Raw genomic sequence first — 144,179 nt, 5'->3', positions numbered from 1 at the left:
TATCACATTTTTTCAATTTTTGAAATTTGTAGTTGGACATTTATTTATTTATTTTTATGTGGAGCTAAGGATCAATCCCAGTGCCCCCACGTGCTAGACAAGCACTCTACCACTGAGCTACAACCCAGCTCCTCATTAGTGTTTTGATCATAGCCATCCTTACTGGAAAGAGGTAATATATCATTGTGGATTTTATTTGCATGTCCCTATTCATGGGATGTTAGGCTTTTTTCAGATACATGTTAGCCATTTCTGTCATCTTCTAAGAAATATCTATTTGGGTCTGTTGCCCATGTTTTAATCAGCTTATTTACTTATGTTATTGAGTATTTGGAGTTCCTCATGTAAACTATTGTGCTGGAGTACACCAGAACTCATTGATCAACTTTTCCTCATTTTTCTCTGCTCTACTCTCCCCAGAAATAACCTTATCAGAAATATAGTTTGAAAATATGCCCTACCATTCTGTAGGTTGTCTCTTCACTATGTATATTGTTTACTCTGTTATACAGAATTATTTAGTTTGATAATTCTATTTGTCTATTTTTGGTTTTGTTTCCTATATTTTTAGCCTTATCTAAAATTTTTTGCTCATTTAGATTACATGAATAATACTGATTCTTTCAATACATGAACATGGGATGTTGTTTATTTTTTTTCTTCCATTTCTTGTATTAATGCTTTATAGATTTCATTATAAATGTCTTTCATCTCTGGATATTTTATTTTTATAGCTATTTTAAATTGAACTCAGTCCTTAATTTTTCTTCCAGATAAATGGCTACTGGTTCATAACACTGCCACAAATTTTTGTATGTTATTTTGTTTTCTGCAACTTTATTGAAATCACTTATTAAATGTAATAGTTGATTAGTGATGTCCTCAGTGTTTCTAGATATAAGGTCATGTCATGCTCAAACAGTCAAAATTTAGCTTCTTCTTTTCCACTGTGAATATCCTGTATTTCTCTTTTTTGCCTGATTGCTCTAGCTAAGATTCCCAGTACCATGTTGAGTAAAAGTGGTAAAAATACATTTCTATAAGTTCTGACAGTTAGATAGATATTAACATAACTACCACTCAAACTATGTTATAGACCAGCTCTAAAATCTCAGAAAGTGCCTTCATCCTTTTTTCCACAGTCAATCCCTTTTCCCAAGGAAGGAGTCATTATTCTTGCTTAGTTATGCCTCTCCTTTAACTTGTTATAAATGGAAATAACATTTTACTCTATATAATGTTCTTAAGCTTCACCTATCCTGTGATGTATTCAACCATCCAATTTTTTTTTTACTGAAAACTAGTATTCCATTTTTGAACATACCGATTCTTTATTCATTTCTGCATTGTTGGACATGTGGTCATTTCCTTCTTTAGAGGAAGAGGCAATTCTAAGTAGGGAAAGGGAGAAGGAGAAAGGGAGCAGGAGAGCCAATTACAAATAAAGCTTCTCTAAACATTCTCACACAGACTATTTTGTAATACTATCTTTTCTTCTCTCCAAGGTGAACACTGTATAGAATTGCTAAGTCAGAAAGAAGATATTAACTTCCTAAGAACTGGCAAAGGGTTCTACAAATGGCTGTATCATGTTACACTTTTATTACCAATGTATAAATCTTGATTGTTCCATTTCTTCCTCAACTTAGTTTTCAGTCTTTCTAACTTTAGTTATCATTGGAGGTTTGACTGGGGCATTTTAATTGTTGTCAGATATCTAGGTCTTAACTTCTGTATGTCTTTATATATAATGATGAGAAATACTCTTGATTTCTGATGACATAGTATAAACCCCACTAATTCACAAAGTGGGCAGCCAGATTAGAAGAGCTAGTAAAATTTGAGTACACTACTGAGAGAAAATAAAGTTCTCTGAAGAGAAAAAAAAATGGTAGTTATGGAGGAGGTGTGCCTAAAATTCAAATTGAACTTTTCTTCTTCAAATCAAAATGGAAATTTCTTTCATAAATGATTAAATTCCCAAGAGGATAGCTAACTGAATGAAGCCCAGATCATTTTAATTTGACCCCAAAAGTTAGTTTTATTTTCTTTTTTTAGGTGTTTGTCCTCAGGGTTTCTGTCAAAAATTCTGACTATGAGATTGCTAAGAGAAAAGATGGAAGCGACAGGTACCACAGGTGAAGAGAATAACTATATGAGTTAAATCCTCCAAGGCCCAATTATCAGCTGTAAAAATTGAAGAAGTCAGAAATGTTTCCAACTTCAGAGATTCAATTTTAAATTTATTTTGCTTCATATCTCAAATATTAGGAACAATAAATGTTTTATCTACAATTGAATTAAGAATTTTTATTGAAGATAATACACTTTCTATTGTTACTTGTTATCTTTAATTAATTGCAGATGATTATAATTTTAATTCACTTCTGCCCTATATTTTGTTACTAAAAATCAGATTCAAAGCCTTACAAAATTTGTGCTTTTAAATATAGCATAAGAATATACACACCAGAGGTTATTTTCCAAAAGTAAAAAGAAATGGGAAACTCTGTAAATAAAGTTTGAAACAGTTTTGTTCTCATCTTTAAAACTCTCATCATTTTGTAAGAAAAATTAATAAAATCAGTTTCCTAAGAATTATCATTGGAAAATTTTTTTATTAATTCATGAAGATAGAATTTTATCCCTTTTTTAAAAATATGAAGATAATCTCTTGTTATTTTTGTCTTGTAGATAATGGCATTGTTGATTCTGATTTTTTAAAAAGAAAATCAAATAGAGCGGTTTATTTTTCTCAAATATAAATACAGAACAATCTCAAAAGAAATTTGAGATTAATTTACACATATCAAAAGAGAAAATAGTATTTTATGTGTTATCTATCAAAATTTTAGTGAATATAAAATATGGAAAGCAGAAGGCACTGAAATCTAAATGATAAATTGTAAACCAAGAATAATGATTATATTAAAATTTGATATTATGGAGGAGAAACCCTCAGTAGAAATTTAACATTAGTGGCAGGTTCTGTGGCACTTCCTTGTAATCCCAGCAGCTCAGGAGTCAGGAGGATTTACAGTTTAAAGCCAGCCTCACTAATTTAGAGAGGCCCTTGGTCACTTAGCATGACTTATCTAGAAATAAGAAAAGCTGGGGATGTAGCTCAGAGGGTTAAGTGCCCATGGTTCAATCTCCCAATACCAAAGAAAAGAAGAAAGAAAAATGAACATCAGTGAACTTAACCATTCTACTGAATATTTCAAAGTAATTTGCTGTTCATTATACCTCATACTACCTAATTAAAGAAGATTCTACAAATCACCCTACGTTTACGGAGTCGACCATTTATTTAAAAGAAACAACAAATGAAAGCCAAACAAATAAAATCAGTTCAGATGAACAAAATCATAATTTCTGACTTCTCAAAAGTTAACTCAGAGAATTATGACAACTGAGTTTTCCATGTTAAGCAGAAACAAGACAAAATGTAATTTTAAGTCAAATTCCACATGTTGTATACTATAGGAATTATCATTATAGAAAACAACATTTAAAATGTAAATAAAGCAGAATGTAACTAAATATTGTCTCATAAAAATCTAAATGGTTGTTAGTGAAAAGTAAATATGTATCAGTTTTTAAAATAAAATTAATTGGACGAAGTTGGTAGAGTACTTGGCCAGTATGCACAGGCCCTGAGTTCAATCCCCAGCACCACAAAAAAATAAAATAAAATAAAATGAACTTTGTCAATGTGATTAAGATGCAAGATTAAAAAAAAATAAACTGATCAGGTGATTTGCTTATCATTTTTTTTATAGCAAGAATATTAAGAACATAATTTTCTACCTGTTTCAAAGAATTCTTATAAATATAAAAATTATAATTTTCAAAAGATTTGTTGTGTATTTGGTTTGAGCACTGTCTTATGGAAGAACAGAAAACAAATATCAAAGTACTAGGCTAGGGCTACACATATTAACAAGTGTAAAATACTTTTAAAATATGTTTGACAAATCACAATGATATTGGTTGCATTTGAAATAGCCTTTCAGAAACTCACAAGAAGATATTCATGGATACACAAAAAGGAAAAGCAAAACGATAAATAAAGTAACTCACAATAAACCAACCACGCCAAAGTCAAAATCTAGGCAGAACAATAATTTTAATTTTCAAGGAGTCAAATTAACGAAAAAACAAAAGTTTCTAAAGTTTTATTATAACAAGTGAGCTCCATTAAAGACACAACACTTAAGATGCACCTCTCTTCTGCTGACTTAAGGCTTTCAAGATAACACAATCAGGAAACTGGGCATCTGTCACTTTCTTATACCATATGAACTTTTTTAAAGTTGGTGAGACACCTTTCCATATGTAGTCACCTTACAAATGAAAAAAAAAAAAAACCTAGACAAGTGCCATTTTTCTTATAAATAAATTAGGTCGAAATGTGGAAAGAATAACATCATGGAGCCACAGAGGAGATAATGTGGAATAAGGGGGAAAGTAGAACATCTGGAATCTGAGGAATCATCACAGCCTTTAAGTAGTAGGGGATTGATTAACATATTCAAATATATTAGAATAAAGAAGCTTTTTACCAGGAGATTAAATAAAACCTTGTAAGGTAAGAAATAATCTGAGGAAAAAATACATCCCGTAGCTGGATTCTGGGTAAAGATGGTAAATTCACTGATCTAGTTTTTAATTCTTGATCTAATCTGACTCCATTATAAGACCTCATTGGTATAGTAATTATTTCTTATAAAAGGAATCAACTCATCATGTTCAGAAGAGGTAACAAAGATATGATGGAGTTCACATGGATAAGCACTCATTTCCATAACAGAGCTGAGAAAACAAATTTATTCTAGAAGAAGGGAAATCCAAGAAACCACTCAACATTCCAGAGAATTCTCATGGCCTCAAATTTAATGTTGAGGTAGGAGGAGGACTCAAAAGAATATGGACTAATAATCTGTTTGGAAGTAGTTAGATCCATAAGTCTCTTTCCAACTTCACAATCTCAGCAAATAATTCACTCCTCCTTTCCAGACATTTTACAGTTTATTATATGGAGAAGTACTCATGACTACAGGACACCAGAGTTAAGGGCTTCACCCAAGCCTTTAATCTGTTGAAAAGAAATTTAAAATGGCTTATTTGGAAAACATGAAAAACGGCTGACAGTAAAGATACAAAGATGATGACAAACCATCCCTCAATAAATGACCAGCAAAATCATTCAGGAAAGATCAAAATTGATATATTCTTTCATATATGCATTTTTATTCTACTCTCATAGAAATTTTTTTTTATAATTTTTATTGATTTTTTTTTTTATATATTTGTTCCAAGAGCTCAAAGTTATTCTCTCAGGGTTCATTTTTTAAAATGCTATTTTTGGAGCTGGGGATATAGCTCATTTGGTAGAGTGCTTGCCTCTCATGCACAAAACCCTCAGTTCAGTCCCCCACAACACACACACACACACACACACACACACACACAAAATGCTATTTTGTTCTCAATTCCTGGATGCACTACATCTCATGTCTACAAGGCAATCCAATTTTTATTCCATTTTTTGTTTTCTCCATATTTCATAGACTGTCTTCATTTTTTGTTGTTTTTTTCTATTTTTTGTTTGTTTTCTTCTTTCTATTTTATATTAAAAGGTTATGTAAAAATAATGATTTTTATATACATCATCATTTGAGTATTGAAATCACCATTTAACAGTGTTGGTTAACTCTTTCAACAATATTATTGAACATTAGGTAAGTACCAAACCTGAACTTTCCGAAATGGACATGCAACTTCTCACACCTCTAAGGGATTTAGACCATCTAGACTGACTTCTGTAGGATGGGTTTCATTGGTTAAGCTGACTTATAAATCTGACAGTTATATCACTTGTGCATCTCTGGGTCAAATGGAGCTAGGCGGTGAGAAAGTAGTGTATTATAGGGTTCTGAAGTGAACCACCTAGACTCTAAGTGCATTCATCCATTGGTGAGATAACTGGGCTAGTTCTCATGATGATGTTGGAGTTCAACAGCAAAAGCCATTAGCCCATATGACACATCCACAAAAGCAAAGATCACTAAAAAATATGCTTTAAAAAAATTACAAAGTATCACCAGTCCAAGAGATAATGCAAATGAAACAGGAGCTTCAGAACTATTAAAGGAAAAAAAATGGAAAGGAATAAACATTTAAAAATATTAATTAAAGGAAATTTTCCAAGAAGAAATGACCTAAATAAAAAGCTCTCTAAAAATATCCAGCAAAATGATTGATGATGCACTCACTCAAAGCACTTGTGAAATTGTATAAGAGATAAAACTATTTGCATTAGGAACAATGGGAATTTACAATTCATTTAAATTCTTAATTTAATGATAAATGTTTAACCAACAATAAAAATTCTTTACAATTCTAAACTAAATGTTAATCAGACTATAATTCTTTGTCTACCAAAATTAATAATTAAGTGTGAGTTCATGTAAGGGATGGCCTTAGGCCTTAACCTAAGCAACTCCATTTTAAAACTCCATTTCAAAATAAACCTGCAGTCTCACCAGGCAAGCCACAGAGCCCTCTGATGTGTCAATCAGACATCGCCTGATGAAACAAGTCACTTTCCACAACCCTGATAAGAGGCAGAAGGGCATCCGGGCAGAAACCACCAGACCATATGCCCTCTTTAAGATGTAAGATGTCACTAAGAAACCTGGTAACAGCTGATAGGGATCCAAAGGGCCAGAAGAAGCTCCCAAAATTTAGTATAAATAATAGAACAAATGAACAGACATTCAGCCAGCCGCCACTGATGCACACAAGCCTGAGAGCTTGATGAGGACCTGGACTGACATTCCAACTCTTCTCATCATTTGCCTGATCCTCTGCTCATCCTCACCGCTCTCAAACTCTATAGCCACTCTTGACTCTGGTGAGAAAAGGACTTCTCCTTATGACTGTGTCCTCAGCCAGCTGTAAATTCCATCCCAGGAGAAGACTTTAAGGGTTCTTGACCTGCTCACTAACCTCTAAGTGAGTGTGCATCTGCTGGACTTGAGACCTAAGACTTAAAACTTTAAGTCTATCACTTAAGCTTAGTATGCACAGGGAATGTCTATAATAGGTCTGTAATGATTAAATGTGTTTGTAGTGCTTAGAGTTAACTTGGAATTGTTTGCATTAAATTGATCATGTCTATTGCAATGTCCAGCATTGCATTTTCTTGATTCTCATTTTCTTGATTAAGAACCTATAGACAAAAATTGTTTTAAGTGATTTGAGTGAATAAAACATTGAAAAGGGCAGATGCACGTGGACATGCTTTATCTCTCCCTTTAACTGCAGATGTCTCACTTTTGCCCATTGCAACAGTGCAGAATAAAGACATTTTCCTACATGAAATGTTTCAATAAACTTACTTCCCCTTTATATTTTTGCAGGAGGTTTTTGGAAATGTTGATAAAGCGAACCAAGAAAAAAACAGGAAGTTCCAGAAAAGACAGAGGTAAAAAGAATCTCCAGATAGTTGTATGCTATTCATAAAGAAAATAGAGTCACTTCAGATAGGAATTAAAACACATAGTGCATTAAAATCTAAGCAAAAAAAAAAGGCTAAAACCTTTAAATTTTGTATAATCTTGAGCTCCATGAAAAACTAAAACTAATTATGTAAACATAATTATGCTTTTTTACATGGCTTATTTTGGAATATTATCTATAGTCATTATGTAAACCTTTAGTATTGAGTGAAAAAATATATCAACATAGGCATATATAAATAAGAGAAAAATGGAGAGGCAGGAACTGAAGGGAAGGAAGAAGAGAAAACAAACCTGATCTTCCACAACATTTAATCATAATAAAATTAATAAAAAAGAAAAATATAAATGAGACAGTGAACAAATATAAAACACCATGTTTCCTATGAAAACATGGAATTAAACATCTAAATAATCAGGTATAATACTTGAGGACTATGAAATTGGAGGTGGGTTAGAGCTGAGCACTATATGTATATTTGTGTGAGTGGTGCTGGAGATCAAACCCAGGGCCACTCACAGGCTAGGGGAATACTCTGCCACTCAGTGAATTACAACTCCAGCCATTTAGATATATTTTAATGATAAACTCTGTAGAAGTAAATTATTCTGAAATTTGTGAATATACACCTTTGAAAGAAATAAAACAAAAGAGAAAAAGGAAGAGAAAAAGATTTCACACAAAAAGCAGTAATAAAAATTTTAACAGGATGTTCTATCAAAAGAAGAAACAAGGTTTAGAAAGAAACCCAAAGCATTTCAGAGGAGTGAAATTTATGTTATGAATGAATCTCCATAATTAACCCATAAAGCTGTGAGGAGAAAAGAAAAGAAAGAAAAGAAAAGAGAAAAGAAAGCTTTACCCTGCCCCTCTCCTTTTTACATGTAACCAAGAGAAATCCCTGGTCATCAATTTACATACAGTATTTCAGCCCTCTGGCTAAAAGGTTGGGGTTTCCTGGCTTGAACCAGGTTTGAAAGCTGGGTTACTCCGGTTCCCTTCACTATTAGAGATGAACAACTTCAAAAGAGAAAGAATTTACCTTGGATCATGGTTTCAGGAATTGAAGTCCAGGATCCTAACCAAGTGGAACCTCACTGCTCAAGTAGGAAGAGCAGGTCAGCTCACTTCACCACACCCAGGTAGTAGCAGGGAAGAGAGGCACACTTCTGATATCCCCTTTAAAATCACGCCTCCAGTGACCTCACTTCCTTCCACCTGTCTCTGTGTCCAAAAGGTTCCTCCGCCTCCCAGTAGTCCTGCAGGCTAGCAATAAAGCCTTTAATGGATAGGCATTTGGAAGACACAGTTCAAACTACAATAAAACCTTACTGGCCCATGCTGTTTGCATCGGTGATAATCTTTTTTATCTGAGTTTTTCATAATACTTATCTATTTCATAAGTTTAATGAGAAGACTGCAGATGCAGGAACAACTCGTGTTCCTCCTTCAAGGGAAGTGACGCTGCACTCCCACAACTCCCCCTCAAGGAGGGCTTTTACAACTCTAGTTTTTAAGTCAGAAGTGCCAGAGTATTGCTCCAGTAATGAAAATGAGGATAAGTCCCACTTTTTTTTTCTCCATTAAAGGCAAAAACTCAAGGAATCCTTGTCCATCCTCTAGAAGGAAGAAAATTTAAGTAGGAAACCAAACTGTTTCGGGTTTATTTTTACAAAATGTTCACCTTTTGTTTGAGGCTGTTTGCTTGTTAGTTACTTGCTAGATATTAACAATTTGGACAAAATTTTAGAGCAAAATTGAAAACGTGGTTTCTCAAACAAGGAATATGATGTTTCTTCTGGATATTTCCATGAGCCTTGAGTTTTGCTTTTATGTTTCACAGAGTGTCCTTCCTTGTAGGTATGCCTGTCTCTACATTTAGGCTTTTTATATAAGACAATTGGATTAGGGTCCATGCTAAGGACTTCATTTTAATAAAATCACATTTATAAAGACCTTAACTCTAAATAAGTTCATAATCTGAAGAACTGGGGATTAAGACTTTAACAAATGAATTTAGAGGGCCATATTCAAATGATTACACTACCAATAGTTATCTACTAATGGAAAGAAATCTCTCTTCTGTTTGGAAGTTATGTGTTAGAGAAATAATAAGCAAGTGTCTGAGTTTGAGAAATTCTCATTTGATGCAAATATTATTTTTCTTGTGCTTGATGAATTCTGAAAACTTAAATATTATCCACCTGTGGAAAATGGTAGTTTCCTTTGCCCATTACTACCTCTGTATTTGCTATATATTTTACTTTTAAAATGTTTATCTAGCTTATGATATTCTGCTTTATTACCAATTGTGGTTGTGATAGCCTCTTAAATCCTATTGAAAAGACAAGAACATTCTTTCTCTTACTTGCAGCAACAATAATAGAACAAAGACTATTATTTTATCAAAGCAATGTTTTACAGGAATATTTCTTTATTATGCAACTAATTTAGTCAAAGTCCAACTAACAAACTAATCTTTAGACATACCAAAGAAAGAGGTAATGTACAATTATTCTGTTTTTTTTTTTTTTCTCCTAGAATCACTTATCCAGAGGTCTATCTTGGAAGAGCCCTGAAATTTCCTCTTTGACCTCCCCTCTTCCTCCTGTCTTAGGGGATCAGGTGCTTTGTCTTTTAAGACAAATGACTTTCCTACAGGATCTGTTCTGCTACTCCATTTAACTCAACTTCTTATTTAAGATGCTATCCATTAAGATTCCACTTTATTTTTCTTTTCATCATCTTTGAGCCTGGGTATTCAGGGAGCAAAGATACAGAAAGGTATTTTTGGCTTTACATAATTTTAGCAACTATAATCTAAAATTATAGAAGTACATAAGTACATGAGCACCTTTTTTTCTAGGATTGAAAACAACTCAGAGACTTAAGACTGGGACAAAATACACCCTATATAAACTGAAAATTATGCAACTTTATTTAATCATTTTGTTTATTACTTAGTATAGCTTTGCATTTACCAACATAAGTATTTGCACATTTCTTCCTAAGTTTATTCTTAGGCATTTTACATATTTATTAGCAACAGAGCTAAAATTGTTTTATAGAAAAATATTTAATCTTTTATATTATGTCTGATAGCTCCTTAATAAAGGAGCTGTATTAATTATGAGTAATAATAAAATAATTACTAGTATTATAGATATCCTGTCCTAGAAAGACTATTAATAAAACATCTTGTACTTTCCTCATTTTATATCATTCTCAAAAATTAAAGTAGTAATAGCTGTTTTTATTTGTTATGCATTAGAAATTGTGATCAGCTTTTAAGGTATGTACCAATACTATAATGATTTTACAGAAAAGGGAAATGAAGCTCAACAGGATTAACTTACTGAAAGGGCTAATGCTATTTACTATGCATTGGAGCTAGAAATTTTAACAGAGGGTCATTGACTTCAAAGCTCCTTCAATAGTTCTTTTATTACCAATATTTTTCTAAGGTTTTAAGTGTCATTTCATCTCCCAGAAATTACAAAATAGTTTTAGAAATAAACATTGTACTAGATCTCTTTGCCTTAATGTAATGGTGATGCCAAACTCATGAGCATTTAATTTAACTTTTCATTTAATTTCTACTTTTTAGCACCAACATCAGTTTGATAATATAAAGGGAGGATTTAAGGTCAGTTTTCAGAGGCTTGGATTCTTACCTGGAAATCCTACCTATGGCAGTCTTGAATTTTCTGCTCTTGGATAAGACACACAGTGTTTCCCATGGTTGTGAACATTAAGATTCTTGACAAAATACTTGTATGTATTGCACATATGTGAAGGCCAGAGGTTAGATTAGTTTCCAGTTGTGACCAAGAAGAGGTGGTCCAAGATGAATACTTGCCTCTTAGCCCCGCCTCACTTTTATAAGATACTGTTTCTCCCCAGTGTAGATTTCTGAAACACCATATCTCCAAACAATCAAGGCCATTTTGTTTTCTATAAAGGAAGTTTCACCTTCTGCAGCCACCATGAAAAAAGGAGATAGTGTCAGGTTAATAGCCTTTTCAATAGGACTTGGCGGAAGATGGAGTTAGTCCTCGAGAGAAATCTATACATCTTTCCTAAAATGGTCAGGTCGATCTCTTGGTTCTTGCAAAGATTATGGTAATTTACCCCTATGATAAAACCTTCTGCAGTCCAGTATGCAGAACATGGCTAAATTTTAGGGCAGTATTGTATTATGTAGATAATATTTCTCATATTTGATGACTTATTTCAGCAAATGTAAAACAAACTTGCATGCAAAATTCAATAAATGTAAACATATGCAACGTGCATGTATGAATATATCACAGTGAATCACACTTATACAAAATTATAATTCACCAATTAAAAAATAAATAGGAAGGAAAAAAAACAGTAATAAGAGGAATGGTGTCGCGACCCCTTGCCCGCAAGGAAGACGCAACAACAGGAATCTTCTTTCAGCCGTTTATTCAGGCCCCTGATGTTTCTTCTTCTCCCTCTCGGACGCCCCTCCCAGCCTTAATAAAGCATCCCAAGCCCCAATGCGAAGCTGCTACGTGGAGCTTTCTCATAGGGTGTTAAAAAATCACGTGCCAACTCTCCCAAATAAGGAGTTGTTTGTCACAGACCACAGCGGAGCCAGCGCCATCTTGTAATGGTGACCACAGTCCGAAGAAACGGCTCACCACAGTTCCCCCTTTTGTTTTCTAAGAACAACACAGGAGAGAGTAGAGGTCCTATCCCACTGTGCAGAAGTGGCTGCATAGTATGGCTCAGCCCCAAGGAGGCGCCTTCCCCAGATCTGAGGCCATATCAGCCGACGCTTTTCTCCGTGGGACGGGGGGCGTGGATGCGTCTAACCCGCATACAATAGGACATGCTCTCCTTGAGGTCCACTTCAAGGATCACTCAAGTGCAGTGCCTTGCCTCGCATCCGGTATCGTGACGATGGTGGACGAAGGGGGATAGCTAAGGCTGAACTGTGGCTGTATAGAAATACAACGATAAACAAGTTGATAACACCCTAAAAGAAAGGCACGGGTCTTAAGGCGATAGAAAAGCACTAGTGTGGAAACCCATCTGCGTGCAATGGTAGGAAAGCCGGCAGAGTGCAAGGGCTTTCCAACACTAAGAGAATAACAAGGAAAGACATGTCGATCCCAGTGCAATGTCCGTAAGACTTGGGGTGCGACGACCATGTCAAAGATTTACTGTTTAATTTGCGCAAGCCAAACTTGAGGTGAGTTGCCATTTTCTAAAGCTGCAAGAGCTTGTATGATCATAGCTTTATCGTGAGCATTGCGGGCCTTGAGGCGACAGAGAAACCACAAGCAGAGGAACCATACCGAAGCAACACATTGCACCAAAAATGCCTACCCCCACCCACTCTTTAAAAACGGAAAAGGCAGAGGATATCCAATCGGTGAATTGACCCAAAGTTACGGGATCGACATGGGTACTGTTCAAGACAGCTATCTGGGTTAGTTGAGACTGGATCATGTCTTCCGCTGCCATGGACCAATTTCCGGCCAAGTATTCGCCAATGATACGGGAGGCATTCCTGGAATCATTAAATCTGACAGAGGTTATACATAAATGTGCACGTTGGTCAACACAGCCCAAAAGCACCAAATCAGCCAATTCTTCTACCTGAGCTTGGAGTAAATCTATTCTTTGGTTGGCAGCTAAAATCCCTGACAAAATATGTTGATTAATTGTATTCTGGGATTCAAGTATGGTGGAAGTTTGTTGAACAACTTGATTAATGGTGGCAGCAGTCTGCACTTGACTGGCCATGGCCACTCCGGCCGTGACCGCTGCAGCAGCAGATACCGCCACGGCTGTCACTATAGCAGCTGTGATTCCAAAATCCCTGCGGACTCTAAGTAGCTCAACAATGGGGAATTCGTCAGGGTCCGCAGTGACTGGGATTGGGACAAAAGTTGGAATTTTCATAACCACCGCTACAGTCCAAGAACCATCCCAACACTCAGATAAGAGACAGGTAACATTAGAACAATCCAGCACCCCTGACGAGGTGTCATTAGCCAAAAGGAGTAAGAACGGGGATTGGACACAGACCATTGCAGGGGGCAATGCGGCATTATATAACAGAGAGTTGAACGAAACAGATGTGAGTCTTTTACCTCGTTCACTCTCCCTAACAGTGCCAGAAACATTAGCCAGCCAACTTTTGGCTCCCAGCAATTGAGCCAGTGCAGAAATATCAGCTGAAGCCCCCTTTTCATTGGAGATCAGCCATTGAAACCAGGACCAACCCACTCCTGTAGAGGAGTTGACACTGTTGTTAAAGTTATAAACATACCTCTTAAGAGAGGGGGAAAGGGAGAAACCTTTAGCAACTTGACGTTGCTCCCAAGAATGATCCTGACAAGGCGTAAATGTTGGGGGGAAACCAAGATTAGGGGTACAGTAAGGAGAGGCCTTAAAATGGGTGGCATTATAAAGACTATTAGAAGAAGGAGGCACTGGGATTAGTACCTCGGAGATAATAGCCAAGGTAGTTGTGTTTAAAGCAGAGCTATTTGCGGGGGTTCCTGAGCCTGTTTGTTCCCCTGAGACTACTTGGCTCAACACAGCACTGAGAATGCTCCCTGAAACCTGACTGGACCGCAATGGGTCCTCCCAGTTAGTCAAATTCTTGGTCTTAAGACTAATACAATGAGTGTTCCCAAGGCTGAAACAAAAAACTCCTGTGAGATTAACTTGAGATTGATTAAAAATGCTATCCACGTCCCCTCTAGGAGAGGCACAGGGAGCAGACATCTCACATGAGGTAGAGAAAAGAGTGGGGAGGACACTAGAATTACCATGAACCGGCATTGGCATTGGCCAAGCCCGTGCCACTGCCCACCACTGCATTGGTGTCATCTGTGTCATCGGCATCAGCACCAGAGCCAGAGCACTTAGCAGAATGAAGATCCTCATCACGGGATTGCTGTGGTATTTCCTGTTGCTGGTTAGCCGACGTCAAGACTCTTCTTGTCAGGCGTTCAGGGACCCACAACGGTTCCGTGCGATCCTGGGGAAAAACACATACAGATCCTCGTGCCCATGTCAGCACGGGGTCGGGGCCGTTCCATTGGCCCGTAAGAACATCTTTCCACTTAACATAGCCAATCACAGAGGGCTGAGGGGACACATGTCTATCGGCCGCAGAGCGATCATGAATATCCAAATTCAAAAAATTAATGGTAAAGAGAGCTAAGGACAGGCGTTCTTTAGGAGTATGTTCAGCACCTATTCCCCCCTTTTGTTTATGTAAAGTTTCCTTTAAGGTGCGATGAGCACGCTCAACAATGCCTTGCCCTTGAGGATTGTAAGGCAAACCATGAGTAAGTTGCACTCCCATAGTAGAACAAAAAGATGTAAATTGTCTTCCAGTATAAGCAGGTCCATTATCAGTCTTAAGGGACGTAGGTGCACCCCACGCCGCCCAGGCCTCCAGGCAATGAGTAATGACATTACGTGCCTTTTCTCCCGATAAAGCAGAAGCATGAATAATTCCAGAGTACGTATCAACAGAAACATGGACATACTTGAGGCTACCAAAGTCAGGTATGTGTGTCACATCCATTTGCCAGACAACCAATGGCTTCAATCCCCGTGGGTTCACTCCATAAGTAGGGGGATGAAGAAATGTGACACAATGGGGACAGTGTAATACTATCTGCCGAGCATCTGCTCTTGAAATAGAAAAACGCCTGCGCAGTGTTAAAGCATTAACATGAAAATTTTGGTGAAACAATTTAGCCTCCTCTAAGGAGGAAGCCAAACAGATCAACTGACCTCTAGTGGCTGAGTCCGCACAGGCATTACCCTGCGATAACGGACCAGGAAGAGAGGTGTGAGCCCGGATGTGCACTGGATAAAAAGGAGCAGTGCGGCCACGGATAAGCTGTTGAAGCTGATTAAAGTAAGCAGATACATTACGGGCATCACTAATAGCTCCCACAGCCTCCAGGATTTGTAGTGCTTGCACCACATAGATGGAGTCCGAAATGAGATTAAAAGGAAAAGAACACTGTTTAAAAACCTCAATAACAATTTGTAGTTCTACCCATTGTGGATTTCCAGGAGCAAATTGATGCTGGACGGGGGGAGAATCATTAATTACATAAGCTCCCATTCCAGACTTGGAACCATCAGTAAAAATGTTAACAGCCCCCGGAATGGGACTGGATGAAGTTACTTTAGGGAAAATGATAGGATGTTCTTTAACAAAATGGAGTAACGGATGAGAAGGGTAATGATTATCAATATCCCCTTGAAACGAGCAACATAGAATAGCCCAGTTATCTAGAGTAGCACACAAGACACTAAGTTGAGCTTTAGTGTAGGGTATAATAAGAGAAGAAGGTGATTGTCCGAAAAATTGAATGCTTTGTTGAATCCCTTTAAGTGCTAATGCTGCAACAGCATCAGGATAATATTCTAAGGATTTTCCTGGGGATACATGTGGGTGAATCCATAGCAAAGGTCCATCTTGCCACAGTACTCCAGTAGGCTGCCGCATAGTGGCAAGCACACATAACTGGAAAGGTTTATCACTCTGGAGCCTGCATAAAGTAGCATGTTGTATAGCTTCTTCTACTGTCATAAGGGCCGCTCTAGCCTCTTTGGTGAGGCTACGAGGGGAAGTAAGATCTGGATCACCCCTAAGAGTAGCATACAAAGGCTGTAGCATAACATTAGAAATATGTAAATATCCTCGTATCCAATTAATATCTCCCAGCAGTTTTTGAAAATCATTTAGAGTTTGGAGATCCTGAGCTCGTATGGTGATTTTCTGTGGTCGTAATTTGTCACACCCAATTGTTGCTCCCAAATACTTAATAGAATCCCCTGTTTGAATCTTTTCAGGTGCGATATGCAGTCCATATTGAGCTAACAACTTCACTAGGTCTTTATAGGCCTCATGAACTGTCTGCTCTGATTTAGCAGCCAATAATACATCATCCATATAATGAATGATCTTGATGGAGGAATACTTTTGTCTGAGAGGTGCGAGTGTCTTCCCCACATACATCTGACACATCGTGGGACTATTAGCCATTCCCTGCGGCAACACTACCCACTCAAACCTTTGATCTGGTTCCTCGTGGTTACACGAGGGAAGGGTGAAGGCAAAACGCTGCGAGTCTTTAGGATGCAAAGGAATAGAAAAGAAACAGTCTTTAATGTCAATAACAATAATGTGCCAACCCTGAGGAACCGAGGAGAGCAGAGGCAGCCCTCTTTGAATGGGCCCCATAAGTTGCATTTGAGCATTAACTGCTCGTAGATCATGCAGTAGGCGCCACTTCCCTGATTTTTTCTTAATGACAAATATGGGAGTATTCCATGGAGAAGTAGAAGGCTGGATGTGACCCAAGTCAAGTTGTTCTTTAACTAGAGCATGAGCTGCTGCCAATTTAACCGAGGGAAGAGGCCACTGAGGCACCCAAACAGGCTCCTCGGTGAGCCATGTTATGGGTATTTGAGCCCCAGCGGCCCCTAGGAAAAACCCAGACCAAATCTGTCAAGCTTTTGATGACCTTGTACAGGATGCTTACGTCCCTGTAAATGTTTTCCTAGTCCTAGACCTGGCCTATACCCCATATTTTGCATAATCTGTTGAGACACTGGGGAATAGTCATTACTAAGAGTGAACCCCATGTCTTTCATCAGATCACGGCCCCATAGAGAGATAGGTAAATCAAGTACATAAGGCTGAAAGGTACCATTATGTCCTTCTGGATCCTTCCAGACTAGATGTCTACAGCTGATCTGAGGGGCCTGGGCATATCCAAGTCCTCTCAAGGATTGATCAGAAGTCTGCACTGGCCATCCCTTAGACCAGTCCCTAAGTGCTATAATACTACGGTCTGCTCCGGTATCCAGTAATCCCACAATAGATTTACCTTCTATGCTTAATTCCAAAGTGGGGCGATTGCTCATATCTAGTGACAAATAGGCACAATTCCCTCCGGTGGTACCAATCTCATTCCCTGTCCGTGACCTTGAATCAGCAGGGAAGTGATTATGTAAGCTAGGCAAAATTAGCAATTGAGCAATCCGATCCCCTGGGGAGATGGACACAATGCCTCTTGGAGCTTCCACCATAACCTTTATTATCCCTACAGTATCAGGACTTATGACTCCGGGGAAAACATGAAGACCTTGTAAAATAGAGGATGCACGTCCAATTAGCAAACCTACAGTGCCAGGTGGTAGAGGCCCTGTAAACTCAGTTTCCACCAATTGGACTCCCATCTTAGGTGTTAATACGAGTCTGGAGGTGGAACAGAGGTCCAATCCCGCGGCACCTGTAGTGGCTCTCCGCGTTTCATGGGATGGCGTAGAGATGGCCATGTCTCGGGTTCGGGTGTGACATTCTCCACTGCCCCATATATTTGTGGGCCCTGGGGTCGAGGGCCCCGTCGGCCGTTTTTTGGCCCAGCTGAAATAGGCTGTCCATGGATGTCCCTCACTGATCTACACTCTCTTGCCCAATGCTTCCCCTTTTTGCATCTTGGACACAACCCCGGTAGACGAAGGCCATTGGAAAGGCCACCGTGAGAAGGTCCAGTAAAATTGTCTTTTTTGGAATTGTCTTTTTTGGGACATTCACGCCTAACATGACCGGGTTGACCACAATGGAAGCATGTTCCGGCGACAGGACCGCCCCCTTTTGCAATCCGAAGGACAGCAGCTGCAAGACCTGCATTAGTTAAAGGTCCTCCAATCTCTCTACACACCTTCATCCATGCTTCTATGCCTTTGTTCTTATAAGGAGCGATTGCTGCTTTACATTCCTTGGTGCATTGCTCAAAGACCAGTTGCTTGACAAGGGGCATGGCTCTATCAGGATCCCCAAAAATCTTTCCAGCGGCGTCCACCATCCTTGCTACAAAGTCTGAAAAGGGTTCTGTAGGGCCTTGTATAATCTTAGTCAAATTACCAGATACCTCTCCTCTATTTGGAAGTGACTTCCATGCCCGAATGCAAATGTTATTAATTTGATCATATACCTCAAGAGGGAATCCCGTCTGTTGATTAGCAAATCTACCTTGCCCCAAAAGCATGTCCTTATCCCAATGAGGGTGTCCCGCCGCATGGTTTTGGGCGGCCTGCTCTATTGCGCCCTCTAGCACAAATGCTCTCCAGTCCAAATATTTACCTGGGGAAACACAAGCCCGAACAAGGCTAGCCCAATCAGAGGGAGTCATACAGTATCTAGACAGACTCTCCACCTGAGTTAGTGTGAAGGCGGCATCCACCCCATAAGTGCGCACAGACTCCGCCAGAGTCTTCACAATTTTGAAATCTAAAGGCTCATGGAATCTTCCCCTATTATCATCCTGAAAAACTGGATAAGCAAGACCCATCTCAGCGTTAACAGCCCTCCATGTTTGAGCATGGAAAGCTCTCCCCGAAACACCCCCGCCATACGGCGGTGGATCCGGAGGATCACATTTCTTGAGCTCCTGTTTATTTTTGTTCCCTTCTCCTATAGCTAAACTCCCTAGCTGGCGAGACAGCCTCCCAAGCTCCTCCTCCTCATCCTCCTCTTCCTCTGACCCACTTTCACATGGGGGTGTGCGCAGCGCACTGAGATCTGGATACAATCGTCTCTTCCCCTGTTTCACGCTCCGCACACTTCCATCCTCCCGAGATACCTCACTTCCTGCCGTCTCCGATTTCTCCTCATGTAATTGTTCTAGAACTTCCTGTCCTTTAGTAAGTGCTTCCTGACATCTGCCATCTGTGAGGCAACTACGGACCATTTTCCAAAGGGGTATCACCCCGCCCTCTAATATGCCCTGCTCAGAAGCAAAGTCAAGATCTTTGCCTAATTTATCCCAACTAGGTATAGTAAGACTGCCCGAAAATGCAAACCACGGTGCAGCAATATCCAACTTCCGTAAAAATCTTTGTAAAGTACTATGTTTCACTTCCAGGCCCTTGGAACGTAACAGGCCGTCTAGGGCCAGAAGAAGCGGACTTGAAGATGCGGCACCCATGACACAGCAACAAAAGAAACACAGAAAACAAAAGTGAAAGTACACAGTGCAGCTGCAATAAAATATAAAGCTCTCTCTTTCTTTGTAGAGGAGCTGACCCCGCTTTGATCGCGGATCCCACTTACTGGGACTATCCCTGCTTTGGTCGCGGATCCCACTTACCTGGGACTAACCGGTGCACCACCCCTGACGGCTGAAAGTTCTGGTTCCCGGGTTTCGGCACCACTTGTCGCGACCCCTTGCCCGCAAGGAAGACGCAACAACAGGAATCTTCTTTCAGCCGTTTATTCAGGCCCCTGATGTTTCTTCTTCTCCCTCTCGGACGCCCCTCCCAGCCTTAATAAAGCATCCCAAGCCCCAATGCGAAGCTGCTACGTGGAGCTTTCTCATAGGGTGTTAAAAAATCACGTGCCAACTCTCCCAAATAAGGAGTTGTTTGTCACAGACCACAGCGGAGCCAGCGCCATCTTGTAATGGTGACCACAGTCCGAAGAAACGGCTCACCACAGAATGGGATCATGGAGAGGAAGAAGGGGAAGAAAAAGAGAAGTAATGGAATGAAACAGCAACTTATGTTATATGCATTTATAAGTGTCACAATGAACCCTATTATTATGTTTAACTATAATACATAATAAAAACATAAAAATAATTTATAAGAATCAATAATTTTCAGGAATAAAAGGTGGATGCTAGCTTTGTCTAAGTTCTTAATTTTTAATATATTTGATGGGAATTCTTTTGTAAAATTAACCATTAAAATAAAAAATATACTGGAACATACATTCAAGTTTATTGCAAAATCCCATAAAGGGGGATTTTAAGTAAAAGAAAATTTCATATTTTGGTGATGTTAGGATATGTTATGATGTTCTTTTGTGCTAGATATATTATTTGTTATTAATATTTATTATTCTATTCTCACTCTAATCTCAAAAGGATTAATCTGTCTTCTGAATTTAGTATGGATATTACAGATGGAATCCTTAATACAATGAAAAGTTGTTTGTGACCCTCAGGAACATCAAATATTTTTCCCTAGTTTTCTAGTCACCTCTAAAATAGAACTAAGGAATTACCATCCTTTTCCATAAATTCTATAATTCTACATCTTAATAAGTTTTTCCTTCTTTAGGAATGCTGATATACTGAATATCATTTCAACCCTTAATTCACCAAGGAACCACCAATTCAACATATTGTACAGACGATTTAAGAAAGAGGCATTGGAGTAAAGTGACAACATATATGCCAATAACAATTCAAAATTAAATGTTGGACATTTGTGCTGTAAGAAAATCTACTAATTGTCTCAATAATTAGGCTAAACCTTTTATCATGTTGTTATTCTTTGCCTTAACCAATTTTTTTATTTCTTGTTTTTTTTCTCCTATTTCTTCTAATTTTCTTATTGATAAGTTATTAAGAACAATGATTGAGCACTTCTACCTGTAATGGTCTAGATAAAAATATTTCATGATGATTTTATATGCTGAAATAAAGGCAGATTAGTCCCCAAAAGGAAAGTGTTTTCTGTTGCTTCTAGAACTAAATTCTATTATTTCTGATAGTTATATTTGCTGAAATTTTTAAATCAAATTTCAAAATAAAAAGATATAGATCAACAAGTCACTCTAGGAGAAAGAAAACTGAAACATTTTAAGATAAAGATACAGAAATATATCTTCCAAGAAAATAAACATGAGAGAAGCAATGACCGACAACTTAAACTTTTGTAAGGCCTAAGAGAAAAATATGAAATTGGGAAAAATTTTGCATATATTCATTATGAGCCCTGAATCATTTAAGAATTATATAAATTAAAAAGTTGTTTATAAATATAGAGATATCCTGTAACAATATTAGCCTATTATGAAACAATATAAGGGACAGAATTGAACAATAAAGTAGAAAAGTAAATTATTGAAGAAAGGCGAAGAAAAATAGAAACTTCACTGAAATACCATTATAGGGTTATGAAATGTTTAACATAGCATAAAGGCTTCAAAAACTCATTCACCTTTAATCATTCCTTTCTCTTAATAAAAAAATAACCTGTAGAAATCTAGGATTTTTTTCACTTTATCTGTGCTTAATAGCTATGCATTTCTAATGTGTATTCGTAATAACTTAAGACATTATAGAATACATTGTACAAATGTAAAAGATGTATAATGGAGCTGTAGAATGATTCTATGTGTTAACCAGGTAAGGTAGGCAAAGGATAGAACTAAGAGAGAAAGGGAAAAACTCATAAGTAAACTATACATTGTGCATTGTATTTGAAGTTTTCAGAATTTCAAAACAAATTTTGTTTAGGAAAAAAAGGCATCTTGTGCAAACTAATCTTTAACGTGTGACTTGTTTTTTGTTAACTTTTTTCTTCAACCTTCAAACAGAGAACTGTGTCTTTCCTACTTTTGGATGATACTCCAAACATTATAAAAAAAAAGAATACAGGAATTCTCTCTATGTAGTCTATGTGGATTGGCTGGCTATATTCTAGTCGGTAGATAGTCTCAAGAAGTTCCATAAAAACTGACATGTGATTTCAAAGTTTTTCTTCCCACTCCTCTGCTCTTGGGAACTGCTCTACTTAAAGTCCTATTTTTATGAAATCAAGTTGACAGCACCAATCTGCCAAACAATGGATCACAAATATTTACCTGTCAGAGCCTTTAGAGAAAGATCAAAATAAATCTTTCCTGTTATGATCAAATGTGCTTAGTTTTTCACAATATTAGATGGCAATGCTATGTCATGGGTGGTTACTGAAATGTGTACATTAATTAGTACATGAATATTTTGTAACATATATTATAAAAGTATTACCAGCAAGATTACATTTTAAATATCTGACTACCTGTATATCTACCCTGTCCTTCTGCTGTGTTTGTCCTAATGTATGAGAAATGATTAAATTACTAAGGAAATTTCAGTATAAGGCATCTATGATGAGTTGTAAAGTTAAAAGGAAACTCCAATAATATACAAAAATAAAAGAAAACAAAATATTTTTCAAATCTTTATACCACACTTTTTTTTTTAGAAAGAACTTAAGTTGAAAGTATTTTTAAAATTTTAGGTAAAATGTACTTTCCTGAAAACTTTGGTGTTTTTTTTCCTCATATTTCTCCCATGTTACTTATTAATCCTCTTTGATGTTATTTGCTAAAATTTAAACATCCCTGTTTTACAAAAGGGAAATATGAGAGAAAATTAGTACAGATGTTTTTACAATATAAGTCTAAGTAAATATCCACTAGAGTATTTTCACTAATAAAATCCAAAATTTTAAATATAGTGATTGTCATTGCATGTATATCCATGTATTATAGCAGCACAATTCATAATAGCCAAATTATGATACCAGTCTAGGTGTTAATTAGCAGATTAATAGATAAAGAAAATGTGGTATATATACACAATGGGGATATATACATAATGTGGTATATATACACTATATATATTATATATATAAAATATATACATACTATATATTATATGTATATATACATATATATGCATTTATAAAATATATTTACATATATAGATATAGATATATATGTATATCAATCACAAAGAAGAATAAAATTGTTATTTTCAGGATAATGAAGGGAACCTGAGAGCATCATGTTAGCAAAATAAGCAAAACTCAAAAAGTCAAGGGTTGTATGTTTTCTCTTATATGTGGAAGCAAGAGAGGAAAAACATGAAGAAAAACAGAAGGGATCTCAAGAATATAGAAGGAAGATCAGCCATGTAGATGAAAGTGACCAGGGGGAGGGAACAGGGAACAGAAAGGGGAATGTGTAACCAAGTGTTATTGTCACAGTGTTGCACCTACAAATATGTAATAATGAATTCCACTGTTATGTATATAATTATAATGCACCAATACCAATATGGAAAAAAAGAAAAATGTAGTGATTTCTTGATGAATCCATCATACAATTAATTTCTCCCATTTATTGATGCTATTGAGCTTTCCTTCACTTTTTTACTGCAGTGTATCAGTTCTCATAAAATGATTAGAGGAAGCAGGTTTATTTTAATTATGTTTTAAAGAGCAGAGTTTAACAAATAGCTTGCTTTTTTATAGTCACATTTTCATCTGTTCTTATGGTATTCCATTTAATGATTTCTATTCATTCTTAATTCATTTTGCCTATCTTTCAAATTCAACCAGGTATTCACCTACCTGTTGAATAACACATAATTAGTGAAATAAATTTAAAATTCAAGTTAAGTTATTTTTTATACTAGTCTAGTACATTTTCCTATGGAAAAGACTTGCTTACCTTGAAAAATCTTACCAGTTAGTTTTTCTCAGCTGTTTATATAATCAATATAATAAGAAATATTCAGAATATCATCAGTAGACTATATTTCCATAAAGTTTGCTATATTTATTACCTAACATAAAGATTATTGTGATCCTGATAGAAATAACATAATACCATTAAAGAATTAAAAAATCTAATTTTTTATTGTATTAATGAGATAAGCATCATAAGAACAAATGGTTATCTAGCATTTTAGAATCTTTTGTATTTTGGACTAACAAATTATGTTCACTGATCACCACCTGAAATATCATTATTGAGCAGGTTCTCTGAATTTAGCTGCATTGTCTAAAAATAAAACACAAATTATTTTCAGTTCAAAACAGCTGGTGGAATAATTTAGAGGACATTCTTTAAGAATGACACCTGGATATACTTATAGTAAATAAGGATATAGTAAATAAGATGCCTTACTATGGTGCCTCTTAAGGCTTTTCTTCTTTCTCTAGGAAAAAAAACTAACATATTCAAGTCAATTATATTTTGTATTGAACTTCCAAAATAAATGCTTTTATGTTTGAAGCTATAAAATTGCTTAATCAATTAAGCAATATTATTCCTGAACAAGATAGCCCTTGATACAGGTACACTCTCAGTACACACTGTTTTACATAAAGTCTCATCATCTTGGGAGTTGGATATGGAGTTATCTCAATGTGAGTCATACTTTTCAGGTTAAGTCTATGAATCTTTTGCCTAGAATTAGACATTAATACTTTTTTTTACATTTTTTCTTTATCTTTCATAGTTTGAAATGTGGCATTTTCTTTCTTTAGTCAGCTTTTTCACTGCTGTATCTAAAAGACCTGTCAAGAACAATTTTAGAGGAAGAAAAGTTTATTTGGAGGCTCATGGTTTCAGAAGTCTCAGTCCATAGAGAACTGGCAACATTTCTCATTCCTCATGAGGCAGAACATCAAGGTGGAAGAATGCATTGGAGGGAAGCAGACACAGACTGGACTCCAGATACAAAATATATACTTCAAAGGAACGACCCCAAAGCCCACCTCTTCCAGCCATACCCTACCTGCCTTCAGGTACCACCTGGTTAATACTCATTAAGGGATTAATTTGCTGATTGGACTAAGGCTGTCAAAACCTTATCATTTCACCTCTAAATGTTGGTTAATTGTCTCACACATGTGCTTTGGGAGGATACCTGATATACTTTTGATTTATATGTATATAAGTTATAAAGTTTATATCAAAGTTTCTTTTCTTCTTTCTTTTCTTCTTTTTCTGAAAGATGTCCAGTTGCTCCAATAATATTTAATAAAAAGGCTATTCTTTCTCCAAAGAATTTCTGTTTCACTCTCCTGTTGTGTAGGCATATTTGTATGTTTCTAAATCTGAGATCTCTATTATCTTCCATTAATTTATGGATCTATCTATGAATACAAACTAAATTACTTGATTATGGAAGCTATATGCTAAACCTTAATATAAAGTTGAATGTTTCTTTTTATTGTATTTTTTTAAAAATATATTTCCAATAATCTAAAATCTATGTCTTTTCACACAAATTTTAGAATAAAAATTAGAATAAGCTTGGCTTATGTAAAAACAATAAGAATTTTGATAAATTTTATAATTAGTTGTCACTTGGAAAAAATTGGCATCTTTACTATATTGAACATTCCAATCCAGAACAATGGTATATTTCCCTAGCTACTTAGATATGCTTTTATTTACTTTATAAGAATTTGTAAATTCTTGGGATACAGTTGTTATCCATGCTACAAATTTATATTTGAGTTTTATATTTCCTTTGAGTTTATTACAAATTGTATTGTTTAAAATTTGGTTTTCATATACCCATTGTTATAACTTAAAATTTTAATTAATCTTTCACTGTTGATATATACTCTGCCACAGTCCAGCTGCAGCAAAATAACCAGGGGATGACGAACAACTTGTGTACATTGATACAGCAGGAGTGGGGGCCGTTTATTGTAGGACAACAGAGGTACTTATATATTCCACACAGCTTATCTTAATTAACATAAACTCGATACAGCAGTCAACCAATAAGGAATCTCCACATTTAATGGTTCACTGGCGTTACTTCACAAACCACTCCCTCTGGCATTTTGCCAGGTGCCATCTTGACTTATTTACAGACCCTAACATTTCTCTGGCAAAATGCCAGGTGCCATCCTGACTTGTTTACAGACTCTAACAGTACTCTATAAACTTGTTCCATAAATTAGATAAGGGAGTTGTTTTTGTTTTTTTTTTCTGGATTCCTTGATATTACTTTTGCTTGTAATAGGCAAAAAGGACCATTTTATTTCTCATATTATTTATATTACTTATGTATCTGTTTTATGAGTACAACGGACCCATTGATGCATTTTATTTATTTTATTTGTCTTAAACATGCATATAACTATGCATATAACTATGCATATAACTTAGAGCATTACATCGAAAAAGTTTTGTGACATTAGATATTTTTGCTTAATTTAGCAGTAAAATGTTCCAGTTTTTCACTATGAAAATATGATCTTTACTTGAGATTTTTAAAATGTTTTTTGCCAAATTAAGATAGTCCCCTATTTTTCTAGCTAGCTAAAAATGTTTCTACTTTTTTTAACATGAATGGATATTGGATATTATATAACATTTTCTCTGCATCAATCAATATAATCCTATTATTGTTTTCAGCCAGTGGATAAAGTAGTTCATATTGATTGGTTTTTCAGAGTCCTTTGAAAGTCCTACCTCCCTGAAATAAACCACATTTGGTCATCATGTACACATATTTTATAAAAATCTTTATCCAATTTTCTGAAATATTAATATACATCAAGATTCAAGGTCTGTCATTTTCTTTGGACTATCATTAGTCAGTTTGTGATTTTGGTATCAAAGTAATATGGATCTTATAAAATGAGCTGGACAGTATTCTCTATTTTTTTACATTTTGAAAGACTATGAAAGCATGGAAAGCGTGTAAATTAAAACATTCTATATTCTACCATATATGTGGTAGAATGTTCCAGTGAAAATTTAGGTCTGGGAATTAATTTTATTAGCCTGTAAATTAAGAATTTAATTTATTTAATAGTTACAAGATTGTTTAGGTTGTATACTTCATCTTGATTGAGTTTAGTTGTTGCATATAAGATTTGTTTTGTTTTTGTTTTTGTTTATTAGCAGATTGGTCCATTTTATCTGTTTTCAAAACTGTGTCAAGTGTTTATAGTATACTTTAATACTTCTTTAACCACTGCTAGACTATAATGATTTTGCTGCATCCCACACAGCAAGGGTTCAGGAAACCTCATGGGAGTGTGAACCGGCTGACAGAAATTATAGAAATAAAATAAAGACTCATTATTAATTGAAAGCAGGGGTATGGTGGGTTACCAGCTCTGATGGAGACTGACTCTAACAACAAAATGGAGTCCAAGCAGTCATTTATATGAGTAGATACACTAAAGGGATTCAGAGTGAAAAATTTCTTCAGGAAAACAGGATGAAGATGGGAAAAACAAGTTGTTGGGGTTTAGCAGGTTATGCTTACCTCCTCTCCCTGGGGGTGGCTGCATTTTGAAATCAAGGCTTTTTGAACAAATGAGCCCCATGGCAAATAGGGAATTACCCCCATCAATGGGAATAAACTTGCAAATGGGGGTTACCTAGCTACCTTGCACAGTGGGGTTCCCAAGAGCAGCATTTCACTGTCCAGGGGTTACACAATTCAAAGCTATGATTTATCAACTGCCTACAACACCGTGATTTTTCTGTTAGTCATTTTTGTTTTCTCCATTTCTATTTCTGTAAGTCTTGCTAAAGGCTTATATTTTTAATTTTTTTTTTCAAATAACCAGCCATGTTAGCCTATTTTTCTGAAGGTATAGCAAATTACCAGACACTAGGTAAACTTTATAAAATATAGAAGTTATTTGAATCATGCTTCTGGATTCTTGCAAGACCAATATTGGGAATCCACATCTGGTAATGAAGTTCTTGTCCCAGCATAAGATGAAAAAGTTCAAGTTACCACACAAAAGACAGAGAGAAAAACATGCTGCATTTATTATTTTTGGAAGAACCTACACTTGCAATAGTGGTATTTATGCATTCATGAAGGCCAGCCTCATATCTGTTATTTTATTCCTTATGTTGATTTGAGTTTCAGTTGCATGTACTTTTGTGGTTTCTTATGGGATGAAATTAGATTATTTTTATTAATGGCTTTCATTTTTCCTAATTTAAACACTTCATTCTATAAATACTTTCATACATAATGGCAAGAAACTGGAAGTTTTCCATAAAAGATCACTTGTTAACATGTGATCTTACACAAATTGTATGCTCCCAAAATGTAACAATGCAATAGTCAGAAAGCAGATATTTATTTCCAAAAGGTATAAATTCAAGGGAAGAAAAAGTTGAAGGTTTCAAAGTAAGTCCCAAAACCTAACGAGGTAAAATTCATTAGAACTTGAGAAACATCCAGTAGATGAATGGATGAATAAAGGTGTGGTTATTCCAAACATTGCAATATTATTCAGTTGTGAAAATAAATGAACTATGAAAGACACACAAAAAACTTAAAGCATATTGTTACATGAAAAAACTCCAGTCTGAAACATATACCTACCATTTGAGTTTGATTAAATGACAGTCTGAAAAAAAGCAAAAGTACAGAGACAGTAAAAAAATCAGAGATTAATAGTAGCTTAGAGGATGAAGAAGGGCATGAATATGTGAAACCCAAGAGATATCTAGGGCAGTGAAATTATTCTGCATGATAATGGTGGATACATGGAATTGTACTTTTTTCACAAGTAGAGAATCATAAACAGAGTTAACACTGGTGTAAGCTATAGACTTAGATAATAAGAATCTATCAATATAGGTTTATCAATGGAAACTAATATGCAACACTAGTGAAAATTATTCATAAAACAAGAAACTGTATGTGGGATATAGAACAAGTGTGTCAGAAATGTCTTGTGCTTAGCTTTAACTCTACAGCTTCTCTTAAGGTAAAATCTTCTAATTAAATTGTTTTATGATTCACTCCAATAAAATTAAAATAACCTATACAAACAAAACAGAAGCAAAATGTAGAAACAATAGTTTCAAAATACTGAGAAGAACCAGTGCAGGGAGCCACCAGAAGGACTACCATCTTTGAAAAGTGGAAATACACACAAAGTGAACCCTCTGTTATGATTGCAGATTTCTCAGTGAGGACTCATTCCAGTTTGATGTAGAACAAGAGGAAATGAGTTCAAGCAGAAAATTGGAATCTTTCTTGGCAGGGAAATCATAGTTTTTGTTCCAAGGCTGCTACGATCATTGGAAATTGAGGGGCAAAATTGAAGAGGATATACAGCTGAAAACAAGGGAGCCTCTAAATCCACATGCAAATGTCCTGCATTTGGGTTAGCTGATACTTAATATGTGCATGCATTGTACAACCCTCCAAGTACCTAAGGAGACAGCAATTGCTGAAAAACTGAACATGGCTTTCTGCTCTTTTTATGACACAAGATTTGTATTTTTGTTACACCAAGTTAACAGGGTTTTGAAAAATATCTTAGTCCTCCTATTGAGATCTGAGAAGGCCTGCTTCCTAAATGTGACTCATTGCTTAACAGTAAAACCTGAGTTTTAAGAGTAAAGAACACAATGAAAAGAACCATGTGTAACAAAGTCTAAAATCAATTCTTGGCAGGATCAAGAGAGGGCAACTGGTAAATGTTCTGCTAAAAGAAAATTTAATTCCCTTTATAAGAAGATAGTGCTATCCAAAGTTTCTGAAATAATTTAATTCTTAATTCTTGGTACCTAAGTATATTAGTAAGCCATGGGAAATTTTCTGAAAAAAAAAAAATAGTACAGGCAAACAAAAAACAATTAGAGGAATGATGTCAGCAAGAAAATGTAACAGGAGGTCATATGCACATGTGAACGCACAATAATAACTCTGAACCCATCCACACAAGAAAGTCTCTGTGTGGGAGCCACAGAATTCGTGTAGAAGAAAAGTGAAACCCTAGTGAAGACTAACACATAGAAGGTTCATTTTGAGAGTGCATACTGCACTCTCATGGAAGATCTACTGATGGTGTTCCTAGTCCAATTGGAAATAGTCCTGGAAATAGCCCAATTCCACAAAGGAACTTGAGTTTTAACATTGAATGTGCAACCAAAACTACTTGCTAAGCTATTCAGGAGAAATCTTGCATACAAGTGCCTTGACAGATAGGTTTATCATGCTTGTCTGTATACCTCAAGTTGTTCTGTGTCCAGGCTCCATGGTATGGTTTGAATATGAGGTATCCCCCAAAATCTCATGTGTGAGACAAGGCAAGAATATACAGAAGCTAAATGATCAGATAATGAGAGCTACAGTTTGATGATTAATTAGTCCACTGAATAAATTAATTGTAGAAAAGCAGGGTATGACTGAAAGATGTCTCTTGGGGTAAGCCTTGGCATTTATATTTTGTCCCTGAAACCAACCTTCATCTCTCTCTCTCTCCCTCTGTGTGTGTGTGTGTGGGGGGGGGGTGTTTGTGTGTGTCTTGAATTTGCCATGAGCTGAGTAGCCTTCCTCTGCTGGGCCCTTTTGTCATGATGCTGTGCCTTATATTGGGGCCAGAGCAATAGAATCAGTCATCTACAGACTGAGACCTCTAAAACTGGGAGTCCCAAATGAACTTTTCTTCCTCTAAGTTGTTCTAGTTGGGTCTTTTGACCACAGAAACAAAATGCTAACAAAAAAAACTCTACTTCCCCTCACTTATTATTGTAGGTTAGTACTTCTTGCACAAGAACTCAAGGGAAAACTTGTTCATATCTTCCAGTCTGGAAGTTATTCACCATCTGATTTTCCAAGAGGGGATCAACAGCCTTCATATCACATTAGATTCTTAGAAGTCCTAGTCCCAGCTCTTGCCCTTCTTGCTGTATTCAAATAATTATCCTGACTATATCAGGAATTTCTCCACAATATATTTCCATTCAGCAACTACTGGGGAGCCACTGGCCTCCATCCCACAGCAAATTGTGAAGGGGTCCTAACCTTGGTTCCAACCACTTTCATTATACTTGGGGGAACTTTTACCTATGTAGGGAACTGTTGGGGCATGTTTACCACCCTTTATCTCACAACAGACCCTGTGGGACGAGGATGTGGGAGAAAAAGTTACATTCATACATTGCTGGTAAGACTGCAAATTGGTGCAACCACTTTGGAAAACTCTATGAAGATACCTCAGAAAATTTGGAATGGAACCACAATTTGACAAGCTGTGCCCTCCTTGGTCTATACCCAAAGGACTTAAAATCAGCATGTTAGAGTTTCAGTTCCAGACACATTTACCTGGCACAGTCATAACTGTATAGAGAAATATGGAAAGTCCTGCCTGTCTATATCAGTGGAATAGGCTTCCAGATTTGAGTCCTTAGTCAACTTTTCCCATGCAGTTTGGATTCACTTCTTGGATATGCCCCAGGTCCATCCAGCTCAGGACACCACACCAAACTCAGAAACTTTGGGAGACTTGTGGCAAAGCCAGGTTTGGGGCCTCTTCTTGTACTAGAATAGCTATAGCAAGCAGTTACAGGCTTAAGAAACACAAATTAGTATACAGAGATCTTTTTGATGGATCCACTAACAAAATGGATCTCATAAAGATAAATTGTCACAAAATAAGATATAAGGTATTAAACTTAAAGGAATGAAGATGTGATATAACAGAAAAAAATTTAAGATAGCTATTTTTAAAAAGTTTTCGAAGTTAAAAAACAAAACACAGAGAAGCAGCTTAGAAATTTATTTGAGTAATTCAATTCAGAAATTGAAATGACCAAAAAAGATAGATCTGGAGCTGAAAGTAAAAAGAATGAAATGAAAATTGCTATGGAAAGCATAACCAGCTGAATTAAAGAGGCAGAAGAATCTATGAACTCAAAGAATATTGGTGAAATACTGATAGTCAGAAGAAAAAAAAGAAAGGAAAAGGTGAAAAATTATGCAAACTTGTGGTATTTATGTGATAATCATAAAACAACAAGCGCATGTTTTATTGGAGGTCAGAGAGATAAAGAAAGATAAAGGGGTAGAAAGCATATATAAAGAAATAATACTCAGCAAAAAAAAAAAGCAATCAACAATGTAAAGAGAGAGCCTAGAGAGTGGGAAAAGATCTTCACCAAATGCATATCAGATAGAGCACTAATCTCCAGAATATATAAAGAACTGAAAAAACTTAATACCAAAACAAACAAATAACACAATCAATAAATGGGCTAAGGAGCTGAACAGACACTTCTCAGAAGAAGACATACAAGAGAACAAAAAATATATGAAAAAAATGTTCTGCTTCTCTAGTAATTAGAGAAATGCAAATCAAAACTACTCTAAGATTTCATCTACTCCAGCCAGAATGGCAGTTATCAATAATACAAGCAATAATAAGGGTTGATGAGGATGTGAGGAAAAAAGTTACACTCATACATTGCTGATAAGACTACAAATTGGTGCAACCACTTTGCAAAGCTGTATGAAGATACCCCAGAAAACTTAGAATAGAACCACAATTTGACCCAGCTGTCCCACTCCTTGGTCTATACCCAAAGGACTTAAAATCAGCATTTTATAGTAATGCAGCCACATCAATATTTATAGCAGCTGAATTTACAATACCTAAATTGTGAAAACAACCTAGATGCACATAAATAGATGAATGAATGAAGAAACTATGGCATATACACACATGGAATATTACTCAGCAGTAAAATAGAACAAAATTATGACATTTTCAGATAAATTGATGGACTTGGAGAATATCATGCTAAGTGAAGTAAGCCTCCCAAAACACCAAAGGCCAAATGTTTTCTCTGATTTAGTGGATGCTGATCCATAATGGGGTAGGGGTGTGGGAATAATGGAGGAACTTCGTATTGGGCAAAGAGGAGGATTGGGAGGAGAGGGGGCATGGAGCAGGAAAGATGGTGGAATGAGATGGACATCATTACCCTGCGTACATATATGATCGCACAACTGGTGTGACTCTACAGTATGTATAATTAAAATGTTTTACTAAGTAGAACAAATAAGAAGAAAGAAAGAAGGATGGAAGGAAGGAAGGAAGGAAGGAAGGAAGGAAGGAAGGAAGGAAAGAAAGGGGAGGGAAGGGGAGGGGAGGAAGGAAGGAAGGAAGGAAGGAAGAAGGGAAGGAAGGAAGGAAGGAAGGAAGGAAGGAAGGAAGGAAGGAAGGAAACTTTCTAGGCATGAAGATATAAATATCCCAGTGCAGAAGAGTAGGAGGCTAAACATCAGACACAATCTGAATGAAAATGCACCCATATAGAATCAAATTGTTTAAGATTAAAGATAAAGAAGAGAAGATTATGAAAGAAACAAAGGAAAGGGCTGAGGTTGTGGCTCAGTGGTAGAGCACTTGCCTCACATGCAACCCAGGTACCCTTCAAATAATGAACGGATAAAGAAAATGTGGTATATATACACAATACTGATAAAGAAGATTGAAATTGTGGCATTTGCCGATAAATGTATAGAACTGGAGACTATCATGCTAAGTGAAATAAACAAGTCCCAAAAAACCAAAGATCAAATATTCTCTCTAATATGCAGATGCTAACACACAATAAGTGGGGAAAGGGAAGACTAGGAATAGAAGTGTATTGGATCAGACAAAGGGAAATTAAGGGAAGGGAAGGAGGATGGGAATGAAAGACAGTAGAATGAATTAGACATAATTTTCCTACGTTCATATATGAATACATGACCAGTGTAACTCTACATCATGTTCAACCACAAAAATGGGATCCTAATTAGAATAAGTTATAGACCTACATACATATCATCTATGTATAATATGTCAAAATATATTTTACTATCATATGCATCTAAAAGAACAGTGCAAAAATAAATAAAAATAAAAGAAATATAGAGTACAATAATAATAGGGAATATCAACAATCCACTTATAGAATGAAGTCAGAAATTTACCAAAGAAACATCAAAATTAAAATGAATTCTAAATAAAATCTCTCTAATAGATATTTACAGAGCAGTCTACCCAACAAATGCAGAATACACATTCTTGCTGGGCTTTGTGTCACACAACTGTAATCCCAGAGACTCAGGTGACTGAGTCAGGAGGATCACAAGTTCAAAGTATGCCTTAGCAACTTAGTGAGGGCCTAAGTAACTTAACATGACCACGTCTAAAAGAAAAAAAAGAAAAAAGAAAAAGGCCTGGTAATGAAGCTCTGTGATGGAGTGCCCCTGAATTCAATCCCCAGGGGGTCGGGGGTGGGGGACAAGCAAAAGAGAATACATATTCTTCTCAATAGGGCACACAAGACTATACAGAATAGAGAATACCTTAGTTCTCTAAAATATCTTTAAGGAATTTAATGAGATCAAAAATCATTTCAAGTGTCTTTTTGACCACAATGGCATAAAACTAGAAATCAATAACAAGGAACTCAGAAAACTTTAAAATTATTTAAAAATTGAACAACATGCTCCTGAAAAACTAATAGGTAAATAAATAAGTAAAAGAAATATTAAAAATCATAAAGACAAATAAAATGATAAAGCAAAGCATTAGGAATAAATGCCTAAATCAAAAAAGGATGAAAGTCACTAATGGACAAACTTATATTGTGCTTCAAGGAATTAGATAAAGAAGAAGAAATATTACCCAATAATAGTAAAAAATAATAATAAAGATAAGAGGATAACTAAATGACACATAAAATTAAAAAATAATAAAGGTTTTTTTAAAAAAAAAAAAAGATAAAATTAGTGCCGGGCATGGTGGCCGCACAACTGTAATCCCAGAGGCTTTGTAGGCTGAGGCAGAAGAATAACGAGTTTAAAGTCAGAAAAGTGAGGGGCTAAGCAATTCAGTGAGAATTTCTGTCTCTAAAAAAAATACAAAATAGGGCTATAGATGTGGCTCAGTGATGGAGTGCACCTGAGTTCAATCCCTGGTACCAAAAAAAAAAAAAAAAAAAAAAAAAAACAGAGAGAGAGAGAGAGAGAGAGAAAGAGAGAGAAAGAAAGAACAGAAAAGATAAAATTACAATATTGACTAAACTTTACATAATCTAAAATAAATTAAATAAGAAACAAAAATTACAACTGACACAACAAAAGTGCAGAGGATCTTATAGGTTATCACGAACAATTACTTAACAACAAATTTTATGTCTGGATATATTCCTGGATATATACAACTTACCAAGACTGAGCTAAGAAGAAACAGAACATCTTCACAGATCAATAACAAATAAAGTGATTGAATATGTAATTTTTTAAAAAATCACGTATAACAGAAAAGTCAGGGACCTGAAGATTTATTGCTGCATTCCACAATTACATTTAAAGAACTTGTGCAAATTGCTCTCAAAATATTTCAACACCTTGAAGAGGAAATTCTTCCAAACTCATTCTAAAAGGATAGCCTTACCTTATTACCAATACCAGACATGTACATACAAAAAAAATTGACAACCACAATGACAACAAAACAATGACTCAACCTATGATGAACATATATACAAAAATCTTCAACAAAATAATAGCACACTAAATTCAATGACATATTAAAATTATCATTAACCATGACCATGTGTTTAAGACAAGTAAATAAATAAAAGTAATAAATCACATTAATAGAGAAAAGGACAAAATCATATAATATTTTAGTAGATACAGAAGAATTTGATAAAAATATAATGTCCCCTTATAATAAAAATGCTCAACAAATTAATTATAACAAAGTACCTGAAAAACAATAAAAATCATATATGACAAGTCAATCTGAAGCAAACATGAGGAAAATCTGAAATCTTTCCTTTCAACATCTAAGAAAAGACAAGGGTGTTTTTACAGCTTTTATTAAGCAAAGCATCTGGCAGTCTAAGACAGAACAATTAATCAAGAGAAAGAAAGAAATGGTCTGAAAACTTGAAAGGAACTTAAAATGTACCTGTTTCAGCTAGGGCCAGTGTCGCAGGCCTGTAATCCCAGTGGCTCCGGGAGCTGGGGCAGGAGGATGAGAAGTTCGAAGCCAGCCTCAGCAAGAGTGAGGTGCTAAGCAACTCTGTGAGACCCTGTCTCTAAATAAAATATGAAAATAATAAGGCTAGGGATGTGGCTCAGTGGTCGAGTGCCTCTGAATTCAATCCCCAGTATCCCACTCCCCATATGTACATGTTTCCTGTTTGCATATTGTATAGTCTTATATGTAAAAAGTTCTAAAGACTACCAAAAATTAAATCTAATAAACAAATTGAACTAAGTACTGGCATACACAACCAATATCCAACCACCAGTAGCAAAACTATAAAACTTTTAGAAATACAGTTATAGTAAACTATCTGAAATAGAAACCAAGAATATAGTCTCATTTATAATAGCTAAAATTTCAAGCATGTAGAAATGAATTTAATGAAGGAAGTAAAAAATTTATATAGCAAAAGCCATAAAATTGATGAAAAACAGAAGAAAATAGCTATCAATGGAAAGATGTCCCAAGTGCATAGAATGGAAGAACTAATATTTTTTAAAAGTTCACATCATGCAAAACAATCTACAGATTCAACACAATCCCTATCAAAACAACAGTAATATTTTTTACAGAAATAAAAAATTCCTACAATTTATAGTGAATGGTAAGTTATCCCAAATAGCCAAAACAATCTTGAGAAAAAAGAACAAAGTTGAAAACATTAGACTTCCTTCAAAGTATGCATACAGTTGTAGTAACCAAAACAGCATGATCGTGGAAAAAAGTAAAAGTAAAAAAAAAAAAAAATGGAACAGAATATAAATTCCAGAAATAAATATACACACTTAGAATTAACTGATTTTTGACAAAGGTGCTAAAAATGATAAATGTCAAGATGATTGAAATACTAATTTTCCTGTCTTGATCAGGACATGCAATGGGGAATGAACAGTCTCTTCAATAAACAGTGTTAGGGCTACTGAATATCCACATGCAAATAAATAAAATTCTTATATCTTATCATACATAAAATCAACTCAAAATAGGTTAAAGACTTAAATGTAAGAGCACAAATTATTGTACATCTGAAAGTATAGATAGTGGAAAAGCTTCATGACTTTGTTTTGGGCAAGGAATTTTAGGTAAGAGCTCAAAAATACAGTAATGAGGTCGGGTGTGATGGCTCACACCTATAATCCTAATGGCTGGAAGCTGAGGAAAGAAGATTATGAATTCAAGCCAGCCTCAGCAAAAGCAAGGTGCTAAGCAACTCAGTGAGACCCTGTCTCTAAATAAAATACAAAATAGGACTAGAGATGTGGCTCAGTGACCAAGTGCCCTTGAGTTCAATCCCCAGTACAAAAAAAAAAGGAGGCAAAGATGGGAGGATTGCAAGTTCAAGGCTAGCATCAGTGACTAAGCAACTCAGTGAGACTCAGGCCCTAAGCGACTCAGTGAGACCCTGTCTCTAAACAAAATATAAAATGGTGCTGGGGATGTGGCTCATTCACTGTTCATCCCCGGTACTGAAGAAAAAAAAATCAAAACTACAATGAGATATCACTTGTTACCATGGTTATTATCAAAAAGAGGAAAGAGAAAAAGTTTTGTGATTATTGTAAGTTACATATTATTATAAGTTACATATTGTAAGTTACATATTTTGTGATTATTGTAAGTTACACATTGTAAGTTATTATAAATGTATTATGTTATATATTTTGAAATAGCTAGGAGAGAGGATTTGGAATGTTCTCACCACAAAAAATGATACATGTCAAGATGATTAAAATGCTAATTGTCCTGACTTGTTCATTACATAATGTATATACATATTAAAGCATCATATTGTTCCACATAATATGTACAATATATGTGTTTAACAGAAATATAAATAAACCAAAAAGAATAATGAACAGAAAAAGAAAGCAAAAACTAGAAAAAAATATGATTTGAAAAAAAATCAGATGAAAACTTTAAGCACAGCATAAATAATTTTTTAAAAGTACAAAAAAGATTGGAGACCTCTGCAAAATCCTGAAATTCAATTAAAAGAACTAAAAAGTCATCTCAAACTAAACAAACTGAAGACTTCAATGAAATGACTAAATTTGTTAATTTAACACATGGATTTAATTTCATAATAGATAAAGCCGAACACAGGATAAATTAATTAGTCATGAAGATTGGAATGCTTGCCTTTTAATTTTTGGATAAAAAGAAGATTTTCCCTCATTACTTTAATTCCATGTTTTCATGAAATCCTGCTTATGGAAGCAAGGCCAAAAACAGAAAATAAAAGATAATTATTGAAAAGAAAAAAATAAAACTGCCTCTATTTTCAGATTATATGATACTTTATTTAGAAAATACTAAGTTATCAACAAAATATCTATTAGAACTAATAATTATATTGAGCAAGACCATACTCTAAAAAAAATGCACAAAAATGAATTGCAATACTATGTACCAGCCACAAGTAATGCCAGTTCAATATCTTATGGAAGGCATCAAAATATAGAACACTAAAGGAAAAATTAAACAAAGATGTAAAATACATAGGATTATACACTGGAGAGTTAAAAAAATAGAAATTGTCTAAATAACTGGACAGATATGCCATATCCATGGGATTGACACTTCAGTATTGTTAAGATACAAATCTCTTCAACAATTTAGATGCAACAAAATCTAAATCTTACTGCTCATCTGGCATATATCTTCTATGTATAAGATATAATGTATCAAGGTAATTCTGAAAACATAAGTACAAATTCAAAAAGGATTCACACTATCTGACTGAAGGTAAAAAGAGAATGTTCTAGAAAGTGTTTTCATTAAAATATATTTTTAAAAATTTTTTTTGAGGGAGAGAGAGAGAGAGAGAGAGGAGAGAAAGAATTTTTTTAAATATTTATTTATTTTTTTTAGTTATCGGCAGACACAACATCTTTGTTTTTATGTGGTGCTGAGGATCGAACCCGGGCCGCACGCATGCCAGGCGAGCGCGCTACCGCTTGAGCCATTCCCCAGCCCTTAAAATATATTTTAAAATGCCAAAAAAGAAAAAAGAAATGGAAAATATGGAAATTAAAATTTTTATGTTACATGAAAAAATCATTTTGACAGATGAATCATTAGACTGAGCACAAGTTGAGGGAGGACACAATGAACTTGGTGAGAGGTAAATTGGGTGACATTCATCTTCTCAATAGCCACATAAAAAAATAAATAAAAAGAAGAAATGATCTAAAAAATTATCAGTTTTGTAGATAGTGGATAATCGCTAGATGTTCAGTGTTATCAATGGAACAGACGAGACAACCCAAAAATAAAAGGACAACAAAACGTTCAAAACAATTCACTGGACAACAAAAACCTGTTTATAAAAAAGAAACTGTATAGCCATATGGAAGACTGACCATACAGTAACTATATAGCATGTTGATAAACAAAGTTGGGAGAAAAAAAAAGAAGATAGAGGAACTAGAGAGCCAGGTGGTAGCATAATATATATACCTTAACTCCCTATTATATACCATTCACAACACTTTATTTACAGATTGAGCTAATCTTAAAATCTAAACAAAAGAAATTTTGAAGAAAACAAGTACTATATCTTTATGACTTGGGTTGGTTAAAGTTGACCTAGATAATTTATATCAATGTTCTGCAAACCCTTCCAAAAGATAGGAGATGAAGTATACAACTTAACTCGTCTTATGAGGCCAACATTAATGTAATATGCAATCCAGATAAAGACATTATAATAAAAGAAAACTATAGATCAATACATTTTATAAATACAGATGCAAAACTCCTTTATAAAGTAACGAATAAAACAATATAGAAAAAGAATTATATATCATGACCAAATGAGATTTATTCTAGGTATTTGAAGTTGGTTAAATGTCTTAAAATTGATTAATATAATCCTTTGAGGTATTGGTAAATGGATAGATATATGATTAAATACATACAGGGTGTATATAGGGTAAAGAGTAAAAATAAATAAACCATTGGTAAACTCAGAATAAAGAGGAACTTCTTTAACATAAGAACACCTGCAATAATTGTAGTCAACACCGCACTCAATGGTGAGACTAGAAGCTTTCCCACTAAGCTCATCAACAAGGCAAGCATGTCCTGCCACACTCTTTCTCAATGTGAACTGAAAGTTCCAACTATCAATAACATAAGAAAAGGAAACGAAAGGCTTATTGACTACAAAGGATGAAATAAACTGTCTTTACAGGTGGCATGACATTCTATGTATTAATCCTGAAAGAATGAACAAAAATCTCCTGGAATCAATGAGAGATTATAACAAATTTTCAGGTTACCAGAATAATATGCAAAAGTCAATAATTGCTTTCCTATATACCAATAATGAACAAATTAAATTTGAAATTATAAATATAATACCATTTACATTACCACCTGAAAAAACGAAATACTTAAATATGTGAATATAACCAAAGATGCACCAGACCTCTGTAAAGAAAATCACAAATCTCTGATGAAAGAAGTCAAAGAACTAGGTAAGTGGAGAGATATTCCATGTTTGCAGATAAAACTCAATCTTATCAGTTCTTCCCAAGTTGATTAATAGATTCAATGAAAATCTGAACAAGTTATTTTGTGAGTATTACCAAGTTGATTCTTAAGTTTATATGAAAAGGAAAAGAACCACAATAGTTTTTAAAAAAGAAAGAAATATTAAACATATGGACACCATTGGAAAATTGACCTTACCTCCTGTCTTCAAGACAATATGAAACTAAGTAAACAAGACAGTGTAACGCTGACCGCCCCCCAGGAAAAAAAGATGTACAGATCAGTGAAAAAGATAGAGAATTCAGAAATAGGTAAAAATATAGTTTACCAATCTCTCTCTCTCTCTCTCTCTCTCTCTCTCTCTCTCTCTCTCTCTCACTGAGGATTAAACCCAGGGGCACTTAAACACTGAACACATCCCTTACCTGTTTTATTTTATTTTTTATTCTGAGACAGAATTTTGCTATGTTGCTCATAGCCTTGCTAAATTGCTCATAGCTAAATTGCTGAGGCTGACTTTGACCTTGTGATCCTCTTGCCTCAGTCTCCTGAGCCACTGAGATTATTGGTGTGTATCACTATGCCTGGCTAGTCGACAAAGAACAAAATCAATACAATGGAGAAAATATTTTTTTATAAATATTGCTGGAATACCTGAATATCTCTATGCCCAAAACAAAAATGAGCCCTTATCTAGGCCTACATTCTTCACAAAAATTTATGTCAAACTTAATAATATACCTAATTGTAAAATGTAATACTATTAAATCCCAGATGATAACATTGAAGAAAATATACATGACGTTGGTATGGGGATACCTTTTTAGGTGTAACACCAAAAGCATGGTTCTTTAAAAAATGAAAGAAATTGATAAGCTAGACTCTATTCAGATTAAAATTTCTTGTCTGCAAAAACACTGTCAAGGAACTGAGAGGAAAAGTAACAGATAATAAGAAAATATTGGCAAAAGACATATATGCTAAAAGACTGCTATTTTAAATATGTATGAAAATAATCACAAAACAACAATAAGACAACCAATAACTTCGTTTAAATATTTTTGAAGGGCCCAAATAGATAAATTGCCAAAAAAGATATGCAGCTGGTATATCCCATGAAGATATGCTTCATATCACATGTCATTTGGAAGATTCAGATTGAAACAATGAAATACACTGTGATAACAGTCAAACAGCTTCTCGTGTATTTGTAATTTCTTCCAATCCTTGTTAGGTTTCCAGATAGTTCAATGTTTCCCTAATTTCTTTGTTATTCTTGGATTTAGTTTTAACAATGAGATAACAGCCAAAATTCAGAATACTGAGAACAGCAAATACTGGAAAAGATGTAGCAATAGGAACTTTCATTCATTAATCACCTTTGGCTGCCATGACAAAATAACATGATTGGGTGGCCTAAATAACAGAAACTTATTAACTCAAATTTTGGACACTGGAAGTCTGAAATCAGAGTGCCTAAGTCGTCAGGTTCCAAGGAAACAGTGCCACCCCAACCCTGAGCCCATATATCTAAACCATCTGCTGATGCTGTAACTTTTAGACACCAGAGTAGGCGGCTTTCTTCTTCGGGACTTTTTTTGGCAGAGATAGATCAAGGGAACATCAATTAGAGCTTATATTCAGAGTCTAATAGATGGTTGCCTTCTTGAGTCCTCCAATGGTAGTAGGAGTGGAAAGAGAGAAGGAGGAGGAGGGGGAAGGAGGGGCGAGGAGTTGGAGGAGTAGTAGAAGGGGGGAGGAGGGGGAAAGTTTTTTTGTGTCTTTGCTTTTGATAGCGATCCCATTTGGACCCCTATTCTCATGAACTCACCCAACTTAATTTGTTTCCATAGCTCCCATCTCCAGGTGGAGGCATTAAGATTTCAACATGCAAATTTAAGGGAGAGGGCATAATTTAGTCTATAACTGTCTCTTAGAAGACATTAGGCATTAAAACATAGATAGTGATAGGAAGAAAGAAAAAGAAAGAAAGAAAGAAAGAAAGAAGGAAGGAAGGAAGGAAGGAAGGAAGGAAGGAAGGAAGGAAGGAAGGAAGGAGAAAGAAAGAGAAATAAATAAATACTGTTAGTGTTAAATTCATCAGTTGTGCTCCTTCATATATAGCTAAATGAGTTGAAAACTTGTGTCCACTAAAAGCTGCTTTATGCATCATTACCACAACTTTGAAGCAGCCAAGGGATCTTTCAGTAGATGAAGAGATAAACTTTTGCACATCCAATTAACAAGGTTTTGTTTTTGTTTTTTTTTTCCAGTAGAATTGATTTATTAAGCCAGGAAAAGACATGGAACAACAAATGATTATTTCTGTGTGAAAGAAGTCAACCTGAAAACTATTCATACTGCATTTTTCAGTTATATAACATTCTTAAATACTTAAATACTATTAAATCCCAGAAAATAATATTGAATCACAGCATTTTCTTCTTCTATAGTTTATTATGTTTCCTGGTACTTCATCTCTCAAATCCAAAGTCAGACACCTCCTTTTGCATCAAGGATTTCCTGAAATTCTCATTTTAGGTTTTCAGAGAGTTCAGTGTTATCCTCAATTCTTCCTTATTCCTGGACTTAGTTTCAAGTAATGAGGAGAAGAAAAGCCCAAGTTCAACTGGTTAGTTCTTAAAGAAATAGAAGTTTCTATGTCTGTTCAATTGTTGTGAATACTTCTCTGATGTATTGACACTATCCACCACCAGAGTCCTCTTTCTTGTTTAAAAGTTTTGCCTGGAACTCAATTTTTTAAACTGTTCTTATTTATTTTATTATTTGAAATATTTAATAACAATTAACCTCCAAGCACTAGACAAATAGAATCCATTTGAATTTAGAGATATTTTAAGAAGGTATTTAAAACTATGTGTTCAATATGAAGCAATTCTGGGTTATAGAAACATATGGAATCAAAAAATATCATTTGTCAACCCAATCGACAAATTGGCAAAGGAACTGAGCAGGCACTTAAAGGAAGAAATACTAATGGCCAGTGAATGGATGAATAAAATGCTCAACATCTCTAGCAATGGGAAAAATGCAAAATAAAACTACACTGAGATTTTATCTCACTCCAGTCAGAATGGCAATTAATATAAGTAAAGATAAATGTTGGCAAGGATGTGGGGAAAAGGGTCTCTGGTGGGACTTTGAGGTGATATAACCACTAAGAAAAGCAGTATGGAGATTCCTTAGAAAACTTGGAATAAAACCACCATTTGATCCAGTCATACCACTGCTTGGTTTACACCCAAAGGACATAAAATCAACATATTAAGATGACACAGCCCCATCCATGTTTATAGCAGCTCAATTCACAATAGCCAAGCTCTGGAACCAAACTAGGTGCCCTTCAACTGATAAATGGATAAAGAAACATGTGGTATATATATGCACAATGGAATATTATTCACCCATAGAGAATAATGAAATTATTACGGTTTGAATGTGAGGTATCCCCCAAAAGCTCATGTGTGCAAGAAAGATTGGAGAAGAAAAATTTGGTTGTAGCCTTAACCTAATCAATGAATTAATCCCTGATGGGATTAACTGGGTGGGGCTTGGAAGCAGGCAGGGTATGGCTGAAGGAAGTGGTTCTATGGGGGCATGATTATGGAGTATATATTTGTATCTAGCAAGTGGAGACCCCTCTCTCTGTTTCTTGATTGTCATGTGAGCTCTTTCCCTTCACCACTCTCTTCCATCAGGATATTTTGCCTCACTTGGAGCCCTGAGGAATGGAACCTGCTGTCTATGGATTGAGACCTCTGAACCCATGAGCCCAAGATAAACTCTTCTTCCTGTACAGTTGTTCTGGTTGGGCCTTTTAGTCATATCAGTGAAAAAGCTAACTAAAACAGAAATTATGGCATTTGGCAGTAAATGTATAGAACTGGAGACTATCATGCTCAATGAAATAAGTTTGTCCCCAAAAAACAGAGGCTGAATGTTTTCTCTGATATGTGGATGCTAACACAAAACAAGATAGGGTGAGGAGGGGAAGAATACAAGTCCATTTGATTGGACAAAGGGAAAAGAAGAGAAGGGAGGGGGAGGGGAATAGGAAAGTCAGTAGAATGAATTGGACATAACTCTTCTATTCTTATATATGAATACACAACCAATGAAACTCCATATCATGTACAACCACAAGAACGAGATCCTAATTAGAATAACTCATAGTCCATGTATGTATAATATATCAAAATACATTCTACTGTCTTGTATATCTAAAAAGAAAAATAAAAGCATCATTTGTTAACATTATACCACATGCAAAATACACTATCCATTCTGTAATAGAACATATTTTTGAGTAAATGTGTTAAATATTGATAAATATACTGTGGTCTTGTATAAAAATTTATTGATCCTGTGACTATGTTCAGAATTATAATCAATTGTTGTTGATTATAAGATATCTATTTGATAACCAAATATTTCCCCTATATTTTCCAAATACTTTGTTTTACTATTTACATATATAAGGTTACATCTATTTTACTGAAAATGTTGAAAATTAAAAAGGTTGTTAAAGCAGAGCATATACAACTCTATGTGCAAGGGTTAAAAAATTTATCAGCATTTATTATTACATTCATTTTTTAAACAGCAAGATTTACTTAATGCACCATAGATACATAAAGTTTCATAATAGACATTTTAGAATCATATACTATATCTCTTTGTATCCTATGCATTATCTTTATTGAATACAAGACAAACCATCTGAACAAGAAGATTGAATAAATCCTTTTTAAATACTGCCTAAATTTTCCACAATACATGAAGCTTTCTAGAATTTGTTTTAATATTTAAAATTGCATTTATAACAAAGATTCCACTGCCTTTTTTGTGAAAAACTGGTGTCTAAGAGATCTAAGTGGGATAAATGCAGGTATAGAAAATGTTAGAGTGTGACAAGTGTAGTTCAATGGTCTTTTTAAACACAGTATTGTTATTTTATTTTTATCATTCAAAATCAAAGTTCACCTATCTTTTCAAAAATGGGTTAATTAGGTAGAACAAATCAAAATACTAAAAGAATCCATCCAGCTGAGATGTGTTAACATCTTTTAAAAAGGTAGCTTAGAAACATTTTTGTCCTTTTAAATAAAAATCAAACAAATATTAGCAAAAGATATAATAACCAAGGAAGGTCAAATATGATCCCTGCCAACTCTACTAAAATCCTTCACGCAAATGGTGCATTGATTTCACAGAGGAATGAGTGTCAAGTGGGTAAACATGATACTCACAATTTATGGTACTGATGTCAGAGTTCCATGCCAAAGATAAGGTTTGCAAAAACAATTTTTAGAAGTTGCATATTTAATTCTCTCTAAATATTTATGTATTTTTCTCTGGTGTTTTCTCGGGGCCAAATATTCTCCATTCTGGTGCCCTTCCAACATTCACAGATCTCTGCACTGTTAAAGGCCATTGCATGTGACTGGAAGCAAGGGACTAGATCACTGGCCAAACAGATGGTGAGAAATAGTTAATTGACCCACTTGAGAAGATGGTAAGTTACTCAGACTATGGCTCATCAAGGGAAATGAATAATAAATCACATCTGCTTTAATGAATTAAAAAAATGAAATGGTTCCTTAATTGCTCATTTGAAATAATATAATAAGGTATTTATTTAAGGTACTAGACAGCTTGCATATACTAATCCTTCAGTTCTAATGATGTGTGGTGGAATTGCAACCCTAGCATTCTCATTTTAAGGATGTGGAATCTGAGCAACTGAATAATTAAGAAATTCACTCAGGATCACTCAACATTTGAAGGTAGCCAAGAAACAAAATGAAACAGATTTTCTCCAGAGTTTTTAAATAAGTATACTGAATCTTTGCTTGGGATGCTATGATGTTTCAGAATATGGCTTCACTTATAAAAGGGAAATCTGGTCACTGAACACAATTTAGAAAATTTAAAATTATGAAAAGCAAAATCAGTCACTGTAACCTTCCCACCCAAAGGAAAGCATTTTGAATTGTTGCTGGATTTAACAGAGTTTTAATCATTTGTACACATTCTATGTATTATTGTTTTCTTTCTTTTAAAAAATCATAGTTTTCTCTTGACATATTATAAGCATAAGACATTTTGTTATAACACCGATACGCAAAAAAGTCATGGTTATAACTCCTATTTTTGCACAAAAATAAGCAGAACAACATAAATGTCAATGACTTTCAGGGTTTATCAAAGAATAGAAGTAGCAGGAAAAACTAGTACCCTGAAATATCGAGACAGTAGCATAAACAGAGAATCACTTCTGGCCTAGGTAAGCTTCTGGCTCTGGTTCATTTAAAGCTTAGTTATGACAATGTTTGGGGGTGGAGTGTAGACTAACATAAGAGGAAGAAGGGTTTCCCAGGGTGCCCAACATTTTTGTGGGGTTTGCCATTAGGAATCACAGTATGTTCTTACGTTGAAGAGCAAAGTAAGTGAATATTAATGAAGTAACTCTGTATTAGTTTAATTAAAGGAAAGTGTAAAAAAGAATTTGAAATATGCCCTGAGTATTATCCATATGCAAGCCTACCCTCAAGGGGAAATATCTTTACCATGTTATTATTATACTGGGGAGAAGGGCAGTCTTTCTAACTCACCTAAGGAAAAAAGAAACTGAAGAGACATATATTAGAAGCTCCCAGTTCAGGCACACACAATTCCTAAAAGAAAAATTTACTCACAAGATTATACAAAGTTTTCCCTGTCCAAGACAACACTACCACATCAACTGGTTTCCAGTAGAGTAAATGTGGATCATAGGTTGAAGAGCTACAAGACTCATACTCTATTTAAGAAGGACTTCATTGGGAATACAACAAAAGGAGATGCAAAACTAAAAACACTAGAGGAATTTGAATCTGTTGGCATCTACAACTAGAACAAAGATTAATTACTAACTCACAGCCAGATCAACCCAAATCTCACAGTGAAGGTCTGAATGTGTCAGTTCCTACATTATCAGATATAATGTGTCTAACTTCCAACGAAAAAATTACATGTTATTGAAATGGAAACTGAAAGAAGAAATCAAGAGGAGATGCTAGAAATACAAAACACTAACATAAATTGCAAATATCTTTGATGAACTTGTGAATGGACTGGAAGTGGCTGAAGAAATAATCAGTGAGCTTGAGGATACGCCAACAGAAACTTGTCAAACTGAAATACAAAAAGGAAATAGAATAAAGGAAAAACATGGACAGATATTTAAGAGCTATGGGACAATTTCCAAAGGTATAATATATGTATAATTGAAAAAAAAAACAAGGAAGCAAGAGAATGGAGCAGAAACAATATTAGAAGTGATACAGTTTGAAAGTTTTATCATATTAATTATAGATACCAAACCACAGATCCAGCAAACTAAAAGAACACAAAATAGGATAGAATTTATAATTAGGCATATCGTATTCTAAATGTGAGAAGTCAAAGACAAATAAAATAAATCTTGAAAGCTGCAAGAGTGGGATATTGAATTTTGCCCACTGGCTGTAATTTAAATGATGTTAAAATTTCTTGCATGTGCAATATTAGTGAATTTCTGAGGTTTTTAGAACTGAATTAACTGAAATTTTTCTGATTTATATTTTTGAAAAAGACTCTCCATGCTGTGCAATTTATACTTTAATCAGCTCTGTATGAAATTATCCACTTCAAATATCAAATTAGTCTTTTTCTAATCTTGATGAATTTAAAAGCTATAACATAATACTACATTGACCACTCTTTTGGTTTTTGTTTTATGGTTTACTAAACTATTATTTAACATACTTTGATAATTAATACCTGCTAATCATTTCTGAGCTTTTACCACTAAAAGCTCATTAAGTTCTCATATAGTTATAAAGTAGCTACTATTGATATGTTCATTAATGGATAAAAAATAGTCACACCGAGTGATCAGATCTCTTATTTCTTGCTACTCACAGGAACAAATAATGTTGATATTTGAACTTGATAATTTTCCTACAGAATTAGTACTATTAACATCAATGTTTAGCTACTTTTCTGAGATTAAATTAATTGTTTTGTGCAGTTATTGCTTATTAAAACACCTGATTGTGAGATGAATGAATGAAAATGGCATGAATAAATGAATGAATGAACCAACTGAACCAACTAAACAAGAGCATTGTTATTCTATGTCTTTTTATTTGAAGCTATTTATGGCATTTTATGGTGAATAAACTTTTGATTTTTACATACAGAAATTTATGTATAATTTTCTTTTCTAATTGGGATATTAAACTTTGGAAATGGGACTCATCTCTACAATTACATAGCTGAAGCTAGGTAATTTTGAACAAGTAACTACTCTTAATCTCCAAGTTTCTTCTTAGTGTTTCTTCACTGTATCTTAGAAATGTATTCTGACTGTTACTAAATGTCTTCTTGAGTTGCATTATGGTTATCCAGAGAAAGAGAATGAATAAGATATTTATATTACCATCTATGAGATTTTGGTATTGACTCTTGCAATTAGGAAGGCCAATATATCCAGGATGTGTTGTCTGCAAGCTGGAGAAACCAAAGTGCAGGTGGTGTGATTTAATTCTAGGCTGAAGACAGAAGAACAGGACAGGCACTGGTGTAAATCCTGGGGTAGGAAACCCAGAGAAATAGGATCTCTGAGGTGTGAGAGCAGGAGATGGCTAAGGAGCAGAGAAAATGAACCTTTCTTCCATTTAATCTTTTTAGGGCCTCAATGGATTGGATCATGCCTTCCCATATTGGTGAGGGTGGATCTTCTTCCTTATTCTCCTCATTCAAATGCTAATCTCTTTCAGAAAGACGCTCCCAGAAATCATAGTTTTCCGTCTATCCAGGTAGCATTTAACCCAGTCACACAGATAGATACCATCTGAGAATTTTTTTTTGTTTTGTTTTTACTCTGAACTGGTCAAACTCATAGAAAGCTACAATTCCTAGCCTTTACCATTGCTAAGGATTTGATTGTATGCATCTGTCCCTACCTGTGCTAATGTACTTTTTAACTCTGAATGTCTTGAAATATCATTTATATACTCATTCTACCCATATTTCTGGAGAGATTTCTATGTGCCAAAGGAGTCAGCTCTTTACAGGGACAGATGTTTAGATTTTGTGGACCATGTGCATTTTCTCTTCTGTAGACTCACTTCCTCTTCCTGTCCTTCTCTCTTCTTTCTCCTCCTAACTCTATTTTTTTCCTTCAAAACACTTTGAAGTAGTAAAAACTATTCTTAGCACAGAGGCTGTAAATTGGCCTATTTGTTGACTTCTGTTTGTATCAGTGACCATGGTAAGTGATAAGTGATGCTGACAAAGCCTACACATTTACAGAGCTCAACCACAGTTCACTTGACTGAAAGGAAGTCCGGAGGAATAGAGGCTGCTGTGATACTCTAAGTTGGGAGACTCAGGGAAGAGCATTCATTGTCATTGGGCTGAGACCCAAAAAGCACCTGTGAGTTACTGTCCTGTCCTACTAGTCTTAAATTTGCAGTCTCTTTGAAAACTTAAATCCCATGAAGACAGAGCCTATATGAACTTTCATCACCATTGTCTTTTTGGATCCAGCTCTGTGCCATCAGGGGCTGTATAAGTATTTGCTGGATACATGAAGGTCAGAGTCTGCCTAAAACTAGGGTGGAAGAGATCTTTCTGAGTCCTTTCATATTTCTCACGTGAAGACAAGGTGGAAAGTGGTTTGCTTGCTTTTTGTGGTTGGTAGGGAAAGATTTTTGAGCCTGTGAGGGAAGTTTGATCACTGCTATTTTGTTGGTGTGGGCTTTATTTCATAAGTGAAGGAGAGATGCAGCTAAAGGTGAAGAATGGGTAGTAATCTACCAAAGTACCCCTTTCAATTAATTGGAATTCTTCCATTTTCTGGCAAAAGGTTGTCATTCTCATTTTTAATGGATTATTCTAAAATTATGTCCATTCATTCGTCTTTGTAAGTATTTTAGGGGAAGGTATGAAATCTACCATCTGAGTCTGCTTTTAAATCAGAAATGGAATCACAGATTTTAGAGGAAAAGCAAATTCTCTTTTCTCAGAATAAATCTACATATTTAAAATTTTAGTGGATGATAAAGAGGAAAAGTGTTGCTACTAACAAGATGTGTATGAGTTTGGAAAATTTGAAAAGCAGGGAATTCTAATTATGTCTTTTTTTTTTCTTCTAAGGTTCCCATGCCTTAGTTTCTTTGGCCAATCACGTTTCTCCTCTTGGCGGGTTTGCTTTTTATAGAATTTTCTTATTTTTAGGTACAATTTAAATCTTAGAGGTCTTCACAGTCATCAATACACATATTCAATGATTGATGCTTTACCTCAACAATAGATCTCAGTTTCCACCGCCAGGACTTTGTTCCACACTCTCATCCCTGCTCACAGGGAGTGTTGCAATGACTCTGTTCAAACTACATTCACCATTATCCACCATAATTTTCCCTCAGTGTTGTATACTGGATTCAGATCAGATTATGCTCTGAACTTGCTTGTCTCCAGTAACGTTCCTTACCTGAGAAAACTTTCTTTAGCATGAGCTATCTAAAAGTAGCTGTTTGAGCTAACTATTGTCTATGGGGCCAGGTAAGTAATAAAACCAGAAGGCTCTTAGCCTTTCATGTCAACTAGCCTGGCCTTATTGCTAATCCAGAAACTTACTGCTCTACCTTACTTCCCAGCACTCACAAATTCTGAAAGCTAGACTTTCATAATCTTTCCAAAATACTGAAGGAAATTCCCACTTTCAATCCAGATAAAATGTCCTCTTCTCCAGAGGGAGGTCACTGTGCTCTGTCATCGGTTACATTTCCCCCTTGACCTCTCCTGGGGACCTGCTACTCTCTTTCATACCACTTGTTTGAAATTTAGAAAGAAAGAGCTAGAAGTAGTGCTAGATATGGCAGAAAGAAAGTAAAAATATGGTGGAATTGTGTTAATAATTAAAATCAGCCCTAAAATATTAAAAACAATTACTTTAGAAATTGGAATCTAGACTTAGGTCTGAGTTTGTAACTAATATTGTTATCTGTGTATGGATGTATTTTTACACTTTTAGAAATAATTTATGCATAGCTTTTCTAGTGCTTATATATTGTTTTTGAATTAACAAATAGTAATTGTTTTGCCTGTCTCATCCATAAGAAGGTATAATTAAAGAGTTCAGGGACTATTGCTTCTACTAGAAATACACAGGAAAATTTACAAAGTACTGAATCAAGTTATCACTCTTTATATGTGATGGTAAATATAATAATAAATAAAGAAATTAGAGAAGTCATTTAATAAATGAGTAAAATTAATAACTGTCATATCTTCACTGTGGCTAAATTAAATTGTATTTTCCCCCTTTTAGTTATAAATACCCTTGTTTATCCAGAAAAAAAAAATCATGAATTCTGGTAAATCAACCCATGGGATTTTTAAAATCTGTTTCTCCTCAGATAACTCCTAAGGTAGGCATCTTCTAAAGACACAGCTCTCAGAAGTGGGAACCAGAATGATGGTAAGACAAAAGAGACAACATTATGTGTGTACAAATAAACTTCATAATTCAGAGCACACTCTATAGACATTATGTTACAAACTGTGACACTATTCTGTCACCATTTGTAACAAAACTCAGATTGTGGGGCTTCAAAGAGCAGAAACAATTCTGAGGATTTAAAAAAATTTTTTTTCCAGTACTGGGTATTGAATCCAGGGATTCTCTGCAAGGTAGGCAGGAGAGCTACCACTGGGCTGCATGCACTTCACTCAAAGGAATTCAAATTTTAAGCAGCATTTATCAGGCTGAAAACAACCTCTGAGTAGATACTTATATACCTTCCTAAGAATAATAGGGAGAGGTGTGAAATCCACCATCCAAATCTGATAGGAAAATCAGAAACTTAAAAAAAAAAACAGATGAAATTTACATGTCTCAAATCTTTGGTGAATGATAAAGTGGAAAAGTGTTACCACATGGTGTGTGTACATTTAATTTTATTGAAGGAAGAGTGTCAGAATGCTTTACCCATCCAGCTTAAAAAACAAACAAACAAACAAACAAACAAAAAAACTGGGAAAACAGTGGCACCAGGAACTTCAATAATATATCTGAAGCACAAATGGAGCAACATCTGGATTATTTGCAATCTATCAGCTTTGAATCCAAATAGCTTCTCGGTTGCTAAGTAGTAACCACTGTGCATCTCCTTATAGCTTTGTGGATTGCACTGAGAAATAAGTGCCAACTTTTTTAAAAGAAAATACTTAAAGTTATCATGGGAGATTAATTAATTTCTTTATAATCCAGATAAATGTTTGCTGTGGTCACTGACATTTTTACTGTAGAATGTAAGTATAGATATAATACAATAAACTGAACAGTGCAAAATTGCAGATTTTTTTGAAAGGGAATTCTTTGAAGTTGGGGTGTTAATGATAAACAGTATGATAGTCTCATCTTTTCCACCTGAGGAAATCAAATAGTTAGATAGAGTAAGATAATTTGCAGTAAAGGAACTCAAATGTTAATCTTTATAATTGCACTAGTAGAGAGTATAATCCAAGTACTATATAAAATAAGTTTCAGAAACAAATTTATTATTATTGTAAAATGCATTGTATAAATGACTATGCTAGGACAATGCTTTGAACAGTTCATTTAATTGCGTTGTCCTTTAGTATTTTTATCTGGCTTCAGTTTTCTCATCTATTTGACAAAATTCTCTACTAATGGAATAGGTGTTAAAATTCTCTATGTATTTATGGAAAAACTTGTAAAGGTATATGAAAAGAAAATTTAAATAAAAAGCATATTTTCATGTCATATCTACATTTAGACCTATGGTATTTAAATCTAAGAGAATCAGAACTTTCTCAACATCTGATAAAATATAGGAACACTTTCCACAGGTAAAATGCCAATGTTAAAGCAAATAAACCATACACATATATTTTTTGCTATATTGCTTTAAGTTCCCCTGATCCTCCTTTCCACCTCTCATCATTCTATCCCTCATTCTTCCATCTGGGCCAAGAACACTGGTGACCCCTGTCTTAGAGTAAGACACCAGGTATCAAGTGTCATAGGGCACACACATTTTGTTATGAAGAGAAAATATAATAAAGCCAAAAGAAAATTAGGAGCAGGATTAAATTAAGTGAAGCAAAAGCTCTAATATCCTGAAAACAACATCTGTACTCTCTAATTGAATATGATTTTGGTGATATCCAGGGGTTGGGAAGTGAAGAAAATGGAGAGATACTGCTCCAAGGGTGCAAAGTTAAATACAAAAATATAATTTTAATCTCTAATTAAATTTTAATTTAACAATTAAAATTATAAATGAAGACATATGCAATTTTTTTTTCTGATTGACATTGAAAAATTTACCCCAGTAAGGTTTTCTATTTTATTAAGTATATGGTTAAAAAATGGCTTTTTTTTGTATCTATTTATATTAATAGAAACAGTATACCATGAATACCTTTGATGGTCAGAACCAGCTCATTGTTTTTTCTTAACTATTATCTTGAAAAGAATCTATCACTTTCAAAAAGGGAAGTCAGTAGATATTTGTAGAGGGAAGGACAAAAGCAGGAAAGAAAAATTGAAAAGAAGAAATCTGAAGAATAGAGGAAGACAGGAAGTAAAAATGGAATGAAGGAAGGAGGAAGAAAATAAGTGAAAGCAGAGGGTTAGCCAAGTACCAACTTTTTAATTTAATGTTCCCCCCAAATTCCTGTCCCTTTTGCTTGTTTTGAATTCTTCCTACTGAAATGACAACCTTCTTACTAACATGAATATCTTAAAGGTTTTCATTTAAAAAAAAAAGCAAGAATTCATACAAAAATGAATTTCCTCAAATATCCTCAGGCTTCCTGTTAGACTTACCATTGTACTATCAAGTGGGGATGATATTTGACAATGGATTAACCAACTAAAAATGTCCAAGGTTGGGATTCACTCTCTCCCCCTTCTGTCAGCTAATTTCATAATTTCCCCATATTCTAGCTTTTCCCTATAGTATTCTAAAATCATCTTTTTACTTCTCAGTCCATTAGCTTTACTTCCTTTCCTTCACAATTGATCCATTTTTTATCATTTAAATAGACCTTCTTCCTGGCATTACCTATGATTAAGCCTTAGTTGGTAAGGCTTAACAGAAAACCTGCTCAATCAAAGGATTTTACCTCAAGTGAGGAGATGAGATGTCTCCGTAGGGTAACTAAGGTATTTTTTTCTCAGAAATATTTTCCCAATAGTCCAGGAAAAAAATCACAGTTTCAGTAGCAGCCTATCCTTTCTCTAGTCTGGAAACCTTACTTCATCTTCATTTGTCTGGGTCTACAGTGACAGGAAGCAGAAACATTTGGGAAAGCTCTGAAGAATCTTGCCAGACTTTAAAGACCTGGAGTTGATTAAGAGCTCTCACTGCAATTTCTGGACTTGGGCTCTTGTTGACAGATTATCTGGCATGCCAGCTGCCAGTTGAAAATGGCGATTACTTGCATCGTGCGTGGGCTTGTCTAATGGAAAAACCAGGGAATAAATGCCAGAAAAACCCAGGTTTGAACTCCAGAACTACTTCTTACAGATTTGGTTAATTTTCTAACTTTTCTAAACCCTTGAAAGTTTTCTTATGGGGATAACAACAAGGAATAACGTAATGAGGAAGAGTTCAGGAGATTGACTACGTCAAGCACAGTGAGTTATATTCTAAGAGCTCAAAACATGTACATTTCAATCTGTCTTTTTGCAACTCGCTTTTATTAGAAACGTGCTACTTAGGAAGAAAGGAAATGTTTTAATTGTTAAACTTGGATAAATGTCTGATAACAAGCATGTATGATTAGTAGCTGATAACTGAGTCAAAATATGAGGCTGTACTGTTTCTCATTTTCACAGTTTTAAAATATTTTTTGATGTTTCCTTGAATGCCAGTTGATGACCTGGCTTTGAATACCTATCTAGTATTTTATTTTAGCAGCCATGAATAATTTCTTCAATGGAGTATTTTTTGTTTTACATACTTTAACTGATAATATTATGGTTTGGATGTGAGATGTTGTCCCAAAGCTCACATGTGAGACAGTGAAGAAGATTCAGAGGAGAAAACTGAGTTGTGAGAATCTTAATCCAATCAGTGAATTAATCCCCTGATATGGATTAACTGAGCTGTAATTGAAGTGGTAGGGTGTGACTGGAGGAGGTGGGCATTGGGGTGTGGCTTTGGGGTATATATTTGTATCTGGCCAGTGGACTCTCTCTCTCTCTGCCTTCTGATCACTGTGTGAGCTGCTTCCCTCTGCACATTCTTCCACCATGATGTTCTGATTCACCTCCAGCCCCAAGAAATGGAGCGGGCCTTCTACAGACTAAGACCTCTGAAACCATGAGCCCTCAAATAAAATTTCCTCCTCTACAATTGTTCTGGTTGGGTCATTTAGTCGCAGCAGCAAGAAAAGCTGACTAAAACAGATAATTTAAAAAATAAGGGGCAAGAATCATTAGTGTCTGTCAAAATTTATTTCTACCATGACACTACATTTTTAGAGTAGAAAGTTTGAGAACAATTATGCACATCTTAAAGTTCTTATTATTAAGTTGTAATAAAATCTTTATTCAGAAATGTGCTAATTTATAATATCATCAACATTTTAATATAATTCCTTTGCCAAAGAACCATGAACTATGTATAGTCCATGTAATTAATCATTATTGTTGTTTTGTATTGGCTTAAAAGAATGGTTTGTCATTATAAATATGTCCACATTTAAAGGTTTTCTCTTTATCTTGACATATAGTATTGGTTTAAAAATATAACCATATTTTACCCATATTTTATTTCATTTCAACATTTGCAGTAGTATTTATTAGAATATTACTTTACTTGAGCTTAACAAAGTATTAATAATATTTTCTCTTAGGTTTTTTCCTTTATCATTAGAATATTTAATTCATTAGAGTTCTTTTTGTGATTCAACTGTAATGCAGATCTTATTTTCTTCTTTGGGGAGAGGGATGGAAAGTGGCAATATTTTTCAACATTTTGTGTTGAATTATCCAATTATCCCCAAATTATAAACACTAACACAATCATATTCCAAACCAAAATGCCTTTATATAGGCACTTTTTATGATTAATTGATTTTTGCTCATTCATTTTTATTATAATTTTATGGAGTTTTAAAATATCTGAAAGAATATTTTATATATGTATATATGAATATATATATGTGTATATATATGTGTGTGTGTATATATACAAATATATATATATATATATATATATATATATATGTAAATAATATATAATATACTTCATTTACTATGTATTGTGGTAACTTATCCTAAAAACCCCCACCAGGATTATTACTAGTTTTTATACTTGTAAGTCTATATTTCTCCAAAATTTAAATCATATAGAGAAGTAGATAATTAAGTCTTAGCAAAATGATTCAATGAACTGTAGCAATTATAAAGTATGTAGGTATATACAAAGAAAAAACAGAGCAGGACAGTTGTTAAACTGCTAAAAAGGAAAAAAAAACATTTTATTTGGGACTACTATGAATAGGAGAAAAGTCACCTCAAACTTTAACTCTGTATACAGATAAAACATAAGCAACTGGGAATTTATAGGCAAAGAATATGGTGGGGATCAGTTGATGGAAAATTGCTAAGGGAAAATATTAAGGGTAAGGGGAAATTCTGGAATAACTCATGCTTTAAACAAACATGAGGGGCATGGTCAAGAATAAACTAAATTAGATACCAAAGATGACTGGATATGGAAACTAGGGTGTTTGCTAAACTAACTTAGTCTGGGAAAAGTTTAGCAGCTGAAATGTAGCTTGTGGAGCAAAGAATCTTTCTTAGTGCCTATTGATACATTTGTTCATATTAATGCTGTAGACATTCATGGTGCCTTTTTTTATTAGAAGTGTTACTATCTTTAAATTATCATATTTGTGATATTTTATTTCCTTACACTAACTTTTTTCCTTATAGCATTAGTATTGCAACTCCTTCTAAATTTATATGCATTTTGCTTTCAATCTTTCTGATTCATTTAGCTTTACAATATGTATCTGCATATTATAACCTTTGATTTTTCTACTGAATGTGGGAGACTGTCGATTTACAATGTTGTATAAAACTTTGACATTTATTAGTACAACTATAATGTTTGACTTTACCTATTTTATCTTATTTATACCTTGTAATGATGCCTTTCTTGGTTTTATTTCTTATTTTATCATTTTTGTTGTGGATAACATTTATAATTTTTTTTTGAGGATTTAAAATTTAAACATTCTTTTAAATTTTCTGTTTCTGGAAGCTGTCAGTAGTTAATGGTATATGTATATAAATTTTCAACTTAGAAACAACCAATTGATAGAACTCCCCAAATTAAATTGGTATCCATTTTTTTTTTCTACTGATTTAGTCCTAGTATCTAGGTAGGGTCTGCTATGCTTTAGATCTGCAATATGCCCCAAATGCTCATGATCTCCAAAGCAGCAGTGTTCATGGTGTGGAGTAACTGAATCACAAGGACCATAACCTCAACAGAAGATTGATCCATTGAATTTATAGTCAATAGGCTCTAGTGAGAGGATGGAATACTTAGGAGGTGGGGCCTAATTGGAGGAATTTGATAACTGAGGGTATGACTTTGAAAGATATATTTTGTCCCCTGATACTCAGTTCCTCCTCCTCTCTCTCTCTCTCTCTCTCTCTCTCTCTCTCTCTCTCTCTCTCTCCCCCCCCCTTCTTGTTCCCAGCTGCAAAGAAGCAAGTAGCTTTGCTCTGTCATTTTCTCTCTGCCACGATTTTCTGCTTCACCACAGTCCACGAAAAATGGAGACACGTGTCCATAGTAAGAAACCTCTGAAACTGGGAGCCAAAAATAGATCTTTCATTAAGTTGTTTTTCTCAAATATTTTGTCACAGGGATGAGCAGGCAACTAATGAAGGATCTTACATGCTTATTAGGTATCAGAATGCATTTTTTCTTCTTTCTTAATTCTGCAACTTGGCCTCCCTTTCTTCCTTACTTTGTTTTTTTCTTTCTTTCTTTTTTTTTTTTTTTGAACAAAAAACCCCTAGTTTTGCTAATGAGAAAGCTGTGGTCTTCGAGATTACATAACTTTCTCACATCAAGCAAATTTGAAGGAAAAAAAAAAAGTACCAGGATCTCGATTGTCGTTTGACATCAGAGTGTCTAGTCTTTATCACAGTGTTTGTGAATTTCCATACACACACTTACCTCTTGCTAGTAAAGTGCCAATAATAGGTGAGCATTTCAAAAGCAGATTTCCTTTCAGGCACAGGCAAGTTTCAGAGACAGAAAATATTGAACTTGAAATGTCCATCACTACTCATCATGTTAGACTTTTGCAAGATTTCCACAGTCAACTATTGATTATCGTTCACAAGGTGAAGTTTTACAATGACTTTCCATTCTGATAAAAGAGAATGAGTTTCTCCACTATAGGGACTAATTAAAGGTCCTGATTTAACTGCCTTTTTTTTTTTAATGGCATCTTTATTTCAGGTTCAAATGGTGTAGATCATCAGTTTCTTTCTCTGATTCAATAATTTCTAATAAGATATTCTGGAGCTTTTTCTTACAAGAAAAATTTCTCTACTGTATATATCTAACATATCTCTTTCCTCTATCACAATATAGTTTTTAGTTTGAAAAAAATAAGACAAATAGCTGTATCGAATGATCATATTCTTTAATCAATTGGTCCAAGATCTAGATAAAGACTATTTTTGGCTTCATCTCCCAGTGATATAAATGGAAACTTTTCAAGAGGCATTAAGTGTTGTTTACAGTGATTTATAAGTGGAAAATTCTCTAGAAATTGTTTTTAGAAAAAAAAACCTAACCTAGAAATCATTACAATAAAGAAAAAAACAAAGCACAGATTCTTTATTTAAAAATTCAAACCTCATCTGACAGTATTGCCAAACCACAATAACACAACAAATATAAATCCTTCCTTCCTTCCTTCCTTCCTTCCTTCCTTCCTTCCTTCCTTCCTTCCTTTCTCTCTCTCTCTCTCTCTCTCTCTCTCTCTCTCTCTCTCTTCCTTCCATTATCATTATTTGGCACATATCTGGAAAATATCTCATTAAAATTTGTTTTGTGTCAGGCACTTAGGTAGCCATTTTCAATTAATATGAATAGCTATGCAAAATGAAAATTACTCATTCTTCTCTGATCACAGATGTTTTGCCAGAATCATACAGAAACATATTTTATGTGATAAGTATCTCTTGCAACTAACTTTATCTCTTGAAACTAACCTTAGACTGAATTGTGAAGATGTACTTTATTCTTTATCTGTGATTTTTCACATTGTATGCAGTAAGTGTGTGTTTTAGTGTTAGATTTTTCTCAGGAGCAGATCCTAGTCCATAAATACAAGCGAGTTAGTAAAAATAATTCCCAGAGACACTGGTAATGATGGAGTGGAGGAAGCAACCAAGTAAAAAGAAGCCAATGGAGAGAGTGTGATTACAGGCAATGTCCCAAGCTCTTCCTGGTCTCTTAGGGACTTCTCAAGTATAAATGAGACTCAAGACCAAAAGGCTTTCCTTTTGTTCTTCCCACAGGTTCAGTCATTGGCCATGGGCCATAAATTCCCAGAAGTATCTGGCTTTCCTTGAAAAAGGATAGTAGCTCTAGTGGCAAAGGCAAACCCTGACTTGCCAATGTGGGCTGGTAAAAGGGAACCTCAAGGAATATAATATCATGGCTAAGTGGATGCACAGTTTTAGAAAGAGCATTTCACAGTGTTTCCACTGTGTGGTTAAAATTGTTGATTTTTAATTTTTTTTTCCATCGTGCAGTAGCTGTTCAGTGTTTTTAATATTTTATTGGTTCTTTCCATCCCTATATAATAAGAAGGAACATCAGCAAAGTGAGATGAGAATGTCAAGATTTTTTCAGGGACAACTCTGATAAAAGTATCTTCCTATTTGAAAAATATATCTCTTTTACTTAACATTCCCTTATCTCATTTAACTTCATAAATGGTCCTTCCATTGCTCATTGCTTATTTGTTTCAAACCTAGGAGTAACCTCTGACCTTAAAACTAGTCCACAAGGAAGACTCATATCTGATATTAAATAAGTCTGTTGCTTACAAATAAAAAAACTCATCATTTTTTATACATAATAACTCTAATGGGTTAGAAAAGTTACTAGAATATGTATATTTTCCATTGGTGGTGGTGATGGGGTAACCAGGGATTAAACTCACGTGTTTGTGTTTTTTGAGAGACAGGGTCTCACTGAATTGCTTAGTGCCTCGATTTTCGCTGAGACTGGCTTTGAAGTAGCGGTCCTCCTGGCTATTTTTCATTTTTTAACTTTTCCTTATGAACTGGCTGCTTTATATCTGGTATATGCTTTGTAAGTTTAATTTAAAATAAAAGACTAATGTCTAAAACAATATAAGTTGTAACTGTATTTTTTTCCATAAAACAATGAAAAAAATGGGAAAATATTTGAATTTGTGATCCTTGACATTTAGCGATTCTATCATTGACCCACTTGTGTACACAAAAATGTAAGGTAATGGGCAGGAAATCCCATTTGGGGAAATTTCTTCAATGAAACTCGGCAACTAGCAATCAAATTAATCTCTTTATTAGACTCCAGGAAGGAGGCACCAAGATGATCTATAATTAAATTCCTGGAATCCAATTTACACTAGCCTCCCCTAGAATAAACATCATTAAACTACATATTGCTCATCAAGGCAATGCATAACAGCCTTTTAGATGGCTAGAAAGACATAAGGAAAGGCACAAATTGCAGATCACATTTGTATTCCTCAATCTGGTGAACAAGCAGAATACAGGACAAAAGGAAGTTATAAAATTGCTGTCTCTTGGGGAGCTTGATGTTTAATAGTTTGTTTAATGTTTTATTTATTTGGCTGATCTGGGCATATTAAATTCCCACCTCTTCATAGCCTTTTTCTCTACCTCTTTCCAAAATATAAATATACAAACACATACCTGAGTGGTTTAGCTATAAGATTTGTTTTAAGGTAATTTCTTTCCATATTTAAAAATAAAATTGATACATAACTTGAATTTCCAGTATATTACACTGGTATAGCACTGCTCATATTACTAAACTGTTGTTCTTCAGTAAATTGTGTGAAGGGCAAATCGTGAAGACATTTTTCCCCATTTAGAGGAAAAATACACACACACACACACAACCACACACACACACATATACACACATATATTTATACAAACATATATTCATGATTTATTTAAGAACACCCAGATAAAAGAAAAATCTATAATTGGTCATTTTAAAGGCCATAATCAATTGTCTTATCTCACAGGAGCAAATACACTTTTTTATTGCATTTCAATGGGGAGGTTATTTCTGAAGGTAGGCAGTAATTAGAACTGCAGTGAACCATTTGATATTTGGAAGGTTGGACAGATTATCCTCCTGGGATACTTCTGTGTGAGAGTTTGTGGGGGTTACAAGCCAAGTATAATAATTTTGAGCTCACTTGGATTATATAACCTTAAAACTTTGGCAAATAATGCTATTAATAGACCTTCATTTAACTGCCATAATTTTAGGAAATAAACAAGCAATGAAAAGCACAAACACATAACATTCTTTTCTAAAAGGCATCTTTAATATTTCACAGTACTATTGTTTTAATTACATTTTAAAGAATGGCTTTCGCATAAATTCAATGGAATATGATGATGTTTCAAAATTATAATTATTAATGAATTCAGAATCACTTTAATTTTACAAAAATCATTTAAAATAATCCAGAAAAGTTGAAAACATCAGGAATAACACAAAAAATACAAAAGTGACCTAGAGCAAAAGTTAGCTATATATATACACACACACACACACACACACACACACACACACACACATATATTTTTTTTCTTTTTTTTTCTTTACCTCTTTCCATAAAGGACCAGATAATGAACATTTTAGGATTTCTGAGCATGTCTCTCTCTGAACTACTCAACTCTGCTTATAAGAAAAGCAGCCAGAGACAATATATAAATGAATCAGCATAATCATGTCTCAATAAAACTTATTGTCATCGAAATGTTGATTTCCTATAACATTCACATGTCCCAAAATGCCATTCTTTTGTGGTTTTTCAACCATTTAGAAATTTAAAAGCCATTCTTCGCTGATAGCTGATAGGATAACAGGCAATGAGCTGGATTTGGTCTGTGGTTCTTACTGTGCTGACCTTTGATCTACAAGTTCTAGATTATATCCTACAAATTCTCACAGCTACATTGAAACATTTGCCTTTTTCTTTTTTATCTATATAGCAATGCATGTACTATGGTTTATATGCATGTATGCTCTCTTCCTTTGTAAAAGATCATTATGATATTAATAGTATACCATTAACATACTCTCAGGTTAATGTTTGTTTTGTACCTGGGATTAAACCCATGGTCATTTAATCACTAAGTCACATCCCCAGCCACATTTATATTTTAATTTGAGACAGTTCTAAATTGGTTATGGCCTCACTAAGTTGCTGAGGCTGGCTTTGAACTCTGAACCTTCTACTTTGGACTTCTGAGCTGCTAGGATTATGGGTGTATGCCTCTGTGCCCAGCAGGTTAAGGAGTTTTATACATTGTCATTTTTGTTATCTTATCTTACAGTTATCAGCTTCATTATCATGAATAAAAATTCCCCATGTTATAAAGAAGAAAATGGGGATTAAGGAAAACATCATCCATCATCCGACCTTTTCTTTTGAAGGTAGAAAGATTGAATAAAAAATAAATTTTTAAATACAATAACATGGGCAGAACTTGCTGATTCTCTAACATCACTTTGGGAACAACTGTGCTAGGTAAAGAGGGAATAAATGGATATAGGAAAAATAAATAATAAGTACAATTTTATCCAAGCTACAGAGAAGACTTATGAAACATGCTTTTTTCTCAGGAATAAATGAATAAATAAGGCTTATGACTGTGACAACACTGATGATCATTGATCATTGATTATTGTCTAGGTTCCAAGTTCATTTCATCTGGTATGTTGAATAAAAAATGTCAAAATAAATTTCTTTGGGATTAATATTTCTTAATCTATGATAAATATCAACATTTCCTTAGCAAATATTTTTCAGTTCATGAATTCATGATTTTTCTTATATTACAAGTTTTCAATTCTGAGTTCAGACCCATGTCACATTGATTGAACATGATTGGTTGTGGTCAAACTCATGAGATTTCACATTACAGACAATCTACTCAACAACTTTCACTAGTAGTATCTAGCATATCATATACTATTATCATACACTATTAATACAGTATTAGTACAATTAATTAGCTTGTCATGCAGCCACCTGATTTCCCATTCCTGTTTCTTATACTCCTTCAAAGATACCTTAATGTCCCTCCAAGTGCTTTCAACTTACTTGCTCATATAAACTAAATTAAATCAAGCTTGATTCAGTAGCTGCTAAATGCATTTTTGTGGTTTCTTACTTCTTTCCTCTCTCAATGTATTATGGCAGAGATTAAAAAAGCCCCATGCTTTTACTTACTAAAGTGCTTGCAGAAAAGTTCATTTCTTTCTTTTTCAGTTCATTATGTAAAATATTTAATGCAGCCAGAAATTACAGCCCAAAGCTCAATTATGGCATGTGTGGGCATATGCACATAGAAAAAAATCTATAATGTCTACTTTCCTAAGATAATGGTTTATTTTTAAATTTGTATATATTTTCTAATTTTATTCATATTTTTTCTGAGATCCTAGTTTCAGAATTATGTTTTGCAGAGAAAGTGTTTACTATTTTCTTAAAACGTGCATACTAGTTATTTTTCATGAAAAGGTTAAAACATGAACCTAAATATGTCTTAAATGTTTCCTTTGTAAGGGTCTGGCGAAGCGTTGGAGGAAGAGACCACACAAGAGACTGGCTTCATGCAATTGGCATAAGGGGATTTATTGATTCAGCATGCTGAGGTTCCAGGCTCACTCAGGAAGATAGAGCAGCCCAGAGCCCAGAGCAATGGTCAAACAGAGCTTAAGTACACGTTTAGGGGAAGGGGGGGGGGGCTTTGCATACATCAGAACAAATCACCATGAGGCGCAGGAAAATTGAACAACAACTCTGAGATATGATTAGTACATTCATTGGCGGGAACAGGCTGGGCAGGGGTGATTGGTCACTCCTAAGCAAGGTACACATTCAAACTGATTGGGCCCTGTGACAAACTACACAGGGCCTTAGGCTAAATGGCCAGTAGAGTTGTCTTAACTATCTCAGGAATTTCAGGTTCTGGGTGTAGCAGAGGAACATAACAATACCTAGTCTTTTACATTTTAATTCAGGCTTTGCAGCTTAGAAACTTTAGAATGCCTGGTCTTTTACATTTTAACTCAGGCTTTGAGGCTTAGAAACAGCTTAGAAATTTTACCTTTACACCTTGAATTTATATTAGATTTTTCATAAATTCTACCTTGTATCAATTGTGCAGGAAAGGCATCACGAAAGAATGGGGATAAATTAGCAGCTTTTAAAATGTGTCTACAAATTGGCATTCATGTTAGCAATACATGAAAGTGACATTATTAAAAAATGCTGATTTGTGATTGTTTTGACATTTTACCACTAAATTGTCAAAACAGTATCATGAGCACATTCAGCTCCATATTTTCAGAAGCATTAACTGACAGCCATTAAGTGCCTTTTGTGGTAACAGACAGTAAATCAATGGTATGATCAATATCACAATCCACAGGCTGAATTGGCTACAAAATAAGTGGATTTTGTCTTAATATTAAGGTTCATGCAAAAGCAATCAGTAAGGTCATTTATACAATCACTTGCACTCACTAATGCCATCAATTATTTCAGTTTAGTTTTGGTTTATTTTTTCCTCTGAAAATTAGATTCTCAGCCAATATTTTATTCCTGAAATCCTAACTTCAGATATTGAACTAATATTCTCTGAGTTTAGGAAGGGTTATGTGAATTTAAGTACTATAACTTTAGCCACAGAGCAAAAGAAAGATCCTGTTACATAGTTTTTGCCCAGTGAATTTTAATTCCATTTAAATATACTAATCGGAACATGCCAGAAAGATTTGTTGTTCATTGCTGGTTTAAAGACAGCTGACATTATATTAAACTGAAGAAATGGTTGTCTTAAATATTTTTTAAAAGACTATGTTAAATACATCTAAAGTAAATAATTTACTATTCCCTTTACATATAATTTAAAAGATCTCCAGTAAATTAATATTTGGGTAATTGGGAAATGAAGAGTAAATAAAACTTTATGCCAACCTAATTCACAATATGAAAATCAAGAGGTATAATCCTCTGATTCTGAATATAAAATAAAAATACATGAAAAAAAAACCTGAGGAAAAGAATCAGGTGGAGGTATGGAATTAATGCAATTAAAATATTTCCAGAACTTGTTTCTCTCAGGTGCTGTAGAGAGGGGGAAGTATCTGGCTATTCCACATGTAGCTCTAGGAAGAAATAGCAGACGCAAGGGTAATTCTTGTCTCTAGAAGTAACCTGTATGTTTCCCTCTAGGGTTAAGTTAAGTCTCAGAGAGAATTCTAGTGCAAACTCAGAGCAGTAAGAACAGGATCATTTAAATTCCCTGCCACAACTGCATGAGAACTGAAAGATTGGCATAATTTAATAAGGGCTGATTCCAAAATTGACACCCCTTCAGAAATTGATCAGCTCCAGATTCAAGAGGCTATCTAATCAATAATAATGGATTGATTTTTCTGCCATTTTTGGGTGGAAAACCTTTAACTCCTTACTATAAATAACTTATATTTATTGTGATTAAAGTTTCTACAATTCTTCTCATATATATGTATATATTAATGTATCGATAATGCTACATAAAGTGTATGAAACAGAAATATCCAAATGTCATCAAGCATTTTTAAAGGTAATTTTCCATGACATAATCATTGAATAGCATTTTATCAATATTAATTAAATATATTAGATTTTATCTTAAACAATGTAAAAATGTACCCAGTTTTGGTGTCAAGGAAATATATGTAGGTCTGTGGTAAGGTTGCGTTTCGAGGATGTTCATCATAGTTTTCATTATAATATAAAAACTTAAGAATACTGCAATTATTTAGATACTTATTTGTTTAGATAAATTATAATATAGTGAAACACACTAGAAATAGTAAATTATTTACTAGCCAAATTTATTTGCATGGACTTATTTTATGCTGTGTTTGTAAATAAAGTAGGATAAAAAACTGTGTGTATATATGAACTCATTATCTTTAAAAATAAAGGCATAATGTAAAGTACTAAAAGTAATGGAAACAATTTTTTAAAATTATGGATTTAGATATAGGGCATGAAATGCATACTGATGGCATATCTGCATTGCAAAATTTACCATTATTTATTTAAATATTCAATATATTTTAAAAGATGTGCACATCTCATAAAAGTATTAGTTGTCTTTTTGACAAGTCCAAAATTCACTGTTTTTCTTCATCATTCTTTCCTGGTTTTGATATGCATTTCTCTAATTGCTAGAGATAATGAATATTTTTTCATATGTTTATTGATTGATTGTATTTTGTCTTCTGTGAAGTGTCTGTTATGTTTCTAAGCCCATTTATTGATTGGGTTATTTGTTGTTGGTGGTGGTTTTTTTTGTTTTGTTTTTTTTTTTGGTGTTAAGTTTTTTGAGTTCTTTGTATATCCTGGAGATTAGTCCTCTATCTGAAGTGTATGTGGTAAAGATTTTCTCTCATTCTGTAGTCCATCTCTTCATGTTATTGATTCTTTCCTTTGCTGAGAAGAAGCTTTTTTTTTTTTTTTTACTTTCAATCCATCTCATTTATTGAGTCTTTGATTTTACTTCTTGTGCTTTTGGAGTCTTTTTAAGAAAGTCATTAGGACCTTAAGGAAGTCAGGTCCTAAGCCAACATAATGAAGATTTGGGCTTACTTTTGCTTTAGGCACAGGGTTTCTATTTTAGTGCCTAAATCTTTGATCCCCTTTGAGTTTATTTTTGTGCAGGGTGAGAGATATAGGTTTAATTTTATTTTGCTACATATGGATTTCCAGTTTTCTCAGCACCATTTGTTGAAGAGACTATCTTTTCTCCAATGTATGTTTTTGGCACCTTTGTCTAGCATGAGATAACTGTATTTATGTAGGTTTGTTTCTGTGTATTCTACTCTGTACATAAGTTTACAAGTCTATTTTGGTGCCAATACCATGCTGTATTTGTTAGTATGGCTCTGTAGTATAGTTTAAGGTCTAATATTGTGATGCCTTCTTCTTTGCTCTTCTTGCTAAGGATTGATTTGGCTTATTTTTTCAAATGAATTTCATGATTTCTTTACCTAGTTCTATGAAGAATGTCACTGGGATTTTAATAGGAATTGCATTAAGTCTGTATAACATTTTTGGTAGTATGGCCATTTTGACAATATTAATTCTGTCTATCCAAGAACATGGGAGATCTTTCATTTTCTAAGGTCTTCTTCAATTTCTTTCTTTAGTATTCTGCAGTTTTCATTGTACAGGCCTTTTACCTCCTTTGTTAGGTTGATTCCCAAGTATTTTTTTTTTTTTTGAGGCTATTGTGAATGGGGTTGTTTTCCTAGTTTCATTTGCAGTGGCTTCATCACTGATGTACAGAAATGCATTTGATGGAACCAAAAATTTTTAAAAAATATATTATTTTTTTTCAATAATTCTCCTTACATAATAAATTAACACAAATTAAATTGTCAACAAGTATCAAAGGGAAAGCAAAGCTTTCTGATAAGTACCTAGTGAAATGTCACTTTGGGATATTTGATATTTTGATAGGATCACTGATAATTGTTGTGAAAAGCTCAGTATTGTAAACCAGGTGCAAATAATGTGGCATAAAATGTTCATTATGCAAATTAGATGGTTTAAATCTTCACATGCAGCTAATGTGTTTATGCTGAAGTTGAAGGCATTTGTTTTCTTCCTGCCTAACAGAATCCAATTGCACATCTTTCTAATTGTCAACACGTTGAGAAAACGTTTCATATTGCTACATAAACAAACCCACCAAAGAAACACTAGATAAATATGATCATTTAATCCAGATATTCAAGGCAGAAGAAAAAGGGTTGGAGATAAAAGAATTTACAGATAAGTGTAGATTAGGGACCAATGTAATAATCATAATGTCTAACATTGTCAATGAGGCAACTGAAACCTAAAGTAATCAAATTTTTCACCTAAAACTTTGCAATTAGCAGAATAACAGGAGTATAATTATTGTAAGTTTACCTACACTTTAGGTTATATGGGAAAAGAAAATCTACTTTTCTTTTATTTCTTTGCTGTTGATTTTATTTTCCTTGTTTTCTATTTGCAATAAGTGGGAGACTGGGGGCATCATACTGGCCTGTTTCAGTAGTCAATGATCATATTAACAGTGCTGTGTTTTGGTAACCTATTCTCATTTTCTTTGAATTTTCAGAACTGCATGCTCTTTTCTGATATGTCACGGGGCATATAAAGAAGTACAGTTAACATGACCTCATGTAGTGGAAGAGATGAAGTCTACAGATACACATTGTATCTTCTGAAGATTCTTTTGAGACCTGAGGTGAATTGGCAACCTTCTTTTTTTCTGGGATGATTAGTGAGGGCAAATGGATTTTATCTGGCTTTTGTGAGTTGACGATATGTTAGCACTCTCTGGTGAACTCCATGAGCTGAGCTATTTGCCCATGGTGACAAATTATTCTATCAAAAATATTCTGCCTTGACATCCTTATAATTTCCTGCTGAACTTTGAAAACATGTTAGAACCCTTTTGTACAATGCACTGACCTTGAGGAACTAAGTCTGGTGAGAAGAGAAAAAGAAAAATAGTCATAGTACACCACATAGCTGAAGTGTAAGTAAAACTCATAATATTGTAAGACCTCAGGCTCATCCAAGTATTTACCATGTCTCTTACATCAGAAAATGTTTTCTTTTTTGCTTTTTGTCCACAATGAAGAATATTGTCACTCATGGGCCTACTTGGATGTCTCCAAAACTTTGTTTTCATTACAATTCTAGGGATAACACTTTCCATTTAGGCTACATAATTCAGTAAGCCTGCCTCCTGATCCTGGAAAGTTGAATGCTCAGAGTTTGGAATAGTTAGGTGTTTTCTTCCTTTGTTGGGTTTGGGGAGACTGGGTTTCTGATTTCTTTGCCAATACTATTCTAGTGATATTTTAACCTGTTGTCTCTTGTTAGTCTGTATTTCAGGAACTCTACCTGCAATTCTTTTCTTGAAACAGCTCTCAAATGTGTCTTATTACTCTGCCTTCTTAGCACAAAACTCCTTCCTCTCAACTAAATAGTAACTATTCTAAGAATAACAATATGTCAGTTCAATTTATGAAAATAGTGAATGAAAGTCTTTCTCAAAGGGCTATTAGAGCACTATATTCATGAAGAAAAATGCAGAAGGCAATTCCTACCAAAGATTGGAATCAAAGCCTAATTAAAACTTCCTGCTTCTGTCTGGGGAGGGGAACTTCACAGTACCTTCTCAGAAGAATTTCTGAATTGCTGTTAAATACTGACTGCTCGGTGTTTCTCAATTTTCTGTTTTCAAAATGGGATAATTTATTTGAGTTGTTCTGTCTCTGCTAAATCATCATGTAATGGGGATGACTACAGAAGTAAAGTATAGATAATTTTTCATTTTCAGTTTACACGTTACTAGAGAGGAAATATGTGGTTTATCTGGTCTATAGATTGCCACTAAGAAAGAAAAAATAATGGAGAAAATTGAGCATTATCCAGAAATTCTGTCCTTAACTTGAATGCAGGGACTGGATGGGATTAGAATGTGTCTTTTAGACATAAGTGAGATCATTTTAAGTTCTAGAGAAACTCACATATAGAAAAAAAATCTTTTCTTTTTTTTTTTTTTTTGTATACAAGGAAACGTTCATGAGTGCAGAGATTCAGCATGAACACTTTTGGGTAAACTTTATTCAAACTACTCCACTGTGATAATCTTTATTATGGAAGATTTGTGGGTTATTTGCTGTAAACACTCTAAGGTTTATTAATTTGGCTAATATGTAGAAAAGGTTTGTATATCACAAACTCTGAGATTGAAGTATCAGAGGCACTACCAATACAATATATCCAATAGGAATTTTAATATGTGGACTTAGAGTTTAAAATCACAACATAAAGCAGTATTACACATAGTAATATGCCTCATTTAATCTGCATTTTCTCTGTTAACACATGTCAAAGTTCTTGGTAGAATGGTGATTTGGAGGTACTTTCTCTCTAGGCACAAATAAACAACTGTCAAACAAAAAATAGCCTTTGCACTCAATTATTACTAACGTAAATGCATTCAATCACTCAACTATATTTTTTTCTTTGCAGAAAAAGATTGACACATAAAGATATTGCTCAAAAAGCAAATATGCTAAAAGTAGAAGTTCCAGTAAAAAAGAATCTGAAAAAAATGAGTTGCAAAAGACAACCTAACACTGATTCTGAGAAACTATGCTTAGTCATGTGGAGGATAATAGAAAGAATATAACCCTCTAGATGACAAGGGAAAAAGGAGCTTTAATAACCACTCTGAAATCAATAATATCCAATGCTCTAGTGAATTCTATTGTGATAAATTATAAGAAGTACCTACTGGAATCCACAGCACATGCACCTTTTGTGGTAAGAACAGTTTCCATGCAGTGATAATCCATACTAATTATTATAGGACAGTAGAGAAGTTAAAATTGGAAGAAAAAATATTTATGATTATTTTGAGTAGCTTATTTATGACTTTTTCTATTTCTATGAAGAAAGTCACTGGAATTTTAATTGGAAACACATTAAATTTGTTTAGTGCTTTTAGTAGTATGGCCACTTTGACACTATTAATTCTGACTATCCAAAAACATAGGGGATCCTTCCACCTGTTAAGGTTGTCTTCAATTTCTTTCTTTAGATTTCTGTAATTTTCAATGTAGATGTGCTTCACCAATTTTTTGATTGATTCTCTACTATTTTATTTGTTACTTAACTATCTATTTATTTATTTACATTGGGAGGCTACTGTGAATGGGACAGTTTTCCTAATTTCTCTTTCCGCCAAGTCATCATTGGTATATAGTAATGCAAGTGATTTCTGGGTGTTTGATCCTAAGCACCATATAAAAATAAATAAATAAAAATATTGTGTCCATGTATAACTAAAAAAAATTTAAAAATCAGTACCTAAAGAATATGATTTATTATTTGCAGAAATCATGAATCCAAACACATTTTCTGCAACTAGATGGCTGATATATATTCAATCTAATCAAAGATGACTGATAAGTAATTTTAAAGTTAGGATAAAATTAAAAGAAGTTTAATATGACTTTATGAACAATAGAATCAGTTAAGTCAAAGTTGATTTTTTATAGCATTTATCAGCGTTGTCTTGAGCTCTCTGGAAATATTGTGCTCTGAAAAAGGTGTTTTGAATTAGATAGCAAATATATCTTTATAGCAGTGATGGGAATTATGGGCCCTAGAACTTATTCTCATTGAGAGTCTTCAGATTACTTTCTTTACTCTGACTCTGCACAGGAATAAAGAAATTCTACTTTATACATCAATTATTTTGAAAATTTGGGGAAAATAAGCATGAAAAAAATTCATATATTTGAAAATAAGGATCATATATTTTTCATACAGAACTAGAAAATAGGAGTGTGAAGCTTCCCAATGCAAAGACATGATAAATATTTAAGGAGATGGAAATACTAATTTCTCTGATTTAATCATTCTATTGTATATATTTATAAAATTGTCACACTGTATCCCATGAAGTATTATATGACAACAAAAAAGAGTGTGGGTGTGTATGTGAGATGGGGATGGATGGAGGGACCTAAGGATAAGAGTCTAACCTTCAAATTTCTATTTTTTTTAATCTCTCTTAGCAAGCAGCCTTATTCATTCTTTAAAATTTCTAACCAGTCGTCTTCAAAATTTGAGCAAAACCAAATTTCAAGGTATGATGAACAAAATAAACACATAGGAATGCGGTATGCCTGTTACTATTGTAGTATTTGGCGGCATGAACAAGGTCAGATTGCTAACTCATTAAGAAAACATCACATATTAATACTAAGCTGAGTGACAAATCTCAGAGTAGAGATTACCTATTGGCACGTTCAAATTGTAATGAATGTGATGAGCCTGGCTTTCTCTCTTCTTCCTTATTTTCTGTACCAGTATGGTGCTGTTGTCTAGGACCTGAGCGTTCCACGCATGCTTTCAAAACTCTCCTTTCTGTCTTGCACATATGCTATGCAAGCATAATGGGTCCCAAGACATGTCCCCTGTGTGCAGGCCCAGCTGTCTCTTTTGTTTTCCTTCCTCCAATCTGATAGGGAGCTGGGAGTATAACCAGCAGCAAGACCAGTGTGCAGAGCCAGACCATCGCAGAGCATATGAGATCGAGAAGGCATATAAGACTAGTGCTAAGTCCTGAGCTCTTTTGTAGACTTTACCTCATTGAATGTATTCCCCTACAATTGTTAAGTGTCTTGTTTTGGAAGTTATTTTATCCAAATTACTTTATGATTTGGTTAACCTTCCTCAAGCTAAGGGTTTGCCCAAACCCTCTGCATAGATTTTTTTTTTTTATTTTAAACATTTTTTTCTTTTCGTTTTTTTCCCTTCATGGCTGAATGAATCATCATCAGATTCTTTGATTGAAGTTCCCTGAGTTCAAATTATCATGGTTTAGGGGAGCTGTCATATTTAAAATTTTAAAGGATTGATGAGGCATCAACCCAAGACAATAGATGCTCCCCACAGCTGGATTAGACTCCTAGACCAGCCAACTGTGCCAGTAATTAATTATTTAATTGATGAAAAAGAGATTTTTTTTTTTTCTAAGATCAACTGGGTATGTGAGTGATGGCAGCTTTCAGGTCAATTTGTTGAAGTAGAATTTTATCCACTAGTCATCCACTGTTAGTAAAACCATAGAGTGTATTCTAGGTCAATAATAATCCTGATTTAGGGTAGGTTTTTATTGGTATTAAGAGTCAATATCTATGAATCTATTTTTTTAATATTTTTTAATTGTCAATGAAACTTTATTTAATTAATTAATTTATTATTATGTGGTGCTGAGAATCAAACCCAGTGCCTCACACTTCGAGGTGGGCACTCTACCACTAAGACACAACCCCAGCCCAATGAAGCTTATTTTAAAAATATCAATAACCCATATCTAACAACATTCAAAAATGGGAGTTCATAACCCACTTGAATCAATCTGTGAAATATGGTATATTAAGAACTATGTAATGTTTTGAACAACCAGCTCAGTGTTTAATCTTTACCAATAAAATAATTTAAAAAAAAAAAAGAATGCTAGTGGACTGGATATGGACTAGGAATTTGACAAATATTTGTTCTATGTGTGAATAAATAAATGGATAACCGAATTAAAAAAAAAACACTGAGCTGAAAAATAATAGAAAATAATATTGTGATTCAAGATCTATTTATTTGATTGATTGGTTGGGTTAAGGAAATTAGTAGTGAACGCACTTAAGTTAACAGCTACACAGTAGTCAGTTGTTACCAATTTTTCTATGTGTCACTTTGTTCTTTGTACAATTTAATTACTTGAACAGCACCGTTTTTGTTGCCTTTGAAGCAAAGAGCATCTTGTACATTTTCATTTAAATATGCATTCTGTACTAAAAAAATTCTTAAGGAAACTGTGGTTATGTTTTTAATCACTCTCCATTTCTGCACATAGAAAAGTCTATTGTAACATGTTAGAGCTGCAAACTCTCATATCACTCCACTCCTCCTTCTGTATGTGGACATGTAAGGGATCCCCTGCACATTGGCAATATCCAGGAGTCTAAAGCACTTTAAATATATTTAAATCTCAGTGTCTGATACCCTGCTACAATATAACAATAAGATGTGGGTCCATAGATTTTGTACCTATAATATTACACACATCTACCCTCCTCTTTGTCTTGCAAACACACTGATACATACACAGATAAGCCCACACACAAGAAGTCAAAATTTGAGAATAGTTTTGATTTTAGTGTAGTGCCGTCTGAAATTCTGGAACACAGTGGAATCCCTGTATTAGTATAATTCTAACCAAAATGAATGAGATCAATTGACTAATTATCTCATTCTATTCTTTGTTTACTATCTGGAGGGCTCTAATACTGAGAAAGTAAAATATGATGAATAAAAGAAAGAAAAGCTCTCTACAGCTGGCATTTATATTTAAAATGTACCTTTCATTGTGCACTATCTAATTACTTTGAGGTCCCTAGATTTGTGATTTTCATTATTTTCTGTTTGGTTAAATTCTTTATAAATACATGTTCTCTTCTGCTCCACATGATGAATCAAACCACCTCATGTTTTCTTTATGCAAAGCTGCTTCCACAGTGGATGCACTTCCTTCCACACCACAGAGAATTGAAAATGTAAGGTCATGCTAATAGCAACTGGTACTTCATTTGAAAATTAAATGCTTCTTAATTTCTGTAGCCCTTCCAAATGAAATCATGGCTGCCAAACTCTTGAAGTTTATTCGTACATGTTCCTGGTCTAATTCTCTACAGGAAAGGAACCAGAAAATGAACTTTTTCACAGCAGTAAATGGAGTAGGAAGAGGCCTAAATTTGGTCATAATACATTCAGAATGCTTTATAATTGGTTCTTCTTGGGTGTTCTTGATGGCAACTGGTCCCAGGCTTTCCCTGTTCTGGTTGCTTTGTTCCAAAAGTAAAAATAAGTACCAAAATGATTGTCCTTAATTATTTATTTTACTTTCTGTTAAAGATTTTAGTTAATAAAATCTCCAAGACGATATAGGCTTATAATTTAACCAGTTGACTTTCTGGAGCAATTTAGGGAAATGAAGACAAAAGCTAGAAAGATGACTTAAATGGTCCTAAATATGCTGGAATACTGAAATTTCTTACACAGCAAAGGCTAGTTACAATAATCATGACCTTGTCACACCCACTGGATCAAGGCCTATTGAATGAACCAATGACTGCTCTGTTAAACTCAGCAATTTTATCTGAGGTTTTATTCTTGATCTCTGATTCCTTGGCTACTATCATGAATTGTTTACTCCAATTCTGTCCCCCAGTTCAGAACAGTAAATATTAACAAGGAAAGTCATACTTACTTGTGGCTACATACACCTATTTCATGGGTTAAGAACACAATTCTTTTAAATTTTTCTTCATTTCAACTTTTGCCATCAATATCTAAGGATATGCTTTTTCAGAAACCTGTACACGCTATTTGATAATTTTTTTTACTGCAGTTAACTCCACCTCAGCTCTGTCATGCCTCTACTGGCTCTAATTTTATTTGTGATTTCTCAACTATATTTCACATTCATTTGAGTCTGGCTTAACCCTTGTGATCTCTGGGTAGCACTGAATGTCTTCTAGGTCTGGAATGGGGCTCTAGAACCTGCATAATCATACAACCTCCAAGCAATTCTTATCCAAATAATATCCCTAGTCACATTTTGAGAAATATTGATTTACATCTTCTTATAGTTTCTCTAGTGTTTTAAACATAAACGGGTGTTGGATTTTGTCAAAAGCTTTGTATTCTATTGAGATAATCATGTGATTCTTGCTCTTATGTCTATGTATGTGGTGAATTACGTTCATTGATTTGCATATGTTGAGCCAACCATACATCCCTGGAATGAAACCACTTGATTGTGGTGTACTATCATTTTTTAAAATGTGTTTCTGTGTACTATTTGCCAATATTTTATTAGGAATTTTTGCATCTATGTTAATCAAGGTTATTCACCTTAAATTTTCTTTCCCTGCTGTGTCTTTGTCTGGCTTTGGCATCAGGTAATATCGGCTTTGTAGAATACATTTGGCCATTTTTCATTCTTTTCCAGAAAAAATTGAGGAGGACTGTTATTACTTCTTTAAGGGTCTATTAGAACGGGGCTGAGAATCCATCTATCCTGGGCTTTTCTTTGTTAAGAAATAGCTACTTCAATTTTACTACTTATAATGGTCTGTTTAGATTTCTGGACCCTCCTGGCTCAGTTTGGATAGGTCATATTGAAGTGCTATGGTCTGTTTTGGGTGTTTTTTCCCCTTATATTTTAATATTGCTTGTATTTCTACCTATCAATTGAGATGATTATATCTTCTTCTTTTAAGCAAGAGACTACTTCATGAGCTTATTTCTCTTAAGACCCCTGAGTTGGGAGAATATGTGGATATTGATATTTTAACTTAATGTGTGGCCTCTGCTAATCCCAGTAATAGCATCACTTTGAGAGTGGACATTGAACCCTATTTGCTATGAACACTTTAGAGCCAAGTCACATGCATTCAACTTCATAAAAGGTGAAAGATTTGTTGATATTGTTCTGCACAGTTCCTTTAATCTAGGTACAAACTTGTGGTAAAAGTTATTCCTATGGTTTCTTCACTGCATCCTTTCTCTGTGTATGCAGAGGTGATGGGGATTGGAAATGACTGCCTAGCTCTGGTCTGCCATTTTCTCTCCCTCATAATGTTCTATCTCATTTTTTTCTCACTTCTATTCATGAATTCCAGACTTTACAGAATTATGCTACCCTTTTTGTATTTCTCAGAATATCAATCAAACTAACATTTCATTCCATCTGAATCTTTGAATTTACAATTATATATTCTCTCACCGCTATGCTATTTTCCCTTCATGTCTTACTGTAGCTATAGAGATACAGAAAAAGAAAACAGAAAAAAAAAAAAGAAATTTGAATCACTCTTATAATCCTAAATATGCATTACTAAGTGCAACCAGAAGAAGAATTCATTTAAGTAGATGAAACTAAATGGTAACACAATGGAATTCCTGGTTTGTAAATGAGATCTTGTCCACAGTACAATTTGTCATCTGTTTAACTGTATGTCCTCATTTACCTATTTCTAAAATGCTTTTCAAAAATAAACAGCTAATAGTGGAAATTCCAATTTTGCTTTCAATGGAAATCTTTGCTGCTTCCTTCTTTTGTAAGAAAACTTGGATGTTTTGCATTTTTTTCTGCAAATTCTTGTCCTTTTTACAAACTTAAGAATGCCAGCACAAATATAGACTTCATTTATCTAGTTTCTTTTATTGAAATCATTAGTCCTTGACCTAAACTAAGGGACTATTGCACTATCTGACCATATGCTTTAAGAACTTCCTCCTTACAAGAAAGAAAATTAGAAAATAACTTATCAATCAGTATCTGCAGTAGGAGAATGAATATTGGCCCCAAATTTAGGCATGTACTGGTGGGTAAACTAAATAGATTAGTATGAAGATTTTCTTATTAATGATGACTATATATTATATTAATGATTACATATGCATTGGGGTTTTTAACACATTTAAAGTACATACAACATCCATATTTATGACTGTATAAAATTTAATAATAAAAAAGAAATGTGCTTTTCTTCATGGAATTTAAAGATCAAAACTGAGATTAAAATAATGGTCACTATATGTGCTAAATAAAATAAGTGAGATAAAATTAAATAATACAAAAATGGACACAAAATATTTAATTTTACTTATTCTTTCACAGAAGTGATAAATAATGGAGGAGAAACATAGGGACTAATAATAAATTCATCATTGAATGATTTTTCTTTGTTATTTTGCATATTTATAAATTTCTATTTGCCACTATGAAACTAATTCAGATTCTTCTGGATATCACATGAATGTTTTAAATTAGACAAGGAAATATTCATAAATTCAGGAGGGAATCATGCCACTTCTGACATTCTTTATGTGATACCCATATAGAAATAGACAAATCAGTGTTTTGAGAATATACGTAGTAAGAGAAGCATATATAGTAAGTGAAGCCCAAGGGTGGTACCTGTTAGATCCTCTAAAAATTACATAGAATAATTCTGTTGAAATGTACGTCATACTCATAAAGAGTTAATTTGAATGAAATATGATGAATAAAAGGAATAATGAAGCTTAAATGAAGTTAGATGCAGGAATGTTTACCAGAATCACAGGAGAAAAAGCAGTAAATATTTTTTTTAAAAAAATGAGAAAGTATATATAATTTAAAAACCTGCATGGTTAATCATAGTAAAAATGTTCAAAAATAAATCAGTGAAATATGGGTGAAAATTGCCATGCTCAGATGCAATATATGAATATGTAAATAGTTAAAATTTTGCACAGAACATTTACTGAATGTATATATACTAAAAAAATAAAATGTATGCATTATGTAAGCATATGTGTGTGTATACACTTGATATAGCAATTTCTTATTTATATTTTATTGTACAGGAACAACAAAATCTGTGCTCCTATTTTTACCCATAAGAATTTTGACTCACATGCACATTTTAATTAGCAACACAACCAAAAAACTCTCCTGAGCTCAACAACAAAAAAGAGTTAATGGTTATATATATATATATAGATAGATAGATAGATAGATAGATAGATGATATAGATATAGATACACACAGAGAATAAATATATATTTGAAATACATTATTATTGGAAAAAATCTAAAAATCTAAAATTATATACAATATTAGCTCAATTATTTAAATAGAAATAAAAGAAAAATATATAGTATAATACTTACAATTGCCACCTCTTAATTGGTGTGATTACATATGAGTTTTAGGTGTTTCCTTTTTTTTCCTCATTAAGCTTGTTTATGTTTTCCACAATAAATACACATTGTTTGGAAATAAGAAAATAATTAGCATTTATAATAGATTACAGTTTGTTTCTATCCATGTTTCAGTTGTTATTTCATGTTGTAGCTATCAAACAAAGTCCTTTGAGATGCCAATGTAATACAGCAGAATGATTTTGCAACTGATCGTCACAGTGTTAAAGTCTCTCTGGATTTTCTGTTTTATTGCTTTAATAGTTTAATGTCAACTGTTTTTCAAAAGAAAAATCTATCATGGGTATTTCAATCATGATACAATAAGGAAAAAGCATATTTTTTTGTAAAGCATAGAAAACATACTTGGCTCTGTATGAAATCATAAACTTTTTATCTTTTATTTTTCTTCTCTGTGTGGAGAAGTGACAGAATTTGCAATGAGAAAACTCAAGTAATAAATTAAATTGTTTTATAACAATGTAAATTATGAAACATATTACTTAAAGTAGAATAATATAGTAAGAACTATCAAAACAAGAAAAAAATTTATTTAAATCCAACCTTTCTACTTGGTATTTGTTGTAACCTCAAAGTGATTATATAACACATTGATGTCCCAGAATAGCCTCTGTAAAATACAGATCATTTGCCTTCTTCATAGAGTGAGAGTAAAATTTAAATGAGTAATACTTAAGGACTGATACATTATAAAATGCAATTGTTATTAGCTATCATTAGGTCATTAGAATATTTTATTGTTCAACCAAAAAAACAAATCATTTAAGATAATAATATATGCTATAAAGAAAATAAACAAAGCAATAAAATAGACCATGCTTTGACTGTGTGAAACAAAATTCCCCAGATTGAAGAGCTGAAATGTCTGAAAAATTGACCTTGGAGATGAATCTTAATTCTGTATTGATCTGTAAAAACCCAATACTCTTTTTTCATGTTTTTTTTTTTTTTTTTTTTTTTTTTTAGATTAGGCTCAGGAGTATGGTATCATCGTCAAATACATTTTCTAAGATCGTTTAGGTTGTGAGCAGCTCCTTAGGTATTGTTGTCCTTTGGATCTGAACTTTCCCCCCAAAACAACCCATGTGTTAAAAGCTAGGTCTTCAATATTACAAGGTTCAGAGGTAGGACTTCTAGGCAATGATTGCCTCATAAGGGCTCTGACCTCATCAGTGGATAAATCCATATGGATTGATAGTTGAATGGACTACTGAGAAGTAGGGCCTAGTTGGAGGGAGGAGGTCATTGGAGACATATCTGGGAGGATTTGTCTTGTCTCTGGCTCCCTTCTCTTTCTATGCTTCCTGACTTCCATGAGCTGAAGAGCTTTCCTCGGTCATTCCCTTCTGCCAAGACATTCTCCCTCACTTCTAGTCCAGAGCAATGGAGGTGCAGCTCATGGACTGAACCCTCTAAAATCATAAGCTAAAATAAATCTTTCCTCTTCTAAGCTGTTCTTGCCAGGCACTTTCATCATGACATGAAATGCTAACTAAACCAGGTGTGACACTGAGGTCTCGTTTCCCTCCTGGGCATCTGCTAAGGGTCTCCATAAGCTCTTGTAGAGCTCACTCAGGTTCTAGCTCCTAGTGATGTGGTCCTTTGACAATATGGAAACTTATTTCTTGAAAATCAGCCTGGGAATCTCTTTTCAATCTGTTAAAATGGAAATTTATATAATGTATCATCATCACTGAAAAGACAATCACATCATATTCACAGGTCCTGTCTATATTCCAAGAGGAAATTTTACAAGGCTTGTCCACCAGGGGACAGGAATCTTAGGAACATTTTAAAACTGCTTAAGGTAAGGAATTTCTGTAAGGAGACACCAGGCAAATTAATAGAAATCAGTTTGGAAAAGCAATTTGGTAGATAAATTTAGAAAGATCCAAGTTAGAGTGATAGTCTACCTGCAAGAGTGAACACCATTTGTGCACATGCAGTGACCTAATTTCATTCCTGTGGATGGATGTTTCTTCATTCCTTGAATCTGCAAGATGCAGAGTTACTGCTTTAGATTTTATGGTGTGACATTCTTACAGTTTGTGGCAAGTATTTTAGTGTTCTTAGAATACAACAATTCACTGGGTTTTCCATTTAAGAATACTGACCATTATATTGGGAATCCACTATAAATTTATTAAAAATATAATAAATAATACGAAAGTTCACAGAGATAACAAGACAGATATATAAATATAGATATAAACCCTATGAAGATCTAATTGTGGTGCACACTGAATGTAGGAACAGGCTCAAATTACTAAATCATACTTGAAATTTAAAGATGATTTTTAAAAGTATGATAAAAATGTGGGGAACACAGGGAGTATGATAATTCATAAAAAATGATGAAAACTGGGCTATTCCCACTTGTTTGCCACAGGCATTGAGAATTATCTAGGACCTGCAACTTATCCTAGACAAGATCAAAGAACACAGAATGTGGAAGGTTAGCGTTATAGATTAATTCAACAAGTAGAATTTAGGTTAAGGATCAGGATCAGCTTTGAAAGAGAGTTGAGGAAGCTGACTTGGAATCACTCTAGTTCATCAGTTTAAATATTTTCATATTTAGAATAGTTGTGGGCATACCAAATGACAAACACATCCACCTCGTGAAAGCTAATATTAATAAAAGCCAACACATAACTAATGTTTTCTGTGTATGAAAGTATTCATAAAATTATTTTAGTTAATAGAATGTTAGCTGAAGTTTAGAAGAATGATATAGATACCACTTATATCTGGACAAAATCAAATAGAAAATATTTTCCTACTGCTTCATTGGTATTACATTTGACATGAACCAAGAAGCAAAATCCTTTGATAACAGTGGCCTCTTACTAAGCTCTCTTCTCCTACCCTCTTAACTGTGACTAAGTATAGAGAAAATGCATGTACTGTTGGACAGAAGTTTAAGATATGTAAGGTGCTCTATTAATGTTTGGACCAACACTGAAGACAATTGATAGATCTCTATTATGCACTAATACAGAAGAAAATATTTTCTAGGTTTGGTATTTCCTAAAATTTAAAATTTCTCTTTATTGTCTATTAGGTAATTGTAGAATTTCCTTCTCAAAGGTAAGTTGTGGCCCAAGTTGACAAGCACAGATATTGGCCTAATTTTACAGTTTTCAGAATCTTTTCCAATGTGAGGCTGCTGTACTGAACTGATATTTCCCCTAACTCCAAGACTTGGTTCTAGACTCTACTAGTGTAAACATAAAAATTAAAGCTTCTAGCATAGACTGCAATTCAGATTCTTGCTGAAGTCGCCGCTGTTTAAGAGTACTTATGCTGAAATGCTATGTTAGAACAATGTGCCATATTAAACTCCCTCCTTTTTACACTCTCCTTTCTATATTTTTGATCTCTGGAAGTTACTATATCTGAATAGCTTATAATGTCTAATAGTAGGGGATGGATTCCATCCCTCAAAAGACACACAGTGTAGTAGTATATGAGAGCTGTCCTGTTACTAAACTGAGGTCCGTGAAGTGGAGGGAATGATTTTCTTTCTAGAAAAGATCAATTTTATGACAAGAAACATAAGTTGGCCAAGAAGTTGTATCTAATTTCATACAATGTAGCTCCATAAGTCTTATTATCTACTTCTCCACTCACCACCACCACCACACACAGCAGCTTGACTCTAAGTGTGAACTTTTTAGAGTTATGTTTTCATTATATTGCCTTTACCAATGTTTTAGAAGATGTTTTAAAATAGCTACATATGGGTGAGTTGATCATGCTATGAGTGAAGCTGGATCTTTAGGGGGTAATAATATACTTGACTGAAAGTATTAATTTGTCCAATCTACAAAGAGACAAATACATTGCCCACTATAAATATCACACTCAGGTCAATTCTTTCCCTTAGGAGGGCTGAAGCATTTGATTGTGCTAGTGAGAGAACTCAGCATTTCTCTGGGGAGTTGATAATTCAGATGCTCCCAAGGGCTTACCACAGGTGGAGTCAAAGAAAGAAAGAAAATGAATTCTATCCTCCATGTGTTTTAAAAATGCAAAGAGTTTGCCAAAATTCTTGTTATGAAAGTTATCCAGGCTGTCAATTTTGTGACTTTAATATATTCAATATTCAGGAAAATGTTTCTCAGGGTCTGGTACCTGCAAATACTGATTTCTTGAATTTATGTTTTGATGCTGTGTTCCAGAAATCATAATTACAACAATTTCAAGCAAATAGTTGTACTGACTGGTATGTTCACTACCCTTTAAATTTGCAAAGAAAGTATTTCTGAGAAGGTAAATATTAGTGTCCAATTCTACTGACAGTTTGAATCTAATGATGAATTTGATGTGGCTTATGAAAATGTCCCGGCATTTTCGATGTTCTTCCATAGCCTATGAATAACTTGCTATCATAAAGTTCTCTACCTTAATTGCTAAGCCTATGGCATGATATGTAAAAAATAAAAATTAGAGAAATGCTGGAATTTTAAAATTATTATTCATAGACACTAAAAATAGCGTCATATCCTCCTATGTAGTACTTTCATACTGGCCAAACTTCACTTATTCTGTTCTTTTTATTTATAGCTCTTAACTATATAAAGTTTTCTTCATACTAATTCTCATACTACAAATTGCTCAGAGTTTATTGCTCACAAATGGAATCTTTTTGCTTTGCTTTTCATTTTAAGTAACTGTGTATACATTGATTTGTTTTTATACTTGCACTTCAGGTTCAAATAATAGACTCTAATTTAGATTTTGTACACATCACTGATATCTTGGGTTAGTCACATAAAGGTCTATGATTAAGTACTTATTTTATGAAGACAATTAAAATTTTTAATGTAGATCATAATCAAATCTCTGTATTCAGAAGGTTAGCAAAAAACCTTACTTAACAAATCTGGAGTCAAATATTTATTTTAAAGAATATATCGATTACTAGATTACATGATACAGATACAGCTATACTGTTTGAATGGGCACATTTGTGTACTTTTCTTTTTAGATCACATCTGGTATCTATCCATAATTCAAATGCATTTTGAGTAGATTTTCACATGCATATTTGTAATTTTATTTTACTATATATTTCATTAATACAATAATATCACAGTTCTGTAAGTACAACCTTAGACAGTTAACATTTCTCAGCTTGGTATCAGAGCAATCCAGTAGATGATCAAGATGGTCATGAGATTAAAAGTCTAACTTACATTTCCTAATTTTGCAACATGAAAACATACAACAACATTGAGAAGTCATAAAAATAAAAATTAAATGTATCAGGTTGAACAATCTTGAGTTTGAGTTCTAAATAGCATTTGTGTGACTTCAAGTATGCTGAATTTTTTTTTTAACACTCAGGTCTACATTATTTATAAAACAAAGGCATATCTACCAAATGGAGTATTGTAATGAACAAATCATATATTAAAGTTTTATTCACCAGTGCCTAACATGTACAACACACTTCATAAAAAAATCAGTCACTGTAATTGAAAATATATTTGTAATTGGAAACTGATATTGTTAAATTCTTTCCTACCTATGAAAAAGCAAAGTAGGCCAAAGAGTGATAAAAAGCTTCCTCTTCCTATCCCTATATTGTGTTCCACTGAAGCCAGTCTTATGGTTTGTAGAACCCCAGTCTTCTTTTTATACTCACTTATAGCATGCCAATCAAATAACTCATGGAGTCACGACAACATTAAGCTTCAGTTTGGGATTCTAGATAGATATATCAAGTCACTGTCAGTCATACTAGACAGATAAGTACAACTGTTAGCATTTGAGCAACTTCAGGTGAATTATTTTGTTTTATAGATATACTAGACAGTTAAGTACGACTTTCTTTTGGCATTAGGGTAGAGAAATTTGTGTGTGTGTGTGTGTGTGTGTGTGTGTGTGTGTGTGCAGGCAGGTATAAAAACATGTCTCCCCAACTCATAGGCAGAGTATTGTCCTTTAAAACATCCACACGTTAGCCCCTAGAATATATTACTATGTTATGTAACATGGTAAAAAAGAACTTTATATATGTAATTATATTTGCAGACAATGATATTAGGAAATTCTGGATTATCTTGGGTTGGCCAAACCTAAGAACAAAACTTTATCTGGGTTGGCCAAACCTTAAAAACAGAACTTCCACTGTCTGGAGGCAGAGAGATATAGCAAAAAGGAACAAATTGGAATAAATTCTAAAGTTATGAAGCTTGAGAAAGGCTGGTTTGAAGGAGGAAGGGGCTAGGCAACAAGGAGCCTGAAGTAGCTGAGACAGGTTTCTCATTGATAGCCAGCAACAAAATGAAGGTCTCAGTTCCACATCCACAAGAAACTAAGTCAGGCTGAATTGAATAAACTCTGAAGTAGATATTCCTCCATAGCCTTCATTTAAGAGCCTATGCTGCTTAATACCTTGATTTCTGCATGGAGACTACCTTGAATTCTGAAGTACAGTGAGATTAAATTGTACTATTTTAATCCACTAAATCAGTGACAAAATTTTAAGATAAAAATAGAATACTAATATTAGTATAGCTACCAGAAATGAGGAGTTTTTTAACAAATGGTTAAAGAAATGGAACTAGCTTTGGAACTAGGCAGTAGGAAGAGACTAGAAGGATTTTGATGCACATGACAGAAATTTCCTTGAGCTAACTATTAGTACTAAATATGGATGTTCACAATTCTGCTGTTATAGGATCGCAATGAAGTGAGTAGCATAGCATAGAAAGCCTTAAATATCTTAGAGAATAACTTTATTTTACTAAAAGACTAATAACAGAAATGTGGACGTTAAAACACTATTGGTGTGACTTCAGAAGGTGATGACAAGTGAAAATTGGAAGAAGGTTAGTGGAATTAGGTTCTGCAATTGAGTGGAAAGTAGAATTTATTAATAATAAATTTGAATCCTTACAGCAGAAACTTTGCAAGCATAGGGTTGAATATGTGGACTGGAGTTATGGTTTAGATATATGGTGTCCCCCAAATGCTCAGGTATAAGACAATGCAAAAACGTTTAGAGGTGAAATGATTGGATTGCGAGAGCTTTAACTTAATAGGTGCAATAATCCACTGATATGAATCAACTGGGACATAATTATAGGCAGATAGGGAGTGGCTGGGTGAGGTGAGTCCCTATGGGCATGCCTTTGAGGTTTCTATTTTGTCCCAGATGAGTAGAATCTGTTTCCTGGTAGCCATGACGTGAGCTGTTTTCCTTCTCCCCACCTTTCCACCATGACGTTCTGCCTCGCCTTGGACCAAAAGCAATAAAGTCAGCCATCTATGGACTCAGACCTCTGAAACTATGAGTGCTGAATAAACTTTTCTTTCTCTAGAATTGACCAAAACTCCTGACAAGAATACTTGTTTTTTCTTGATGCTTATAATAAAAATGAAAATGCATGTGGGATCAAGTATAAGAGGAAAAATAACCAGAAATTGATGACATGGCTGATTCTCAGTCTTTCCAGGTGGGAAAGACATAAATTTAAAACATTCATTGTCAAAAAATATGCTTTAATGGTAAAAGTCAAGGGCTGGGGATGTAACTCAGAGACAGGGTGCTTGCTTAACATTCATAATGCCCTGGGTTTAATCTCCTGTTTCCCCAAAACAAAAGGGTTAAAAGCAAGTATTTTACTGGACATTCTTTGCATTAATGTTATGGAAGATTAAAGTTTGTTTGTATTCAGTCACAAGGGATTAAAGATGTGATACACAAATACTCTCACCCAAACTAAAGGATTTCTCAAACCCCACACTCCCAAATTCACTGTCTCTCAGTCATGATGGCAGAGGCCAAAATAGATACGGGATTATTTGAGAAAGATGTGTGAATGAGCCTCCTAGCTAATGCAAAGTCCATATGAACTCGAAGGAAGATGTATGAAATTCTTGTTACTTGCAGAAACATAGTCAGTATGAATTGAAAGGTAATGAGAAAGTGGAAAATGAGAGAGGGCTACTGGACTGCTACAATTCTACTGGCCAATTAAAAAAAGACTCAGCTGCAAATGTGCTATTTTTTCCATGAAACCATAATTGATGTTTGTGTGGTTTAATATGTATGTTTCTGTACTAAGCAAAGCACAAATAGTGAACTTAATATGTGTGGTTGAAGATTCTAGCTCCTGGCCAAAATCTATGCCTAATCTTTCAGCTCTGACCATAATTAACCACAAAGGGTTTAGCTGGTCTGTCTCATGGGAGAAAGATTGCCCTGCCCGCATAAATCGTGGTGCACAGCCAAAGCATTATGGTTTACCAGGGTGTTTGCAGTCATGGGTTCAGGCTTCCCTAACTCACCATGATCTTGTGTACATTTGCATTTCTGGCCCAGACACCTCATTGCTAGTCTTTGGCATAGAGCTGTCTCAGGTGCCTCTGGCAAGAATTCAGTATCTGGTGGAGATAATGAAACTTGAGGATAAGTTTTATCTCTTCCCATACCTTCTCACTCCTAATCCTTCCCATTCTGTTTCATCCTGGCCCCAGGTCCATAAAAGCACAGGAAGTGTGAATCAGGCGGTATAGAGATACCAGATTTCAAACTATATTACAGAGCAATAGTGACAAAAACAGCATGGTACTGGTACCAAAACAGGCGGGTGGACCAATGGTATAGAATAGAGGACACAGAGACTAATCCACAAAGTTACAACTATCTTATATTTGATAAAGGGGCTAAAAGCATGCAATGGAGGAAGGATAGCATCTTCAACAAATGGTGTTGGGAAAACTGGAAATCCATATGCAACAAAATGAATCTGAATCCCTTTCTCTCGCCATGCACAAAAGTTAACTCAAAATGGATCAAGGAGCTTGATATCAAATCAGAGACTCTGCGTCTGATAGAAGAAAAATTTGGCTCCGATCTACATATTGTGGGGTCGGGCTCCAAATTCCTTAATAGGACACCCATAGCACAAGAATTAATAACAAGAATCAACAAATGGGACTTACTTAAACTAAAAAGGTTTTTCTCAGCAAGAGAAACAATAAGAGAGGTAAATAAGGAGCCTACATCCTGGGAACAAATTTTTACTCCTCACACTTCAGATAGAGCCCTAATATCCAGAGTATACAAAGAACTCAAAAAATTAGACAATAAGATAACAAATAACCCAATCAACAAATGGGCCAAGGACTTGAACAGACATTCTCAGAGGAGGATATACAATCAATCAACAAGTACATGAAAAAATGCTCACCATCTCTAGCAGTCAGAGAAATGCAAATCAAAACCACCCTAAGATACCATCTCACTCCAGTAAGATTGGCAGCCACTATGAAGTCAAACAACAACAAGTGCTGGCGAGGATGTGGAGAAAAGGGTACACTTGTACATTGCTGGTGGGACTGCAAATTGGTGCGGCCAATTTGGAAAGCAGTTTGGAGATTCCTGGGAAAGATTGGAATGGAACCACCATTTGACCCTACTATTGCCCTTCTCGGACTATTCCCTGAAGACCTTAAAAGAGCATGCTACAGGGATACTGCCACATCAATGTTCATAGCAGCATAATTCACAATAGCTAGACTGTGGAACCAACCCAGATGCCCTTCAATAGATGAATGGATAAAAAAAATGTGGCATCTATACATAATGGAGTACCATGCAGCAATAAAAAATGACAAAATCATAGAATTTGCAGGGAAATGGATGGCACTAGAGCAGATTATGCTTATTGAAGCTAGCCAATCCCTAAAAAACAAATACCAAATGTCTTCTTTGATATAATGAGAGCAACTATGAACAGAGCAGGGAGGAAGAGCAGGAAGAAAAGATTAACATTAAACAGAGACATGAGATGGGAGGGAAAGGGAGAGAAAAGGGAAATTGCATGGAAATGAAGGGAGACCCTCATTGCTATACAAAATTACATATAAGAGGTTGTGAGGGGAATGGGAAAATAAACAAGGAGAGAAATGAATTACAGTAGATGGGGTAGAGAGAGAAGATGGGAGGGGAGGGGAGGGGGGATAGTAGAGGATAGGAAAGGTAGCAGAATACAACAGTTACTAATAGGGCATTATGTAAAATTGTGGATGTGTAACATTAACCTGTTTAATGTTAATCTTTTCCATTTCTCTTCATAGTGCAGCACCTGTCAGATTGATAAGGCCAGATTTCACAGTCTTCTTATTGAGAGGGAGGGCTGGAAAAATTGTTCCTGTGCTTTTTTTTTATTGGTTGTTCACAACATTACAAAGCTCTTGACATATCATATTTCATAAATTAGATTGAACTGGGTTATGAACCCCCAATTTTACCCCAAATGCAGATTGCAGAATCACATCGGTTACACATCCACTGATTTACATATTGCCATAGTAGTGTCTGTTGTATTCTGCTGCCTTTCCTATCCTCTACTATCCTCCCTTCCCTTCCCTCCCTTCCCATCTTCTCTCTCTACACCATCTACTGTAATTCATTTCTCCCCCTTGTTTTTTTTCCCTTTCCCCTCACTTCCTCTTGTATGTAATTTTGTATAACCCTGAGGGTCTCCTTCCATTTCCACGCACTTTCCCTTCTCTCTCCCTTTCCCTCCCACCTCTCATCCCTGTTTAATGTTAATCTTTTCCTCATGCTCTTCCTCCCTACTCTGTTCTTAGTTACTCTCCTTATATCAAAGAAGTCATTTGGCATTTGTTTTTTAGGGATTGGCTAGCTTCACTTAGCATAATCTGCTCTAATGCCATCCATTTCCCTGCAAATTCTATGATTTTGTCATTTTTTAATGCAGAGTAATATCTTGAAATTATTTAAATGTTTAAAAATTTTCTATCCCAGCAGCTTGGAAGGCTGGGGCAGGAGGATCCCAAGTTCAAAGCCAGCAACTTCACAAGGACTTAAGCAACTTAGCAGGATCCTGACTTAAAATAAAAAAGCAAAAGGACTGGAGATGTGGCTCAGGGGTTAAAAGCTTCTGGATTCAATCCCTGGTACCAAAAACATTACATATAATATATATATGTGCATGTTATAAGCATGCGGTTGTAAGTCCATAAATGTAAATGTGTCATGCTGTTGATATCATGTGCATATTGTACATATGAACATAATGAATGATACAGCAGAAAAGGTATAAGACTATTGAATGCTGTTATGTATATTTATGTATGTAGTTTGCACATTTGTACGTAATATTATAAAGGTTATTTGTACAAACTACCAATGAAACTCAGTAGCACTATTGTTATTAACATTTATTACACCAAAAATAGTCCTTTTCTATTTCCTGTTAATTTTACAGTAATGTTAAATTAAAAATAGTTAATTCTCCAAAATAACGCATCTTTGCTATTCATGGACAAAGAAGAATAATTACTAATTATCAATACTTATTAATTGCATAATAAGTTTCAAATAAATGATACAAGATGTAATAAACATCAAACATTCAGAATTTCACTCACACTGAAGCAGAGCTATGATGAATGCAAAAACCAGCAAGGTCTAAGACAAGGTTTTGAGGGGGAGGGAAAAAATATCTAGATTTACAGGTTTCGCCTCAATAACAAAAGGGTTCTTTTTGCCAAGGTTAGCTGACACAAGCAAAAACCAAAGTGCAATAGCCATAAATCTGCCTTGAACAAGATCTATCGTCCCTTATTTGTTATACTGTATTTTAGCAGACTTTTTCAAAACCAAATTTTGCACGTTACTTGAACATATATGTTAAGTTCTCCTGATTTTTCATATATATTAAAAGATTTTATTAGACTAGAACAATTTTCCAATTTTCCAAACTTATCCCTAGATGAGTTTCCCTTATTATTTTGCAAACAATGAAATTTTCTACACCATCTTTACCTTGTTTTTCAAAAATAAATAAAGTTAATGAGGTCAACACATAATGTTTATCATTTTTATAAAACTTGTGACAATTTATTTCAGTCACTATGCCTTTTGCATGTGTGATGTCATGGTCTCGATATGAAGTTGTCAAGAATTGAGGACTATTTCTATAAAACATTGCATTTTGGGAAACATGTTTATTACGCCTCAATTTGCAGAAGTAGGTCTTTCCTTATAGTTTATAGCTTGGGAAGTATTAGTCTTTATTTTTTTGTGAGCAAATGTTGTGTGCAGACATGATGTTACAGTTTACATATGAGGTGTCCCCTAAAAGCTCAAGGGTAAGATGATGCAAGATAGTTGAGAAGTGACACGATTGGGTTACAAGGAAGTCTTGGCCTAATCAGTGCATTAAACTCCAGTAGGGATTGACTGGGTGGTGACTGTAGGCAGGCAGGTTGGGGCTAAAGGAGGTGGGTCAATGCATGAATGGTGTTTATATTCTGTCTCTGGAGAGGGTACTTTCTCTCTCTTTCTGCCTATGGTTCCATTTCCTGAGCTAAGTTCCTCCCACATTCTCCTCCACAACAATGTTCTGCCTCAATTTGGGCACAGAGCCATGGAGTCAGCCATCTGTGAACTGAGATCTCTGAAACCGTGAGACCCAAATAAATTTTTCCTTCTCTAAAATGATTCTTGTCAGGTCTTTTGGTCAGAGCAGTGAAAAATTTGACTAAACGACATGGAATATGAAGAAAAATGGTGACGTCAATAATAATATTCTTATAGTCTGATTAAACCAATGATGTTGGATAAGAAAATAAGTTTTCTTCAGTATCTAAAAAAAAAGAAAGGAAATTGAAGTTTATACACAACTTGTGTGTATCTAACTCTTTTAAAAGTAGGAAAATTAGGAAAAACCTATCCTAATATTTTGATCAACTTGGTAAAAGTGCTCATAGAAAACAGACAGGAAGCCTGGATAATTGGCTTGGAACTTTAGCTCTGACTTAAAGTGGTGCAAACAGATTTCTGATCATAGAATGGACAAATATTTGGATTTTCTACAGGGAAGACAATTCATTTCAAGTAAAGTTGATGAATGTCTTTTCATTCCTATGACAGTCAAAGTGAAAGGTGTGCAGTTTTTATAACTGGGCAAGTCCTACTTGCAGTCTTATTAAAAGGAGCTCACAATTTGGTGCTAGCTAAGGGCAATCTGTAATGTAGCTAATAATTTGATAAGTGCTTATGAATTAGATGCTGTGGGATCACAGAGGCAGCAGCAATTAATTTTGCTTGAAGTGCAGAGGAATATCTTACAAATAAAGTGATAAGTCATTTTGGGACCTAACTAATGAACAGATCTTGTCAGGAAGTCTAGGAGAAACAGTCTAAACAAGAGAAGGAAAATAAAGTATCTTCTTTAATCATCACAACACCTCTGTTAAGTATTTGTCATTCCCATTTTGCAAACCAATATATTGAGACTCAAAGACTTTGTATGAATTCTTTTTTTAAATTAGGGTTAAAAATGATATTGTAATGCAATGCTTTTAATGCCATTTTTAATATTTTTTGGCATTTATTTCCATTGTTTCAGCAATATTTACAAACTGACAGATGACAATAGATATGAAAATTCCTAAGATAGACTCAATATAAGTTTATTTTCATGGAGGTGCAATAGTTAAAGTCAATGTCATATTTAGTAAACTTTGATGTGGTAAAGCAAGTAAAAGTTTCTGAACCCAAGGGATAAATGTGTTTTTTGATGAAAATGTGGAGATGGTGAATACCATGTACTCATTACTGCATTTAAATATTTAGCCAAAACTATAATTTTAACCTCTGCTAACATGTGCTTTGAAATTGGTTCTACAAATTCATTCCTTAAGTTCCAATAATGTCATCCAGTGTTGTAATAAACACACAAAATATTTTTTCCTTGACAGTTTTAAAATTAAACAAAAATCACTTCATCATATATTTATCAATTTGTGCATCAGTCTCTTCTAGGAGTCAAAGGAAATTTGTTTTATTTTTATATTTAAAGTATTATGAATAGTATCTCTAATTAATTTATTCATTCCATAAATGTTAAATGATCTACTATGTACTAAACAGTATTCTCATTACTTAATACATGGCAGTGATACCAATAGATTATCTCTGTTGTTCAGGACTTGATAGTCTAATAGGTAAAGTATATAATAAGGAACAATGAATAAATCCTGTGCTATGCCCGAGTGAAAGTTGTATGACATACATTTAAGATATAATTATTTGTAAGGGTTGCTGGGCTTTGGGAGATTAATTTCATTTTCAGTGAATAAGCTGATTAGTTAAATCATTTATGAAAAAGAAGAAATGAAGGAAGAATATGAAAGAGATGAGGCACATATATACTTAGGGAAGACTATTCTAGTTAGTATAGGGTAAGTCAAAGTCTTTGAGGAAAGAACGTAGTTTTCCATATAATGGAGCAGTATAGTTCTTTAGTAAAAACAGAAAAAAAATTAAATGAGACTAACAAGGGAAGATTTAAGACAGGTGATAAAGGACTATAACATGTAAACCATAGTGAAGGCTTTGGCTTGTACTCTGAAAGAGAAGAAGCCATTAGAAGGTTGGTGCAGATGAGAAACCTGCTCAGACCCACAGCTTAATAGGATTATTCTGTGCACAACACAGAACCTAGGGAGACCAGTGCACAATCAAAGGCACCAGGTACAAGGCTACTCCAAGTAACAGGCGGTTATGGTGTGACACACACATACTTGGACTGTTTGGAAGACAATAGGTGGCAGTACCTGTTGAGTCTTGGTTATGGGATGTGAGAAGAAGAAAGGTATTCAGATAGTCTCCAGGATACCATGGTATTTTCCTTGAGTTCCTAAAAGGATAGTGTATGCACATACATATTTGAGGCAGAATGTGAAAGGTGAAAGGCTGGAAATAAAATCAGTACATTTTTCATTTGTGAAGTTTAAAATGTCAAACAGTTGTTTGGAAGTGAATATAAAAATGAGAGATCAGGGAGGTGAAATTTGTATTAAAAACCTAATAGTAGATAATAATAGAGAGAGGGGGTAGAAAAGGGGGGGAATAAACAAAGTTACTGCAGGTTTCAGAGATAGAGAAAATGAACTGAAATCAATTGTGAATTGTGAATTATATCAACCTTTGGAAACAAGGATTTTTTGTGGGGGCTTGGGGGATCCAGTGAAGAAAATTTTTCCATGAGACCAAAGGAAATAATTAGAAAAAAAAAACTTTGCTGCATATATTTAACTATGACTTTCTTTTTTTTATTTTTTTCTCCAGGCTCATTTCTTCTTTTTTTTTTTTAGTCAACATTTCTTTTCTTTTTTTATTAGTTTTTCACAACATTACAAAGCTCTTGATATATCATATTTCATACATTAGATTGAAGTGGGTTATGAACTCCCAATTTTACCCCAAATGCAGATTGCAGAATCACGTCGGTTACACATCCACAATTTTACATAATACCCTATTAGTAGTTGTTGTATTCTGCTACCTTTCCTATCCCCTACTATCCCCCCTCCCCTCCCATCCCATCTTCTCTCTCTACCCCATCTACTGTAATTCATTTCTCTCCTTGTTTATTTTCCCATTCCCCTCACAACCTCTTATATGTAATTTTGTATAGCAATGAGGGTCTCCCTTCATTTCCATGCAATTTCCCTTTTCTCTCCCTTTCCCTCCCATCTCATGTCTCTGTTTAATGTTAATCTTTTCTTCCTGTTCTTCCTCCCTGCTCTGTTCATAGTTGCTCTCATTATATCAAAGAAGACATTTGGTATTTGTTTTTTAGGGATTGGCTAGCTTCACTAAGCATAATCTGCTCTAGTGCCATCCATTTCCCTGCAAATTCTATGATTTTGTCATTTTTTATTGCTGCATAGTACTCCATTGTGTATAGATGCCACATTTTTTTTTATCCATTCATCTATTGAAGGGCATCTGGGTTGGTTCCACAGTCTAGCTATTGTGAATTGTGCTGCTATGAACATCAATGTGGCAGTATCCCTGTAGCATGCTCTTTTAAGGTCTTCAGGGAATAGTCCGAGAAGGGCAATAGCAGGGTCAAATGGTGGTTCCATTCCCAGCTTTCCCAGGAATCTCCAAACTGCTTTCCAAATTGGCCGCACCAATTTGCAGTCCCACCAGCAATGTACAAGAGTACACTTTTCTCCACATCCTCGCCAGCACTTGTTGTTGTTTGACTTCATACTGGCTGCCAATCTTACTGGAGTGAGATGGTATCTTAGGGTGGTTTTGATTTGCATTTCTCTGACTGCTAGAGATGGTGAGCATTTTTTCATGTACTTGTTGATTGATTGTATATCCTCCTCTGAGAATGTCTGTTCAAGTCCTTGGCCCATTTGTTGATTGGGTTATTTGTTATCTTATTGTCTAATTTTTTGAGTTCTTTGTATACTCTGGATATTAGGGCTCTATCTGAAGTGTGAGGAGTAAAAATTTGTTCCCAGGATGTAGGCTCCTTATTTACCTCTCTTATTGTTTCTCTTGCTGAGAAAAACCTTTTTAGTTTAAGTAAGTCCCATTTGTTGATTCTTGTTATTAATTCTTGTGCTATGGGTGTCCTATTAAGGAATTTGGAGCCCGACCCCACAATATGTAGATCGGAGCCAAATTTTTCTTCTATCAGACGCAGAGTCTCTGATTTGATATCAAGCTCCTTGATCCATTTTGAGTTAACTTTTGTGCATGGCGAGAGAAAGGGATTCAGATTCATTTTGTTGCATATGGATTTCCAGTTTTCCCAACACCATTTGTTGAAGATGCTATCCTTCCTCCATTGCATGCTTTTAGCCCCTTTATCAAATATAAGAAAGTTGTAACTTTGTGGATTAGTCTCTGTGTCCTCTATTCTATACCATTGGTCCACCCGCCTGTTTTGGTACCAGTACCATGCTGTTTTTGTCACTATTGCTCTGTAATATAGTTTGAAGTCTGGTATCGCTATACCGCCTGATTCACACTTCCTGTTTAGAATTGCTTTTGCTATTCTGGGTTTTTTATTTTTCCATATGAATTTCATGATTGCTTTATCTATTTCTACAAGAAATGCCATTGGGATTTTGATTGGCATTGCATTAAACCTATAGCGAACTTTTGGTAATATCACCATTTTGATGATGTTAGCTCTGCCTATCCATGAACAGGGTATATTTTTCCATCTTCTAAGATCTTCTTCTACTTCTCTGTTTAGGGTTCTGTAGTTTTCATTGTATAAATCTTTCACCTCTTTTGTTAGGTTGATTCCCAAGTATTTTATTTATTTTTTTGAGGATATTGTTAATGGAGTGTTTTTCCTCATTTCCGTTTCAGAAGTTTTGTCTCTGATATACAGAAATGCCTTTGATTTATGTGTGTTGATTTTATATCCTGCCACTTTGCTGAATTCATTTATTAGTTCTAGTAGTTTCTTTGTAGACCCTTTTGGGTCTTCTAGGTATAGAATCATGATTGAAGAAGCCATCAAAAGACTACCAACCAAGAAAAGCCCAGGACCAGATGGGTATACAGCGGAGTTTTACAAAACCTTTAAAGAAGAATTAATACCAATACTTTTCAAGTTATTTCAGGAAATAGAAAAAGAGGGAGCTCTTCCAAATTCATTCTATGAGGCCAACATCACCCTGATTCCGAAACCAGACAAAGACACCTCAAAGAAAGAAAACTGCAGACCAATATCTCTAATGAACCTAGATGCAAAAATCCTCAATAAAATTCTGGCGAATCGAATACAAAAACACATCAAAAAAATTGTGCACCATGATCAAGTAGGATTCATCCCTGGGATGCAAGAATGCTTCAATATATGGAAATCAATAAATGTTATTCACCACATCAATAGACTTAAAGATAAGAACCATATGATCATCTCCATAGACGCAGAAAAAGCATTCGACAAAGTACAGCATCCCTTTATGTTCAAAACATTAGAAAAACTAGGGATAACAGGAACTTACCTTGAAATTGTAAAAGCTATCTATGCTAAGCCTCAGGCTAGCATCATTCTGAATGGACAAAAGTTAAAGGCATTCCCTCTAAAATCTGGAACAAGACAGGGATGCCCTCTATCACCACTTCTATTCAATATAGTTCTCAAAACACTGGCCAGAGCAATTAGACAGACAAAAGAAATTAAAGGCATAAAAATAGGAAAAGAAGAACTTAAATTAACTGTGACTTTCTAGAAAAAAATAACACCTTTTTTTTTCTTTAAAGTTAGAATGAAATTTTATATTTGCTAGAAAATATAATTCAGATAAGAAATTTTCAGAAATATATTTACATGATGTCAATGTGAATAGTTATATTTATTGTTACAAATAAAATACTATAAAATATGCAGAGTGTGTCAATTATTTAGTATTTAAAACTAATTTATATGCAGATATAAACTTGAAAAATATTATACTTTTATATTAAACAGAAACTAAAAATGTTGCAGAAATAGACTGTCCTAAAGACCTTTATCTGTGTTGCATTTTTTCTTAATTGTGGAAATTTTCTACATAGAGTTTCTTAAGATCCTTTGAAAAGAATGTATGTGCATACACAAACACAAATGTATCTTCTCACAGGTCACAGAAAAATATAACAAAACTGACAGAATGATTTAGTGAATGGTACCCAATTGTCCTACGAGGTAAAAATAGCAATATGTCTTAAGTTCTTGAAATTATTCCTGACAGAATATTTTGTAAATATGAAAATCCATTGTCATGATATAGATCCTATGATAAAACAACTTTTCATTACCCAATTAGCATAAAGATTAAAAAATACTTTTATAAAGAGTTTTTATCATGATATTGTTGATTGATACATTTTATATAAGATAATTCAGTATCAACGATTTTGGTTGGGCTGAGGTTGTAGCTCAGCGGCAGAGCACTTGCCTAACGTGTGAGGCACTGGGTTTGATTCTTAGCACCACATAAAAATGAAACAAATAAAATAAAGGCATGCTGTCCATCTATAACAACAAAAAAATTGTGTAAATTTTTAAGTGGAACAAACTCAGTAAAGCATGTGTATGTATTTCCATATCATCTACAAATAGTTGTTTTCAAAATTTGCATTTGAAACTAGAGTATTTTACAAAAGGTTCATAAAGAGAGCCTACCTGAAAACATACTCTCCTTAGTCATACCAGCTTTGCCAATATTAAGTAATTCAGGTAAGGCTTACTTTCATACAACCAAAGGCCACAGGCCTCTGATGAGCCCCTGAAGTGGTAGATGTGTGACATCTTGGTTCCTAGTTAAAAATCAACTGCCCAGCACCTGAGTGAGTCCACTTTGCTATAATAAAATGCCCAATGGCATTTGCCTTTATGATCTATTATATTGAGTCTATATGATCTATTACAATGATGTCAAAAGAAATAATTGTAATTTTAACACCTATGGTTAGCATCTTGATCATAATTTTTTTTGCTATACTCACAAATTAGGATTTCGTCAAACATGGTGGTAACAAATTTACTTTTTCATTTTGGTATTCGATGCTAAAAACTAGCATAAATATTTCATTGTATGCGATAATGATTGACTCGTCTTATTAACAAAGAGTATGGCAGGGTCCATGATATTTGCTAATCAGTGAAGACATTTATTGGCCATAAGCAATCAATATTCTTATTCTGCTAAGCAACAGAACATTTCAAGAATAATGCTATAAATACTTACCGTCACCTTCATTTTATTTATTTATTTATTAATTATTGAAAAGGTTGGAGAATAATGTTTCAGAGCATTAGTTAATCATTAATTAGACTGGATATTGGCTATGTATTTGGCCAACTTATATAGCTTAAACATACTACATATTTGTTTTGATGCTTTTATTGACATTACAGAATAATGGAACTGAAGCAGATATTGCAGAGACACAATAATACATATGATAGTTTTATATGTGAGCCTGGTGCTGGTATTATCCTTAACTATGAGAAAATTAATGATGCTTTTATCCTAACATCATGGACATATAAAGAATGACTTTTGAACATCTTATAGGATGTCTTAGAGCAATAGTATAAGAAAATGAAAAACAATACAGGAGAAAGAAACTTTCTTCATTCTCAGATGAGATGATCATCTATATAGAGAATCTCAAAAGAATCAATCAATAAAATTCCGGGATCTTGAAAAATTGTAGGATGTAAAGTCAATTTACAAATTGGTTATGTTCATATGTATACTCATTGTACAATTGTACTTTGGTATCTAGAGCCAAGTCTTCTTTTTTATATTTTGGAACATATTTAATCATTGGTGTAACAATATTCTTAAAAATAATTAAGAAAAGTGAACTGTGGAAATACAGAAGTTGAGTTGCTAGAAGCAAAGGAATGATGTTCTTCAATATTTTCCCTATAGCAATTATTTATTTGTATTCCACATAGAGTTACTTATTGCATATATCTTTTTTTTACATTTTTGCCTAATGGCTTAATTTTCCTAGTTTATTTTTCTTATTGAGTTGAATTCAAGTAACATAAGATTCACAATTACTAAATGAAAAATACAGTGGTATTTAATACATTTAGTATGATGTAAAAACCTATGCCTCTATGAACTTCCAAACCAAAACAACTTTCTCTCTTTGTAAGTTGACTACTTCAGGTATTTACTATAATAACATAGAAGAAACACAATGACCTTCAGATTTTGTTTTCTTTTATTTAGCATAATCCAGTTGTACCATGTTTATGTATCCATTCCTTTCTCTCTCCCCTGCTTTTAATGTGAAATTTATTTAACCAATACATAAAAGCATAAAAATTGTACATTTCATTGAGGTACCATGTAATGCTTCAATTGCACAGCTATATATAGTATAGGGTTTAAACCAGATTAAACGGCTTGGGATGTGGCTCAAGAGGTAGCTCACTGGCCTGGCATGCGCAGGGCGCTGGGTTGGATCCTTAGCACCACATAAAAGTGAAATGAAGATGTTGTGTCCACAGAAAACTAACAAGAATAAATATTTTAAAATTCTCTCTCTTTTAAAAAAATCATATTAAATGTACCTATTTCTTCATTTATCATTTATTTATGGTGAAATCTCATATTACTTTCTAGCTTTTTGAAAATACTGCATATTATCATTATCTGTAATCATCCTAATGTTCAGTAACACACCAGAACTACTGGCTCCTAACTCTTAATACCCAGTGATCAAACTCTTACCTTCCCTCCTTCCTGCAATTTAAGAACCAGTTTTAAAATACAGTGGCAAGTAATCTCAGCTACCCAGTAAACTGAGGAAGGAGGATCACAGTTTCTAAGCCAGGCTCAGCAACTTAGCTATGTCCTCAGCAACTTAGTGAGACCCTATCTCAAATGAAAAATAAAAAGGATTGGGGATGTGGCTCAGTGGTTAAAAGCCCTTGGGTTCAATCCCCAAAACTATGGGGTGTGTATGTGGCAGGAAGTGTAGTGCTTGCCTAACACATACAGTATAGCTGCATTTATTTTGAAATTTAAATGAAAAAGACTTAAACACATCAGAAAGAGTTATTAAGGAAACTCTAGACCTGTTCCCATTGACTTCAGAAATAAGGAAAGAATGCCCACTCTTATTATATGAATTTCTTATGGTTCTGGGTTTCTAACAAACATTTAGATCAAAAGAATATGCGACACAGATCTATGGAAGCTTAGAGCACATGCCTATTTTGTGTAAGGCCCTGGGTTAAATCCCCACCACCATCACAGATATTCTCTTCTTGTTTCAGATATTAGGGGAAAAATTGTCAGTGGGAAACAAAAGTAAAGTGAAACGTAATTCTCAGAAGTTCAACATAACACAATTCATGTATAGAAAGGCCTGGGGATTCCTTTCCATGGCTAAATAGTATTCTATATTATCTAAATACTAAGAACATTTCTTTCACTCATCCATTAATAGACATTTATGATTTTTCCCCTTTTTGGCTGTTAAGAATAGTGCTATTTGAACATTTATGTAGAAGAATATGTTTACTTTTTAAAAAATATTTTTGAATATATACATAGAAATAGACTTGCTATGTTGTGTGGCAATTTTATTTGAAGAACCTCTAAAATGTCTCCATTGGTTTATCCTGGCACTCTAGTTAAAAATTAATTGGTCAAAGATATGTGAGTTTATTTCTGGGGATCAGATAAAAATACATTGTTTCTATTATGGTTGTTTTTCAGTATGTTTTGAAATTGGGGAGCCTGAGTCTTTCAGCTTTGTTTTTGTTTAAGATTATTTTGGCTATTTGAGGTTCACATCATCGCACATGAATTAAAAAATTGGCTTTTCCACTTCTAAAAAAAAGGTTTGGGATTTTTATTTTGACTTTTCTGAATGTATAGATGACATTGGGCAATATTAACATATTAATAACAGTAAGACTTTCATAAATGGATATATATATATATATATATATATATATATATATATATAATCTTCTTTAATTTCTTTCAGAAGTGTTTTATAGTTTCTTTACATTTTATTGTAAATGGAATTATTTTCTTAGCTTCTATTTGGATTACTCATTGCTACAATATAGAAGCACACTTTTTTATGAGTTAAAATTGAATTTATCCAACATTGTTCAATTTGGTTGTTGCTGCTAATAGTTGTGTGGGTGGGAGAAATTGTTAGAATTGTACTCTATATGTGACTATTTAATCTGAAAATAGATATATTTCATTTTTTATTTCTAATTTTATAAATATTTTTTCTTTTCATATTATTTTCTTTCCTAATAGCTTATATCAGTACTTCCAGTATGTTAATTAGTAATTTGGACGGTGGATATTCTCTTCTTGTCTCAGATATTAGGGGAAAATATTTCAGTCTTTCATCATTGAGTATAAACTTAGCTGTGGGTCTTTTACAAATGCCCTTTACTAATCTGAGAAAGTTTCTCCTATTCCAGTTTACTGAGTACTTTTATTAAGAAAACAAACTGAAGTTTCTGAAGACCTGAGAACACAACAAAGAAAACTATATACTAATATTCCTAATGAACACAGATGCAAAATATAATCAACAAAATACCAGCAAATAAAAACTGACAGCACATCAAAAACATACACCAAGATGAAGTTGATTTCATTCCAGAGATACAGGGGTGCTTCAACATAGGAAAATCAATAAATATACCATATACATAGAATAAAGGAGGAAATTGGGTTTTCAACTCAATAGATGCAGAAGAAGCATATGAAAAAATTCAACATTCCTCCATGATAAAAGCCCTGAAGAAATTAGGTTTAGTAGAATCATACCTCAACCTAATAAAGGCTGTATTGGACAACTCTTAGTCAAAGTAATAAGGAATTAGGAAAACTGAAAGCATTTTCTCCAAGATCAGGAATAGGAAAAGGGTATTCACTCTCGCTGCTTTCATTCAAGATAATATTAGAAATTTGTGCCTGAGCAATTAGGCAAGAGAAAACAATAAAAACGATGAATTCAAATTATTTCTGTTTACAGTCAATATGATTCTGTATGTAGGAAGCCCTAAAGACTCCAGTAAAAGTCTACTAAAACCGATAAACAAATTCAGTAATGTAGTAGGATACAACATCGATATACAAAAATCAGTTGCTTTTCCAGTTATGAAATTCATTTGGAATAATAGGAGGCTCAGAATAGCCAAAGTAATCCTTAGTAAGAAAATAAAGCAGGAGGCATACCATAACTTAAATTACACTACAGAGCTATAGTAACAAAAATTGCATGATATGGTACAAAACTCCACTCAAAGTAAATCAAGAGCCTAGGTATTAGACCAGAGACCCTCTGCCTTCTAGAAGAAAAAGTAGGCCTGAATCTTTATCATGTCAGTTTAGGAACTGACTTAAACAAGACTCCCAAAGTTCAAGAAGTAAAATCAAGAATCAATAAATGGGATGGATTCAAACTAAAAAGTTTATTCATAGCAGAGAAAACAATCAAGAACATGAAGAGAGAGTCTACAGTAGGAGAAAATCTTTGCCACCTGTACCTCAGAGCATCAATCTATAAGTCATATAAAGAACTCAGAAAACTTCACCCCAAAAAACAAATAAACCAATCAGTAAATGGTCAAGAAAATGAGCAGGCACTTCACAGTAGGAGAAATCAAATCGATGAACGAATATATGAAAAATGTTCAACATCTCTAGCAATTAGAGAAAAGCAAATTAAAACTACACTGAGATTTCATCTCACTCTAATCAGAATGACAATTATAAACAGTATAAGTAACAATAAACATTGGCAAGGATGTGGGGAAAAGGCACACTGGTACATTGATGGTGGCACTGCAAATTGTTAACAACCAATCTGGAAAGCAGTATGTAGATTCCTCAGAAAACCTGAATGGAACCACCATTTAACACAATTATTCCACTCATCAGCATATATCCAAAAGACTTAAAATTAGCATACTATAGTGACATGTCCACATCAATGTTCACAGTAGTTAAGTTATGAAATGAAGCTAGGTGCCCTTCAACAGATGAATGGAAAAAGAAAATGTGGTCCATAAACACAATGAAATATTACTAGGCATAAATAAGAATGAAATTATGACATTTGCAGGTAAATGGATGGACTAGGAGGCAATCATGCTAAAAGAAATAAGCCAATCCCCCTAAAAACAAAGGCCAGATGTTTTCTCTGATATTTGGATGCTGACTCATAATAGGCGGGTGGGGGGAGGCTGTGGGGAAGTGGGGGTTCCTTGGATGGGACAGGGGAGAATGGCAGGAAGAGAAGGAGGATGGAAATGGGAAAGAGAGTAGAATGAATCAAACATAACTTTCCTATTGTTCATATATGAATACATGACCAGTGTAACTCCAAGTTGTGTACAACCACAGGAATCGGAAGTTATACTGCAGGTATGTATGATATGTCAAATACATTCTACTGTCACATATAACTAAAAAGAACAAATAGAAAATTTTTAAAAATCTGTTGCTTTCCTATATGCAGGTAATGAATTTTCTTAGAAAGAAGTCAAGAAAGCAATATCATTCACACTCGTCTCCCCAAATAAAAAAAAAAAATAACAAGGAATAAACCTAAGGAAGTGAAAGATGTCTACAATGAAAATTACAAAACACTGAAGAAATCAAAGAAGACACTAAAGTGTGGAAGCAACCCCCTTTATTCCTGGATTGGAGGAAAAAGTAATATTGTTAAAATGTTCATACATCACAAAGTTATCTACAGATTACCTAAAGTCCCTATCAAAATACCAATGTCATTTCTCATAGAACTACAAAAATCATTTCTAAAATTCATATAGAAGCACAAAGGATCTTGAATAGCCAAAGCAACGGAGCAAAAAGAGCAAATTTGAGGCGTGATAATACCTGATTTCAAGATTTGCTACAGAGACACAATAACAAAACTAGCATGGAGTTGGAATAAATACAGACACATAAGCTAATGCAGTCAACTGATTCTTGAAAAAGATGCTGACACACACAATGGGGAAACAATGTCTCTTTAATAAAGGGTGCTGGGAAAAAAATGGATATCCACATGTAGAAGTTTAAGATTTGACCCCTATCTCTCACACCACATAGAAAAGGATCAAAGACCTTAATGCAAGATCTAAACTTTATTTTTTTTTATTGGTTGTTCAAAACATTACATAGTTCTTGATATATCATATTTCACACTTTGATTCAAGTGGGTTATGAACTCCCATTTTTACCCCAAATGCAGCTTGCAGAATCACATCAGTTACATTTCCACTGATTTACATATTGACATACTCATGTCTGTTGTATTCTGCTGCCTTTCCTATCCTCTACTATCCCCCCTCCCCTCCCCTCAACTCCCCTCTTCTCTCTCTACCCCCTCTACTGTAATTCATTTCTCCCCCTTGTATTATTTTTCCCTTTCCCCTCACTTCCTCTTGTATGTAATTTTGTATAACCCTAAGGGTCTCCTTCCATTTCCAAGCAATTTCCCTTCTCTCTCCCTGTCCCTCCCACCTCTCATCCCTGTTTAATGTTAGTCATCTTCTCATGCTCTTCTTCCCTACTCTGTTCTTATTTACTCTCCTTATATCAAAGAAGACATTTGGCATTTGTTTTTTAGGGATTGGCTAGCTTCACTTAGCATAATCTGCTCTAATGCTATCCATTTCCCTCCAAATTCTATAATTTTGTCATTTTTTAATGCAGAGTAATACTCCATTGTGTATAAATGCCACATTTTTTTTATCCATTCGTCTATTGAAGGGCATCTAGGTTGCTTCCACAGTCTTGCTATTGTGAATTGTGCTGCTATGAACATCGATGTAGCAGTATCCCTGTAGCATGCTCTTTTTAGGTCTTTAGGGAATAGACCCAGAAGGGGAATAGCTGGGTCAAATGGTGGTTCCATTCCCAGCTTTCCAAGAAATCTCCATACTGCTTTCCAAATTGGCTGCACCAATTTTCAGTCCCACCAACAATGTACAAGTGTACCCTTTTCCCCACATCCTCACGAGCACTTGTTGTTGTTTGACTTCATAATGGCTGCCAATCTTACTGGAGTGAGATGATATCTTAGGGTGGTTTTGATTTGCATTTCTCTGACTGCTAGAGATGGTGAGCATTTTTTCATGTACTTGTTGATTGATTGTATGTCCTCCTCTGAGAAGTATCTGTTTAGGTCCTTGGCCCATTTGTTGATTGGGTTATTTGTTATCTTATTGTCTAATTTTTTGAGTTCTTTATATACTCTGGATATTAGGGCTCTATCTGAAGTGTGAGGAGTAAAGATTTGTTCCCATGATGTAGGCTCCCTATTTAACTCTCTTATTGTTTCTTTTGCTGAGAAAAAAAACTTTTTAGTTTGAGCAAGTCCCATTTGTTGATTCTAGATATTAATTCTTGTGCTATGGGTGTCCTATTGAGGAATTTGGAGCCCGACCCCAAAGTATGTAGGTCGTAGCCAACTTTTTCTTCTATCAGATGCCTTGTCTCTGATTTGATATCAAGCTCCTTGATCCATTTTGAGTTAACTTTTGTGCATGGCGAGAGAAAGGGATTCAGTTTCATTTTGTTGCATATGGATTTCCAGGTTTCTCAGCACCATTTGTTGAAGATGCTATCCTTCCTCCATTGCATGCTTTTAGCCCCTTTATCAAATATAAGAAAGTTGTAGTTTTGTGGGTTGGTTTCTGTGTCCTCTATTCTGTACCATTGGTCCACCTGCCTGTTTTGGTACCAATACCATGCTGTTTTTTTTACTATTGCTCTATAGTATAGTTTGAAGTCTGGTATCGCTATACCACCTGATTCACACTTCCTGCTTAGCATTGTTTTTGCTATTCTGGGTCTTTTATTTTTCCATATGGATTTCATGATTGCTTTCTCTATTTCTATAAGAAATGCCATTGGGATTTTGATTGGCATTGCATTAAACCTATAGAGAACTTTTGGTAATATCACCATTTTGATGATGTTAGTTCTGCCTATCCATGAACAGGGTATATTTTTCCATCTTCTAAGATCTTCTTCAATTTCTCTCCTTAGGGTTCTGTAGTTTTCATTGTATAAGTCTTTTACCTCTTTTGTTAGGTTGATTCCCAAGTATTTTATTATTTTTGAGGATATTGAGAATGGAGTGGTTGTCCAAAGTTTAAAACTACTAGAGGAAAATGTTGAAGAAAGACTTTGAAAGATATTTGATTTTATTAATAGATCTCCAAAACCACAGAAAACAAAAGCAAAAATTGATAAACAGGAATATATTAAACTAAAAATTTTCTCCAAGGGCAGAAAAAATGTATAAGGACATAAAAATTTCATGATGTATGCATGGATGGAAATATCACAATGAATCCTATTGAAATGTATAATTAATATAGGTTTATAATAATTTCAAAAAACTAGAATTCCCATAACCTCAAATTCTTTTCTTTTTTTTGTCTCTGTGTGTGTACTCGAAATTTTATAATAGGGGGCACTTTACCACTGAACCCCAACCCCAACCCTTTTTTTTGTTTTGAAACAAGGTTTCACTAAGTTGCTTAGGGTATCCCAAAGTTGCAGAGGCTGACCTTGAACTCTTATCTTCCTGTCTCTTGCTATCCTCCTGAGCAGCTGGGATTATAGATGTGCACCTCTGAGTCCAGTCCAAATTCTTTTCAGTAGATATAATGGAGACTATAAAAATTAAGGGCTTTTTCTCTTAACATTTTATTATCTGATCATATGATATTCTGTATATTGAATCACCTTGTTTATTTGATGAGTTTCCTATTTGGCCATTTAAGATACCAAATGGTAGAAATTTATAGTGACTTAGCATTTGGCTTTGTAAATTCAGTAATTCTGATTTTAAAAGTATTAACTCTACCATATTATATCTGTATGATTTTATTAAATGTTACTTTTATTTATTTATTTATTTATTGGTTGTTCTGGGAATTGAATCCTGAGCCTTGGGCATGGCAGACAAAAAGCTCTGCCACTGAATTATGCCTCCAGGTGTACTTAATTTCTTTAAATATCACTTCATTAATCTGTAATTGGAGAAAGTGATGATGCTCTTGCTTAAGATTTAGCAACTGATATAATGCATGTAACATTAAAGAAGGAATAAACATTCAGAAAACAGTCTCTTTTCTAAATTTATACAAGGAATAATAGGTATGGTATATAAATGCTCTTTAGCATTCTTGCTATATACAAAATACTTGAGTAAAATGTTAAAATTTTAGTTAAAGATGAATATAGTGATTGACATAAATAGTGAGTGTTCATTTGATCTACAGAGTAGCTATGTGAGGAATTTCATGCACAGATTAAAATGGAATATCCACAAGGCTACAGAAGTGGTGAAAGACACATAAGACCATCTCAGTGTCAATCCCCAATTTCTCTTCTACTATCCAGGAAATTTTTTGCTTTATGATGGGACTCTCAAAAAATAATCATGGCCAGAATCCTATTGTTTAGGGAAGTGAGAGCTCTTAGTGAATCTGAAGATATTTTTTTAAAATGGGACATATGTTTATAAATGTTTGTCATTTTCATCAACTCTTCAGCCTTTTGGTATCCTTTGGTGAAATAACCATCAAGAATACAAAAATGTTTACCTCTTACTTTGAAGACTACATTGTACAATTAGTCACACATAAATATATCCTGGGCAGACTGACCATGCTTTTTTGTAGTGAAGTTTAAATCACTTAGTGACCAGAGTTTAGGGCAAGTAATAATCTCTCTTTTAAGCATCACATTTTCTGAAAATCTGAAAGAAAAGGAAGAAACGGGTAAGGGGAGAAGGGATGGGTGGAAGGAGAGAGGCAGAATAATTTCAAATGTAATTTGCAGTATAATATTGAGCCAAAATGAGAAATACTTTAAGTGTTACCTTCTGTCACCCAAACAATTAAAACTTGCATAAATATTTCTCTTTAATATGTTATAGAAGTAGCATCTTAATTCTGTCTAAAATGCAATTTACTTCTGGAAAGTCTATAGCAGCATATATAAATGAAGGGTGAAATCTGTGGGTATCCACACCTTTGCTGATCTCTTTCACCCAACATTGACTCTGAGGGTCAAAATTGTGAGTTATTTCTTCAAATTGCACATGGCTTTTCTATATCTTTGTGTTCTACATTATACTTGCTCTACTTTATTTATTTTCACTCTTGGCATTATTTCTTCCCTAGACATTCATTATGTCACTAAGATAAATGAATACAATTGACACATGAAGTTAGGGCTTGCAGCTGCCTCCTTCCCATTTATCAACTGTATTTTCTGCTTGTGTACATGGTTAAAGAACTAAATTTGCCATGATTCCCAAGATCTCTAGCAACCATATGATACTCACAGTATGTACTTCCCAGAAAATATATTAATTACATCTTTATATATTAAGTAACATGTAGAATTATCAAGTTATAAGGAAACGTATACTCATGACAACAGGGGAAATAGGAAAAATATACCTGAAAAAAAGCACTCTGCAACTTACCCCTTCAAATCAGTTTTTGAGATTTCTTTGCAGCTCTTTATCTCCCAATATCTGTTTTTTGAATTAGTCAAGTGCCAAGTTGCTGAGTGACCATCAGAATCATAAACAAGTTAGTTGTGTAATTTTTTTAAATGGAATTCATCACATTTGATGTATATAGTGTTGCCATATAAAATACAGAGTGCCCCCAAATTTTTGAATTTTAGATAATATAATATCTAAATATAATATCTAGAATAATAGAGTAAGACACTCTCAAATATCGTATGGGGCATTAAAATGAAAATATTAGCTATTTATCTAAATCTGGATTTAATTGAATGTTCAGTATTTTTATTTTGAAAATCTTTACTACAGGTTAGCTTAAATTAGTGTATTTCCTGTTTGCAAAAAATGAAATTACTGCTCTCTCGCTTTGCAGCTTTGCTTCTGCACCATTTCCCCTTTCTCTAAAACCAAATAAATGAACGAGAGAGAGAAAAAGGGGAGATGAATGGAGTAGGGAAGGGAGGGAAAGACAGAGGTAAAGGTAGAGGTATCAAGATATCAAGAACATGGGAAATATTCCCTTTAAGCACTACTATTTTTCTTCCCTTCTGGTGACATGTAATCTTCTGACCTCTGCCAGTTCATAATAATTTCTTAAATTTCAAAGTCTCACTCATTTACTACATTGTATTCTTTGATTTGGTTGCTCACCTGCAACCTTAGTTCTCTGATGACTTCAAGAAAATTCATTATTTTTTTCTCAGGGTGGTTTAGAGTTAATATCATTGTAACCCTCCTCATATTCTTGCTCCAAATTGGGGGGTGAGTTATTTTTAACTTATACAGGGAATTATGCAAGTGCAAATATTCCCAAGGGATCCTTGAGAGAATATGACATCAAACTTTTGGATATTGCCCATCTGATAGGCAACATACACCTAACAGTATTTTTTAAAATCATATTTACATTAAATGTATAAATGAATAGAGAGATAAATTATATATTTTGATTTTTAATCTTCTATTCTGACATTAAGCTTTCTTACTTTTGGAAAAATATGCTCCCTTTTATATTCATGATACATACACATGATGACTTTTTTCTATGAAGATTTAAATTATTTTTTTTCTATTGCTACCTTTGTACTGTTACATCAAAAGTAATACTCTTTGTTTTTTGATGATAGGTATACCCTCATTTTTTTCTCAACAGGCATATCACTAGAATTAACTAGCAACCTCTTATTCCTTTCTCTATCCTCATGCCTTGCAAGTCATTTAAATCAATATATTTTTAAATATTTATTCTTTAGGTGTAGTTGGACACAATAAATTTATTTTATTTATTTATATGTGGAGCTGAATATTGAACCCAGGGCTTCACACGTACCAGGCCTGTGCTCCACCACTGAGCCACAACCCCAGCCTTAAATTAATCTTTTTAAAATTAATACTTTTTTAAGGTTCTTACAGTACTTTTCCCACTATTCACAGGAAATTCTGACACTCCATTGCACCCTTAATTCTACATTAAAAGACAATGTATACATTATAAACTGAACAGTAAGTAATCTTTGTCTTGGTTCTATTGAAAAAATATATTAATATTTACCACATTTATTTTACTCTTTCCATTTAGTTTGAAACTTTTCATCTAGAAAGTTTTGCTTTTATGTTATCTGAGTTATTTTATGTTAGTAACACCATTTCCCAACCTTTGTGTTTAGAATCAAGTTTTGCTAAAGAAAAATTTTTGAATCAAATTATAGTCCCTTGAATTTATATGTATGAATTTATGTATTCCTGTTGCTAACTTGAATTATATTTTTTCCAAAATATCCAATAAACCTTTCAATTTATTTTTTCTTATGAATAATACTTTATTTCTTTGAATGTTCAAAATATATTTCTCTTTCTTTTCAATGATGAGTGTAATTAACAAAATGTATCTCAATACTGGTAATTTTGTGTTCATTCTCTAAGTATGCAGTAAACCCTCTCAAATCATTAAAACTATTTGGAAAATATTAAGAGAACAATAATAAATGCATTGAAGGTCACATTTCACTTAAATTTAATTTTTCAATATTAATATTTACAGTTTTATTGTTTATTTTAAAAATTTGTTGAATCAGAGTATATGTTTTAGATTTTCTTCTGTTCTTTTGGCTCATTTTTAATTAAATACACTTTTTATAAATACAAATCTGTGCTATATAAATAGTGTTGCTAGTATTTCTACCATTGATAATATGTCCATATTGTCTTGATTTTATCTATAATAATATGTATTAAATTTGCCTGAGATTTTACTTCGCTTCTTTTTAGTTGCATACCCTCCTACCCTCTGGTGTGAATTCAAAAATTCATGATTTTACTCTTCTTCCCAGACAGGCACCCCATGCCTTCTAAGCATGCTTTTGGTAAGTATCTATTAAAGGTTTGTGGTATTATGATTCTCATAGTTTTCATAAGGCTGTTTTTTTTTTCTTTCCCCATCTTATATATTGTTTGCTTATAACAAGCAGGATGAGCAATTCTTTGTATCAATTCCACATTTGTGTTTTATGTTTAGTAGAAATACCTTTATTTATATTCTGAAATGAATGCCAATCAAGCTAACAAATCCAACACCTCACATCGGTTATTTCCTTCATTTATTTGTTCATTGATTTATTTATTGTGGTGAAGACAGTCAAGTTATGAACTAGTAGTAAATTTCAAGTATATAATATATATTTTTAACCAAAGTCAACATGCTGTAAGTAGGTCTCCAGAACTTACTCTTCTCATCTCATTGGAACCTTGTGCCCTTTGACAACATCTTCCTATGGCACTTCTTGCCTCCAGGATGCAGGGATTTCCAGTGTATTCTCTGCTTCAATACATGCTACTATTTTATATATCACATATAAGTGAGATCATGCAATGTTTTTCTTTCATTTTCTGGCTTGTTTATCTTAGAATAAAGTCCTCTAGGTTTGTCTGTATTGTTACAAATAACAGGAGTTCTTTCTTTATTAAAGGCAGAATAATAATACATGTGTTTTATCTTTTATACTAGAATTAAAGCAATTTATCTATCACCATTACAGTATTAGAGTACTTTGAAATTGAAAATATTCTCCCTCTACAATGAGTTTCACACTTTCATATTCATATTGTTAGTGTCCTTTCACTTAAAATTCTACTTTCTTTTTTTGTGGTGAAACTCTTTTCAAATGCTTGGAGGCACACTTCCACAGATTTTGTTTGTCTTGGAATAATTTTATCTCCCCTTTATTTTTGAAAGACAATTTGATGGATATTGCTTTCTTATTTGAGAGTTTATTGTTTTTATTCCAACATTTTGATTTCCTCCTCTCTTCTGGACTGCATTTCTGGTAAGAAATTTGGTTATAGCCTTTTCAGGGTTCCAAACTAAGTAATTGTTTTTCTCTTGCATTTATACAAATTTTCTCTTAGACATTTGGAAATTGCTTGTAATATGCCTTGGTGATGATCTTTTTATATTTTAACTATCTTGAGTTCTTTGAGCTTTTCTTTTTAAATTTATGACTTTTTCTGCTATTATTTCTTAAATAAGCTCTTTTCATTTCTCTTTTTCTAGTCTTTCTGGGGCTGTCATAATGTGTAATTTGGTATACATCTTAGTGTCTCATAATTGTTATAAACTTCACTTTCTTTTGAGTTTTTTAAATTCTTTTTTTCTTTTGTTTGTTTGACTCGGAAGAAAGAAGCATGAGGATCTCTAAGCTCACACTGATAATTTCTGCCTGTTTAAGTATGCTTTTTAAGTTTCATATGGAGAATTTGTTTTGTCACAGTGTTCTTTAGCTCCAAAACTTATTTTTGTTCTATTTGTTTCTTTAATGATTTCTATCACTTTATTGTAATTCTCCTTTTGTTTGTGTATTGTTTTTCTGATGCCACTTGTCTCTTTTCTCTTGTAGCTCACTGAAGTACTGCATGGTGATTATTTTGCAGGTTTTAGGTAGTTTGCCTGTCACCATTTTTTAGGGTCTGTTTCTTGTGCTTTCGTTTGATTCTTCACTAGCATCATATTTGCTTGATTATTTATGATCTTTGTGATGTTACAGTAATGTATACACATTTGAACAAATAGATGCATGCCGCAGTCTGGCTGGGCACAAATCACCACCCACTGAAGCAGGAACAAACTTTATTTTTGAACTGCAAGAAAACACTTCACACATGCTCCCGGGGAATTCTCCTGAATGCCATGCGGCTTGTCCAGAAACCTGCTGCCGGAAATCTCTCTCCCGGAAATCCCTCCTCCTGCACTTCCCCAACCAATGGGAACTCTCGGGGAATCCCCGGGAATCCCCATGAGAACTCCAAAGTAGCCCAAGAACTCAAAAGTAGCAGCGGAGGCGGATAGTAGTGCCTCCCCTGTCAACCAATATTGTTGGCAAAATGCCAGGGGCCATACAGACTCAGCCGTGGCTCTCAGCAGATACATTATCTAGTTTTTATACAAAGACTTTGGGAGAAAAAAGCCATTAGGTAGTCATTCTCTACAGAGATTCTGGGTAAATCAGCTGGTGGGGAGTGTAGGCCAGCTTGCTCCTCGTCTTTGGGCTGGCTGGCCTGGTGTGTAGAGCTACAATGGGCAGCCTATCATCAGGGTCCACTGGAATATAAGTGTGACTGAGTCTTCAAGTGTGATGCATATGGCCTGTATCTATGGGTGTCATTCAGAAGCATGGATCCAGAGGGACTCATTTGGTGCTTGCATGGGGCTAGTGCCTAGTGATTTAGGGGCAGACATGGAACCTGCAGTTGTGAAGCTAGCCTGACACCTATATGTGTAAGGTTGGGCCTGATACTGGGTCAATGTTGAAGTTAGGTTCACTTCACTCTCCTTCCCACCATGTGAAGGGTATCTCTCTCCATGCCATGCTGCTTTGACTTGGGGGAGAGGTGATGTAGATAATGTGAGACTGTCTTTCCTACCCTCCAACTCTTCTGATTTCGTGGTTTTACATCTAATCCTCATTCCCTAGATCTTGTCACTTTCTTGAATGGAGAGTTATTCAAATTGTTTCTATGAGAAAATGATCACTAGAATGTCCTGCTTTACCTTCTTGCTGATGCTAATTTTGTTGTATATATTTCCAGGAGCAGTGACTGAACTGTCCTGTGACAGAGGCAGTGCCTTTCTTGGGAACTCTCTGTGTGAAGGTGTCAATTTAAGATTGCCCAGTTGCTAAACCTAGGGCTTTGCTAAATTGTTGAGGCTGGCTTTGAATTCATGATACTCCTACCTCAGCTTCTCAAGCCACTGGGATTATAGGTGTGTACCACCACACCTGGTTTATCAGTTTTTTTTTTTTCTATTCTGATAGAATTTTTCTGGGTCTGTGTGTCTCCTTCTATTGATTATTATATCTCTTCAACAATACACTATTTTTCTTCCTTTTTGTGAATCTCCTTATTTGCTATTTAATTCTAGAAATTGCATAAAAGAATGGCAGAGTCTAGTAAATAATAATTATGTTCATTTGGTTAGGCGAGTTTTTCTTCTGCAGAAATATAAATTTTGGTCTTGAATCTTGTTAATCTTTAGTTGATCTATATTTTGATTGTGCTACACAAAAATTCTCATTATTTGTGGTATTTTATGTTAAAGTTTTCAGAAATATTGAATTCATGAATACTAAACCACAGCTTCTAGGGAAAATAAAAGATTCATGTTCCGAGAGCTGTGGGTCACAGAATTACATAACCAATCAATACTTAAACTTGTTTTATGTATTTTCTTTTTGAAATAAAACTTATTTCATATATATTACTGTTTCATTAACATTGAACTCATGGAAAATAGCTCTATTACTCATACCTTAACAAAGCTAATCTAACAGTCATTTTCTGCAGAAGGCACATAAAAGCCTTGTTCTACTTTAGAAAAATAAACAATGCATCAGCACTACACTTGGAAGATATTTTAAACAGAAAAAAAATCATAAAAAGATTAAATTTTTTTAAAAATGGTAGCATTAAATATTCCTTGTAGAGAACACTTGTTACAGTATGAGATCTAAAACAAGAAAGTAGAATGCTGCCCTGTTCGACCTCATTGTGGAATGTGTTTATCAAGACACCTCAAATTTTTTGCAGTTCTGTTTATTATCCATAAATGGCTGTGTAAATGCTGCAACTATTGATTTTTGGACTCATAAATACATTTTAGGAAGTAACTGGATTAGCTAATGAATAATCCACAAATATTGTGGATTAACTCTCTAAACATATTTGTGTGGGAACCTTCAATATAACATTGTGACCAACTGCAAAGAGTTGGAATCTCAAATACCTGTGACTTTATTGCTTCCTTGTACTTAGTATAAGGCCTGGAAGGCTCCATAGTCTTTCCTAGTATTCCTGTTTCATTATCAGAGTCAGCAGACCATGAATACTTATTACCAAACAAGAAATCTCTCTTCCCAATAATAGACAGTAAGTGCAGAGGTGTATATTGATTCACTCTCTCTCTGTTTCTTTTTTTTTTTTTTTTTGTTTTGTTTTTTGAGTCTAATAATAGATGTGCACCTTGTATCTTTGGTTCAGGGATAACAGTTGCTCTACCCTCTTCTTTCCCAATGGCAGGCATGTGATTAGTATGAGGGTGAGCAAAAGAATGCTGAAAACCCATGGAAATTTCTTGCAGGTGGATGTTTTTGGAATCCCTAGAAACTCTAAATGCCCATTCTAGACTTTTCTCAGACTTTGAAAAGAATTTGAAAACTTCTGTAATTTTCTTAATACTCACTTTCATGGCTTCAACTTTTTTTTTTTTCTCCCATGGTCTACCAAAGCTGAAAGAAATAATGAAACCTACCTCTCCTTGTAGTTACTTATTATCTCTTATTTACAAGCTTGCATTAATAACTCAGCTTTCTGGTAGATGTAATCTGTTATACCTTTTAAAATTATTCACATTTTTCCTAATTGTTAAAGTTACTTTAACAATTCTTTTTTTTTAACCTTATATCTGAAGTCTAAGAACTTTTAAATACATGCATACATAATTTAATATCCTATATTAAAATAATGTGGGTACTATTATTATTCTATGTTTTCAAGAACTTTTACAATCAGCCCTATTTTATAACTATATTGCATATGCCAATTGATTATATCCAAGAACCCTCACCATGACATTATTTTTTAAAAATAAATTTGCCATTTTATTGATTTTTCAAATAACTTTTATGTAGTTTTATTATTTTTATTTTTTCTTTATTTCAGAGATTAAATTGTGCTTTCTTTTTACACATTTTTTTCATTTTAATTTTGTCATAATTTTTAAAGTATTATTGTCTTAACTCTTATTTTTACTCCCCAAGTTTCCTTCTGTACCAAATTTCATTATTTGCCTTATTGACCCAACCTAGATTAAAAGTAGTTCATTGGATAGATCTATGTGAACAAGTTGGCATGTATGAGCCAATGTTGCAGTTATAAGTTTACTGAAATTCATTATGGAGTAAGTCTTTAGTTTCCGATGATGTAAGAAACACATAAGTTAGACTAAAAAAGGGGAGTAACATGACCAAGGAAATTTTACAGCTAAGTTTATTCATCATTTGTTACTTCTCAAACTGTCTGATTTATGTTTTCTTTCAGTTTCTCAGAATTCAACTAGGGAGAAAAGAATGTTCTTTGGCAAAAAGAATATGGAGGAAGTGGGAGTTTACCCATGCCAAGGCTAGGACATGGGAGGCTTGCATTTTGCTAAATAATCATTCTCTTCACAGCTGCTGATCTTTCAGCTTGAGCCCAATCATGAATACATGTGGAGAATGGATTTCCTAGCCAGGAAAACCCAAGCACAAAATGGAACTTCTCAGCTAGACTCATCTTAGACCAACTTATCTATTAAGCCACGAGAATAAATTGTTTTCAGCCATGCTGTAGAATAAACAAATTGTGGCAGTATTTAATTGATATAAGAAATATGATTTAATAGCCCCCTTAAACTCTGATACTCAAAGCATGAGCCAGGAATCATGGTATAAAAACAAAGGGTGTTAATAGGCTTTAAATGCTGAAATTAAGTGTTATTGGCTTTAGCAGAACATTTAAAAATTTTCTTATTATTTTTTTTCATATGTAGAAAATGCACAAAGCACAAGTATATAGTTTAGAGAATTATCCTCATATAAACAATTCCTCCATCATGAAGTTCAAAATCACTAGCCTTTTACAACTTGACTCCTTCCCAGAAACTGCATGAAGGGAAGACATGGAAATATCTTAGCTTTGGATTCAAATGCCTATAAGACACACTAAAAGGTGAAGAAGTCTCTATGAATCACATTTTAAAAAATGCATCCATCTCAATATTTTTAATTCCTTGATGTAAAATAGGAAAAGAGAATACCAATTAAAGATTATTTGCTAGGTTAACTGTTATGTTCCAAAAGGCTCCAGATATTTTTTCTATATATAAAAAGCAAAGTTTATGATAATTCATATATTTTAATAGTATTCATGCAAATCAAGTACAGAATCCATTTAGATTAACAGCATGCAATGGGTAAAACACAACTTCAAATTTTGTTTCAAAGAGAATCAAGCTGCATACGCTGATAATTAAATTTCAAATTATGTGACTTTTTTTCAAAATCAGGAAAAAATTAATCATATGAATGTCAGCACAGTTCTTGTTTTCAGTTAAATATTTATTCAAATTAAATCATGTTTCTTTATTTCTTTATAAATAGTAGTTAATTAATGTGTTCTTACTGGAATTCAGAGTAAAATAAATTTGGGAAATGACAATAAATGTGTAGATAAGAATCTTGAAAAAAAATCGATAAAATTCTTTGTGACAATAATGTTACCACATTAAATATATAGCATCTGGTTAAACAATACACATCCTCCTCCATACTTCTAAGTTTTGCTCTAGGATCTTTTTTATAGACTATATTATTTCATGGTAAAATTGTAAATAAGCATTTAAAACGAATTTTCTGCATATTCAATGTACCTTCAAGAAGGATTCTATTTTGAAGATTTCTCCAAATAATAGCTTACTTAAATATCTCAGAAACAGTTGATCCCCTACCCACCAGGGCACATGCAAGTTTTCACCATGGGTAATTCTAAAATAGAATCTTTTTCCCCCAAAGGGAGACTCCCACAGGGAATGTTAACCTTTTAAAGATGTAATCAAGATAAAAGTTTTATGTAAGAGATTCACTAAGCTTTGACATCTATTTTAAATCATTCCTTTTCTTCATCCTACTTTCTCAATGTTTTTTTTTTTTTCTCTTGGAGCTAGTTTATCTTATTGGTCATTGGATTTTTTTCACATTTCAAAATATTAAATTTTATACTCTTAATTCAACAGTCAAGCAACATTCTAGCTGACAGCCTAATAAAGCCTGTCACTGTGCATAAGATAGCAATACTGTCAAGGCATCACTCATTACAATCTCCATGTCCTAAGAGGAAAAAAGAGAAAAATAGTCTGAATTTTCACCTTATGAGACCTGTGCTTTCTCTTTCCTGCTGGTTTTGTAATCCTGTTATTGACTATTAGTACTTTGATGTGTAAAGAAGGATCAAAGTCATGTTCATCTCCAGCAAACGTCTAGCAGGATTAAGTATTTGTTATCTAGGATCACAATTTATAATTACTTGCATTAATGTTTTATTTTTACATTTATCTCTACTTAAGCTAATTTTTATGCATTTCTTTCATATGTATTAAAGTACCATATAACTGTTTTCTAATGTAACCATTGCCTGGATGTCACTTAAAGAACAACCACAATAAAATAATTTATAACTCTATCATTATAACAAGATTATATTAAGTACCTTAGTTAAATTGTATGTGTATGTAAATCTAGTTTGATATATGTATAATTGTATATTACACATGTTGCATACATATATGTATTCTATGAATTCACTTTAAATATCTATATAAGTCTGTGTATTGCATATATTCAACACATATTTGTGCAGAAAACATGGTTTTGTAAATAACGAAATATTCCATTAAGTAAAAAAATTATCTACTTTGTATCTTAAAATCAATATTTAAAATAATAAATTTTTCATAGCAATATTATCTATTACTTAATTTTATGGAAAGGAATTTAAAGAATCCAGAACATGATGGGAGTGAAGGAACCAACATTGAATTCTGCTACATCTGAGGCCAGCAGATTTAGATTAAAATTTTACGAGTAAAAAAAAGAAATCTTTCATTTGTTTCTACCTATCAAATAAAATATTTGTAATCATTTATTTTATTCCTTTACTTAATACTCCAAACTTGGAAGAGCCTCAAACTGCAGTTTTTGAATGGAAAGGTAAGAGAAAGACAAGCCTTTCTTGCTATCCACTCTACTGTAATTTTCATGGCTGAGGCAGGCCCAAGCTGCGGAGAATAGCAAATGAAAATTCATTACTTGCACATGACATTTATTAGGATGCCTTACTATAAATGATCAAAGCACTTTTTTATTACCTGAGCCTGACCGAGAAACTGCAGGACCTGCTCAAGTGTTTACGTAGCATGGAGAAGATATGAACTCACAGAGAAAACCTGAAGGGACAGTCATTAAAAAGAATGAAGGTAACTTTATCTAGTCAGTTGCATCCAGGCTTTCCAAAGATTTTCCAAGAAATGTTGTTAACAATAGTGAAAGTTATCTAAATATCTTGATTTTTCTCAAATAGAAAACTGGTTAAAGTACTGAACATTTCAAAAATGGAACATTACAAATATATCAGAAACAATGGTACATTTTACTTGGGATGATATATATGACTGAAAAGACAAGTTAAATACAGTATCTGCAGACATAACTTAAGAGCATAATTATATGTTCCTCATTCCTTGAATTGTTTTATTTTCCAAAATAGGTATTTCTGAATCTGCCCATACAGATGACTTTCTTTATGTATTTCTTTATGTTTGGCATATCTGGCTGGTGTGCCAAAACAATTCATATGGCCAATCTTGATCCTCCCTCCCTATAAAGAAATGCTATATTCTTACTAAAAAGAGAGAAATGGATGGCATTGAAGAATATAAGGCTATGTGAAGTTACCCAATCCCCCAAAACGAAATGCCAAATGTTTTCTTCCATATAAGGAGGCTGATTCATAGCAGGATTGGGAGGGGGAGCATGGGAGGATTAGATGAACTCTAGATAGGGCAAAGGGGAGGGAGGGGTAGGAAACAGGCATGAGGGTAGAAAAGATGGTGGAATGAGATGGACATTGTTAACCCAAGTACTTGTATGAAGACACGAATGGTGTGAATATACTTTGTATACAACCAGAGATATGAAAAAAAAATGTGCTCTATATGTGTAATATGAATTGTAATGAATTCTGATGTCATATATAACAAATTAGAATAAAGATAAAAGATAAGCTAATAATTGGGTAAATTGGTCATGATTTTGCCATTTCAAAGGACTAAGAATATTTTTTTTATTTTATTGAACGCCATTAAATGATGTCTAACATTTTGGAAATTTATTTTTTTAAATACAAAAGACATGGTTTTTAAGTTGAAATTTTTTTCTAGCATTATAGAATTGAAGGAACTTTTTGCCAGTTAAATACAGTTTTAATTTTATAGCTTAATCATGAGGAGTCATACACTAAAATCAACATGTAAGAATATAGTAAGAATATAGCATTTAGTAAGAATATAGCATTTCTTTATGGTGGGGAGGGGCATCAAGATTGGCCATATGAATTGTTTTGGCACACCAGCCAGACGTGCCAAACACATACCTAGTGTTTCAGTCCAAGTTTTTTTCACATACACAGCTGAAATCAATTACAAGGTATGGCCTAACAGATGCCAGGGGAACTTTTTTAAAAGTAGTTTTTACAGTTATTAAACAACTTTTTACACACCAAAGTCACCATACACACAGGGCAAAGTCAGAACTTTTATATTTGTGTTTATTCTACATTCAATTTTTTAAATCACTACTATAATTGAATATTAAAACAAAACGCACAATAGCAAGTAGTGAACATATTATGATTATAGTCCTTCACTCATTCACTACTGCATATAAAATGCCTGCAGTGACTGTTATTTACTGGACCCACTAAGGGGTTTGACACTGAACACCATCTTTGGGATGATATTCATCATCCTCATATGTTTCTCCATTATAATGGCACCATCTTTTCTGGATCAAAGTCCACCAGTTTTACCCATTTCATCAGTCTCTTCTATTTCCCTCCTCTCAGGTAGGAGTCTTTCCAGTGAAGAGAATTTGTCAGGAAAAAGAAAGCCATTTTCAGGAAAGTTTATCTTAAACTCAACGATTAGGTGACCCTTTTTATATGATCTATGATAAATTGGCTTAACTTCATTTAGCACACACTGTATATCTCATGCTTGACAATCCAAACTGCATGAGAGGTGATGAGTATGGTTTGAATATCGAGAGTGGATATTGGCTTCTGGAAACAACATAATGCTTCCACCAGCTGTATGTTCATATACATGAAAAGGTCTTTTCTTTGTTGAGTAAAAACAGCATGGTCCTTCTAATCTAACACAATGAAAATATCTCCTGGTTCCAGTTCTGGCTCTAGGTCTCCTTTACCATGTCTATATTTCATGCCTTTGTCAATATGAACTTCTAGAATCTTTTTCTCTTGAACTCTCTTCCTGATTGCAGCTTCTACATCTATCTGTAGGACTGATCTGTCCCTCACGGCCTTGGCAATCCATGTACAGACAGTGAATTTGCTGAACCATTCCAGGTCCAATCTGATGAATTCTTATTTGCATTCCAGTACCTCAGCAGTTGGGATACCCCTCTACTGTTCCATTGGTACCACCTCGGCCTTCACATTTGTCACAAATCGCATTTTTTTCCAGAGCCAGTTTTCTTGTTGCACCATTATATAAATCTAACACCACTGAGCTCATGAACAATGTTTTTATTTCTCCTTTCTCTCTGCATCCTTCCTTCTCCTCCAAAAAACATAGCAAAGATGGCCATGGGGGAGCCAAAACCACCACCTGCCCCTCCATCCTTAATTGCCTGTTCCCCTCCTTTGTCATATAATTCCCTTTTCTCGGCATCAGAGAGAACTTCATAATCTTGAGAAATCTGTTTGGACTTTTCTCCTTCACTTGGATTCTTAGCAGGGTGGTACTTCAAGTCCAGTTTCCTGTAAGCCTTTTTCAATTCTTCCTGAGTGGCATTGGTTTTGACCCCCAAAACATTAGACTAAGTCATTTCTTTCATCATTTTCTACAACTGGTGAGCAGGCTGGGGCAGATGTGGGGGAGTAGAAAGGGGCACATTACTGAGTGCAGCTTAGGCAACCACCTCTCCTCCCTAGAATTGGAAGACTTTAACAGTGAAAATTTATAAAGTCAACATCGAGATTTTATTACCAAAAATTAACTTTAAAACCTATCTATGGTTTGCAAGTATTTATATGTGCATCAACCACTCTGTTGTGTTCATCCTGAGGGAGGAGCCCCAGAACGGGCAGTTTCTTCCTGATTTCATGTGCCAGGCCACTTGGATGGATGGTAATGTACAGATTGACAAAACAGTGAATTTTCCTACCCCATTTGCTGGAATCTCCTTGGTTTTACATTGGCCGGCCTGGTGTTATAGCTTTCAGTTCATTGCTAGGGTTCTCACAAAGGCATTCCCATGTGTATATTGTCAACTTGATATCTTTTTGGAAAAATAAGGTTCTGGAGCTTCCCAGCCCTCCATCTTGTTGGAATTCTCCTTAGTAACTTTAATATATATATATATTACAACCTTATAACTGAGTATATTGGTATTAATGCTCTTATGTGCTACCTGGGTCCTCTTTTCAGGACATAAGGCACTCATTCCTCCATTTGCTGGCAGTAGTGGTTACTGATACCTCAGGGTAAAATCTCTTTTTGAGAATCTTCTCTGTCTTAGGACACTGCCTTGCACAGTTGCACACTTTTACTAATGGAACCCCTACCTCCAGTGACAATTCCAGACAGCAGTTTTAAGATGGACCTGATGCCTCCATCGGAAAGAATTCTGAAGGGTTATCCCTGTTTCACAGATCCCCATGGAATCAGATGAAGGGAATCAGCTCTTCATTTTCTCAGTCCTGAGTCCCTTGCTCTCTCACAGATTTGTTTCCAATAACACTCCTCAGTAAACTTCGCACATGCATATCTCTTTCTCAGTCTTTCCCAGGTAATATACTAAAATATCTACACCGGGCTACTTATGAACTTGAAAACTCCTTGAATGCTTATTTTCTGTAGGGGTGTGTGTGTACATGTGTGTGCATATGTAAATATTTAGATAATGGTTATGCAAGTACACGTACTTGTGTATTCATGGTTGGTATTGACCTTCCTGTGTCACATAGGAATATCTTTGATCTCTGATCACTCTAAGGACATTGTTGCAAAGGATGCCGCCCCATTATTTATTTCTTTACTCTTAATGTTTTGACACTCATTAAGTTGTGTGAGACAATTTTTTAAAACACCCTAAATTCCATTATCTTTTTATTTCTCCCTTGATAATTTCTAGTTGCTCAAATGGGATTATTTTTCCCACAAATAAAATCTGTAATGCTTTAATGATGCAAATCACCAATGCTTTGATAGTAGTACATAGTCTTTGGAAGTACAAACTCAAAGATAATTAACAAAGTATGATGGCAAATGATAAATCATACACCATCTTATCTTAAATTTGATAGAAGCCCTGTTTTATCAAAAATTAAACAAGTAGAGAAGTGGATAAATGCCATCTGTTTTACATACTGTTTCAGTCTATTTGATGTTTAATAGTTTTTAAGGTTAGAAGATTCTTTAAATAACGCATATAGAATTTATTAAGAATTCTTTCCTTTATGCCTGTGTCTATGGTTAACGACAAAAATCGTAAAGTTTGTATTCCAAAATAAATCCTATGAGAATGACACTTATTTCTTTGTGACAGTCTTCAAGACTACAAACATATCAATTTGTTCAAAACTATTATGAACAACAAATCTGGAAAAAATGCAAATTATAATTAAAATATCCATTTGAAAAATATTTATTAATAATCTTAACACTGCATGCAGTTTTCAAAATTTCAATACTGTAATTAAATTAACACTGTTTATGCTTTTGGTATTTAAAGGCTGAAATTGCAAGCAATAACCATAAAATAAAGTAATAAATAATGATAATAACTAATTACCACAAAAATGAAACAAAATCATAGTAATAATCACAATTTTTATTGACAACAGCTCCTTTATAGCATTCCAAATGACTCGATAATTCTACAAATAATATGTTTATTACCAGCAAAACTTTTGCATCCACCCATTAAATAAAGCAAGCATAAGGTTTCCCCAATTATATGACAGCACTGTCCTTTTTTGTTTCTTTTTCTTTCACTAGCAGTTTAGTGTTCACTCATATATATTGTGACCTAGATTATAGAGTATAGAGGATACAAATAGTTGAAGATCACTTCAAATCATTGAATTCAGTGAGTTCCAAAAGCAAATGCATTAAAAAGGAGTAATTTTGACTGCTTATATTTAAAAAAGAAAATGCATACATATATGTGTGTGTATATATATGTATATATATTATGTGTATTATATGTATTATGTATATATATATATACATAAATGCATACATATGTGTGTATATATGTATATATAAGAATATATGTATGCATGTGTGTGTGTGTGTTGTGTGTGTGTGTATATATACACACTTTCCTTTTTGTACAACCACCAAGTTTTCATTTTTTAATTGTATAAAAGGAAAAGTTAAAGGATTATAGAAAATTCTTAGAAGCTAGGGAAATATAAAATAATACTGCAGGAATATATGATTAAGAAGATTCTTGATTCATGAGGAATCTACATGATCTCTAATGAATAATTTCATGTAAATCTTGAAGAAGAACTAAAGGATTCTAATATTTAAAATTGATAAGAATTAAATAAAAATATCATTCCAGGTAGATTGCATACTTAAATTTGAAAAACAAAATATTAATGCACCTAGAAGAAAATGGAAGATAATATCTTTATTACTTCAGAGTTGGAATGATGTGTTGAATAGAATACAAAAAGTACTGGCAATAAAAGAGAAATAATCACAAAATCGGTTTATACTAAAATTGAAAAATTTGTTTATCAGATTGAACTATTAAAAGATAAAGTCAAGACATACACCTGGAGATAACACATTAGTTAGAACACATACAAGTCATAAGGGGCGTAATCTTTGTTCACACACGTGTGTGTGTGTGTGTGTGTGTGTGTGTGTGTGTATGTTTATATTAGGTGTCTCATACTCAATTAAAAGAGACAACACAATGAAAATCTGAGCAAGAGCCCCAAGTAACTATTAAAAAAGATAATTTCCAACAGTCAGTAATCATGTGAGAAATTCTTCAATCTTCATAGTAATCAGGAAAATGCAATGTATGCTGTAATGACTCCAACATTTATCTATGAAGTGATTTAAATGCTACAATGGCAATATTTATTGTTAACAAGGAGTAGAGGAATGAGTGCTAACATAAACTAATGGAAAGACACACTGAAACACTATTTTTCAAATTATTCTACATTATCTATTAATGTTGAAAAGACACATACCTCATGATAATGGTAATTCTACTTCCAATAATTAGCCCAAAAGAACTGCATTTCTCTGTGTGCCAAGAGACAGGAACTAGATGTTCATGGCAACATAATTTATAACAGCTCTAGCAGAAAAAAAATAAAAATAAATAAACATCAAAAAGTAAAAGCAGAACAACCAAACAAAAACATACACACACAATTCAGATACAGAAGAATTGATAAAAACATTGTGATATAGTCACACAATGGGATAATATACCACTTCAAAAATGAATGAACTATGACTGCACATAACACAGGGAAAAATTTTACAATGACTGCACATAACACAGGGAAAAATGTCAGAGACAACCCTGTGTGAATCTATCAAGGTAGAGTTTGAAAGGATGCATCAAACTGTGGTGTTCGAGGTCAGGTCAAACTTTACTCTCCATGAAGAGGAAGGACATAGTGATCCAGTGTGAATAACAGGAAAACTTTTTATTCTTCTTATTTCTGGATCCAAGAGGCATTTCATTGGTGTTTACTTTGGACAATTCAATAAGCTGTACATTTAATATCTGAGCACTTTCTGTATGTCATATGTTTAAATTTATATTTGATCATGTCATCTTTTTTTTTCATAGCATCCAAACTTCTAACAAAATCTATTTTATCTTGGCTTCAAATATTCAATAAAATTCAACAGCAAGAAATATTATTGGCTTCCTATGGTAACTAGTATGATAAAAGAGAAATATACAGGAAAAGACACATTCAAAATCCATTGCATTTATCAGAAAAGTTATGACCAGAATGTATTTTGAATAAAAGAAAAAAACTATAATTCCATTATAAAATATTAACATAAGAATGAAAGAAATTCAAGGGCAGATGGTACCCACTTTTGGAGGGAGTATTTCGAAAAAATAAACAATAATATTTTGTTATTTTATTCTTTTCAAACTTAATCTTGAAATGTACTTTTTAAACTATCAAGTGTGTTTTCATGTTGCATGGATATTGTACAACAATGCTTATGGAAGCCTTTTTCATGGTACATTTTGACAACAAACTGGGTTCAGACCAATAGAAAAATATACATGAAAAAATTGGAAATTAAATAAAATGTATGATTTAGATCTGTTAAGAGATTTCAGGAGGATGTACTCTGATTTATTAAGTTAGAAAATTCAAGGTGCAAGAAGATACAAGTACCTGATAAATAAAAATTAATTTAAAGAAAGCTTTACTTGAATTTAAAGACAGTTATGCCCATAGGCATAACCAGGGGAAAAACAATGAACATTCACAGAGGATTCACAAGTAACCAAAAGATAAAATCATATATATGTGTGTGTGTGTGTGTGTGTGTGTGTGTGTGTGTGTGTGTATATATATATATATATAATACAAAAATATATATATACAGAAAAGTAGCATTTGCTTCCCAAATGACATTGTTAGCTTCTAAACCTATAATTGGATAATCCTACTGTCTTTATGGGTAGCTATCTGGAGAATTTCCATATGCTCACTATTTTGGTGTGGATATGAGGTGATCTCCCCCTCCCCCAAAGCTCCTGCATTAATGCACAAATGTTCCAAGGTAAAATGATTGGCTTGGGGATCATGACTGGAGAAGTGGATCTCTGGGGGGCATGCTATGGTAGGGTTCACCTTCTCTGTGGCCACTTTCCTTCTTCTCCCTCTGTGCTTCCTGGCCACCAAGTCCCGAGAAGCTTCACTACACCATGCCTTTTGGCCATGATGTTCCGTCTTGTCTTGAGCCCATAGCAATGTGACTGGCCAACCAATGATTAAATCTCAGAAATCATGAGGCAAGATAAACTTTTCCTACTCTAAGTTGGTCTAGTCAGGTATTCTGGCCACAGTGATGCAAAGCAGACATACAAATTCACATATGAAACAAAATTTATATTTCTAGTTTAGGTCAATGAGGAAATAGCATCCTATAAAATCTGTATTAAATTCCTTGATGATTTCTGTCCTACATGTAGCATTTGGAAAGTATATAATGCACACTTTTGAATGTATTCTTTCCATCACTACAAACAAATTCATACTGATTGTGTTAGAATTTAGGGGAAAGGATTAATTATTTTCACTTAATAACTATATTATGTGGGAAATTAACAGAATACCTTTGGAACTTCCTTTATTCCTCTTTAATGACAGTGATGCATGCCTGTAATCCCAGCAGCTCAGGAGGTGGAGACAGGAGAATCACAAGTTTGAGGTCAGCCTCAGCAATTTAACAAGTCCCTCAGCAATTTAGGGAGACCCTGACTCAGAAAAAAAGGGGTCTGGGGGATGGGGATATGATTCAGTGGTTAATCACTCGTAGGTTCAATTTCCAGTACCAAGAAGAGAAAGAAGGAATAATGATATTCCCTGACATTATTAAAGTTATTGCGAAATTTCCCATTTTGTAATCCTTCATGTTTGGAACATGATGATAATTATATATTAGTTTTATATGAATAGTTATTGAAAAATTTATAATTATCTATTCTCTATAAAAATGTTTTGACTTAAAGAGTGAAAAAGTATGTTTGGTTTTGAAAATATGATACTAAATAAACTGAATTTATGGTACAGGTTAGGATTTTTCATTCTTGGCACTATTAACATTTGGGTCACAGAATGTTTTGTTCAATAATGAACTATCTTGTACTTTTTTGGATGTTTAACTGTATTCTGACCTTTATTCACTGCCAATAGTAGTCTGCTAGTTTTGACAGCTGAAAATATTTCTACACATGACTAGGTGTCTCCTGGAGAGCCAAGTACCCTGTGGTTGAGAACTTCTGGTATAGATGATTCACAGTCATAGAAAAATCATTGTAAAATACAAGAGAAGTTAAAGTTAAAATTTGCTGAAGTTGTAAATTGAAATATTACTTTTATAGTTAATGTCAATCCTATATTGCCTTAAGATTTTTGGTTAAAAATTGAATGGCAAAAAAGTAGTTAATTGCCTGAAAAGGTAGGATGTAGGCTGTATGTTTTTTTTTTTAATTATACTATGTAGCTTAATTCAGTTATAATACATTATTAATAATATTTATTATTTTCTTCCTTTTAGTTTTATAATACTTTTATTTTTTATTTTATTTTTTCTTTTGCTAATATTTCAGATTAATACTTAGCTAGTTAATATTAAAATAATCTTTTTAAAGAAGTCTAGAAATTTTCTCTTAATTACTATTTTGAACATTTAATTATATTTTGTTTCAAATCATTGTTTTTAATCCAAATATAACATGTATTATTTTTTTCTTAATTTCCAAAAACATAGTACTTTTCTATTTTACTTGTAGTTTCCATCTATTTATGATAAGGTAAGTGGGTTTTCATATCTTTATTTTTATTTAGTATTGTAATATTCCCTGTGTGATTGAAAATGTATTTTCTGTAATTGCTAAGTGAATTACTTTATAAATATCCACTTCTTATCTAAATTGTCATACTGAAAATGATTTAATTTGGGCAAAAAGAAAGGATGTGCAATGTTACAAATTATTAGGAAAATGTAAAGTTTCAGGCCCATTACTGAAATAACCAGTACACACCATTAGAATGACTGAAATTAAAAAGGATTAACTATTTTGGGCAAGAATGTATAGGAACTGGGACTCTCATACAACATTGAAGAATACATAAAAGATTATATCCAATTTGGGTAAAGCAATGTATGATTTATATATGTATTAGTGTCTACTGTTTAGTATATTACAAAATATATTGATTTATAACAACTTCCCACCCCTACACACCCTTACAGTACTGAGACAGACAGTACTACTTTAGGCTGCCACTTTCTAGATGACTTTGGATGACTTCATTCACGTGTTGAATGTTTGGCATGCTGGCTAATCTAGCAGACTTAAAATGGACTATATTATTTCTCCTTCACATGGTTTTCTCCAAAAACTTTAAATATCATATACAAGATTCAGCTTTTATAATTATAATGAGCTAGCCTCTTAGTCCAATATCTTTTGGCATATTAAAAATAGAAATTTCAATCTCAAATATTTGAATACTAGACATCAGTTTATAAATATTGGCACCTCCATTTCTGTCTTACGTGTATTTTAAAATCTGCCTTTATATTCCCTACACCTTCATTATTTTCTGTTAATAAAAGAACTCTTCAGATAAATCACCCAGATCAATAATTTATTTTTAATTTTTTCCCATTTTTTGGTTCTTTATATAAAATATATCTTTATGCTTTGTATTTCCATATAGTTCTTTATAATCCCCATGCCCATAATATCTTCCTTCATTTTAAATCTTTTTGGCTTGTCATCTTCATTTTAACAGTGGTTGTACTCCTCAATTATTTAGTTATTTTTCCATTAATGCATTTCGCTTGATGATATCAGTCACTTTGGCAGTTAATTTGTACCTGAAAAAAAAGTGAGGAACATCCAGGTACATCCTTGTGGCCTTCTGGTGAATTTAAGATGATGTTTTGCCCTAAAGCAGACAGACTCAGTGCCACAGCCCAGGACTAGCCACTTCCATTTGCTGCATACCACATCCTGCCTTGCTGATTTCTAAACATGAGCACTGATTCACTAATTATTTTTTTTAAATTGTATTTGTATCTTTTATGTCATCTACAGCTGGTAGTGAATAAGAATATTTGATCTTGTAATGTTCTATTAATATGTCTATTTCCAAATTTGGCCATCTGAGTGTCCTTCACATTGCATTTCCATTTCTCTCTGACAATAAAACAGAGCTGTTTTTCTTTTTTAACTCCCCATAGGTGACTCTCCCTATAAAAAACACTCACATACTTTTCTGTGGCTTCTCAATCTCTAGTGATGGGCTTGGAACTAAAGTCTGTTAAGAATCCCAATTGTATTTTGTTTCTTGTCATTTGTTAAAAATGTATATCATCAACAGATTATACTAAGTGGCATGATGGTATTGATTTCTTATAGTCACAAACTAAGTAATAGAGTGGTTAACATAAGTCTAGTACTTTAATAAAAATGTTTGATCTCCAATTTTACGAATTATTCATGATCTTCAAAGTTTGCTATGCTTCATATTTACACAAAGACTTGCATGAAACACTACTCTAGTATGAAGCCTTCATACTAGAGTTTCTGTTCTGTACTTCTGGAATATGGCCAAAGAATTTGCATTTCTAACAATTTTCCAGATAATGTTGCTACAGCTTTTTCATTACTATAAAATAATTAGGTTTGAATTTGGACAATTACAGTAACACAACAGAAAGACAGCTTCATCTAAGGCCAGAGTTTACTTATTGTCTGACAAATAACTTTCAAAAATATTGATTATCCTTTTAGTATTTCCTGAAAGATTTCAAAATGTATTCATCATAGACAACTTTATGTATCTGTTTGCCAAAACTGGTACACAAGTTCTGCATGAAAGAATTTGATTAAATAAGTTGGATATTTTTCATTCATTCTAATTGATTCTCTGCCCTCTCTACACTACTCGGTTTTCAAGAGGTGGACATATATGTAGTATTTCAGAGGGTTTCACCTCCTGCATTTGTCATGTTCTCCAGAGCAACAGAGTATATAAGATGGTTGCGCATGATCTGTCTGTGTGTCTATCAATTTAGAAAGATTTTTAGGAATTGATTCATGTTTTTGTGGGAACTATCGACTTTAAACTCTGGAGGGCTGAGCAAGAGATTTCTGGCAAAATTTGAAGTTGCAGTGTCCAGTCAACAGCAATACGGATGCAGAATTCCTCCTTCTAAAGGAGACTCGGCTTTTTCTTATAACACCTTCATCAGATTGGATGGAGCCTATTGAGGGTAATCTACTCTTCTCAAGGTTAACATTGAAATGTTAGTCACATCTTAAAAAAAAAAGAAAGAAAAAGAAAGAAAGAAAGAACCTCAGAAACACCTAGACGAGTTTTTGACCAAAAAATTGTAACATAGCACATCCTAGTTGACATGCCCTTTGACATATAGTTGACTTTATTCAGTGGTGAGTTCCCACAGATCTGAGAAAGGGAGAAGCAAAAACTCAGAGAACATACTTCAAAGCTTCTACTGAAAAGATCTTCACACCTGACCATATCTGGCTTTAGTTTCACCAGTTTCCTTTCTTTCCTCTCACTCATTCCTACAGAGGAGAGTAATGGACTCTTTCTCCTTCCCACACCTGGTACTAGCTCCTTAAACTGCCCTGCCTTTAATTTTTTTTTTTTTCCTAAATGCTCCTACTATGTTTGGAATAATCCCTTCACTAATTTCTCCTAGACTTATCTCGTGTGACCTCCCTCTCTTTTCCTGAATAGATAAACACAAACTGTGGGTTTGGAAATTACCAGATTATTCCTGTGTAAACCCCAATTTTTAAAGGAAAGCTGAAAATATTTCTGCTGCTGTGCAAGAATTTTGATTTCACCCTTAGAGAATCCAACTGCTCAATATAATTTCCAATTTTACTTTTGAACCCCCTTTGTTTGCAGAGATATATGATTTCCCAATCCTCAAATTACCACCATGATGTTAGATATTTGCAAGTACAACATGGGCAGAAATAAAGCTGAATAATAGGATAAAAATTTAAAAATAGTCTTTACTGTCAAACTGCTTCAATTGCATCTTACTCTGTTGGAAGCAAAAGATAGGCATTTTTTAGGTCAGTAGTTGATACCATTTCTGCAACCATGGTGGAGAAATATGGTACTTTTTCTCCACTGTTTTTCAACATCTACAACTTGCCTCTTCTAAATAGCAAATATATTGTGTAAAGGAATTGGTGAGTTTTTGTCTTTTTTGGAAGATTGTCATATGACAAAACCTTAGTGGCTAAACAGTTGTTGATATAATTTGCACAAGATTTTGATGTAAAAACTACGGAGAAAAATATCATTTTGTGAACTTCCAATAGAGCATAAGCTAGAGTTGATAACTAAAACAGCAAAACTATAGCAAATAACTTCTTTCCCATTATTCGCTGTGACCTCTATACTTATGTTTTAAAATAGAGTTCTTAGAACCAATTAGCATAGAGGACCATAGCATTTTAAGATTATTAATCTGAAGCAACTGTCATAATAATGATATAAAATTACATTTACTGACTATAATTGAATATAACAATTATCCCATTTTTATACATTTCAATAACTTCCAGAGGCTCATGCCTCAGTCTGGCTGGGCACAAAATCACGAGCCACTCACAACCTTGTAGATTCAAACAGCAAGTCTTTATTCCCGACCTCTCACTGGCACTCTACAGGCAGGTTCTGGGAGAATCCACGCTTCCACTGGGCTCTGCATCCAAAATACTCTCTGAATCCCGCTAGAACTCAAGGGGAACTTAAGGAGCGGGCGCCTGGAGGCAGCAGGATATGCCCTATTCCCAGCAGGAATCACCTTAAACCTGGAACCGCCCTAAACCCAAGGAGCCCCCCAAACCCCGATCCTAAACCCTGATCCGCCCTAAACCCAGATCTGCCCTAGTCCTTGAGCAAGGTCACCTTTCATGCAATGTCACTGCAAATGGCCTGAGTACAAGGCAAGCCCATTTTCACAATGGAGAGTCCTCCCTCTAAGCAACATGGAGTAGGCTGACAAGGAAATTGCCATGTGTCCTTCTTACTTAGCTATGGCTCTCAGCAGGCTCACAATGAAATGATCCCGAGTAATTAATCTTATCCATGAATTTAAATTCTAATCTCTGAATGCAGACATAAAAAAAATGGCTTATATACATTAGTTTGCTTAAACAACAAGAGTGTATTTCCTCACAGTTCTAGAGAAGGGAGAAGTCCAATATAGAGGTGTCAGCAGGTTTGGTTTCTCAGGAGTCCTCCATTATTGCCTGATGGATTGCTGCCTTCTTGCTGGGTCCTCACAGTCTATTCTCTGTGTACATGAAACCCTGCTGTCTCCTTGTCCAAATTTCCTTTTATTAATGAGGATACCAGTTGTATTGATTTAATATCCCCCATATGACCTCATTTAACCTTAATTATCTCTTTTAAGAGTCCCAGTGGAAGACCAGAAGAGTAGAGAAAGAGCAACAGGGAGAGGAAGGGAGGAGGAAATGAAAAGGAACAAATTATGTTATATGTATATATGAATATGCCACAATGAACCCCTCTATTATTTGTAATTGTAATGCACTAATAAAAACAAAATGGCCCATTTTCAAATATAGTCATATTCTGAAGCGCTGAAGATTAGAGATTCAACATGAATTAAAAATTCAGCTCATCACATTATCAGAAAAAAATAACATACTTACATCTGCCTATTGGTGCAAAAGGAGTATAGTAAGGATAAATAAAAATTAATGATGTATTTTCCCACATGGTTGTATGGCAACTGGATTGTAAGGATGAAAATGGAACAGAATAGAGGGAGTATTTCTCTGAGTTTGTCTTCTTTGTAGCACTTATGTTTATATATATGTTAGTAGATAAATATTTTTGATGGATATGTAGATATACATGAATATATGATGATATTACCCATGGTTGAAGGAAAAAATATAAAATCCATGGAAATAAATGAACTAATGATCATTTCAAATGACTAATTTGAAACTAATGAGTTTACTATACTTATTGATACTCATATTTATTTATCTGGGTAACAATTTATTGCAGATATTCATCAGTAGGATTGTCTATAAATGGAATAAATAAGTTGGGTTAGATGAGACACTTTTATACGTTTTATATAAAATAGTCCCAAAAAGTTTATATTTCATATTTCTAATAAATATATTTTTTCAATTCTCATTTGCCTCTTATTTTTGCTTAAAAGCAGCACTATACTAGATTATATATTAATGCAAATTAAAAAATCTCTGATTTTTTAAAATTAATTACTTATAAGCAAGAAATGTTTTCTATCTTAGCCTGGAGCAGTGGTGCATGCCTGGAATCCCAGCAACTCAGGAGGATGAGACAAGACCCTTTTCAAAAAAAGAAAAAAATAAAAGCTGACTGAGGATGTGGTTCAGTGGTTAAGAGTCCCTGGGTTCAATCCTCAGTGCTATAAACACTAACATTGACATTAACATATTTGTGGTGGTGTTTTCTTAAATATTATGTTCCCTTATGTGCTTCTGTTATGGTTTGGATGTAAGGTAGCCCCGAAAATCTCATGTGTGAGATAATGAAAGAAGGCCTGGAGGAGAAATAATTAGGTTATAGCCTTAACCTAATCAGTGAATTAATCTCTGATGGATTTAACTTGATGGGAGCTGGAAGCAGGTGGGATGTGGCTGGAGTAAGTGGTTCATTGGGATAAGGACTATGGGGGTATATATTTGAATTTGGCAAACAGTAGCCCCTCTCTCTGTTTTCTGATTGTTGTGTGAGCTGCTTCCCTCCACCACACTCTTCCACCATGATGTTCCACCTTACCTTGAGCCCTGAGGAATGGAGCCTGCTGTCTATGGATTGAGACCTCTGAAAACGTAAACCCCCCAAAAAATTTTTCCTTCTCCACAATTGTTCTGGTTGGGTCCTTTTAATCAAAGCAGCAAAAAAGCTGACTGAAACAGCTTCTATATTTTTATTTTGGAGAATTTTTTCTTCATTGCAACTGACTCTTTTTGTTTTCTTTTTATTGGTGCATTGTAATAGTACATAGAAGTAGTATTCATTATGCCATATTCATCCTTGCACATAAAAATATGTAATATTTCAGGAATCTGGGTGATAACCTTGTGCAGTGTAACTGACCCTTATGGCCATACTTATACAAAATATTGATAAAAGGTATATAAAATGCATATACATTTATGAAAATACACACAGGCTACATGTTTATAGTCTATACAGATTATACTGTTCTTTTTTGGTATTTAGAATATTAACTTTGTATTGTCTCTGAGTAACATTAGAGTTAAAATATTGGTTCACTGAGAAAAAAGAGTTCAGCTACTCAAATTTTTGAGGTTATTATGATACTTTAAATAACTTCTTTGTAAGAATAGATTGCTGTGAAAATAGGAAAACTGGAACAGATTTAAAAGAGCAAACACAATCCAAATTATTTTATTGGAAGATAATATAAAAAATAATCTTATTCTTTTTATGGTTGCAATTTTTGAAGTTTCTTGCAGTCAGTCTAATTTATTTGTGTTTAAAAAAAACTCATTGTTCCCACAAGCTTATTTTGTTTCAAATTTTCTGAAAATACAGGACTGGATTCTATTTCCTAGTTAAACACTGCTTTCTTAGTATGTCCACATATTTATATTTAGAAGAATGAAGTGAGCAGAACAATTCTGTATATAAACTTTTCCATTTGAAGAGTTCTCCTGTTTTTCTCTCAGTAGAGATGGACTGCTGCATGCACATTTGGAAATGTAAGCACCCTTGCACAGTCTTGCATTTGTATGTGTCAATGATTGGTCCCTTTCTGTTACTTAGAAACTATTGAATACTTTACATTGTATTGGCTTTTTAAATGTTTTTTTAATATTAAGCAACCAGAAGACCAAAGACTGCATGACCATACTCTCCCCCACATCTGGTTACATACAGTTCAACTATTTTAAACTACACACCTTTGGTTTTGGACAGTTGGTACAACATTAGGTTGTAACTATAATTCGAGTAAGCTGAGTTCATAACCTGTTTTCACATTTAATATGCTCTGACACTCAAAGTTATTTTTTTAACCTTAAATAATAGTCTGGAAATTTTTAGATGTCAAGTTATCATTAAATCAGAGTTTCTGATTTTTTCTTTCTAAAGAGGTATAGATAAAGCATTGAAACAGGGAAGAAAAACTGTGAGAACTTAAAGTTTTATTTGTCCTGTCTTCAATTTGAATTATCTACTGAATGATGATAAAGTTGAAGAAAACTCTAAGAATATGGAAAAAAAGTGTAAACATAACTAAAGGAAATGCAGTGTAGATAATGACACACAAGTTAAAGAATTGCTGAATCTCCTGAAGGTTTTTGTTCAGATACCAGTATCATTTTTTATAGAAAACTGGAGAAGATAAGATGCATATGATGGTAAACAGTTTTGAAAACGCATTTTGGTATTTTTTATTTGGTAAACAAAGTTATCTGTAAACAGTTCTAATTGATCATCTAGTATACTTCTTTTAAATGCACCCTCCATTAGCTACAGAAAACACTACAACTGCTATCAATCACCTTAGAGATACTAGGAAATTTCAATATTTCTGCCTGTTTAACATGTTAGTTAAATGGTTAGAGGTATAGCTCAGTGGTAGAGAGCTTGCCTAATATCTGTGATGTCCTAGGTTCCATCAGCACAGCAATATCTTTATCTATAGCTATGTATATCTATATCAAGTTATAAGTTATTTTGCATAGAATATAAACCTAAACAATTGTACTTTTTTAAAAAATAAGCTATCATTACTAGGTCTTATTTTGAAAAAAATCTACTTAGATCTATTGACCACTTTCAATTGAGTTATTAGGTAGTATATTTTTGCTATTGATTTGTTTGACTTCCTCATATATTCTGGATATGAACATCTTGTTTTGTAAGTCAGACATGAAATACTTCATTCTTCGTTCTTTTTTTCTTGAGGTTACTGGCTATTGTGGATTGTTTAGTGGTTCCATGTAATTTTTAGGATTTTTTTAAAGTTAGGTGAAGAATGCCATTGGAATTTTGATCAAGATTGCACTGAACCTGTAGATCACATTGGGAAATATGGACCTGTTAAAAATATTAATTCTTCTATTTTATGAACATGGGGTATTTTTCAATTTTTTTTGTGTCAACATTTTTATCAATGTTTTATGATTTTTATTTTTATATCTACTGAAAATGTGATTGCTTTATTGATTTTTATTTCTGATTTTTGGTTGCTAGAACATAATAATGCTACTCATTTTTAATATTGACTTTTTATTCTGAAACTTTCCTGAATTCTTTTATACTAGTTTCAATAGTGGTTTAGGTGAACTTTTTTTTTTTTTTTTTTAGTTTGGTTTTCTATATAAAATACCATCTCATCTGCAAATAATGATAATTTGACTTCCTGTTTTCAAATCTCTTTTTCTTGCCACATCTCTCTGCTAGGACTTCCAGTACTATAAAAGTGGTGAAAGTGGGTATTCTTGTCTTGTTCCAGCTCTTTCAGACAAAATTTTCAGCTTTCCCCCATTCAATATATTATCTTTTAGCCTCTTTTAGGTAATTTTTTATTATCACACATACATTCCTTGTATGCCTAATTGGTTCAAAGATTTTATAATTCAAGGATGCTGAAAATTGTCAAATATCATTTATGCATCTATTGAGATAATCATATGGCTTTCATCTTTTGTTGGGTTGATATAGGATATTACATTCATGGATTTGTATATATTGAAATATATTTGCATCTCTGGGACTAACGTCACTGGATCAGGGTGATTGATTCATTCAATGCACTGTTTAATTTGGTTTTCTAGCATTTTGTTGAGGACTGATTAGATATATGAACCTCTAGTTTTCTTTCCTCATGTCTTTGTTAGGACCCATAAAATGAGTTTGGAAATATGCTGTCTATATCCAGTTTTTTGAAGAGTTTGGGGAGGACTGGTATTATTTCTTCTTTGAATTTTGAGTAGAATTCAACAAAAGAGTCATCTGGTCCTAGGCATTTATTTCATGGAAGCCATTTTATTGTAATTTGTTCTTATTTCACACAGTTGGTCTTCTCAAGTTTTCTATCTCTTCTTGGTTCTATCTTGGTAAATTGCATGTGTCCAGGAATTTACCGATTTTTTCAAGTTATCTACTATGTCAGTGCATAGATGTTTGCTGTTAAGAACGATATGAAATGATCCTTTATATTCTGTGATGTCTGTTGTAATATCTCCTCTTTCATTCCTAATTTTGAGTGTCTCTCTCTCTCTCTCTCTCTCTCTCTCTCTTTCTCTTTCACTCTCTCTCTCTCTTTCTCTCATTAGTTGGTCTAGCTAACAGTTTGTTTTGATTAACATTTTTAGGACTAGCTCCTTATTTAATTGATCTTTTGTATTACTTTTTAAAATCTTTCAATTATTTCTTCTGTGATATCAATTATTTCTTTCCTACTACTATTTTTAGGTTTGTTTTGCCTTGCTAAGTTGTTGAAATTATGGGATAGGTTGTATATCTGAGATCTTTGTGCTTTTGAATGTATTTCAGTTGCTATATAAACTTCCCTCTTATTATTGTTATTACCATATACCATACGTTTTAGTAAGATTTGCTTTCATTTTAATGTTTCAAGTCATTTTTAAAATTCACTTTTTGTTTCTTTTTTTGATTCATTGGTTGTTTCAGAGTAATTTTTAAAAATTTTTCATGTACATGTATAGTTTTCAAAGTTTTTCTTGTTATTGATTTCTTATTTTATTGCATTGTAGTCAGAAAAGTTACTTGCTAAGACTTCAATTTAAAAAAAAAATTGTTATTGAGGCTTGCTTTGTGGCTTTTCATGTGATCTATGTTCAAGACTGCTCCATGTTCTTATGAGTAGTATTTGTATTTTATAGTTTGCTGAGAGCCATTGCCAAGTAGGAATGACGCATGGCATGACCCAGGTCATTTGCAGTGACATTGCATGTAAGGTGACCTTGCTCAAGGACCAGGACGGTTCCAGGTTTAAGGTGTATCCTGCTGGGAATAGGGCATATCCTGCTGCCTCAGGCACACCCGCTCCTTGCGTTCCCATTGAGTTCTCGCGGGATTCAGAGAGTATTTGGGATTCAGAGCCCAGTGGAGAGTGTGGATTTTGCCAAGAACGTGTGTAAAGTGCCAGTTTGAGAATAAAGAGTTGCTGTTTGAATCTACAACGTGTGTGGTGGCTCGTGATTTGGTGCCCAGCCAGACTGCGGCATTTGGTGGCCTGTACGTGGAACGTCTGAAACTTGGAGGTAAGTGAAATTGCTCACCCCTGAGGGAAGGCGAGAGAATGGGTGACCAATTCAAAAAACAATGTGTTCTTATTTTGATTTATTTTGTTTTTATTTCAAGCTGCCTATCCCTAGAAATTTATCAGGCAAACTGGGAAAAATGGTTGGCTCATGGTTTGAAGTTTGTCTGCCCTGAGGAAGAGAAAATTGATACAACGATTTTTTATTCCGTTTTTGTTTAATTCAGTTTCAGTTCTGTTTTGTGTTATCTTATTGGGTTGCGTTATCTTTATAGTAGATTAGAAATTACTAAAAAACAAACCGAAAAAGTGTTAAGTAAATTGTTAGAGGTTCAGACCATGGAGAAAGACATTTTAGATCAAGCAAAAGAGAAGGTCTCTCGAGCTAGTCAGACAGAGGAAGAAAATTTAAAGGAAAAGGGATTATTAGGAAAAAGGCTACAACAGGAGGCTGCTACTAACTCTGTTCTATCACCAGAGGGCATAATTCAACCAACAGCCCCACCTATGGAGAAAGGTGAGTGGCCCTCAAACCCCGTAGTTGATAAATGGGATCCTGAGACAGGACCTCAAAGATTAGCATGCCCTGTACTTGAAAAGGTAAGAGGGCAGCGAATTCGCCATGCTTTAGATTTTAAAACAGTGAAGCAGTTAAAGGAGGCGGTAACAACCTATGATCCCCAAGCACCCTTCACGGTAAGCATGGTCGAGTCCATTACTAACTTGGACATGACGCCAGCAGATTTGGCTAGCATGTGTAAATCTGTGCTAAATGGAGGACAATATTTGTTATAGAAGGTTGCCAATGAGGAATTTTGCACGGAGACAACTAGGCGAAATGCAGCAGCTGGTTACTCTCAAAGAAATCTAGATATGTTATTAGGAAAAGGACCTTATGACGGTCAACGGCAGCAAATTGAATATGATCCTGCTATATATGCACAAATTGCTGCAGACGCAGTTAGAGCATGGAAGACTTTACAAGTCATGGAGATTTACAAGGTCAGCTATCTAAGGTAATACAGAGAACTAATGAACCTTACGCTGAATTTGTAGATAGGCTTATTCAAACACCTTCCAGAATTTTGGGGAATACAGAACAGGCAATGCCATTAATAAAACAACTGGCTTATGACCAAGCAAATCATTGCTACAGAGAGGTCATTAGACCATGGAGACATGAAGATTTAAACACATATATTAAATTATATAGAGACATTAATGAACAAGGGCAAGTCTTGGCAGCTGCAGTACAACAGGCTTTAGATGCCAGGCCAAAAACATGCTATAATTGTGAACAAACAGGACATTTTAAAAGGCGTTGCCCCATAGGAGGAGGGTTTAACAAAACTAAGTATCAAAGGAATAGAATACCAGGTATTTTTCCACGATGCCATAGAGGGAGACATTGGGCTAATGAATGCCATTCTCAAACCACCATAGAGTGTACTCCCTTATCAAAAAACGGACAAGGACCAGGTATTTAACCACAATATCATGGAGAAGGGCATCAGGCTCCATGGCCAAAAAACGGACTGGGGGGCCCAATGCTCCGGGGGCCCACAACCACAAATATATGGGGCAGTGGAGGAACCCAGCAACACCATCAGTGTAGTGCCCAGGACACATTGTCCATTAAATCCCTCATCAGACAAACCCGAGGGAGCACAGGGTTGGACATCTGTGCCTCTGCCAGAGCAGTACTAATTCCAGAGATGGGAGTTCAAATCATTCCCACAGGAGTAAAAGGACCTCTTCCCCAAGGAACAGTAGGCTTATTATTGGGACGTAGTTCATCTACACTAACAGGACTTATGATAAGTCTTGGGGTAATTGATCCCGATTATGTAGGTGAAATAAAAATTATAGCTACTTCTCCAAGAGGTATATCAGTAATTTCACCAGGAGATAGAATATCACAGTTGTTAATAATACCCAGCCTACATGATAAATTCTCCAGCCATAGTGTAGAAACAGGTTCCAGGGGATTAGGCGCCACAGGTGTAGACTGGGCTATGCTGTCTTTAAATTTAGATTCTTGCCCAATGCTAAAACTAAATATTCAAGGACATGAATTTAATGGGCTACTGGACACAGGTGCTGACCTTAGCATCATATCTTGTCAAGAATGGCCAAAACATTGGCCATTACAACAAGCCACTCAAATGCTTTGAGGCCTAGGAGTGGCGACTAATCCCCATAGAAGTGCAATGATTTTAGATTGGAAGGATCCTGAAGGATATGTAGGAACTCTACAGCCATATGTATTGGATCATCTTCCTATAAATTTATGGGGAGGAGCTGTCCTAGATCAATTAGGTTTGACGTTAACAAATAACATCAATCCTAATGCGCCCACTACTAGGGCTAGACAAGGTTTTAGGAAAGAAAAAAGATTAGGAGAACAAGAACAAGGAATAGCAGCACCAATTCAAATAGATCAAGGAATAAACAGACATGAGTTGGATTTTCAGAAAGGGCCACTGAGACAATCAAAATTACTTGGAAATCAGAAAGACCAGTGTGGGTTCCTCAGTGGCCCCTGAATAAAGAAAAGATACAAGTAGCCCATGATCTGGTCAAACAACAATTAGTGGAGGTACATATATATCCTTCCGTATCTCCCCATAATACTCCCATTTTTGTCATTAAAAAGAAATCTGGTAAATGGAGATTATTGCAAGATTTAAAAGCCATTAATAATGAGATGGCTATTATGGGACCTGCTCAATCAGGGATTCCTCAATTGTTTGCTTTGCCAAAAACCTGGCATGTTTTAGCTATAGATATTAAAGATTATTTTATTTTTCCATTCCAATTCATCCTGAGGATAGTCCATGTTTTGCATTTACTATCCATGCATTAAATCATGAAGGTCCTGATCAGAGATATGAATGGAAAGTACTCCCTCAAGGGATGGCTAACAGTCCAACTATGTGTCAAATCTATGTTAACAAAGCAATCCAGCCACTTAGAAATCAAAATCCTGAACTACAAATATTTCACTATATGGATGATGTATTATTAGCACATAAAGATAAAAACACATTGCTGGAATGTTATGCCACACTTACAAACTTATTTAAAAATTATAATATAGAGATAGCAATAGATAAAGTACAATTAAATTTTCCAATTAATTATTTAGGAGTTCTATTATCCTCAACCATGGTCCATCCACCAAAAAATTCAAATATGAGTAGATCAACTCAAATTACTTAAAGACTTTCAAAAGTTATTGGGAGACATAAATTGGATAAGGCCTTATCTAGGCATACCAACAGGAGAGTTGGGACCTTTATTTGATATTCTAAAAGGTCCATCAGATCCAAATTCACCCCACATGTTAACTCCTAAAGCTAGAAAGGCATTAAAAATTATTGAAACATACATGGAAAATATGCATCTAGATAGAATTGATATAAGTTTGCCTTTATTATTTATTGTACTACCAACAAAAAATATTCCTACAGGAGTATTTTGGCAAGAAGGTCCATTATTGTGGACACATTTATCTTATTCTCCTAACGCTATTCTTACTAGGTATCCTGAGGCTGTAGGACAATTAATACTCAAAGGAATAAGAGCAGCAAAGGGAGTGTTTGGAATTTCTCCCAATAAAATTATTACTCCAGATACTATGGATCAAATTGATGAGTTAGCTAATGAGTTAAATACTTGGGCAATAATCATGTGTAAATCTAATGTTTCATTTGATAATCATTTAGCATCTAATCCTTTGTTGTCTTTTTGGTCTAAGAATCCTGTAGTTTTTCCAAAAATGACAAGAAAAACACAAATCATGAATGCTCCAAATATATTCACTGATGGATCAAATAATGGTACAGCAGCAGTAGTTACCCCTGATCCAACTTTTACATTTTTAGTACCCAAACAATCAGCTCAAAAGGTAGAGCTTAATGCAGTATTACAAGCTTTTGTGATGTTTAAAGATTCTGTATTTAATTTATTTTGTGATAGTCAATATATAGTTAATGCTATTGTATCCCTTGAAGATGCTGGTAGGATTTCCCCTTCTTCTCCTGTTTTCTCTTTGTTTTCCACTATACAAAGTCTAATCTGGGACAGAAAAAATCCAAATTCTTTATTGGACATATTAGGGCACATACAGGTTTGCCTGGAGCCCTTAGTTTGGGCAATGATTTAGCATATAAAACTACACATGACATACATATTTTCTACAAATTTTCATAAAAGGTTTCATGTTAATGCTAATACTTTACAAAAGCATTTTAAAATAACTAAGGAATAAGCCAGACATATAATAAAACAATGTCAAAATTGTGTGACCTTTTTACGACAAATTAATCTTGGAGTCAATCCTAGAGGTCTGATACCTAACCATATTTGGCAGATGGACGTCACACACTTGCCAGAATTTGGAAAATTAAAATATTTACGTGTTACAGTTGATACTTCTTCCGGATTTTTGATGGGCTCCTTTCATGCTGGAGAAAAAACTAAAGATGTTATAGCTCATTGCTTACAAAATTTTGCTGCTGTGGGCATTCCAAAACAATTAAAAACAGATA

General features: G+C 34.1%; 1 long non-coding RNA gene and 1 pseudogene across 3 annotated transcripts; one reads left to right on the top strand and one right to left on the bottom strand.

Annotated features, from left to right (window-relative positions):
- The first annotated feature begins 54,906 nt into the window (after positions 1–54,906).
- On the top strand, positions 54,907–120,247 carry LOC308632616. Of its 2 annotated transcripts, none has more exons than XR_014018612.1 (5): positions 54,907–55,042; positions 69,026–69,154; positions 110,586–110,654; positions 111,482–111,514; positions 116,742–120,247. It is a non-coding gene; the product is annotated as an uncharacterized lncRNA (long non-coding RNA). The 2 variants fall into 2 exon arrangements; XR_014018613.1 differs by having other exon boundaries at positions 55,004–55,180.
- Positions 120,248–121,213: 966 nt separating this feature from the next.
- Positions 121,214–123,473, bottom strand: LOC308632759 (dnaJ homolog subfamily A member 1-like; annotated as a pseudogene). Its single transcript has 2 exons — positions 123,462–123,473; positions 121,214–122,353 (listed from the first exon to the last, which is right to left on the bottom strand). The product of its transcript is annotated as a dnaJ homolog subfamily A member 1-like (transcript).
- Between the last annotated feature and the right edge of the window lie 20,706 nt (positions 123,474–144,179).

Source organism: Spermophilus citellus (assembly GCF_964194105.1).
Source record: "Spermophilus citellus genome assembly, chromosome: 13".
Lineage (NCBI taxonomy): Eukaryota > Metazoa > Chordata > Mammalia > Rodentia > Sciuridae > Spermophilus > Spermophilus citellus.
This window is presented reverse-complemented; position numbering and strand designations above follow the sequence as displayed.